The sequence below is a fragment of the Anguilla rostrata genome, chromosome 7 (genome assembly GCF_018555375.3).
Source record: "Anguilla rostrata isolate EN2019 chromosome 7, ASM1855537v3, whole genome shotgun sequence".
NCBI lineage: Eukaryota > Metazoa > Chordata > Actinopteri > Anguilliformes > Anguillidae > Anguilla > Anguilla rostrata.
This window is the reverse complement of record NC_057939.1, coordinates 2,652,057-2,774,598: the sequence shown is the minus strand read 5'-3', so window position 1 is coordinate 2,774,598 and position 122,542 is coordinate 2,652,057. Positions and strand designations below refer to the sequence as shown.

At 45.2% G+C, this 122,542-nt stretch overlaps 3 protein-coding genes across 4 annotated transcripts; 2 read left to right on the top strand and 1 right to left on the bottom strand.

Moving 5' to 3' along the window:
- The first annotated feature begins 3,421 nt into the window (after positions 1-3,421).
- On the top strand, positions 3,422-19,300 carry LOC135258772 (CCR4-NOT transcription complex subunit 4-like). 2 transcript variants are annotated; one of them, XM_064342331.1, is made up of 12 exons: positions 3,422-3,437; positions 3,669-3,866; positions 4,239-4,325; positions 4,819-4,920; positions 5,340-5,465; positions 6,192-6,316; positions 6,929-7,129; positions 7,541-7,598; positions 8,431-8,731; positions 9,481-9,960; positions 15,396-15,632; positions 16,669-19,300. In XM_064342331.1, exons 2-12 carry the CDS (start codon positions 3,771-3,773, stop codon positions 16,983-16,985), a joined length of 2,130 nt encoding a protein of 709 aa, XP_064198401.1. In that variant the 5' UTR covers positions 3,422-3,437; positions 3,669-3,770; the 3' UTR covers positions 16,986-19,300. The 2 variants fall into 2 exon arrangements, with proteins under 2 accessions (XP_064198401.1, XP_064198402.1); XM_064342332.1 differs by lacking the exon at positions 15,396-15,632.
- A 2,462-nt stretch (positions 19,301-21,762) lies between these two features.
- On the bottom strand, positions 21,763-83,616 carry LOC135258773 (transmembrane protein 178B-like). The gene is made up of 4 exons (XM_064342333.1): positions 82,882-83,616; positions 53,708-53,821; positions 26,458-26,595; positions 21,763-26,155 (listed from the first exon to the last, which is right to left on the bottom strand). The coding sequence occupies exons 1-4, from the start codon at positions 83,261-83,263 to the stop codon at positions 25,905-25,907; spliced, it is 885 nt and encodes a 294-aa protein (XP_064198403.1). The 5' UTR covers positions 83,264-83,616; the 3' UTR covers positions 21,763-25,904.
- Positions 83,617-90,251: 6,635 nt separating this feature from the next.
- On the top strand, positions 90,252-116,821 carry LOC135258771 (serine/threonine-protein kinase B-raf-like). Its single transcript, XM_064342330.1, has 19 exons — positions 90,252-90,448; positions 95,080-95,181; positions 95,494-95,796; positions 97,637-97,740; positions 99,616-99,718; positions 100,023-100,171; positions 100,350-100,469; positions 100,696-100,855; positions 101,322-101,361; positions 102,854-102,999; positions 103,549-103,666; positions 104,252-104,336; positions 105,126-105,302; positions 105,701-105,747; positions 106,620-106,738; positions 107,212-107,343; positions 107,684-107,818; positions 109,036-109,189; positions 109,820-116,821. The coding sequence occupies exons 1-19, from the start codon at positions 90,287-90,289 to the stop codon at positions 109,840-109,842; spliced, it is 2,379 nt and encodes a 792-aa protein (XP_064198400.1). The 5' UTR covers positions 90,252-90,286; the 3' UTR covers positions 109,843-116,821.
- Positions 116,822-122,542: the final 5,721 nt, after the last annotated feature.

Genomic DNA, 122,542 nt, shown 5'->3' with positions numbered 1-122,542 from the left:
GAAAACAGGAAGCGGGCTTTAAACTGGCATTTCATCAGGCCTTCAGAATGTGGGTAATGTGGAGGGCTTTGCATGAGAGTGGACTGTTTGTCTTCCATCCGCAGTGTGTCACTTCCTCTTGGATCTTGTGATCAGTGACGGCTGAACACTGACTCATTTTGTTGCTTACCAGGTATTGGAGGAGATACAGCAGCTAGATCTATTTTGGGTTTTGGAGTACAGGAAGCTGACATAAATGTGTTAGCAAGGCAGTGTGTCTAAGATCTGGATGTGGAATCAGGATTGGCTAAAATGCTCTGTATTGGTTCGGTGCTTGTAAAATTAGGTCAGTAAAATCAGACCTCCCTTCAGTGTGAACCTGGTGCCTTGCCACCCTGTTTGCTAGTCGTTTATGATGTCCGGTGAGCCACAGCATGCAGGTAAAGAGAACTGATGTGATTTCTCATAAACACCTATATCTTAAATGATTCATCAGAATATCCAATAGCTGAAAAAGGGTTTCTGTGTTATTGGTACTTTCCTTTTGTAAAAAAAAAAAAATCCCAAGTGGACCACAACACAAATATAAATCTTAGCTGCTGTTGAATGGTTTTCAGTAAAAACGACTGTAATATTGTGGTAGGAGCGATTGCATTTCCCTTGTGGTTCCCTGAGAGGATATAGGCCTAAAATGTTGGGTGTAAAGTCGCTTAAGATGGGCAAATGTATTCAGTGATCGTACATATATAATTTTTAGGTGTGGAAATGTTGCCGCCATTGGTCCAGAAGGTCCCATTAATGCTTTGTTGTCGGGTCTGATGGTTGAGAAGGCTGTGATGTGGAAGTCCTCAGTGTCATGCTCCTCAAACCCCTGGGTGATGAGTGATGATTAGTCAAGAAGTGATTAGTCTGGGGTGATCAGTCCTGTACCATGCTGTAGTGATTGATGTCAACCTTGATTTCAAGTAGTATGAGTGCAGGAATACTGTACCAGGAGAATGCTTCCCACACCATGACAGAAGCCTTCGCTGTTGGGACTTTTAATGTATTTTTATCATTCACTATCGATAGAACCACTCATCTAAAAATGTGTACCTTATATTGCAATTATAGTTATGTATGACTTCAATGATAAAAACGGTAATAATTTACTAACTTTGATAACACAACTAAAAGAACATAAGCTCTTTCATGATGCATTGAAAGGAAACGTAGTGTTCATCTCCATTGTGACCATCGTCTCAGTGTAACCAGCTGCTGGTCAGTGGATGTTTCAGCATCACTTATGGGCATGAGTTCATCCAGTTTGCGATTATGTTGCCAAATGGACTTTTATATGTATGTGGCTGCTTGATGAGCTGTTTTAAAGCTGCACGTTGAGATGGATTTAAAATCGTGTATAAAAGCTGCAGTGGTTACAGCACTCAACTGGATAAATGACCAGGTGCTTTTCTGTTGTCTAATCAGTGCACTTTGTCTGAAGACCTGCTTGCCAACAGCGAAAATGTGGACTAGATTTCACTGCTCTGCATGTGGGGCGTACAATGTGGTATAGTATGATGGGTAAGAAGCTGGGTTTGTAACCTAAAGGTTGCAGGTTTGATTCCCGGGTAGGACACAGCCGGGTCTAAACTGAACGCAGACAAGTATGGTGAGGGGCGGGGCCAACTGAGGGGCAGAGGCAGCAGCTCACTCGTAGTCTTTCCTTTAAAGTGAGTGCAGTGGCTGGCTCCTCCCCTCCTAACTGTGTGTGTGTTTGTGTGTGTGTGTGTAGAGGGGGGATATTTTTAGCCAGCACCGCTCCTCCCACCCCTCTGTGGCTCCGGGCCAAGTTGAGTGCGCTGTACCCCTGGCCTGTTCTCTCGGCTAGCGGGGTTTGGGTGGGAAAAGCCTGTTTGCTCCGACTCGCCCGTCACCTCCTCATTGGCTACGGCTGTCTCTCCCACTCAGGAGCCAAAGCTCCCGCTGCAGGGGCCGCTGCCCGTTTCCACTAAGCTCTTAAATGCATTCAGTCAAACTCTGCTCCTCTAATTAGACTTGATTGGGTTATTAAGCGATTGGCTGCATCTGACTTCCTGATGCTTATCTGCTGACAGCTCGTTGTGAGAGAATTTGTCATTGGAAATATTTGTGCTCATAAAAGAGCAGGATGACACTGAAAGGGTTAAAACTGATTTTTTCCCTCCGGTTTTCTTTAAACAAATGGCTCAGATTTGTGCTGGGCTTAACTGATGAATATTAATTAGCTGTTTAATATAGCTTGGTTGTGCCCTAATGGTTATAGATGCAGGAGCGTTTGGACCGAAAGATCCAAGATTTCCTACATCAGAGATTCCCAAAAGCGGGATTTGGAATGCTCATTTAAACTTCCTGAGCTTGGACCCTTTCCATCTTCTGTAGCCTGATTGATTTTTATTAATTAATTTAACTTAATTAGTCATTTTGTTGTGGAGCCAATGCTCCAGTGCTGCTGCCAGTCATCATTTTTGATGTTGCGCTTTGACGCCACTGCTTCCTTGTCATTGTGAAGGATCTTAAAGCTGTCTCACTGTGGGCTAACTTACGGCTGGCTTGCATAGGCAGATTGGCTTATGGGTAAGTTAAGACGTACAAACAAATGGCAGATGTCAAAACCCGACAGGCTGTTTGAAAGTCAGAAAAAGCCATTTTTAATGTGGTATCATTCTTCTATATTCTGCGGTCGGCCGATTTGTGAATGAATGAGTAAAGTGATCTGAGTGTGTATGTAAATTTTGGCCTTTAAAATGTGTGTACTTCCTATTTCACACGCATGTGTTCACGCTGAAGCCATTTATAACCTCAGTCAGCTGTGCAGTGGTGCTGTGGAGAAATGAGGGAACTCCATTGAATTATATGTGGTCCCACAATATGGTGAAATGGTCTTTGCGCTTAAAAGGAACCTGGCTATGCATAACCACCATGAGGTTGTTTTGATATTATTGTATGATGTAGATTATTAATCATCAAAATAAAAACAATAGAAACTTTGGTGAACCCCCCCCCCCCCCCACAGCCCCACCGTGAGAACGCCACCCCGCCCTGCCGCCGTCGCCGTGAGATAGGTCCCAGCCCTGACTGGCAACTGCGCCTGGTGCCCGCTGTGCAGGAGCCTGAGATCGACGACGTCATTCTGCCCCTGCACCTGGCAGGTACGCACGATCTGCCGCTTCTTGGCCCGCTCCGCACCCGCTGCAGGAAGGTCTGCCCGCCTGCCGTCTGCCCCCTGCCCTGCCCCTGCAGGAGGTACTGCCCCTGCCCCCAGCCGCCTCAGGAAGGTACTGCCCCCTGCCCCACCCCGCCCCCTGCCCCCCTGCAGGAAGGTACTGCCCCCTGCCCGCCCCCTGCCCCACCTGCAGGAAGGTACTGCCGCCCCCCCGCCCCTGCCGCCTGCAGGAAGGTACTGCCCCTGACCTGCCCCCTGCCCCGCCTGCAGGAAGGTATTGCCCTCCTGCCCCGCCCCCTAACATTCCCCTGAACATTCTAATGCTGATGTCACAATCACCAGAGGTAAGTTCCAGAACACTGACTTAAGTTCTGTTTAAGTTCCAATAAACCTGCTGTTCAGAGGGTTAAAGCCAAGCACACGCCATGCTCACCGCGTTCGGGTCGTCGTCATAGTGATGCCGCAGCGACCTAACGGGCCTCTTGTCCCGCCCCGTGTGCCGCAGCCTTACCCAGAAGACCCGGCGGTGTACAAGCCGCTGTCCGCGGAGGAGCTGCAGAGGATAAAGAACGAGAAGAAGCAGAAGCAGAACGAGCGCAAGCAGAAGATGACGGAGAACAGGAAGCACCTGGCCAGCGTGCGCGTGGTGCAGAGGAACCTGCTGTTCGTGGTGGGCCTGTCCCAGAGGCTGGCCGACCCCGAGGTGAGCTCCCCCCCTCGCCGCGTCCCCCCTCCCCCCGCGTCTCTCCTGCAAGTAGGCCTCTGCATGTCTCTCCAGGCGTGTGTGGTGTAGTTCAGAACTGGCTTCATTGGGGCCTGTTCATGGTCTGTGTGTTATGGATCCAACACAACCCTTTCCCTCCAACACATCATCTTCTTTTATATGAACATTATCTGAGGACACGCTTTCCATTTACAGAGAAGCTCTTGCGTATTGCTGTGTATTGTGTTAAAATCAACATGGCGGTGCTTCCTGGAGGAAGTGGTGCAGCCTCTTTGACACCGATGCCGTCACAGATGCATTATGGTTGACTGACCCCCCCACCCCCCACCCTGTCTCGTCTCACCTGTCCAGGTTCTGAAGAGGCCGGAGTATTTTGGGAAGTTTGGGAAGATCCATAAAGTCGTCATCAACAACAGCACTTCATACGCAGGCTCACAGGTAAGGGGAGGGGCTAGGGGTGGAGCTTCACAGGAACGTGCCAATGAGTTTGGGCTTACTCATGGTCAGGTGACCAACTTCACCATTTCCATGTCTGCATCAGTTTGCAGGGTTCCCAGATGTATTTCATTTTTAATGTGGGGAAATTCAAGGTAGGTTGTGAATGTGCGTGATGTTTTTAGTAATGTGTTTCATGATTTTTAACTGGATAAATATTGAAAATGATCCTAGAAAATTCCTTGAAGTTTACATTTAAAATACCGTAAGGAAGTGCAGAATTCAGCAGTTCACATTCTATGTGCTGTGAGTTCATAACACGCATAGTACACTCATCTTTTATGTAGGACTTAATCTGAATGCAAATTGGACTTTTTTATTTTGAAAAGCAACATGCAGTGAAGTTGTCAGGTTTAATTGTGTAGTCACAGTCCCCGCAGTGCGGGGGAGAGATTCTGAGAAGTCCAAAACGATCTGGCCTGCTTCTCGTCCGCAGGGTCCTAGTGCCAGTGCGTATGTGACCTACCTTCGGTCTGAAGACGCTCTCAGGGCGATACAGTGTGTCAACAACGTCGTAGTCGACGGCAGGACGCTCAAGGTAAGCCTCAGGTGCCTGAGAGTGCAGCAGTACTGCTGAAGTCAGCCTTCAGTGATAAAGGGTCGTGTGACTGAAAATGTATGAGCTCATTACTCTTCACAATATGACTCATTTAGCATTTTGAAAATGACTCTTATCCATCACCTATATAGTGCCGCATGGTGAAAGTGGGAGAACAGTAGAATATATTGTCGCTATGCGGTCTGCTGTGCTGAGCTGTGTGTTTGCGTGCGGATTGCATGAGCTCATGGACAGCTTCCGGAAGAGATTTATTCCCATTGTCATTTCATAAGGAGTCTTTTTCAATGAGGCCTTGTGGTTCGGTTGTCCTCGCCTGTTTGGTTTGTCTGGCTCTTTTGTTCACCTGAATCCCTTTTCCTCAGACAACTTGTTTCTTTTGTTTTTTTTTTTTGTTCCAGGCTTCTTTAGGTACAACAAAATACTGCAGCTACTTCCTGAAAAGCATGCAGTGCCCCAAGCCTGACTGCATGTACCTGCACGAGCTGGGGGACGAGGCGGCCAGCTTCACTAAGGAGGAGATGCAGGTGTGCCTCTTACCTGCTCCGTTTCAGCATCCACCATAGAAATACAATGAGTAGAACTGAAGGGCTTATAGGCTCTACCATAGAAATAGAATGAGTAGAACGGAAGGGCTTATGGGCTCTACCATAGAATCAGAATGAGTAGAACTGAAGGGCTTATAGGTTCTACCATAGAAATAGAATGAGTAGAACTGAAGGGCTTATAGACTCTACCATAGAAATAGAATGAGTAGAACGGAAGGGCTTATGGCCTCTACCATAGAATCAGAATGAGTAGAACTGAAGGGCTTATGGGCTCTACCATAGAAATAGAATGAGTAGAACTGAAGGGCTTATGGGCTCTACCATAGAATCAGAATGAGTAGAACTGAAGGGCTTATGGGCTCTACCATAGAAACAGAATGAGTAGAACTGAAGGGCTTATGGGCTCTACCATAGAAACAGAATGAGTAGAACTGAAGGGTTTCTGGGCTCTACCATAGAATCAGGATGAGTAGAATTGAAGGGCTTATGGAAACTTAATGAGTAGAACTGTGAGGCTTATGGGCTCTACCATAGAAATAGAATAAGTAGAATTGATTTGGTATGAGGTGAGGGTTGAAGGGGAAAAAAAAGTCCATTAGAAACCCTAAAGAAAATGCCGTCCACGTGGAACCAAATTTTTTTCCAATTATGTGGGGCCTGACAGTAAAAGTTCAGGTCGAAACTCTCCTGTTCCTTTGGTTCCAGGCGGGGAAGCACCAGGAGTATGAACAGAAGCTGCTACAGGAGCTCTACAAAATGAACCCCAACTTCTTACAGACCTCATCAGTGGGTGGCGAGAAGACCAAGGGCAAATCCTGCTCTTCACAAAGGTACAGGTGCTCCTCCCTGTACATCCTCCACATGCCATACTCGCACAGGTACAGGTACTCCACATGCCATACTCACAAAGGTACAGGTGCTCCTCCCTGTACATCCTCCACATGCCATACTCACACAGGTACAGGTACTCCACATGCCATACTCACACAGGTACAGGTACTCCACATGCCATACTCACGCAGGTACAGGTACTCCACATGCCATACTCACACAGGTACAGGTACTCCACATGCCATACTCACACAGGTACAGGTACTCCACATGCCATACTCACACAGGTACAGGTACTCCACATGCCATACTCACACAGGTACAGGTACTCCACATGCCATACTCACACAGGTGCTCCTCCCTGTACATCTTCCACATGCCATACTCACGCAGGTACAGGTAATCTACATGCCATACTCACACAGGTACAGGTACTCCACATGCCATACTCACACAGGTACAGGTACTCCACATGCCATACTCACACAGGTACAGGTGCTCCTCCCTGTACATCCTCCACATGCCATACTCCCACCTGTCAATAGTACCATGCGCTGGTCCTGTATTTTACCTAACTCCTCCCACCCCCCCCTTTGACCCCCCATCCACAGACCCAACAGCAGCAGCAGAGAGGCGTGGCCATCGTTACAGATGGGCAAAACGGCCAATGGGCTGGGCACAGACCACCGCAAGAGCCCGCCCCTCCTGGACGGCAGCTCGGACTCGGATCACCTGACCCCGGACGGACCCGAGTCGGACCTGGGCCTGGGCCTGGGCCTGCCCCCCTTCTCCACGAGCTGCGACCTCGCCAGGTAGCCAATCCGAGGGGAGGGGGCTGCTGTCCATGGTTGTGGTTTTGGACCATTGAATTTTGGGTCATACAGTTGCCTGGCCCAAAAATATAGTGAATACCGTAGACTCTGGTGGGTGTTGAAGACAGTTACATTTAGGTTACATTCCACCCAATTTGAAGGTTTTCCATTGAAACATTTTTTTGCCCGTATCAGTGTGCATCTGTTCAGTTCCAGTGCTGTTCTTTCCTAATGTAAACTGAGGAGCGCAGCATACAGTCTGTGAGTAGCTGGCGTCTATGCCGTGTTCCTCCAGCAGAGGGCAGACCTTCCACAGACTCTGCTGCTGGCCTCGAGCCAGCCTCTGCGTCGGGAGGAGGAACATGGCCGTCCTCCTGAATGTTTCTGTTCTGACTCTGTTACTCATTTCAGCCCCAGCGACAGACCCCCCGAATCCATCAGTATAGGGAACGGAGAAACTCTACAACAGGTGAGAGCGCAACGTCACTGTCGGTGTGGGACACAGACACCAGCTAGTAATCCCATTGTTTTTATAAGTGTTATTTCACTTTGCCTCAGTATCTGCATCCATATTGAATGCTCAGGTGTGTTGTGTTGTTACGTATGGCTTCCTAATTGCGCAATTCAGTAGGGCGTCTTTATTGCAGAATTCAGTAGGGCGTCTTTATTGCAGAATTCAGTAGGGCATCTTTATTGCAGAATACAGTAGGGCATCTTTATTGCAGAATTCAGTAGGGCATCTTTATTGCAGAATTCAGTAGGGCATCCTAATTGCAGAATTCAGTAGGGTGTCTTTATTGCAGAATTCAGTAGGGCATCCTAATTGCAGAATTCAGTAGGGCATCTTTATTGCAGAATACAGTTGGGCTGCATTGTATATAGAATCGCTATGTGAAATACTTCTGGGGGAAAAAAACTTAATTATTGATATCTATTGGGTGCTGATGAGACAGCCAATCAGCAGCAAGGTGTTACAGCATCTATATGGTCATGTAATTTGCCTATTTAGTCACATGGGAGCTTTTCACATTATTTACCTACGTATCAGGTAGGATTAAAGGAATAAAAGATGAAATGAAAGATCGCCTGTTTGCCCCATGGTGGTTATTCTTGTGCTTAAAAAGTTTGTGATTCAGCATGACTTGCAGCCCTGGAATTCAGTACTGGATTATAGAATGACATGTCACTCGCTCCCCCCCAATCTCTCGCTCCCCCCGTCCCGCCTCTCACTCTCTCTCCTGTCTCTCACTCTCTCTCCTGTCTCTCGCCCTCCTCCCCTCCGCCTCTCACTCTCTCCCCAGATCCCGAACAGCGACTCCCCCTCGCCCCCGCCGGGCCTCCCCAAACCCAGCCTGGCGATCCCCCCCAAACCCAACCTGGCGATCCCCCCCAAACCCAGCCTGGCCCCCGTCGGCGTGCCGGAGGGGGCGGCCCGCTCGCCCTTCCCGGGGGGCGCGGCCGAGTCGCAGTCGCTCTTCTCAGACAACAGCAACTTCCGGCACCCCAACCCCATCCCCGGGGGCCTGCCGGCCTTCCCCAGCGCCCCCCAGGGCCACCCCGACTGGCCCACGGCCCCCGAGCCGCAGAGCCTCTTCACCTCCGGTGGGTCCCCCCGTTTCCCCCCCCTGCTCTTCCCCCGGGCGGCAGCCCCGAGGCACACGGTCAGCCCAGCTTCTCATCTCCACTGACCCTGCTTATCTGGCCTCTTTTCTGTAAAAGGGTTAACTGTGTTCTGCCCGTCCTGTATATCAAATCAACAGAAAATATACCTGCTCCCCTCAGTGAGTCAGACAGAGGCTTACCGTGCCTGTTTTACACACAGTCAGAAAGATACTGTGGTTTCTCTTTCTTTATTGTACTCTCAGAAATATGCTCCTCTCAAAAATCATTTCTGATGAACCCCACATTTACAGAGAGGGAGGGTTATTCCCATTTTTAATGACAGTTTAATGCTCACCATTTCGCATCACTGACAGAAACAAATGTTATTAGCTGCATATTTTATAATCAGGAGCTTGAAGTGGCGAGTTGGTTGACTGGTCAGTGGAAATGAAATGGATGATTTCAGCGTTTGGGTGGCAGTTTGTATTTTCTCGTGAAGCATAATTAGCCTAATGACTGCTCTCACAGGCTGTAAGACTTCCAGAAAGCAGACGTATCGGCGGTTGTGCTTTCAGCGCTGATATTATATTGTGATAGTATAATATTCACCCCACTGCCGTGTAATGGGTCGTCCCGCACCAGTCCGGCCCGCGCCTCCCAGTGAGGTCCCGGGTCTGTACTCTGTGCTTCATGTAAATGTTCGAGGCGTTTTTGTGAACTGCATCCTCCTCTCTCCGCCCCTCCGGCAGACACCATCCCGGTGTCCTCCTCCACAGACTGGCAGGCGGCCTTCGGGTTCGGGTCCTCCAAGCAGACGGAGGACGACCTCGGGTTCGACCCGTTCGACGTCACCCGCAAGGCGCTGGCCGACCTGATCGAGAAGGAGCTCTCCGTGCAGGACCCCTTGCCCCTCTCGCCCGGGGGCTTCCTCCACGGGCCCTTCAACGGGCCCCTGAACGGGCCGCGGGCCAAGGCGGGCCCCGGGGGCGGCGGCGGGCTCCCTAACCCCGCCCACCTGCCCCAGCGCCTGTCCCAGTTCCAGCACCGCGCCCTGTGCGGCTCGCTCAGCTTCCCCTCCCAGCACGGCCGCCACCCCTGGATCGGCCTGCCGTTGCATAGCAACCTGCTGCACCTCAACCACATGGCCAGCGCCGGCGGCAACAGCGGCTTCCTGGACCTGAGCCTGCCCCCCCACCACAGCACCGGGCTCGGGGGCATTCCTATCACAGGTGAGGAGGGGCGGGCGGGCGGGGCGGGGGGGAGGGGGCATTCCTATCACAGGTGAGGAGGGGAGGTGGGTGGGTGGGGCGGGGCGGGCGGGGGAGGGGATTCCTATCAGATGAGGAGGGGCGTGGGGGAGGGGCAGGGCAGAAGGGAGGGGGGATACCTATCACAGGTGAGGAGGGGTGGGGGCTTGGGGGGGTTCCTGTCACAGGTGAGACGAGGTCTGGAAGGGGGAGGGGTGGGGGGCTTTCTCCTGGGGAGTCTGCACCTTATTTTTGCAACCAACAATGATGGCTGGAAAAGTGCTTACCTTCAGCAACAAAACAGCGTGCTGGATTTAGCGGTATTTAGTTTGCAGGGTCGTCATGTGTCGTCTCAGCAGTGCGTTTTACATAGGAAATCGTTTGAAGCACAGTTACGATGTTCTCTCTCTTACCAAGTAGGGAAGTGGTCACAATCCACAGCTGCTGTTGGGGAAGGGAGTTGAGATCATTGAAAAGCACAGCTGGGTTGTTTTGGAAGTGAGCTGGTGGTGGGCGGATCTTATTGGCTGAAGAGAGGTTGTCACATTTTTGCTGACTATTGGGAAGTCCCCTTGGTGAGGAAACTGGTTTTCAAATGTGGAAATTTATAAACTTTACCAGTGAATGCAGATGATGAAGAGGAACGCCCCGTTCATCCACTGAAGGGAAATTTGCTTTTGAGTGCCTGTGTGTTATGTATATGTGTGTACTGTGGTGTGCAAAAGTCTGTGGAAATAAGTTAACGTCACCTTTGCAAGGGACAGACTTAGACAGGACAATTTTACTGGATGTAAATCCCCTCACATTGCAGCTGGCGGTCTGTATTTTCGTGTCGTGTTTTTTAAGTTTCCCTAGCGTAGCGGTTCTAACCCCAAGTGTATTTTCACTTAAGAACTCAACAGAAAATGATGCGTGAGTATCTATTGAGCTGGACCAGTTAGACATCAAATGATTTATCTCTGCTTTTGAGCCCGTTGGCACTGCGATTGTGAAGTTAAGGACATTATGTCAAGTGAATATTTGTTGAGTTGACATGATGGATCTTCTTGCAAGCTCATTTTAATAGATCCCCCCCCCCCACTCTGGCATAATATTAGTAAAATATATTCTAATTATGAAGTTGTCACTTTACAGTAATGCAGTCTTCCAGCTCAGTGTCATGCAGCCTGTGGTTAGGTCATGCAGTTGCAGTTCATTCTGTGGCCACAGGGTGTAGTTGTTGCATTGTCTGGTGATAAAGCTTTGACTGACTCCCACTCCCTATCACATGTGAAAGGCTATTTTTAGAAATAACGAGGTAGTGCACTTCCTTTGGGTTGCGTCTTGTCAACATACACTCTCTATTTCAGGATTAAGGACACAGGTGATGATAATAAAGGTGTTCAGTGATCCCGTGTTTAGGTAAAATTTGGTCTTTCCTTTAACAAAATTATAATTGGTACAGAAACAAAATGAGTACATAAAACATCATTTCCTTAAAAGGTTCATTTTCATTTAGGGTTAGGGTTGAGTGGTGCTGTCACTGTAAATGGTGAGTAAGGAAGCGGTCTCCTTTTGTAGGCCTCATGTGGAGCACATACTTGACAGTTTTTTAAAAGATTTACGAGTTGTTCCCTCATAAGACGTCCTGCTTTAGATTTGCTCAGCGAAGACCCGGCCTTCCCCCTCCTACACCAGAGAGAGAGAGGGGGAGAGACCGGCCTTCCCTCTCCTACACCAGAGAGAGAGATGGGGGGGGAGAGAGAGGGGCGGGCAGGGAGAGTGTGTATGTGTGAGGGAGAGTGTGTGTGTGTGTGTGTTGTGTGTGTGAGAGAGAGAGAGAGTGTGTGTGTGTGTGAGAGAGAGAGAGAGAGTGTGCAAGTGTGTGTGTGTGAGTGATAGAGTGATAGAGTGTGCGAGTGTGTGAGAGAGAGAGTGCCAGTGTGTGTGTGTGTGAGTGATAAAGTGTGCGAGTGTGTGTGATAGAGTGTGCCAGTGTGCGAGTGTGTGAGTGATAGAGTGTGCCAGTGTGTGAGTGATAGAGTGTGCGAGTGTGTGAGTGATAGTGTGCCAGTGTGCGAGTGTGTGAGTGATAGAGTGTGCCAGTGTGCGAGTGTGTGAGTGATAGAGTGTGCCAGTGTGCGAGTGTGTGAGAGAGAGAGTGTGCGAGTGTGTGAGAGAGAGAGTGCCAGTGTGTGTGCAGTAGGCTCTGTGCCTGTTGAGGCTCTTGTTAGGAGGCAGGCAGACTTGGTTGGGGTGTCTGTAGCAGATGGAAAGCGTGTCTCCTCAGGGGGATGTGTTTGTGTTCCTGTTCTGCTTGCTGCTGAATTCTGGCTCCTGCCGACCGGCATCAGACTTGCCAGTCGGCACACACTCAAAGCCTGGGAGTTTGGTTACGCAACCAAACGAAACTTACGGTCCGTTTTTATGTGGTGTAAAATTTTGACATACTTGTGACTGCCTGACTGGTATGAGGGCAGCTACTGCTGTGTTTTTAAAACGGAAGTGATTTCAACCTGCAGTTCAGTCATCCCTCAACACGAGGGCGTTAGAGCTTTCTTTGAGTTAAATATACATCAGTCTAATGGCGGGTGACAGTTCTCTCGTGTCCTCATCAATGACCCAGCATTTCCCGCTGGTTGTTGGTCTCTGTATTACACCATAGTTGAAGTTTTTTATTGTACGTGTTGATCTGCTGTTATTTTGTGTGCTTGAATGGATAAATTGCACACTGCAGTAAATATGGAGTCTGTCTCTGTTCTGTGTGCCATTTGCAGTGTGGCATTTTTAAAAACATTTTGCCCATGCTTTCCTTCCTCTCAAAGCGTTAGGGAAACAAAAGCGCCTTTCTGAGATTTACAATTAGGCACTAGGCCTAATTGCTTGATTATACAGGTTTATTGTGCTCCTCCGGTGCCTGTGGGGGACCCCGGTTATCAGTCAGTGTTACGGCGGCCATGTTATTCTCTTGGCGTGCGTTTGTATCTCCGACTAAGTATTTTCAGGGATGTGTTTTCAAATACGTTTTTCTTTTTTTTTCTAGGAGAGTTCAAATGAATTAAAGGCTTTAATTAGTTGCACATTTTAAATAATGATGCCGCTAAATGAGTGAGAAAGCCTTTGGTGCCCTGTAAATGAGGCATTGTGGGTAATTTAGCGGCCGGGCGTAGGATTGTCTCGCAGCGGTAGAGAGCGTGTAAAGGGCCCTCCCTCAGGCCCCTTCTGGGCGTGTGTGTGATAGTGAGGTGCATTGTGGGTAATTCCTCTTCTGGGCGTGTGTGTGATAGTGAGATGCATTGTGGGTAATTCCTCTTCTGGGCGTGTGTGTGATAGTGAGGTGCATTGTGGGTAATTCCTCTTCTGGGCGTGTGTGTGATAGTGAGATGCATTGTGGGTAATTCCTCTTCTGGGCGTGTGTGTGATAGTGAGATGCATTGTGGGTAATTCCTCTTCTGGGCGTGTGTGTGATAGTGAGATGCATTGTTTCACTGCTGAAACCAGCTGCCAGGGGTCCTTTATCAACATCTCCCAAGCGTTGTGCATCTATGATGGTTTGGAGAGTACAGTGACTTTGTTGCCTTGGCGATGTGCTTGTCTCTAGATTACATTGCACTGGGCTGTTTGTAGGGTGCAAACATGGCTGCCATGGCTGTGCTTGTGTGCTGGCGGAGTTTCTTTAACCTGCTTCTACACCGCAGGAAACGTCGTTAGGTATGTCGATTTGTTCTGTGTGACCTCCGTCACGCGTATTTTCGTGATGTGGTGTTCTGCTGAACTGAGTGTCGCTCTGTCGGGGCCGCTGGCTGTCGGCGGTGTTCGGCGAGGTCAGAGTTCAGGGTCAGGTCACGTGACTGCGCGTGGAGCCGCTGTTTTAGCTGGCCGTGCCGTGCGAGAGTGCAGACTGAGACGCTGCATGCTCGTGTTCTGGGCAGTAGTGCGCGTAGCACTGACGCTAACGCTTACGGCTCCAGATCGATACGCTCCTCATCGGGACGTCCTGCTAACTACGTACCTGCAGTGAGTCCAGGAGACGCAACACAAAATTACATTTAAAAAATGAAGCAATTTTGAGGAAAGATTTGGAAGAATAAAAATGTCAGGCTGCTCCCATGCATTGCCATCACAGGCTGGCAGTGATCATTTTAAAGACTTTCAGGAGCCATTTTTAAGCGAGGTTTAATTATGCAAGGCTTGTTTTGCTGCGTACCTCTCAGTGCCATGAATAAAACATGCGGTTTCCTGTTTATCAGGAGATGCAAGTGCAACTCAGCTGATGATCCTAGTGCCACCGCGGCCGCAGTGCGTTCTGGGTAATTATGAATACCGCAGCACTGAGCTCTCTTCTCCCCCACAGTGTGGATCATGTTTCATTTGACCAATGGCTTTGTCTCTGTAAGCGTCGTCCAAGCTGCGTCATTTCTTGTAAATATTACCGATTGATGATGCTTTTCCAAAATGAAATAAGCCGTAGTCTGAGGCCTAAAGTAGCAAATTATAAATAGATCGGGTTTATATTTCAAATTCTTTCCTTGGTAACTGTTTCAGTGGAACACTGCTCTTACTCACAGAATGAATTGGTTGATATGAGGCTCTGTCCTATTAGCAATTTATTGACAGACAGCTTCAAGAAGCGAGAACTGAAGTCACCATTGAACAGGAGGATCAACAGAGGAACTGTACAGACCTCTTCAGATGGGAGCGTAAGGACGCTGGTGCAGTATAACTCTGGGGTTGTAGCAGAGAGGCCTTTACTGTGTTCCAGGATGTTCGGCAGTATTTTGGAAATAAAGGGAATCGTTACTTGACTGGGGGGAAAGACGGATTTTATGAAACGTTTTTATTTTGTCGGTGGTATCATTGTTAGTATTGCAGTTTTTGCTCTTGGCTTTTAAAATCTTTGCAGTGAAACTGCTTGAGTACGCCGGACTGTTGGAATCGTGGTCTCCCGTTTGTCTTTGAGGGTCGGGCTTGATCCGAGGACATGTTCCCAAATGTCTCCTTCCTTACACCTCTGAGTCCTAATCAGCCCTCTCTCTGAGGAGCCCGTCGTGAGCTGAGTAACGCATCGATAGTCCGAGAGCGCATGGTGTTTTCTAAATTCAGATTTATGGAAATGCAAGAAGAGCTCGGAGTAAGGATCTGAAGCGGACCGTGGAGTGGCCGACTCAACCCGAGTATCAATCCCCCCGTGCAGCCCGGGGTTAGATCGCCGCTGGGGCAGCTTCTGCAGTGTGGTCCATCTCTGCCTGATCTTTATATGGAGTTTTGAGTCCAGGGGTGGGAACTGGCAGCTGAAAGAGGAAGACTGTATTCAGTTTCCTCTGTCTGACGCACGTCTTTCCTTTTTCCTCCCTTTACCTCTCTCCCCCTCTCTCTCCCTCCCTCTCCCCCTTTCTCCCTCCCTCTCCCTCCCTCCCTCCCTCCCTCCCTCTCTGCAGAAAACAGCACTTCAGTAGAGAGTATAAATGTGAAAGAGTGGCAGGATGGTCTTAGAGCGCTCTTACCCAACATCAACATCAACTTTGGGGGTTTGCCCAACTCCTCCTCTTCGTCCTCGTCCTCGTCCTCGTCCTCCAGCGTTAACCACACAGGCGTGCCGGGGGGCTCAGGGGGGGTCGCGCACAGTTTGAGCTGGGACGGCACGGCCAGCTGGATGGACCCCGCCATCATAACAGGTAACCAATCACAGAGGGTGGGGGGCGGGGGAGGGTGGAGCTGTGCTGCAATAGGCTCAGGGTCTCCCATACCTATCCAGCAGCCAATCAGCCTCAAGCAGCCGCGGAGGAGCACACAAGCAGGGGGTTTCCATGGTGATGTCACTTTGTTTTTTTCCCCCTTTGTCAAGCCATTTTGCGCTCATACTGTTGTCAGAGTAGTACTGTCAGATGCAAAAAAGAGAGCTTTTTCTGCAGAAATGAAGACTTGGACTTGAGCAGTTGAACGTGGCAGGAGGAGCGTCGTGTCAGAGCAGTTGCATTATTATCAAAATGGCCATGACGTGCCGGCTGTCTGGGCTTTTCTGTAGCCGTTCTCACACGGTGAGAAGTTTGAAAAAGGCATTTAAATGGGCGGCTATAGAAAGATCATTTTTATTCTGTCAGGGCTTGGTGAACTTGAATAGGCCTAAAGATGAGCTTTATATAATCAGACAATTGTTATGTTATTCTTTGAGAATTTTGAGCGCATTATTCTGTCCGTATAGGCCCGTTTGCTGTGGCGAACAGTGGAATTTGTTAAGAACATTCTAATCACATGTCTGTGACCTCACACCCTGAAGGGTTAACTCCTTCACTGCCAGGCCTCTGTAAGAGCTTTTGACTGTAACTGTGATCGATGCCTCTAATGTGGCCAGCTACACCACATATGCATGCCCGTATTGGGTGTAGCTCCCCTGCACGCTTGGTGAGACTCATATTGCATAACCTCTGGAACCTGCTTTTGCAGCTCTGTACGATGTACAATAAAGTTTGCATTGGCTAGATTGCTTTCTTGTTTCTATGCCATTCAATTTTAAGTGATTTTTTTTGTACCGTCAAGAGAGTGAGAGAGCACTTGTTAAAAGTAATTGCTTTAGGATTGGCCACCAGCTTTCAGGCCTGAACAGCCTGTTTCAGCCTGTGCTCAGTGGACAGATTAATTGTTGCTGTCTGAAATTTGAGGGTCTGGATGAAATGTTTGTGAAACAGGTGGTCCTCCTCTCCTGTCCCGCAGGTATCCCAGCATCCTCGGCCAACAGTCTGGACTCCCTCCACGACGACAACCCTCCGCACTGGCTCAAATCTCTGCAGACGCTGACGGAGATGGACGCTCCGGGGTCCGTGGGCCCCCCCCAGCCCCCCCACAGTGGCCTGTTCGGCGGCACACAGATACCCCCCCTCCACAGACCCGGCTGGGCGCCCTACCCGGCCCCCCCGCCCGCGTCCGCCGGCCAGTTCCACTCGCCCCCACCCGGCTTCCAGACAGCCTTCAGACCCCCAGCCCCGCCCCCCACAGAGCTGCTACAGAGCGCAGCCATGGACCGCCACTAGGGGGCGCTGCTGTCAAGCGTCTCCCCGACCACAGACACCAGATTAAATCAGATTACAAAAGCTATTAACAAAATAATAACAAGATTATATATTCTTTTTTTTCCCCTCCTTATCCTGTCCGTTTCTGAAGACCTGTTTTTTATTTTTATTTTTTTTGGTGACACCCTACCCTGGCTCTATCCCAGCTTCACTACCCGTCAGTCTGGAATACGGCTCAGTCACGTGCTGCTCCTGCACATGATGCACTTCCTCTGGGTGCCATCGGAGCAGGGAAATGCTCGGAGTAAACAGGAAGTCTGTGTTTATTTTAATCATAGTTCAGTCTAACAGGAAGAGACCCCTTTGATATTTCTGAAAGCCATTGAGTAGTAGAGGAGAAAAGGGTTTGGTATCCGACTAGATACACTAAAGCAGAGTATGTGTAATTATGGGGTTTGTACGTAATCAAGATGCTAAGAGAAATGAGTGAGGAGACTGCTGCCTTTAAAGATATGCCAAAAATTGCTCTTTGCGCCCCCTGCCTGTCTCGGGTGGAATTGCTCCCCACAAGCTCAAGAGGCCAAACGGAGAGTTGCGTGCGAGGTCCTGGAATATGAGCTTTATATTCTTTGACTGAAGGTACTATGCTTCATAAAATTACAATTTTTACCAGATCAAAGAATTTTGGGGGCAAACCTAGTGTACTGCCCCCTGGTGATTGTGAAGCAGTTGAACGTGCCGGTTTGTCTCCATTGCTGGGCGTGGGCTTGGGGCAGGTGAGGAGACGGGGTGGCATTTAATGAGCCCCATCTGAGCCTGGTTGCAGTTTGAAAGAGCTGCGCCACTAACTGAGGGCGGGGCCAGCCAGTAACTCCTCCCCCTATACTGGGGGAGTGGCCAACCCCATTTAGGAGAGCTGTACCTCTAACTGAAGGTGGGGTCTGCCAGTAACTCCTCCCCCTATACTGGGGGAGTGGCCAACCTCATTTGGAAGAGCTGTAGCTTTAACTGAAGGTGGGGTCTGCCAGTAACTCCTCCCCCTATACTGGGGGAGTGGCCAACCTCATTTGGAAGAGCTGTCGCTCTAACTGAAGGTGGGGTCTGCCAGTAACTCCTCCCCCTATACTGGGGGAGTGGCCAACCTCATTTGGAAGAGCTGTCGCTCTAACTGAAGGTGGGGTCTGCCAGTAACTCCTCCCCCTATACTGGGGGAGTGGCCAACCTCATTTGGAAGAGCTGTACCTCTAACTGAAGGTGGGGTCTGCCAGTAACTCCTCCCCCTATACTGGGGGAGTGGCCAACCTCATTTGGAAGAGCTGTACCTCTAACTGAAGGTGGGGTCTGCCAGTAACCCCCCCCCACTGCCCCCCCCCACTCGCTAGGCCATTGCCACGGAACCTCTGTATCAGAGAGCCCCAGGGGCGGGGCCAGTGAGCTTGGGGGCGGGGCTAGTGAGCCGCTGCCCGGGAGGGGATGCTGCGCGGATACCAGGCTTTGAGCGCGTGGCGGGTTGAGGGCTCAGAAGCGCCACCGTGTGGCGGCTACAGTGGCCTCGCGTGCTCACAGAGCGCAACCGGTGACGACGGCCGCAAAGCTTTTCCCCCGATGGGGGGGGGGGGGGATGGGGGGCTCGGCAGCGACCCCTCCCTCGGCAAGCGCGCTCGTGACACGCCCTTTTTCCAAAAACGAGAGAGGAGTCCGGGCGAAGGGGGCCGCAGAGTCTACTGAAAACACAACGTTCACCTCGCTCAAGATCAAGCTGAATGTCCTTCGTAAGTGCCGCACAAGAAGCTCTTCACCTTCACCGGGGGGAGGGCCGTCCGTTTGGGAAGAGACGCGTCAGTATTCAATAAGGAAAACATGTGGTTTCACCCGTTCAAATCAATCATTCGTTTAAATATTCAATTTGTAGTTTTTTTTTTTTTTTAATTTTTTTTTGTTTTTAAGTTGGGCTACTTGATTATTGCCATTTCTGGTTTCGTTGTCTTCAGCACCAGGGCGTTCAAGTGCATGCTGGGATAGCAGCTCCACACGGGGACCCAGAGCCTAAACCTTGGGGCCTTTAACCATCGTCTTTCCCCCCCCCCCCCCCTCTCTCCTCAACTTTCTTTTCGTTTAACGGTCTTAATTCGTCATCCTCTGTCGAGCTCCTCGGCTCCTCAGTATTCATCAGTGTCCAGGAGACGCAGACCTCCACTCATGGAAACCCGTGCAGTCAACCCTGGTTTATACGCCATGCTAGAAACACAAGGATAAAGCGAAGAGCTGAAGGAATTGTACTGCCCTCCGCAGGTCTGGAAAAGAACTAAATCTTAAATAAAAGAGAAAACACTTGAGACTTCGGTTTCGTTTTTTAATCTTCCTCCCACGTTCCTCTTTTGTCCTCAACATCCTTACTTGGTGGAAAACGTGGTATAATCCTGCTCAGGATTTTGCATGTGTACTTTTTAAGCATGGTATATGCTTAATTTAAAATCAGTTAAATTCGGCTAATGCATTTATATTCATTGTGGAACCGCATGAGGTAAGGATGAGTAGTATCTGTCATTAGGTTAAATACACCTATATACACAATAAATGCACCTTATGTACACCTTACAAATGCACTTTATATACACCTTACCAATAGACCTTATGTACACCTTACAAATACACCTAATATCTACCTTACAAATGCACTTTAGTATTCTAAAACACATTTTAGAATACTAAATACAGGTAAAGGTGCACGAATTTGGTGAAAGTGCTTGAAGACGGGCATTGCCAGTACAGCATAAATATGCTTTACCGTGGTTATTTTCAAGGTACAAACCCTGCATAGTGTGCCTTTAAAGGCTCCTACAATTACAACTGACTTGATTCTGAGGTTGACCCCAATGATAGATTGAATGATACAGTCCGGTATTTCATGTGATTCGAAGTAACCTGTAGTTTTCTGGATCAGTATAGTCCCCCTTTTATGTGTACTGGTATTATTTTACCTGTCATCTAGCATTTCTCCAATTTTTTTTTTAGATAGAAAATACCTGTTAATATCTGTGGAGGCCAATTAACCTTGAGACGGGGTGAAAGGAAGGTGTCTCAAATAAAGTCAACGTCAAATTAAGCCCTCGCAGAAAGCCCTTTCTGACGTTCTGTGGTGATATTATTGAGCTTCCATCAGAATTAATTACGCTCTCGCTGTGCTAATGGGCGAAGCGCGGTGCGGACATCAAAGTACGTCTGTGTTCACATATTTATTACACGAAACGCGCAATTCAAATCTCACATCTTTCTGCCGCTGAGTGTATTCATGTAACGCGGGGGATTTTCACTAGGACGTCCGCTGATGAAAGCTGGTGTCTGTGCTGTCAGACGGATGTGCCCTGCAATAGATTGGCGGCCTGTCCTGGGTGTATTCCTGCCTCTCGCCCAATGCACGCTGGGATAGGCTCCAGCACCCCCCACGACCCTGACCAAGATACTGGGTATGGATAGCTGCCAAATAAATTTAAAAAAAACAAAACATTTTGATACTAAATTTTCTGGCACCCCTGCCCCCCTACAGTAGAGATCAGTGTCTATACTCCCTCATATTCACTGCCAGAAAGTAATTATATTTTCATAATCTCAGGATTGTCGTGAATCTCAAAATGTGTAATTGGATCGAGTTTCTTAAGAATTTGAAATGTCTTGCTCCCATTGTCAGGGATTTACATTATGAAGGTCGTAACTGGTGCAGGAGAACATTTACTATCGTTATTAAAGTAAAATCTTGTTTTATGGATGCTATAAAAGTTTGCAATCAGTAGTGTCCTCCCTTTTTCAACCAAGCGATGTTTACATTTCTTAATTTAGCAGATTGTCTTAATGATGCATAAAATGAATATGAACACCAGGATAGAAACGTACTGTCACACATATTGAACAATATAATTGGGCGAAACAGTGATATAAAGATATCATCACACATAAGTGCCGCAATGAAACTGGCACAAGCCAACAGTAAAATTTGATGTCGCAATGAGTGCATCTATTGTGAAGAGCTGGCTGAAGATCTGCAAATCGTATATTGTGCATAAAACTAAACCAAGACTTGAAGGTTTGCTGCCAATCATCAAAAGATGGAGAAGTAAGACTGGAGAAGAACTGGGATTGTAACATAGATTAGAGGGAGATTCCTGAAATCCCTTCCTAAGTCCTGAAATCAGCAAAATAAGATGTGTTTTTCTGGTCTGAGACGAATTAGAATGTGTTTTGTCTTCATTTAATTAAGTAATCAAGTATTTATGAGATATCTGGACCCCGCCTTTTCAAATCTTCCAAGTAAGTCCTTGTGGCATTGTGGGCTCTCAACACTGTTCCTTGGGGGTTTAAGTGGAACAAAATTGACTTCCTCCACCTCCGGAAATGAACAGTGCTAATATTCTCTTTGATGTGATCGAGCAGGCTTGTATTTCTCTTCCCCCACCTACCGCAGTCTGAACGAGCAGGTTAATTTCGCCTTAATTGCTGCTCGTTTGTTGCCACGGCGACAGCTTTTTTTTTTTGCAAGACCCTCTCCGTTTACTTACCTTTAGCGTCTGTTACATAAACCACCACCGCTCGGTTCCAGAAAGCGCTCGCCAAAAAAAAAAAGAACTCATTATCCAAATTAATGGTCATCGTTCGTTGCGATTAAGTCTGCTACCATTATAGGGAACTTCGATTTTCAGCAGTCTGCTCTGTCGCTGGGTATTTTCAGCACCCCGAACAAGAAATAAGCACCGAGGATAAACTGGGCTGTACGTCATCAAAGCAGCAGGCAGTAACAAGCCAGCACACAAATGAGATTTTATTTTGCATGGTTTTACATTCCACAGTTGGACATCGCCAGGATTTATTTTTTATTTTTTTATTTTAAGTGGTCTTACTTAACAGACAAAGATTACTCATGTAAAGGGTTGACAGATTTGCATTTTTTTATGTTTGTTAAAATGAAAGTTGCAGTATCTCTGTTTTCCAGAGACCTTGAATACTATTTTACATAATCAGGAAGAAAAATAAAAATACATAAGCTATACATTTCCTAAAATTATGCAGATAGCATATTCTAAATGGTACCTTCAGTCCACGAGAGACTTACCAGTAATTTATTTGACATATTTTACAACCATGTTTACATGATGACATGATTTATTAACAGAGGGGAAATTCTAGTGCACTGGTTTCAGGAAGATAACTCTCATTCAACACAAAGAAAGCGGACAGGAAGGCATTTATCAAAATGACATTTATCAAAAAAGTTTAAAGGATCTATGCAAACCAAGAACACATTTTCTTGCCTTTGAGTTTTACATGACTGAACCATAAGAATTGCTGGGTGTATTGTAAAAATAAATACAATATTATTAATTTTGTAAATAAATGTTACTGTATTTATCAAACATATTAACACATGACAATTTTTGCCACATGAATCCGATAAATTAGATGCTTTCAAAGCAATTCTCACACACAAATTCTAAAGTATATGATTTGTTTTGGAAAATTTGTGGGGAAATTTTTTGCATGTATGCCAAAGAAACATAAGGAAAAGAAATGTAGGGGTGCTAAATAAGAGACTCTTTTAGGTGTTTTTTTTGTGGATGTCTTTCCTGCTTCAGTATTTTGTCTGAAACATTTCTGATGGAACAGGCCCTGCTTTTATCTTCCACGGTGGACTGAGGAAGAGGGGAAGTGTAATGGCTTGTGAAGTGCACCCACTTGAGTTATAATTTCATGCCCAATCGCACTCTTAACGCACACTCAAAGAAATCCTTTTTTAAAAAATATCTAGACCATGAGGTGCAAATGAAGAAGGACACAAATTCTTACAAGAACCCTTTTAATTCACTCAACTGTTTTTACGATTCACTCTGATATCAAACATAGGCTGCACTACTCTTGGATGGAGACTTAGGAAGGATGTTGTTTGGAACAGAGAAATACGTGAAACTTGAAGGCCAGTCAATGAAACCTTAGAGGCAATAGGATTCATAGCATTAAGTGGAGTTTATTTTAATTGGGGTGGGGGGGTTTATTTAATTGGGGTGAGGGGTGTGTGGCTATTTTATTCAAATAGCTGAGAAATTCAGTCTCTGCAGAGAAAAGCACTGTGATCAAAGTGACTAATTGTCTGTGACAGATCACAACCTGTCACAATTATTCGGTCGACTTGGATACTGGGAATTGACTCCATATCTAGGGGCGTAATGTCAATGGCTGTTGATTTGCAATAACGGGTCTACACTGATCTTTGTATCAAGTAAAGGGTGTCTGTCGAACATTCGCTTCTATCTTCTAAAGCGTTTAAGAGCCATTTTCTATATTATTTCCGTTCAGTTCCTACAATACAAAGTCAAATGCAAACATATTAACGTGAGAGTGACCTTTACGCTACACACAGAAGGGTGAGCCTTCCTGCAGTACGGGAAGCCCCTGAACCAGAGAACGCCTCAATCCTGAAGGGCCTTAATCCACCGCATCTGTGAACAAAAGCCCCAGCTTGTCATGCGAAAATAACAAAACAAAGTTAGAACCAAATGAAATAGTATCTAAACAACAATTCTATAAACAGATGTAGTTTTATCACGTACCAAAAACAAATCAAATAGGAAAGCCATTAAAAAGCTGATATGCATGCCTGACGTCCAACCACTCAATCCCTTTTCCTCTTATTTTTTAGAGAAGGTATCTTCAGAAGTGATGTCATATGCTAACACAGTAGCAGAAGAAAATAAAAAATAAAAATAAATGAAGTTTTGTTTTGCATGCTGACCCCAGGAAGAGAGAAAGGACAGGTTTCTACTGGACAATGTCGGGGGTTTTTCCACAAGATTCGCTAAATATATCTCTGAGTGAGGCCTCCAAAACAAGATGGAGGCCTGTCGCTGAAACAGGATACTGCACCTTTCCGATCAGGAGACGTCCTGCTCTTACACCGAGGCGGGTGATTTAGCTATCATAATTAGAGTCTTTACAACTGATTTTCTTATTTTATTTTTTACAGAGATTGTAAAACACCCACGGTGCACTTACACAGTATCTATGACAGTGAAAAATGGCATTTGTGCGCACACTCTCTCAAGCAGAAAACCTGGGATGGGTGGTTTGAAAGAAAACACAATGAAGTTAAACACAAATGTTTTTGCACCCACACAGCACTGCGGCCATTAAAATAGATGTTAAGCCGAACTGTGACACATACAATCATTCATGCCACAGCAGAACAAACTTCCATAGCTTGGTCTCAGATCGAGTACTAAATTCCTACTCTAACTAGCCTGATGAGTAGGTATAGGCTCACTAATTGCTCTATAAAGTCTATAGATTTTACTGGAATTGGGTGCAGTGTACAAAAATAACTCTTCGTACTAGAGAATCATTACTATCTGGAAATCTGGTCTGCATTGGAATAATATCTCATTTAAAACTGTGTTCCAATCTGGGTGTTTGGAGTACATGGTGTTTGAATGCAGAGACGTTTTATTTTCATTGCATTGTTTCTCTACTCTACCAGCACTGCACACTTGCTGTCGAACTACACTTCCCCATTTCATGGGAGTGATGCATGCTGGGATTAATGGAATGGTACCCAGCGGGCCCACTAGAATTTCTGGCAATTGTTTTGTGGACCATCTGGGACCTGCTAAACCATACTATGCCTAAATCTGCATACTACTTTTTAGTGCATAGAAAAGTGGTGAAAAGAGCAGGGATGGTGCTCTTAGTGCACGATTTGAGACTGCTCATGGGACCACAAACAGCTCAACTCTGTCCTCATTTGTCCTCCATACTTACTGAGGATGTTCTAGTTTGTAAGGACATTCTGGGGTGGTCTGCATTGTTATGTCAGCTATGGATGTTCAACATTCAACCACACCCCTTCGTTAATATTCATAATGAGCCACCCAATCAGAATGGTGCTCCTCACAGGCTGGCGCAACTCTATTTCAATGGGCATAACCCTGGACGGAACCAGGAAGAATGGAATGTCTTTGCAAAATGAAAAAAAAAATCAATCCAATATGGTTTTCAGTTAATTCCCTATACAATTTTGTACAAGGTGGAACCTGGCAAGTTTAGGAACTGTGTCCCCCTTGCAGTGCGTCACCATTGGAAAGCTCAACTACAGCACAGCAAGGTCTGGGGTAGCCTGTCTCAAACCTCATTCATGGCGTTTCTCATTTGGATGGAATTTAGTCTTTTTTCTCGCTGCTGTGGAGAGAGGAGCTCTCTGGAACCTGCCGCTCCAGAAGCATCCGCCACCGTCGAGAATCCGCGAGTTCCTCCAACCTGTCAATCACAGCCCAGACCTATCGTGTGCAGCCCACAAACGGCACAGACTGAGAGCCAATCACGGCAAGTTAACTCATCTCCTCCCACTCCAGGAGCACGGAATTGTCCAGAAGTGTTCCGCACCCTCATTTTTCCAGGTGAGCCTCCTTTTCCCAGGTGAGCCCCCTTTTTTCCAGGTTTGAATTTCAAAAAAACCAACTCGCTGTCTTCGTTTCCCCAGACTTTCCCCTTGTATTGCCGGATCCAGGAAAAAAAGACTACTGATTCACGGCCTAGACCAGAGTCCACAGGATAAAAGAGCCTTGCGGCATATTGTGAGCACCAAAATGGCCTAAAAGCTTCACCGATTTCTCTCCTCAGTTGTTTTTTTTTTTTGTTTTTGTTTTTTGTTGTCCCATTTTGTTTACATTTGCCACAGATTTCTACAGTCTATACAAGAGAGCTCATCAATTTTTTTCACACACACAATAAAAATATTAATGTCTGTATCCATATCCAAGACAGATTGGAAATGATTCTAGATGTATGCCATGTCTGCGTTCCTTCTGCCTGCAGCTCAGGCTGGTGTCCTTGTGTGGTACCGGGCGAGGTTCCCGATGCAGATCGCCCCCTGGTGGCCGGGAGGACTCAGCGCGGCTTCCCTTAACACACCGTGCCGTTCTCGGGCCGGGACTTGGGGCAGGTGGAGCGGGGCAGGGGCTGGACGGAGGGGGCCAGGGTGCAGAAGAAGCCGGCGATGAGGGTGAGGCCCAGGCCCCCCCAGGCGCAGAACATGGACCAGCCGTACCCGTGGCCGATGTCGTCGGGCAGCCCGTACAGGTAACGGGGGTAGCGGGACAGCTCGAAGTTAATGCCGGCCACACAGGTGCACAGGGAGATGATGCAGAAGGTTCCTGGAACAGCGGAAAAATCATTAAAAAAGACTTAAATAAAAGTCAGATCATTCCTGATCATTTGTGACATATTTGTGACAGTTCATGATGAGTTGCTCTAAAGTGCTATCCAAACCTTTAACTGAGAGAGGAAATTATTGATTTATGTGATACCGGTTTTCAGTGCTCGAAAAGAGTTCCTTGTCTCCGTTGCTGTAAAAGGTAAACTGACTGCAGGTAGCTGTTGGAGGTCCACAGTAGTGAATGACAGGCGTGGGTAGGTATGGGGAGGGGGGGGCCCATCCGGCGGACCGAAGACTCACCTCCCATGAGGAAGAGCAGGCCAGCCACGTACTGCATGAGCCCCCGGTCCCAGCAGCAGCCCAGCGCCCCGATGACCCAGCCGAACAGGATGATGGCCACCGCCATTCCCATGAACCCCGCCGTCATCCGACGCAGGTCTGTGGGCGGGGCAACAGTGGCGCCAAGCGTCAATCAAACAAACGGCCCAACCCAGGGGTGCACACACTTTATTTTTCCTTTTAATTTAAAGACATAGTACTACTACTACTACTACTAATAATAATAATAATACTAATACTAATACTACCACTAATACTACTACTACCAATAATAATAATAATAATAATAGTACATATTATTTATGAAGTGCGTTTCTCATGCTCAAAGTGCTGAACAGTACAATAAGATGAATAATACACAACACGAGATAAATGGAATTAATAAAATAACAATTCTCCAACGAAAAAACATCTCCAGGAGCAGGATTGGTTGCCGCTACCAAAGAGGAATATTTGCCATTATGATCCAGCACCGTTTGGTTTTGGCACTGCAGCTGTCAAGTCCCAAAGTGATCCCGACCTGATGCCCGTCTGGATGGCGGCACGGAGAGGCGTGTAATGAAGTGAAAAACCCCACGCAGGTGCACCATTCAGCGGGCGAGCAGGTCATGGGGCGCTCTTGTCACCAGTAAATAAGTGTTTTTTTTATTATTTATTCTGAGCGAGCCGAGCTTCGTTAGCAGCTCAGCGAGGCGTGAGGGCGCCGTCGGCTGGCGGCGTGAGGGACGTGGCGCCCGGCGAGCGGGCGGGAGAGACGCGGGTTTCGGGGTTCGCAGGATCGCACGCGTGTGTCTCGAGCCGCGCGGAGCGCACTGACGCCCCGCACTGACGCCCCGCACTGACGCCCCGCACTGCTCTGTCTAAAGCGCGTCAGTCCCGGACGGAGTCGTGAAATCTCCCCTGACGGACGTCAGCGCGGCGGCGTTCTCGACCGCGCCTCGTTCCGTCTGTCTGGTGCACCGGTGTCTCGCTCTGACAGGCGCCAACGCTGCGGAGTATTCCTGAGCCCGGAGGGGGAGCCCGGGGGGGGGGGGCTTACCCGTCAGACTGCTGTCACTCTTCAGCTCTGACGGGACTGGCCCTTGTGACCCGCCCCGCCCCACCCCCTGCCCCAAATCCCCCCGCCCCGGATGTCCAGCTCCCCAACCACTCCGCATCAGCGCTCTGCGGGTGGAGATGCAGTACCCTCAGCCCTCCAGCAGGGGGATGAGATGAGGGGAAACGCCAGAGGGACCCTCACGACTCGCCACAGCTTCCTGTGGGCAGGGTCTCCTCAGTCCCAGAGGCGCAATTAATACCTTTCCCACACCTGCCTGGCGGGGGCTCCCACAGCCCCCCCCCCACCCCCCCCCACCCCAAGCGCACACAGAGCAGGTGGTTATACTCCACGGAAGGATTCTCCTGGCTTCACGCTGATACGTTTCCTCTATCCGCCCCCCTGCCCCCCGCCCCCCCGCCCCCCACCGCCACTCGGCTCAGTGTGAAAGAGATGCGGTTTTCCTCGGGGGGTTGAGTTTGTGTTGGTTCCTCAGCTTGATTTCTCGTTGGGGGAAGAAATATATTAACAGCGTACCCGGCCCCCCCCAGCCCTCTGGGACGTGCTGGCAGTTGATAATCTGATCTGCAGTGGCCTGACTGAGACACAGAACGGTTCTTCTGTTTAAGTGCTGCCTGTGGTTGACAAATGAATAGCTGTGACATTTCATTTCTTTAATAAATGTACGATTTATTTTTTATTTTTTTAGATTGCCACTGACTTGTTCTGCTGTAGGAGTTGGAGGTCTTTGTTGAATTCTTTTCTTCCGTTTCATTCAATTCAAAATTTCCTCAAATCAAACAGGCCAATTATCTTCTGCATAAGCACATTCTGTCAGAATCCTAAATCGGATATTGAATTGAAAGGGACAACTTGTTACTCTCTTTCATTAATTTTTTTTTAACAAGAAATGCACAATGAAAGCATCATGAATATGATCCTGCTTCTTTATTTGTGTGTATATTTAGAACAGTTGTTAGCACATATATTTTGTTTTATATATTATTATTAATAGTCCATGTTCAACTCCATGTTCAGCCAAAATATTTGTGTGAAATCATTATAAATAAGAAATACCCAGAGTTTCTTTTTCATGCATTATGCATCAAATAAACACACAAAATGCTTTTCCTTTTGCATGATAATTTCATTGCATCTGGTTTTTAGTGGTGACTTTATGAGAAAAATGTAATTGCTTTTTCATATAAAATTGGAAAACGTAATTTAATCATATGAGTGATGATTACTATTCCACAACGCACATTAATTTACTAAGTATTAGATATGTAGAACTACATATTTTTACATCATACTTTATGGCCATGATGAAATAAATGCAAAGTGCTATTACTATATAAATATAAAAACCTGCAAGGCTGTTAAGATCATTCTGTGTTTTTGCAGGTTATATTCTGTTTGGGGGGGGGGGTCATTTCAAATGAGCATTTAGGCCTTCTCAATCACAGAGTCCATCAGCCTAATGCCCCCCCAGGAATTATAGATCTGTATAGTGGAGGAAAACAAGCAGAGAATACATCAACCCCCTGACTGCATCAGCATTTCCCTCTCCCACAAATCACGGTGCGTTAGACTGACACAGGGAGAGAAAGAGAGAGAGAGAGAGAGAGAGAGAGAGAGAGAGAGAGAGAGAACGAGAGAAAGCCAGAACAGCTGTCAGTCAAATTCTTGGGCCCGGGCCAAAATCTTCCAAATGAATGCTCCTTCTCACTCGATAGTCCTGCCGCTTTCATTTTTCACCTGGCTTCAGAATTTTGTGCAGAAAAATAATGATTTTGACAAACTCCTGCAGTTCATGTATCTCCGGGTCCAGGCTTTACTCAATATTTGCTGGCGTTACTTTGGCTCCTGAGCAATTTTTGGGATTAGGAGCCGGCTCTGGAAAGCAATTTCACTCAGACTTCACAACAGCCATCAATTCAGCCCCTCTGAAATAACTTCTGATGGATGCTGGAAAGAGGCTTTATTTTCTGGACTGTCAGTTATTTCTTGGCTTTGAGAAGAAGCGCTTTGCTATTCGCTGAAAAAAACAAGAAAAAAAAAACAAGTATAAAAAATAAAAATAAAGAAATTTCCCCAAATCCCTGCGCTCTTGCTAATGATGTGCAGCTGATTACCGTGAACCCTCCTGGCTCTGCGCTGACAACATATCTCTAATCAGGGAGGCTTTACAAACCCTCCGCACTCTAATTGACAAATTCGGCCAAGATTGGGAGGCAGTTATCTTCCCAGACTGACTCAAATGTCCTCACACAGTTACAGCAGCTAATTAGTCCGTCTAACAAAACATTGGATCCTTACACAGCAAACTTGCAGACATTAGTAAATTAGTTTTGAGGGCGGGGGGGGGGGGGGGGATGGGGGGTGGCGCTTTGTTTTAGGGTTGGGATGTGGGGATGACTGTGTTTTGTATGTTTTTACTATTTTTGTATTTTGTACTTTGTTTTTTAATGTCCTTTCTATTTTACTGTTTAATGTACTTTCTATTTTACTTACCTTACTTACCTGCCAGGACTACGGTGAAATTAGCAAATTGCTATAACCCGGTACATTACATCTTTCCTTGTTTTATATAAGGTTAATGTTCTTTGTACACTGTCCCTGTTTAAATAAACTAAATAAATAAATAATAAATAAATAGTCACGTGCACCTTTTTTTCCTCTCCTCTGTTTTATTTATTTATTTATTTATTTATTTATTTATTTATTTTTAATTTAATTATTTTTTTGGCCCATAAAGCCGATTTTAGAGGGTGGAATCGTTTCACGTTTTCTTGTTTTGTGCTGTTCACCGGACGCCTTTTTTTTTTTTTGCAGGATGATTTATGGCTGTTTTCAGTAGAATTAATTTTCCCCAAATGTCCTCCCCCGGGCTAGCCTGAGGCCCAGACTGCATGTGGTAGAAAGGGAGAGGAACAGAGGTTGGGGTGCTCACAAAGCTCGGGCGTGGAACCCCCCCCCCCCCCTCCAGATTGGTTCTCTCGACCCATGTTTCTCTGTGAGTGGGCGCTGCCCAAGGGTTTGTTCACCAGTAAAATCACTGCCTTCCGAAGACAATGCCAGGGGAAAGGATCTAGAACCATTACTTCCTTAGTCAACAGCTGCCACAAAAAAGATGGCCGACACTGGGGGAAGTCCACTCCCCCATCCTTGCAAGGCTCTGTTGAAATAAACTGCACTATTTCCAAAAGGTGTCTTAAAAAATCCTCACAATTTTTTTTTTTTTTGAGTGAGCGGCTTCTTCATTAGTAAAGTGAAGTTGTGTCATGTGTTGACTTTTCCAAATCTTACACTGTAAATATTTACTTCACTGGGAAAGCAAGTTCATTTCAGGTGTCTCATTTTCTTGAGATTTAAACCTCAAAAACGTATCTCAGTATGACACGCATTTGCTTTATTGGCATGGATTTTTTTCTCAGAGATGAGCCAATTTCATTTTTTTTGAGTGAATCAAAAGCAGGACGGCTGCCAACTGGCTGTACAGATATAATGAAGTAATAAATGGGGTGTGAAGCACGAATGCTGAAAACTGCAACACCCCCCTCCTCCTGGCTCCCTTTGATGTACCGTCCTCATAAGGTAACAGACCCTGGATATGAGTACACATGCGCTAGGATTGCATGTGTGTGTGTGCGTGTGTGTGTGTGTGCGTGCGTGCGTGCGTGCATGTGTGTGTGTGTGTGTGTGCGTGCGTGCATGTGTGCGTGCATGTGTGTGCGTGTGAACGTATCTGCTTCTAAAAACAGGAAATGAATCCTCTGTCTGTGCTCTTGCAAAACCATTGAGCCCACTCCTCTGAAGTGGCTTTGTTTGGCCTTGTGTTGGCTTGAACCTAGAGTGTGTCACTCTAGCACAGTGCTGCTCGCAAGCTCAGTGTTCCAAACGAAGCTTTTACACACAAATATTGGACCAGACGGGCCCTGGGCATTTCCCACAAACAGCTGAAATAATAGGACAAGATGTCTTTTAACATTTACACCCCGTGAGTCTCATGCCCTGGATAGAGCGATATGTGCTCAGTGCCACTGGAACACAGCTTAATAGGGCACAGTGGGCAAGTACATCTCATCCCAATATAAAACAAACAGACAAACAAACATGCGGAACAGATACCTACCAGAGGCAGCAACATACAATGAGCACAATACACCCGACAGACTACTTACACGGGGGGGGGGGGGGCATGCCATAGAGCTAAGCCTGCTTTGCTTGATGAGCTTCCATGAACCCTATATACAGTTAAACGCGAATGTATTGGGACAGCACAACATTTTAAGCACATTCTATACACTGAACATAGGTCTGCGTTATGATTTGATACTGGTAAAAATGCAAAAAAAAGTAAAAAGAAGAATTTTGTTAAAGAAAACATGTTAAAAACAGCTCCTGTCTGAGACTCCTTTTTTAAAATTAAAATTGTATCACTGAAAAAAGTCTGCACCAGCGCCATCCTCCCTGCTGCACAGAGGTGACCGTCTCCCTACAGACAGACATAAACGGGAGGAAAAACATCAAAAAGCAACATTATCTTTATTTTATTTTATTTTTTTTTACCCACAGAAAACCAGTTGCTATTATAACTATAATATTGACTATTATAACATTCTCTATCATATCAGAGATGGAGAATGGAGTTTGGGGTAAAAAGCGTTCTGGCTTTTGGCTAAGTTAGGGAAACAGTGGGGGGGGAGAGAGTTTTGCCGAGCTCCAGGTATAGATAGATCCCCCGCCGACCCATTAGTCACCACAAAGACACCTCTGCCACAGATCGGGATAAATAAATAAATTTACTCTGCTATAAATACCCGCCAGCAGCCTCCAGCTCTCGCATGTTCACCGCATACGACAACAGCAGCTTTTCTGCTTTTTTTCTCCCCAATTCCTTCCACACCGTACGTCTGCTTAGATACAAACAAGCACCCCATCAAATATCAGTTTAACTTGGAAAAAAATGTTACATACTTCAAAATGCATGCTTTTTTTTCATCTGCATTTGTAAAGAAGACGCAAACAGACTTGGAGCCATTTTTCTAAGTGGTACCATAGCAAGCTGCAGGGCTAGAGCTGTCTGTTCATGCACTTTGAACTCAGACAAGCGTTCATGTTCATGTTCGTTCCTCCAAGGCCTTCTGTGGATCAAGCTCACTGAAAAAGAAGCAGATCCATCTGTCAGGAGGCACCCTGTAAAGACGGAAAAGTGCGCTTTTCAGCAGAAGGCTGTGAGGTAGCCATCGATTTCAGCTAATAATGCACAGGAAACATTTTGGCAATTGCGAGACAGTGGTATGGAATTCCTCTTTCTAAAAAAATAGGCCATTGCGTCTGTTTCACCTCATTGCCTTAAAAAATTCATGCACTCGCTACAAATACAATCTCCCCCCATCTGCCGAAAAATTCAGCTCGGAACAGACCAGAAGGAACATTTCTCTGAGCATGAGTCACTCCTCGCAGTCTTCATGGAGAGATAATTTCGGCACCTGCTTGGTTGGGTATGCATGCCCATTACAGACCCAGCCAATTAAAATTCGGGGATTTTTTTTATTTTCAGGCCAAAAATAGCTCAGTCTTTCACCCTTGGGAGAGTAGGTTTTTTTGGAGTGTTTTATCAACAAGTCAGTGTTCTAGTGTTCTAGAACACCATTGCTTTCAGTTACCAGTACTGACTGACTGAGAACACCCCGTTGATCTCCGTTTACTCACTGCATTGTGGGTAGGCGTCTGACGCTCACACCATACATCCCCGTCCTCCGAGGCTTGTAACAGTCATCGGCTCTCTCTGGGCGATGCGTTTTGACTGTTCTGTAATATCGACAAGTCATCTAAAAGCAATTTTCTATGTTTTAAATAGCCTCCTTGATATTACTTAGACACAGTAAGATCTGCCAAAAACGAGGAAAAAGAAATTACAAACGTATGCGTGCTCGCTGTAATGCTTGCAAGCCTGACGGTGGATTAAATGGAGCTCAGAAGCTACAGTCTGATTCCAGCGCCCAAGAGTAGGCTCATGAATATAACCCTTTTAGTCACCCGCATCCCAGCACAACATCTCAGCAGAGCTCCTCTGGTTCTTTTCTTTCTGGCCAGAGGAATTTTCAGGAAAAAGCGCCTTAAGAAGATGAGGCGGCATTGCTTCAGGGGTGCAGGAGTGGGTCCAAAAGCACGTATTCCAGCAGAGGATCGTGGCTGCCACGAAGACACAGACTAGTGAAGCCAAGTCACATCCGTACCAGTCTTCATTTTAAGCCTGACATCTTGTGTGATGTCATGTGTGCTGATTAAGAACCTCAGTGGTGTGTGGCTATTCGCTCTTGAGTAGATGAGCTCATAAAGACGTGTACCGCATGCAGTCCAGACACCGCCAGACCATTAGACTATGGCAGGTCTGAGCCTGGCCTATCAGGAGACCGTGCCTGGAGATCCACACAAAGGGGACAGGTGCCTTCGTCCTTCCAAGGGTTGAGTAGAATGCAGCAGCCAGGGCTCCTTATAGGTTACTGCAGCGTTAGTTTCCACCAGGTGACACACTCGATTCACAACTGATTAATTAATTAATTCCTTGCATTTACACATGACTTTTCTCTTTGGCCAGAGACTCAAAGTGCTTTACAATGATGAGGGGTGTGTAGCACCCACTTGGGTGATGCGAGGCAGCCATTTTGTGCTCACAGCACGTCAGCTGAGGTGGAGAGTGGAGTGAACTTTTTTTTAGCCACTTAAATCAGGGGGTGATGAGGTGACAGGTTGAGAGAGCCAGGCTGGGAATATAGCCAGGACACCAGGGAACCCCCTACTCATGCAAAACGCATAATAACTGCATTACACACTGCACAAAATCGTTTGACATTTCAAATGGCTCAAGTTGCAGTTATGAATAATTTGTACAGCACCTTCAGGTACAAGCCCAAGCACAAACCCCCCAAATACTTCAAATGGAATATTTATTTCAATCTGAAAAAAGAATTATTCCTCCTTCTCTGTGCCTGCTAGCATTTTAACCATCCCAGTGGCAGAATCTGGTGAGAACACAGCCCAAACTCATCATAATATGATGAACAACAATTCTTGTTTCTACAGTGAGTGTTCCTTATTATTAAAAAAAAAATATGGCAGCACATCCACATATTTATGTGAGCACAAACCTACTTTTCCATTTAGAATTTGTTATCAATATTTCTCTATCCTCATTAAAAAAATGTGCTTTGCAAAGCAGGCCATCACATTGCTTTGTTACAGGTTGTTTGTGTGCTGTTGATCTGGTTTGTCCCATATTCATTATATTCCTCGACCCTAGGATGACTCACTCAGAGAAAGGTCAACAGGACAGGAGAACGGCTCTGACTCGTGTTTACACTGAAGGGTAAAAGGGTAAAAGGGTAAAAGGGTAAGGGTAAAAGGGTAAGGTTGTATAAAGGGTAAGGTAAGTAGGTATGTAAGGGTAAGGGTAAAGGTAAGGGTAAGGAGTAAGGGTGAAGGGAAGGGTTAAGAAGGGTAAAAGGGTAAGGGTAAGGGTAAGGGTAAGGGTAAAAGGGTAAGGGTAAGGGTAAGGGTAAAAGGGTAAGGGTAAGGGTAAGGGTAAGGGTAAAAGGGTAAGGTAAGGGTAAGGGTAAGGGTAAGGGTAAAAGGGTAAGGGTAAGGGTAAGGGTAAGGGTAAGGGTAAGGGTAAGGGTAAGGGTAAGGGTAAGGGTAAGGGTAAGGGTAAGGGTAAGGGTAAGGGTAAGGGTAAGGGTAAGGGTAAGGGTTAGGGTTAGGGTTAGGGTTAGGGTTAGGGTTAGGGTTAGGGTTAGGTTAGGTTAGGTTAGGGTACGCTAGGTTGCTAAGAGTGCTTAGGTTAGAAGCAGAGGTGCAGACCATAGGAGACTGGCTGTATCAAGAGTTTTCACTGGACTTTTTAGCCCTATGTGTCTCTTGGTCTGATCCCCCCCCATGCCCCTTCCAAACCTTTTTATAGGTGCAATGAACCCCAGACACATTAGAAGCTCAGCAGGACAAGATGCCCATGCATACTGGCTCAGAATATTCCCCTGATTCCCAATTTAAGTATGTTAGGGGACTCTTCTGAGATGCCCCCCCCCCCTTCCCGTCCTCTTGCTGAATTTAGGATGCAAACAGTACTCTCGGAGTTTCTTTGATACAGAAAAGGAAAACTGTCGTCATCCTAAACTCCTGATGTCCCCACACAAGGCTAACAGAAAGAAAAGAGGGTCAAGGGTGACTTTTTTAAATTAGTTAAGAAAAAATAATCATGTAAGTACATATCTAACAACATAAAAAATATAACAGTAATATGTGTATACATGTATAGTCAATGCAAAGTAAATTCAATCTGGACAGCTGGGTTGCCATTTTGCTACATGAAATGGATCCTTCCTTGCCTACTCCTTACTTGTTTGAGGAAGGAGCACTTAAGCTTGTGTTTTTTGCGTTTTTTGCATTTTTTGTTTTATAAAGCGGGTGTTTAAGTGGGCTGTCAATCACTGTCACGGGATGAAAGGAAATTATACCAACGGGAAGCAAAAAAAAAAAAAAAAGAGACAATAAAATGAGAGAAAGAGCAAAAAGCCACTTGAAATCATCCTCCTCCGCATCAGCAAACAGAGCCATTTCCTTAATTACGACAAGATAGTTTCTGCAGCGCGAGAGCGGGGCTGTGAATTCCTAATAATGACGGTCACTCCAGCCGGATAAGAGCGGCTGTCCGCCTTCCATTACCGCCGTGTTTATACCAGTGCTTCCATTTCTCACTCACGCGCGTCTTCCGCGTTTATTGTCAGCGTCTCGGCTCAGTCCTGCAGAAAATTTAATAGGCTGTTGCGAGACAGAACGTCTACGCGGCGCTGAGGATGGCGGATAGCTTTATGCTGGCCAGCTTTGATTTGATTTTTTGTTTATTTGTTCTTTGTTGAAAGAGTACACATTAGAATGTGACATTCTTTTAAATAGCTTTTTTTTTTCATAGTCGCTATAGGCCTACAGCACAGAAAGGACAGTGTACGCTGCTTATATGTATCTGTTTGTTCCGCATATTGGTGTGTTTAACTGCTGTTTATATTTCAGAAAATGCAACTTGTCCATAAGTACGTTAGATTCTGGAATTACCCGGATGCAGTGGTGAAAACCCAAAGGATAGAATCACTCACTACTTTGCACACTAAGAATGAATTTCGGTCACGCCATGAAATATTAATGAAATGCAATCTATTAATGCCACATAATTACATAACATTCCTTTTTGTTTCCGCATGATAAATGCGAAAACAAAGGGAATTTTAATGAATCCCTGTATCTAATTCCTCTTGTGTACCTAATATCTAGCAGCCCCATGTAAAATGAGCAAAACAAGCTCACACAAAGTGTGTCTGTTCTTCAATGTGAGCAGCAAAAGCCCTGGAAACCATCACCAATCTGAATACAATGTCAGTCTTGAAATGAACCGCAGTACAGCGACTGAGACTCCGAACATCCCCCAATCCACACGCTCAAAACTTTGCAAACATAGGGATACATTGAATAAAAATTAGGGAACAACCTAAAATAGAAATACTTAATGGACCAAAAAAAAAAGTAATTTCTACAATGATTTCATTTTTTGTTCCAAAGGTTCGTGTTCACCTTCGTGTTCGTATTAGCTTGTTTATTGATTGCTTGACAAGTGACGTTTTTATATCCCATTGGCAAATCCTGAAATGAGTCAAACTGTCTCACCTCATTATACTATTTTTGTTTAATTTAACAAAAAGTTAATATACAAAAGATTTTAAATCTAAATAAAAGACTTAGCTGGTTTATGCAGTGCAGTACAATGGTTCCTGCATTAAAAATTGCTTGCTGCAGAAGGTTGATTTTCCAAAAAAATAAATAAATAAACTGCCATGAGTTTTAGCCACTGTAGAGTACTATATCCATTATGCTACATAATATAGCTGCTGCTGTATTTTATTAAAAGCTGTTTTTAAACCAAGCACGTCTTTGTTCATGGATTATTCTTTCAAAAAAACCTGCATTAATTCATGAATACAATTTTGTGATGCAAATTCACTTCCGTTCATCCGAGCAGACTCAGCTTATGATAATATTTTTGCTTGTAAGAATAAAATCATCGAGGATGGATGGTAACAAGGCAGTTCTACTTTAATTATTTATGTAAAGGTATTCATTTTATATGTTTTTATTTTTACATCAGTAGCTCAGGGAGGTGCATTTGCATGGGCATGGGTCAGTGAGCTTCAAGCAAACACCCCAGAAACAGGTTAGGTTGGTGAGGAGAAGGTCATAGGTCATACAGTATGGTCCTGGAAGTAGCCCATTGGTGCTCAGTGGAAGACTGAATGACAGAAGACAGCCAATCAGCACACACTGAGGGGGAAGGGGGAGGGGAGAGGGACGAAGACATCAGACATATGAGACTGTCATCATGCAAACACACTCTTATCGCTGGACCCTCAGCTTGTCCAGAATGACAGGTAAATACGTCCAAACACAAGTACGGCTGACCACACTGAACAACTGGCTTCAAACTCATTCTAATTCTTTTTATGTTCTTCTTTTTCGTAACAGGCTGCGTCGGGCTGGATATTCCATGTATTTGCAATCCAGTCGTGTGGGACTGACGTCAAGACCTTCCTCGTGTTCGCCAGGTTCAAAAGCTACTTTCAGACACGTTCCTCTCAGAAACGATCAAGCTTCATTTTGAGCTGTAATTGGATACACATGCTAAAGGATAATTGTGAGGCAATATCTGAATCATTTTTTCAGAGAACTGCCCTAGGTGACCTGTGAAGATTAACAGCACCATTATTGCAACATGTTAATTTGTCGAGTAGCAGTTTTTCATTGTACTGGCAGCTCAGAACACGTGTCCCAGAATGCCCTTGTGAATGCTGGCTTTTGTCCCAACTGAGCTCAATTAATTTCTTTTCACAGAGCTGCAAATTGAATACTGATCTTGATTTTCAGACGTCTGCTGCATCATGCAGTTTTGAAGAGTGAGTGATGTAAGTATAAATGTGCTTTTACGGTTTAAAGCATTTATATTGCTGGTAGTCTTATTTGGATCCACACACACACACACACAAAGCTATATTATTAGTTAGCTAGCTATACACAAACATAATACACAAAAATAATAATTTAGAGTTCCAAGGTACTGTATATACAGTGGCTAGCTAATTAGTCAGACATCCTGTTTGCTGTTAGACAGTCAGCTTCACTGTACAGCAGGGCAGCCCAGCCCTGTTCGTGGAGATCTACTGTCCTGTAGGTTTTCACCCCAACCCTAACAAAGCACACCTCACTCAACAGCCAGAGCAGGGCTGCCCAGGGCTACGTGGCACTGTGTAATTTGTAATGTCTACCCGCAAGGACAGGTAACTTTTGGCAGGTAAAAAACCGTAAAACTGTTACACACAAAGCCTGCTGCAAGACCGCGTCCGGGAAACACTGCACTGCAGCATTAGACTTTCTCTGTGAGGGAATTATGTTCAGAGTTACTGAGCCGTAATAATCAGTGAGGATCAGAGGAAATCCCTCCTGTTTAAGGCAGTGGCTTAGGCATATCAATAACCGCAAAGGCACTGTATTATAACCGGCTTTTAAGAGCCGGCTTTCACGGGCTTTCTTTATGGGAAGAGTTTGGCTCGTTCCTTAACCCAAGCACACCACTGGGATCTGAGATCAATATGAAATAAAAAAAAAACCCCAAATATCATTCATCATGGGTTCAGGGCTGTGGTGCTGCTCGCTGAGCTGTCCCGCCACAGACGGCGGTGCTTCGCGTTGACCTCTGCCCTCTGTCGCGTCCGCATCGCCATCCCGCCGCGGCGCCTCTCCGCGGGGACGGGAGGTCACGCGTCGGCCGAGAGAAGGTCAAGATGGCTGACCGCAGCGGGCCCTCGCCAGCGAAACCGTAGACGGAGGAATTTCGATCTTTTTTTACGATCGTTTTCCAGCAGGAAGCTGAGGATCCATAGAACGTTCCTCACAATTTTCACGAGATGATTTGTCTCTTGATATTCAGCGACAAGCAGAACTCAGCTCCACATATACAGTACAGGAGTTTTTTTTTTTTTTTTTTTTAAACATGTTTTTATTCATCTGTAATTTGCACATCTCTTTCGACGTGCACAATTGGTTCTCGTAGGATTTGAAAACAATAAATAAACGGCTTCTTGGAATTTATAGAGATCCTGAGAAGGACTCTACTGAGGCTCGAATCCTTCCCTTACACCCCATAACCATACATCCCACTGCTCCAGGGACATCGTTAGCCCGGTCTGGCAGCATTGCTCATATTAATTTGGTGACTGCATTTATGTTTCTTCTACATTTATAAGCCACCCTGGATAAGGGAGCCCACTAAACTAATGTAATGTAATTTAACAAGGAGAAAACATATCGTGGGAATTCAAAAAAAAAAAAAATCTGTTTATACTTAGAGGATGCTGGTTATAAACAACACTTTACTGAGGTGAGGAGTGGGCTGCTGGCCCAGCCCTCAGTCTCTCCATGTAGAGTGTAATTATCAGTGATACAAAAGGTGAGCATTGCACAGGAAGGAGAGCAGTTTGCATTGATAACAAACTGGAAATATACTGCCTGTCTTCTGTAGTCTTTCTATAACTGAACGGGTCTATATAAAATAATAATGATTGATAATAATTTCCATTACATTACCTTACATTACATTACGTAGACAGTACTTCACATAGCAACTGTTCCAGATTCCAGTGATAATGGATGCGCTTTAAATTTCAAATTCCAAAATTCAAAGGAACATTTCGGAGTTCTGAACAACTCCCATTCCCAAATTATTCATATCTCCCAGGATCGACTCTAACTGAAGGAGGAAAGAGTGAATTTTGAGGCGTCTGAAGAGAGAGAAAGACCGTGTCACTGCGCTCCTGTTTTAAATAAAACAGAGGATGCCGGAATAAGCTCAGCATCTCTAACTGTCAGTCACTGTCAGCTGTCCTTTCTTTGGGATTCATGGCACCAGCACGACAAGAGACAATTCTGTGAAAAGAGAGTATGTGTGTGTGTGTGTGTGTGTGATCTAATTCCAGCTGCTCCTTGTTTTCGCACACGAGTGAAATCTTTTTGATGTGCGCACGGTAATGCTCTTAACGTGTAATTGCGTGTGTTTTTTTTTTTTTAGCAGCCCAATGCTTAACGCCGTGTTAATCCACACTGTTCCCCCTGCGCTGTGTTTGGGTCTTACTGAGCAAAAAAAAAAAATTTAAAAACTGCGTCGGGAGGGAAATTTGAGCTCCGTTCTGCCAGTTGACAGGGAAGATTAAAATGAGGACCGTTTCTGGGGCTCTGCCAGCCTGGGCCAGCACAGCAGCTCTCTCTCCGGCAGTGGGTCTGCACACAGAGTAGCGTGTGAGTGTGGTCTCCTGTGCTGGCAGGACAGATTTCTGCTCTCAGTAACACAGGATCCACAGAAGATGCATTTTGCACGTTTGTGGAGGCTTGGCTTTCTTAATGTGAGGGTATTTCTGTGGTTAATCTAATCATCAGACCTTTACCATGCTACTTATGGCTAATGACAGCTTAAAATAAGTTTCAAGCTCACTGCAAAAAAAAACAAACAAACAAACAAAAAAAAAACTAGAAAAGTAAAGTCAGCTAAAGCATGCAGTTGGGCAAATGCATCCAATGACATGCTTTATTTGACTTATTTGTTCTTAGTTGTTTTTTGTAAAATATGGATATGTGAGTTACTCCGGCTGTACGTGCACTGCTTGTGAAGTCAAATGAAGGGTCGATACGCGAGGGAAAGAGAAGGATCTCTGAGGCAGAACTCTGTGTGTGGAAAACTGACAGCTGATGTCAGGCTCTAGGTCCAGGATGCAGACCATACATTCTAGTTGATCAATATTTACTTAATAACCCGGCCCGAACGTAAATGAGCACGGTTCAAGGGAGGGTCACGCACACAAGCAGAGAAACATGGCAGAAAAGCAAGTTCCAGTACCGTACTGAATGTGTTGCCTTCATGGACAGCCCGTACGCTGTTACACTCTCAGAAGGAAAAGGGTTCCTAAGGGTTCCTCTGTGTCTCCACACAGGAAACCTGTTTAGCGCCTGGGTTCTTTCACAGGCGAAATGGTTCAGTCTGGGAGCTTTTCCTACATTTCCCATCAGCCATAGAGGGTTCCATAAAGCACTAAAAACGGGCTCCCTTGAGTGTGTATCGCTGTTGTCTGAAGCTGGTTAACTGAGTTAAACGCACAGCGGGTACGTCGCGTGCTACCTGATGCACGTGAACAGGAAGTGGCTAATGTGCCCGCGGTCATACGGTGCTATAGGAGCCCGGTTATCGAAAGAACCGTCATGGATTTAAGAGCAGCAATTTTGGAGACACGGACAATAACATCATACACAGCCTTTTATATTTATTACTTGTTTTCAATGCAATATATATATTTTTTTAATATTATATATATTTTTATTTTTTATTTTATTTTATTATTATTATTTTTTTAATGAATACTTTGTGTAAAAGTACTAGCCAGTTGCAGAAGCGAGGCGGAAGACATGGATGCAGTAGGCTAAAGAGAGAGCTGTGAAATTGTGTGCGGACTGCCCTTAGACTCTAGTCATGAACGGCAGGGTTATGAAGCTGGTCAGCAGTAGGTTAATGAAGTCCGCAGCGTTAGTATCCTCTAGGTGCCATTTAAAGCACACTGCAGACGTAATTAGCACAGGACTGCACTAACGAGTTAGGGAGCTGGCTGTGATGGGGGCTCTAATTTGGTCTTGATCTGGATCCATATCCGGGAACCACAAGACACGCTGTGGCTGTGATCGACCCATTGAGATTAGAGTTTTTTTTTTTGTGACAATTATTGATTGACAATAATTGTCTCACTTGCTCACTCAATTATTGATTGACAGTGAGCAAGAGCATGAGTAGGGCACTGCTCTTTTTCTTTGTATTTGCATTAATATTTATATTCAATGTTCAGTATTTAGGCAACTAGGATTCAGCACTGACACTTAAAGAGGCTTTTCATTAAATTAGAATCAGCAGCATTTTTTTCTGTAAAAATTCAACCTCATTACACCACATAATGAACAAACACGATTAAAAAAAAAAAAAAAAACAGGGAAATGGCAACATAAAGGTCACAAAGGGAACCCCAGGAAGAGTTTTATGTCTTGAATTTTTTTTTGTTCTTTTCCAGAAACAAAAAAAAAAAACAGAGTGGCCAATGACCAGAGTGACCCACACTTGTATACAGAGTGCTTGTAGAAAGCACCGGGAAGCTCTACCAGCCCAAGTGAAAAGACTCCTGCACACACGGAACACACCTAAACCAATACAGCATCCAAACTCTTACAGTCTCTGGGATGTTTGTACCGGTGACAAGGGACCAAAGGAAATGCCACTGTGCATTTGATCTCCTGGGGAGATGCCATGCGCCCGACTGGACGGGTTTGGCAGTAAATCCAGAAGATGGCTCCACCAGTCAGGACCTATTCTGGACGGGGAAGTTCGAGTGCTGAGGAGCACACGTCTCACCATTCAAGAAATAGGTGACGGGGGAGCACCTGAGATTTCCAAGCGGCAGGTTTCACTAGAACGTTCTGAGCACCGGCTCTGGTGAGGTCTAATTACAAAATTAAATCACGTTTTTTTTTTTTTAATGCTCAAAAACAGAGATGGAACTGGCCTCATCTGGCAGCTGTTAGCTTGAATGGGGTATTTTTTTTTTTTTTTTTTGTGAAATTAGTCCCAGGTGCAGACAGGCCTGCAGGCTCAAGTCTTCGCTGGAACACTGCTGATCGAGCCCTTTAATGGAGTACCTCCTCAGTCCCTTCCCTGAATTCAATCTAGCCATATAAATGGGAAAAGCTGTGTCAACCTCCCCAGGCAAGTATTTCTGCTGAATCACGTAAATAATATAATGTAACTATGTAAACAGCAAAAGGGCTGCAGTCCACAGGGATTTTCCATTCCTCTGTAACACTTTATTACACAGATTCTGAGCTGAGATGGCGCTAGGCAGCGAGGCAACGTGGACCCCTAACCGACTGAACCCTTCCATAACACCCCTGTGGAGATACCGGTCGCAGTCGGCACTGGGACGGTTCGGATCCAATCAGAGCCCGCGGGGTCCATCCACGCACCTGAGTGTGGTGCCTTAACCCGATGAGCCACCCAGCAGCCCCAGAACAGTGCTATGTAAGAACAAAGAAGTCACTACATTTACATTTAGTTTCTGTCATTACCGTACAGTACTGTACATTTACATTACATTTACATTCAGTCATTACCGTACTATACTGTACGTTTATATTACATTTACATTTGGTCATTACTGTACACCCAAACTTTTGTGAGAACAATAAACAGCAAATCCCTCTGCCACTGGCTTGACTCATCGCCGTGGGAACTATTACAGACGTCACCTTCACGGTTTTGCGGTCTGAACTAATTAAAACCAGGCTGACCAGCCGGCTGATGAAAAAGTGAAATAATTACACCACCACCAAATTAATCCACAGAACATAACTGGGGCTTTCTATATACTGCATATAGGGAGATCATGTTTCGTCATTTGGCTGTGCTCCACAGTTTAATATTTGTAATCAAACTATTCACATGTGGTTAAAGTGCAGATTCTCAGCTCTTAGTAGAGCTCTCTGCACACACACACACGCACACACACACACACACACGCACACACACACACACGCACACACGCACACACGCACACACGCACACGCACACGCACACGCACACGCACGCACGCACGCACGCACGCACGCACGCACGCACACACACACACACACACACACACACAGTTCTTGTTGCGCCAGCATCCTGAACAAAGGCGCTATCTCGTGCCCTTTGGCGTCTCGGGGGTGTAAATAAGATGACCTTGGTTCCAGAACGTTCCTCCGGATGATGGCGGGAAAAATTCAGCGAGTGTGCACCGCAGATAAGGACGTGGGCGTCGACCGAGCCCACCCGCCAGTCTCGGGCCGGTTATGAAATTCCGCCTCAAAATGTTTCTGCCGATAAGGCGGGATTTACACCCTGCTGATAAGCCCCGTCTGCACGCGGGCCCGAAACCCGCTGCCGTGGAAACCGGAGCCTCGCGCAAATGACTCTACCCAGCGAAGCGGCGTTCCGCTCCTGAACACCGCGCATTCTCCCTCAGGCCGACGCGCCGCGGGCCTGCGCTCAGTGAGGGGACTCTTCAATTAAGCTGCACAGTGTGAAATCCCTGGGCTCAGAGAAGATAGCCGAGACCGTTTTTTTTTTTGTTGTTCTTTTTTTTTTTTTGGCCTGCTCCGGCAGAGAGGCTTCGCTCTCCACAAAATGAGCCGCCTGACCTCTTTGGACACAGAGACGGGATCGTTCGCCAGGAAACAGGCTCCGGTACAGTAACTCTGTGAGAGCGTTCAGCGCTGCAGCGGCCTGTAGTTTAAGGGAGCAGTTGGCTGACAGGCTGCAGCTGTCCTCAGAAAGGCCAGTATAACCACAGGCAGAGTCTGACAGCTGCAGCTCAGTGTGCAGGTCCTTACTGTGGCTGCAGTGGTTTTCACATCTGAGCACATTCCATGCTGTGGCTTTTCAAATCCATTTATAAATGGGTTAAAAAAAAAAAAAAATCCTGGATGCTGATTGGCTGAGACCGCATTCTACAGTGATTGTAAATCCAATAAAGTGACAGTTATTCGAACAGCCTGCTTGTTAACAGTACCGCCCGTTGCACCACCCGTTACTTCCAAATAATATTACAAAATAGGTAATACTGAGTCATTAATTATTTGACTCTATGTGTTGTAACCATTTTATAAAAGCAATACGGCACTCGGGGCTGTGCTGTATCGTGAATACGCTTCGCATCCTGCCAAACAGCTCCCCTGTATCCATGACGATATGCACAATACAGAGCAGCCTCTCGTGCCGTATTGCTTGCTTCAAAGCCTCTTTTTAATATCAACAATATTTCCACTGGCAGCAGCAAAAAAACAAATACATCTCTAATATAATCTAATCTCTGTTGTGCGGTCTGTAATATTGCGTGGCAGTGTTATTTGGTTTAATCCCTGGTCCTTTATGTCATAAAGCAGTATTTCAGCGTGGGGGTCAGGGCTGGCTGATGAGGGGAAGATTACGCCAGGACGTGAGACGCATTCAGCAGACAGACATTCTGTTGACATTCCCACGAATCAAAGGAAACATTGCTCTGGGTAACGTACACTTTAATTTAATTTAATTTAATTTAATTAGTGTACAGTAGTAGTTTCACTATGACGTGTAAGGGCTGCCATTGGCTACCACGTATAGAGCCTGTTCAATCCTTACAGCATTTAATTGGTGGAGACAACGGTGCCCGTAGAAACCAATGGGGATCGCTTCTGAACCAGGAAGTGAAATCGTCCAGCTGAACAGGCATGGCCAGTTGGTACGCGGTCACAAGCCTGTAGTCACATGTGCAATGAGGCGCGGCACTGAGCAGTGGCATGAGAAAGGGCTGCGTCTAAAATCCCCCCCCCCCTTCGCCAAGGGTGATTAAAGGTCGAGTTTTCATGCTGGTGAGCCTGATTGCAATACACTTATGTGTGTGGGGGGAAAAACAGAGGCACTTGCACAGAGATTCTGAACAAAAAGAAATTGAGAAATAATTTTTTTTTTGGACCAAATACAAACGTTGATTCATCTCATTTTCGTTAAATCATAAATCATCTGTCCCGCACCAAAGGCTGACCCCTGAGGTTCAGACTCAACTGGCTCCTGTTCGTCCGCAGCAATTCACCGTTGTAAAAAATCCATCGTTCAAGCGAACGTTCCAACTGCAGTGAATTTCACACGCAGTGATACTGAGCCCAGCCCGGGCATGAGCAGGCTGCGCTTTTTCTTTTCACACATGCAGCTTTTTTGACGGTGGAAAATAATTCCAGCCTCTCTATGGGCATTTAAGAGGTAATAAAATATCAACATGCTCCTACACACCTTTGGGCAGGATCAGTCCCAATTGTTACAAATTGCTTAAAGGGCTGATTTGTTTTTCTTGATTGTTTCGTAAGGAGAAATGAATAGGCCTGCGTACAATAATTGCAAAGGTGTTCTGGATCCGAATTCAATAACTAAGAAGAGGTTCAATAACTTGTCCAAGTGTTACCTCCCCTCGGCCTCGCAGAACTGCATGATGGGATAGCACTAAAATCAGTGCATCCACTTACCCGGGCCGTACAGAGCGCAGGACCTAACGCTTTTGGGACCCGGGGCAAACTGGCAAAGCGCCACGCCCTGGTGGCACACTCAGAAGACTAAGGCCGTGTCGGTTTGTGAGACTCATAACTAATACCGAAGACTTGTCTTCTCTGGGGGAATTAAAAACGTGATTCTTTTTTTTAAACCCCCAAACGAGTCATGTCACAGCTGCACATTTATACATGACTGAACCCAAAATCTGAACTTCCATTACAGACACACAACTGAGGCCCTGGCTCCTGTTCAGCACCACGGACAGGGACTGCTGTTCCTCTTCGCTGCCCAGCTGTGTGGTTTACAAATTTGGCATCAGTGCAGCTTCACCCCCCCCCCCCCAAAAAAAAAAGCAGAAGCTAGCAGAGGTCCCCAGCGTTGTCCTCCTACCAGTTGATTGTTAAGTTCCATTTCGTTCTCTCTGGGTTATCGTCTAATTTATGTTCATTGTTTCTCGCTTATTTCTCTGTTGCAGAGAAGTATGTCAGAGGATAAGCTCTCCAGAGCCTAGCCGCTAATTTTCACTTTCTCTCTCTCTTGTTTCTTAGGAATGGTCCCTCTTGTGCTGTATTATCACCCTGATCGGCACTACACTACATTTGCAATGTAATCACAGCACGATTTTAACAAATTCACATGTTCACCAGTGAACGTGTAAAGAATGTTTTCCATGATCCATTACATGCTTATATATAAAATGTACACGTGAAAAACAATGGGGAAAAAAACACTGCTATGGCTGTAATGATCTGATAAAGCCAGCGTTATGTAGGCTTTATGGCCTATAGGTCAAGTTTAGTGTCACTGGAATGACTTGCATTCAATAATATTGACATTACATCATAACTTATTGGTAAAGATGTGCCATAAATCAGGTTAATTATAGTCATACTTTCTGCTGTCTAAGGGTAGTTGTGTGCTTTATCACCAACTGAAGATTTCTTTTGTCATCTTCAGGCATGTTGATTTGGGATCTTAAAGCCAAAGTATTTAATTAGAACCCCCAATCCATGTCTCCATGAATAGAAAGCTCTGGTGCACACGCGTGGATTCCTAAGAAACAACGGGATCGCCCTGTTTTGGACTGAGAGCCTAACAAAATTCTTTCAAAAATTATTTAAAGGTCCAGCATAATTCAGAATAGGACACAGTCTGGAACTCAATAAAACATACTCATGTGGGTTCAGTTGTCTGCTCTGTGCTGCTCTATATTTATCACACAAATAATCCTTTATCATAAGTGCCATGTTCATATGTCATACAAGGCAGGATCAATTGATATGCTTTCTATGAGCATGTTACCTGATATAGATGAGGTTGGGTATCGATTGCTTGACGGGTGTGGGTTTCTGATTGATACGTCCTTTTAGAGTATCTCTCAGCTGTTCTGCCTTCTGAATTCAGAAGCATTCTGTAGCCGCGCTCCTGTTTCATGCCCTTTAATATCTAAAAATTTGTTGATTTATAAAAAAAGTTCAGTTCCTCCGTTGAAAAAAAGCTTAAACTATGCACCGTGGAACCGCGGGGAATGGGGGTCATTCTGGAAATGAATTTATGAACTTTAAATAATGTCTCAATTACCGGGGAACATTTGGCCCTTTGCCCAGCAGGTGGGGAGACAGAATGCCCAGGTGCCCTGCTCGGGAGGGAAACCACGGGAAATATGAGCCACGTTTACCTCAGCAACCCTGGCAAAAGCGTCCGCTACACTCGTAAAAAGCTGTCGTGAAAAACGCAACAGTCACAGACTCAACTCGTTAAGAAGAGCATTTAGTGTTTCTTAAATGTGCATTGCTCATGATTTTGCTTAAAGCACACAAATCAGTTTTTTTCCGCAGTGTTAAGACTGCAGAAAATAATAATATAGCTGACTGCACTGATGTAATTTCAATTTCTGTGCGCTGCAATTTTTTTACACAGTAATGAAAAACACAGAGCGAAAGAGCGTTCATTCAACGTCCATGTAACGTCCATGTAACGTCCATGTAACGTCCATGTAACGTCAGCGACGTCCCCCGAGTGGCAGACTTAAAGTTTGTCAGACATCGGATCCTTATATTTGTTTACATCTCTCTAAATTGTGATGTTGGGTGAGTTTATCGATGGTCTTGGTCAAGATCGGCAGATACACCGTTTAAGCCGCGTTTCCACCGCAGGAACTATACCCCGGAACTAGGAACCTTTTGAGGAACTCAGTGCGTTTCCACCGCAGGAACTAGGGTCTAAATTTAGTTCTGGGGGCTTTGTTTTACCCCCCAAAACGTTCCTGCTCGGGGGGTAGTACTTTCCGAAAGTACAGGAACCTTTTGGGTGGAGCTTGCAGCGCTGAACATTTCTGATTGGTCGAGTACTCGCAGCATTTGTGTTGTATTTATTTTCCGCCATTACCCGCCATGTTTGAAAATATGCAGCGGCAAACCAATTTATTTTCATAATAACTTCAAATCAAACTTGTATGTTATGCGGCGCAGTAGCCTAGTTTTGGTTATAGCCTGTCAACGTCTTGGAATTAGGCTATAACGTGTGCTCTTCTGTTCTTTTCTTGCTTTAGTATTCGTTTTATAAAATGCTAACCATTCGTGCTGGGACAGCATATTACGTAGGCTACCGAAACATTCAAACGGATTAATTCGGTTGCTGAATATTTTTTCCGGATTTTCTTTGTTAGTCCGTTGTAATTGACTCAAAACGTTTGATACAGTTATGTGAGGTATGCGGTAGTTAACTTAATTAACATAGGTGATACAGTACAAGCAAACTGGAAATCACCATCCGCACTTTTTATCCGGGTAAAATAACAGGTTAATTCTGGTAATCTTCCCTTTAGCTTTTTCAGACTGCCGTAATTTTACTGCCATTTTTCAATTCCACGAAAAGACCAGGAAGACTGTGGACTCATTTATGGTGCATGGTTCGCATCTGGAGGGCACACTTCGCTGCTCGGCTAGCAGTAACTTCGAAGGAAAGCAAACTGTGGCTGTACCACTACTAAATTTACATTTTCACGCAAGTCCGAGTTTTCGTTCTATTCTTGTCATTTTGCCATTAGCCTATATGGAATTGACGACGAGAAAGTAATCAAACAGCAAATTGTTTACAACGTGTGCATGTTTTCTGCTGTTGTTGCCAGTTATACATATAAATGTGAATGCATTCTGTCGCTTCGGATGTCAAGACATCAGCGAATGTTCGCATACAAACATAATGAATGTGTTTGAGAGGATATATGAAAATCAATAAATACAAAAGTAACCATATATAGTCATTGTTGGTAACCCGTTGTATAAGTGGAATAAACCCCTCCGGGCTGTCCCGATTATTAGAAAATAATGTAGGCTACTTCGGTGGTAGTATGGGGTTACGGAAGAAATCATATGACAGATGGACCGACGACAACGTTGCTTTTTCATACGTCAGTGGGCTAATTTGCCTAATCTTCGCGGTACTTTAGACCCCGGTGGAAACGCAGACAACCATTGGCTGAAGGAACCTTTTAGTTCCTGGTAAAGTAGTTCCTGGGACTGAAAGTTCCGGGTAATTTTGGTGGAAACGCGGCTTTAGTGTGGCTGTCCACTGGGCGTTTGACAGGAGAGCTCAGCACAGTGAAGCTGTTCTGATGTAACCCCCTCGTCTGTGTGATACCGCCGCATGTCACTTGTGGGAATAGGTCTGGATGATGCTTTTATTTCCTCTCTATTGTCTCTTCACTCTCTTTGGCTCTCTCTCTCCTTTACCTCTCCTTCACTGCTCTCCTTTTCTTTCTCTCTCTGCAGTCTCTGTCTGACCTCCTCCATTCTTCTTCTCCTTCTCTCTCTGCTGTCTCTTTCTCTCTTTTTGCATTTTTCCTCTCTCTCTCCTTCTCTCTCTCTCCCTCTTTCTTCACTCCACTCCTCTCTTTCGCTCTGAGTGAAGTAGGCTGCTAGCCACTTGCAGGGGCTGGCCAGTCATGCCCCCAGATTGTGGAGAGAGAAATGAATTGGCCCTGCACCCGAAAACTGCTCTCACACAAACCACAGGACTGCTGCTGGCCGAATTAGCCCATATACACTCGGCTCAGTGTTGTACTTCTTATCCCGACTAAACTATTTTCACCTTCATTATCAAGTAAGCTGGTCATGGGAAATTGTCTGACCCATTGTTTCAGTTGGATAATTATTTGCAGAGCTCGTTATCTAAAGCATCTATCACATGATCATCAGTATAACATAATGATGAGAACAGGCCATTTAACCCAACAATGCTCGCCATTTTCCTGACTAAATTAGTGTGCTGATTACCTACAGGCTAGATAGTATCTAATACTGTATCAAGCCTGGTCTTGAAAACCCCCAGCCTCTACTACCTGACCTGGCAGGCTTTTCCAGTGGGAATAAAGCATGGACACTCTGCTAGATGTGGAATTAGAAAGTTAAATCCTTCCTGAGTTATCAACTAATCTTGAGCAAAATGGCTCAGAATAGCATTGGAGACACCAGGCCTCTGGACCTGGACTCCATTACTCCATTACTCTACTGTAAATGTAGCACCACAGAGCAGGTAAACCACTGGAGCATGTAATGCAACTTCATTCCAGCTTTAGCCACAGGCATCTCTGCTGCGTACACGTCTTGATGTACAGTAATGAAACGCACTGGGATCTGCTGTATGTGGTGCTCGTGAGCCTGCTAGGGACCTGAAGTCAGATGCAGTGCAAATGCCTAGAGTCCAACAGGAATTAGCACAGTTCCATTAAACAAGAGCCACCATCTAAATACTGCTAAATTCCAAACCTTAAAGGTATAGAATGCTGACAGAGAGCTCGCCCTCATGCTTTGTGACATCACAAAGACGTGGGTGGAACCCCGACACCGCCGCGCTTAAGCCCCGCCCTCCACACAGCCTGTCTAGATTAAGACCAGGAAACCCCAACAGGCATGAGGTTATCTCAGGCACAATCCTACGATGTCTGCTGTTCACAAACAACGTTTCCCCGGGTTGAAAAACAAGGCGGATGCCGTTGAGGAATCAGACCTTTTGATGTTCTCCCCGAGGAGAACTACCTGTGCATTGCTCTGATGATGTAACACTGTTTATCCACAGGGGGGGAAAGAGCGACAGCTTGAATTGTGTTCTGACTCTGGCTTGGGGGTTTGTGGATGAGCTATCATCCCGTGACATAAAGTCGATGGAGGTGGGGGGTGGGTGGGGGGGGGGGGAGGCGGGAGGGGAGGGTTAGAGGAGAGGCCTGGGAAGAGGAATGGATAGAAAAACAGTAAATACTAAATAGGCTCATAGGGGAGTGCACCAGAGAGGGGAAAATATCAAAAGGGGAGACCGGGACAAGAACGTATACGGCTGTCCAACTACGCCACCTTTCTAAAAAAATTATTTCTTTGGTTAAGCAGGCGAGAATGGACAAACGTAGTCGAAATTAAAGCCATTTCTCTCATTTGGCGAAGCGAAATCTTTATCTGAGAGAAAATGCAGATCCTCCCAGCAGAGCTGTATTTTCACTTTTACATTAAGTCTATGCCCACGCAGCCACTAACACTACGTGCTACTGGAATCCGATATTCCCCGTGGTAGTCAGTACTAGTACAGTGTCATCTGGCATATTAGCATATTGAGTGTTCTGTGCGTGCTCGCCGGTTCCATAGAGCTTTCCTTCCGTCGCTGCTGATTGGTGAATCCATTTTATGCAGATAACCTTGTTGATGACATCAGAAACAAGAGCTTCGGTAAGCAACACAGAATCTCTCAAGCTTCTCAACGAACTCATTCAAAAGCTCGACAGAATAACAAGACGTTAATCTCACAGCTTTGATTTCCCCTGGTTCTTTATTTAGAACCATTAAAAATTATGACTGGATAGGGTAACAGAATCCACCATATGCCATTTAAATAGCTGCACATAAAATGGGAAAAAAATAAAAGTAAAAATGAGAAAACATTGACAGGGTCAGTGCGATGTCTGTGGGGAGGTACAGACACTGCATATGGTTAGCGGGGGGGTGAGGTAAGCGGGGTGGGTAGCTCAGAGGGGTTGTTACTGAGATGGTCTGTAATAATTCTTCAGTTCTTGATGTCGGTCAGGTTTGGGTAAGAGGGTATGCGCTCTCCGCTCACCTGGCAGTGCACATTTCTCAGACTGGCTGAGCAGCGAGCCACTGGCAGGTTCGGGTCACCCCGCGCACAGCTCACTGCCTGCCTGAGCTCACACACTCGGCTCTGAATTTTCTCCTCAAACATGTCCCCGTATATACCATAGACACTAGGTCTGATGTGGCTTCTTGGCCACATCTCCGAGTTTTGTCCAGTATACTGTAGATGTCTGTGCACAAAGGGGGACCTCAATTAAACCAAAGCAGGTTCTCTCACAGATTTCTGTTTTACACCGATTCACCTGAGCGCAACGTGGACCATAATTCATACATGAATTCATAATTTTTCTAAATCTCAGTGTCAACTGCTGCAGTGAGAAGTCAGCATTTTCCCCTCTTATCACCCATTATCTCTCATAGATTATAAAGGCCTTTCCTGTATTTAGTACTGAATATTCAGGGGTGTGGCAGACATTTGTAAAGAAGACACAACCGCACATATATTTGGGTTGCGGCTCAAAAGGAGTAATCCAACACATTACAGGATTACTGGAGACTGTGCTTGTTTGCTTTTGATGACAGATTTGTTTTTCTTACACTTGATTTTCCAAAAAAAAAACACCCAAAAATCTAATCGCCGCAAACAAATCTGGCTGAAACCATGGACTTCTGAATCATTGCTATCGGTCAACAGACATGTAGTCTGGACTCCAGGTACTGAAACACAAGATTGCCTGAAGAACCCAGTTAACGTTTCTAAAATCAAATAAAATTTATTTGTATAGCGCTTTTTACAGGAAGAAGGAGGCAAAAACCAGGGCTGAACCCTGAACCCTGAAAAAAGGCACTTACGGAGGGAGTGCCACTCGTCCTGTCTGATGGTCTTGGTGATGTTGTAGGAGAGCTTCTTTGGGATCGCTGCCGAGGAGTAGTGGTATTTGATGAAGGAACATCTAGTTACGAAACCTGGAAGAAATAAACAGACATCACAATGAAAAATGTCACACGTCATTCAAAATGCTCCTGCTGCAAGGTCTTTGGTCAAAATAAACAAAAAGACATACAAATATGTAGCTCAATTTATGTCCTCCCTATATTAGATGAGAAAATGAGATCATGTGTTTATCTAAAAAAACAGATGGGAAATACCAGACAGTGAACCCTAAAATATGCTGGCCATTTCCCCACTGATCTCCCTTCACTGGATGCTTTATTTTCTGACTGGATTGTGGAGCTCAGCGTGCTGCTTTTAACCGCACAACTTGACCGCGCCCCCAAGTAGCTCTTAGCGTTACTGCCTCTGTATGCACCTTCAATCACCCCTGGTCAACATCCCTTTTGACCAAATAGTTACCACCACCAACTGCCAATTGCCACACATTGCTGGTTCCCCCTACTGAGCGGAATAGTGGTTCTCCCTGTGCCAGAAAGATGCCAAAAATAAGGCATTGCTCACACACCATTTTTTGAAAATGTTTTCAGAAAGTAGTAATTTTTGGAGTAATTATAGTTTCACTAGCTACATTTATCTTTATATTGTAGCTCTGCGGTAGTTCAACTACTTTCAGGGTGAAGTGATTGGTAGTTTTCAAAGTAGTTTCCCCAACACTGGCAGGGTGACGTGCCAGCCCATCGTGGGTACTGCCTGGCCATCGACACCAACCAGCGACACAGTGATGGCATTCAGCATCATGTGTGTGTGTCAGAGTGTGTGTCCTTTGGGAAAACCACAGGTACGCATCATGTGTGTGTTTCAGAGTGTGTGTCCTTTGGGAAAACCACATGTACGCATCATGTGTGTGTTTCAGAGTGTGTGTCCTTTGGGAAAACCACAGGTACGCATCATGTGTGTGTTTCAGAGTGTGTGTCCTTTGGGAAAACCACAGGTACGCATCATGTGTGTGTGTCAGAGTGTGTGTCCTTTGGGAAAACCACAGGTACACATCATGTGTGTGTCAGAGCTTGGGTCCTTTGGGAAAACCACAGGTACGCATCATGTGTGTGTCAGAGTCTGGGTCCTTTGGGAAAACCACAGATACGCATTTCCCACTGCATTAATGCAAGCTCTGGCTCGGCGCCAATCTTCCACTGCATTAGTCAGCGTTAGATAAGAACCCACCTGTCAGCCCGACACCCCCCAAAACATTTCACCTCCGCTCCGCCGTTGCTCAGCAACCATTATCCCATGAGGTGATGCTTCACGAGCTCCTAAGACTTTCCCTGAAGAATGATGCTCACATTTTTTTTTTTTTAGGAAAGATGCTGAGAACTTGCCCTTTGTCCCGCCCCCCAGCTCGTTCCATTGGGCAGAGTCACATTGAAAAGTGTTTTCAACTTTGACAGCAGAATGCAGAGCTGTTTTCAGGCAGGACATTCCACAATCTGAGGCCACGAAGAAGGCAACGTTTGGTAAAACAATGCAAACCGAACAGATATGGCCTTTCATTTGATGATCTAATTTGATTATTTTTGTCTGGAGTTCAATACTTGGACCGTGTAATTGGCCCTGAAAGATGCATCACTTTCCGTACAATCAATACAATCTCACAACCTGTTCTAAAAGCCATAGGGAGTCAGGGAGATGTGTCCAAATTGGTGTAATGCACGCTCTTATGATTTATGGTTTTGACAATATGTGCCAGACATCCAAACTCCCCGAATGCCTGTTTGTGCCACTCTTTGAAGTGTCTGTCTGCCTGAGGGCAGTTTTTAAGTGTTTTATTTTCTGTATCCACAGCGTGTCTGTCACTGCCTGACTCCTTATATCAGTCTCCCCCCCCTCAGGGATCCAGCCCAACACTGTCAGCAGGATCACCTGTAATTCCTGCATGTGTTTGCAGAGCCTGGCAAGAACGGGAGCAGGCAGATGCTCTGCTCAAATAAATACATAAATAAGTTCATAAATAAATACATAAATCCTGCATTTCAAAAATCATTGCGCTTTTACACGGAATTTGGGAATTTTGACCATTCATATTTTTTTGTCAAATATTAAATTTTGGTTGAAATGTAAATGTTTTCTAGCCGACTGGGACATAGCCAGGATATATGTGAGTAAAACCTGAGCTATATTGGGGTTAACCTAGTCCAGTTATGTCAAAATGTCACTCAACCTAGATTTATATCCCCCTAGATTCCAGCTTTTGCTTACTGAATGGCAATGATGCAACAGAAGCAGACCTATAATTCATCCTGTTTATAGAGGGAAAAAAAAGTATTTACATAGAATTATGTAGAAAGATTTATGGCCACTGTACAGTCAAGGTATTTATCGAGCAAGTACTATCAATGCACTAATGTCTGCACATTTGAATAATGGAATGGAACTAGAGGTGCGTTGTGTTCCGTTACTTACTCCCATAATCCAAAACACTAAATAAGAAGGAATGGGCAGGACGTTTGCTTTTCACACCGCTTTGCAGTTAGATTGAATCTGGGCACAGAGCTGAAGCTGACAGTTCTATTTTGCCGAAAGCTCCGGGTGTGTGGAACAGGACTGAAGGCTTTACACATTTCTTATGAAGTAGCGTTTGCTGTCAGCTCTGGGCAGACGAGCAAAAACATAATCTGTCACACCAGCAGCGCAGAGAGCTCTGCATCGCTCTCTCCCCTCACAGCTGCATCTTCCGTCCCATGATGCATTTTTTCCCAGTATTGTAGTTTAGCTTGTATTTTAATTCCTTCTCAAATGCCTCATTAGTCGTCCATTATTCACCTCGTTTCTTTTGTGACCCACAGAATGGAGGCAGTGTATTAGCATAATCCCATATTCTGAGATTGTCTGTGGAATTAAGGATGACATTAGGCAACACCAGTCATGTGCTTTTGCACGCCCTGGCTAAAGACGTTTCTCTCCTGAAATGCCTCTTTTGTCTTATTTTTTTAAGGAGACATTATTTTAGTGTGCCTGCCTGCCAGCACCAACAACAGCGCGTGAAACGCACTCCTCCAATGTGAAGCGCAATGCGTTTATATGAGGACATGGTTTGGCATCGCAAACATAGATTTCATTGCCTGTTTCTCAACAAGCCACGCTCTAGATCTGTTATATGTATGATGCAACACCAGTGCGTTCCACTGTTTAACCCTCTAAAGCGTGAGATCACAAATATGTGATTTTGAATGTTCATAACTGAACATTCTAATGCTGATGTCACAATCACTGCTGGTGACTGAAAGCGATGGAGTTCTAGAACATTGTCTTAGAATTTTGGGGGAAAAAAAGAGAGAAAACATTCCAAAAAAAAAGCTACTCTTCAAAGGGTTAAATGTTTCCGCTTTACTGCATGTGGGCTGAGTGTTGGTATGATACGCAGAAGACTCGCAGATGCTCAGTGCTGACCCGCACACTGACCCGTCATTCCTTCCATCCTGCGTACTTCCTCATTCAGTGTGCTTTCTGGTTTGTAACAGGTGCTCTCTGTCTTCCCAGTCTAAATATTTTGTAGCAATGTCAGCGAGAGAGAAGCCAGGCGGATCGCTCATTTATTAACGGCAAAAGAAAGCAGCTCAGATTCGAGCACGAGTAAAAACAGAACTGGCCGTCCGCACTCTTATTATACCCAACTTGCAGCCCATAATTCAAATCTGATACACCATATAACCAACAAATCTCAATGGCTATTTCCCTGCCCAATCCTGGACTAACTGTCTCAACACCAGGAAGTGATTTATGACCATTAAACTTTACACGCTAAGCGATGGCTAGCTAGTTAGCCAGCCACCATTTCCAGTAGTACCCCTTAAATAATAATCCTAATGTGCCAGACAATCAGAAGACTCAGGACCACAACAACAGCAGAGAATGCATTAAGAAAGCGCAGCAGTTAATACATACAGTAGGCACGCTGTGGCAATGATTAACCCCTGCAGGCCTGTAGATACGAACAGGACGAAATGCTGGTTTTGTCTGATCCTGCAATGGAATAAATTCGAACCCGTGCTTCGCTGCCTAATTTTCAAGTTTCAAAGTGGCACACGATATGTGTTCCCTCACAGGAAGACGAGGGCTCCTGATGAAGACAGACAGCATCATTAGCCGTGGATTATTATCGCTGCCTCGAACAGAAAAACGACTCTGCTCGGACTCGGTCACTGTCTCAATGCCAGGGCACTACTTCAATGGGATGCAGTTGAGAGAGAACGGGGGGGGGGGGATGGGAGGGGGGGGTCGCTGACGGATGCAGCATTGCCGCTGCTGCCTGTGGCGAGCTGGAGCGTGAGCAGTAAGCTGGTGCCAGACTGCATTTGTTAATCGCACTAAAAACGCCCTTCGAGTGATGCCGACACTTACAGACCCACAGGCTAAACTACACGCCCCCCCCCCGCCCAGCGTCAAGAGGGTTCCATCCCCCAGATCACAGGGGTCAAGTTATTCGGTGCGGAATGCAATCTTCCCTCAGGGGTGTTATGCTAAAATCCAGCTCACAGAATTGCGACACCTTACAAAAGTGAAAACATGGCACCTGACAGTGTTCACCAATACACAATGCCTGTATTTGAGCATCTCTGCCTGGAATTGCACGTAATCACAGTCAGATTCATGTAGAGCATGTTCCAAGCTGAAAGACTCAGTGGAAAATACATTTTAAGTACATACGCATGAATCAACGGTGGGAGGCAGAAAGGCCCAGACCGAAAAGCCTGTAATTCAGCGATCGTTAACGCGTCTTTCATCCGAGCGCAAGCCACTTCCTGCAATCAGAAGGCCCTCTGATTCCGTCTGATTGCATGTAAATCACACAGAAATGGCTCTCGTCACGCCCGCGCCTGAACGGCGGTAATGCCGAGGAATGTCCACCGGGGGCACTGCGCTCTCGCAAGCTGCCGTTAAAAAAAAAAAAAAAGCAGAGCCGTTTTTCACCTCCGTCACTTTCAGACGCTTCACACACCGCTGGGGGGGGGGGGGACGGGAGCGCAGGCCGCTCGTCTACACGCGGTGAATTATGAGCTACGATCGCGTTCGGCTTGTTTTAACCCTGCACGGCACCAACTGCACATCGAGGGGCAGCCACTGCCAAACAGGAACGCATCCACTTATGATAAAACCATTAGGGCGCTGATCCATGGCTTTCAAGGCGTATGCACTGCATGGTTCTTAATTGCACTGATTCTTAAATGCACTGGTTCTTAAACATACTGGTTCTTAATTGCACTGATTCTTATATGCACTGATTCTTAAATGTACTGATTCTTAAGTGCACTGGTTCTTAAATGCACTGATTCTTAAATGTACTGATTCTTAAATGCACTGATTCTTAAATGCACTGGTTCTTAAATGCTCTGGTTTTTAAATGCACTGGGCTATTGTTCTCTGACAACAGATGGCACATATTATGTTACATGGCACCTACAATGTGTGTTATAAATGTGCACAGGAAATTAATTTATTTCTTTGTGAATCTATGCTACTCTCTCCTTATATATACATACAGACACACAATGTGATAGATATTCTCTCCAATAGAAAAACCAAGTAATCTGACAGGCTTGAACAGACTCAGAAAAAAATGAATGTTGAATTTGCATGAAATCGTGTGGCGACTAAGTCAAAAGAGCATTTCAGGCATCCCAAGGTCAAGGTAAGTGTATCAGTAGCAAGATGCACGACTCAATCTACCCTCAATACCATCAAATGGATAGTTCGTTTTCACTTTTTCTGCGATTTTATTGATATTGCTTCAGTTTTAGTGTATGTTTTCAATTGGCCCAGACAGGTTCAGTGTTTGATGCAGGATATTCTAGATATGCAAAGATCTTTCTGATGACCTGCCCCTTTACAGTGGCTAGTATAAAGAAAATATGGTTTAAAGAAAGAAAATACACTTTAAAACAGCTTCTACAGTGATATTATGCCTCCTGAACTGGCACATACATATGCTACTCACGTACTGCATTCTTCATAAAATTATGTTTAATTTTCATTTGGAACTATTTACTATGTTACACAGAGCCTGAGGGAGCTACTCAAGGAAAGAAGTAACACACATTATAAAAACGGATATTCATGCCCATAATAAGTGAATAAGTGCTATTACTAAGTGAATTCATATGTACAGCAACAAAACAGAAAACAAAAGCATAAGCTAAAACTGGAATAATACTAAACACCCCAGAAAGTGAATCTAAATCCCTAAATCTAGATCAACTGCACTGTGATATTATTCAACACTCATTAAAATGTGTGTTGAATAATATCACAGTGCAGTTGATCTTATAATTTTATAATTTTTTTCATAATTTTCTCGCATTGTCTAATAATGTTATTGTGATGAGACACGGGGAGAACATGCAAACTCCACACAGAAAGGCCCAAAGAGGAGGACTTAATGTTAAAAGGGACACCGTGCTTATGGTGAGCTATGGTGCCGGATCTTCGATGTGACGGGGGGTTGATTTGCATCTGCCTGTCCTGGGGCTTTCGGTCAATGGAAGGTCAATGGAATCATGATCTGCAGCAAGTAGGCAGAGACAGTTTGGCAACAAACCCAGGCTCCCTCTGCCAGGAAGCTGGAACTCAGCCGCAAACCGATCTTTCAGCGGGACAGTGATTGAAGGCAGACCTCAGAACCTTATTGCGGTTTCTGTAATGGCCACGTCCTGCTCCGCACTTGAGCACGATTGACAATCAGCGGTTTGAATTAAAGACGCCCACAAACACAGAGGAGGAAAAAAAAATCTGCGCGCTGTTGATAGAAACTGTGTGGAGGAAAGATTCCCCCACAATATAATCAATATCATAACAGCACAAAAGATGACTCAGTGGTGTTATTCTCCAAAATGATGGTGTTCAAAATAACACTGAACACAGGGGTGGCTTTAATTTTAACACCTATCATTTTTTAAACAAAATAAGTAAAATATTACTGGTTTAAAAAAATGCTTTCTCTCAGCAATGTTTTTTTTGAATGAAAGAAGATAGTTTTCCTTATTCTTGAGCATAAAATATAGCACATCCTCATCAAGGTTACCAATAATTTCAAGGTGACTGTACCTATATACATAGACACACACACACACACACACACCTATACACATTCAAGCCTCAAAAGCACATTGCTGCTGTACCAATGAAATCACATTAAATCACAGAAACTTGTGGGTGTGGGTTTTTATTTCAGCCCAATACAAAGACACCCGATTCTACTTGTCTAAAGATGTCTAAAGCAAAAAAAAAACCTGCACCCACGCCGGCTCTTTTCGAATAAGATCTGACACCCCTACTGTATGCAATCCAACAGAAGTGATGCTCTCGGGTGACTCAGTAAGGACACTCACCCGTCCCCAAAAGCACAGCGTGTGCCTCACGGACAATAGATTACAGGTTTGAGGCTGGATCATTAGCCATCTGTGACAGGAAATATGAAGTTACGGGAAAACAGCTGGCCTTGTTCTGCCAAGGTTAGGGCGAGCTTACAGTCTTTCAAAAGAAACCCTACAATAGCAATGCCTGTGCCATCATACTCCCTGACAAGTGCAGAGTCTGTTATGGTGCAGCCTCTTGCATAAGCGCATATATAACTTGTGTGGCTGGGCTGGCAGGTTTTCCTTCACAATCTTTTTGTTCTCACTGGCCTTGCAGAATTATGGGGATATTATTGCCTCACAAATCATTAAATGATATGAACCAAGTAGAACGAGATTCTCAAATATTTTTTTGCATCTTACAAACAAAATAATTGGTCTACGAATATGTTTTTGCACTCACAAATCTCTCCCAGACAGACAAATGTAGTAAGGCATTTTAATTTCATGACATGGGTTATTTTTTCTGGAAAGACTTCTCAAATTGTGGGGATTTATTTGACAGTAGCTCAATGCGCATTTCATCTGGGAATGTGTGGACTCGCTTTGTGTTTGTTTGTGGATTTTTGAGACCCTTCCTCACAGCAAGATGTGCAAATTTATCCACAAACAGAGTCTACTCCAGCCAATCAGATTTTTAGAGACATCCTTTCGCTAACATCCACATTACTCTGACCAGTCACAGCATGTATGTGTCAACTTGAACCAATCAGTTACATGATTGTTCCACTTTGAACGAATACTGGAGAGCCAAAGGAATTCCTAGACAGTTAAGAAACCAGAAGAGCCCCCCTATTGGCCATCAAGATCAATAGAGACTTACAGAATTTGTGAACCAAATATTTTGCTTGTAAGCTTATATTTTATTTGTGTAAGGTTTCTATTTATTTATTTAATTATTTATTTTAAAAATAACCCCGTAGCGAATTGTGCCCACACTTTTCTGAAAAATAAACAGAAACTGATGTCCTTATATTTTAATTTCAGTCGGATTTTATTCTTTTTATTAATATGTTATTATATTGAAAAATGTGCCCAGGGCTAATCTTTGAAAACAACCCCTTTAAATAATAATTCAGCTTGTATATCTAACAGAGCCTGAAATCAAGCTTAAACTAATACATTAAAAAGTTTTCTGGGTAAAGTTAAGACTTTTTAAATGAAGCCGCAGGTAGTGTGTTTATGTAGGAAAACACCGAACACCAGGCACACACCTGTTCAGTGACCCTTTGAAGAATAATTAATGTTTAGTGGATATAGAAAACACAGTATGAAACTTCAACTTCATTTTTAGATGGCAATGATTATTTATAAAGAAATAGTAATGCATTCTCTGTTTCCATATGTAGGGCTCTGCAAATTAAAAATTACCCTCTTGGCTCTTGATTTTAATTACTCATTTTTAATTTCATTAATTACCAAACATTTTATCACTAATGCAAAGCATTTGTTTTTATTCATTGGTTTCATTATTGGAATAATTAAATTCATTTTCAGTTTCACCACTAATGCAAAAGAAAGGCCATTATCAATGGCTGCTTCAGCATGTTTGCCACTGGTCAGTGTGGCACAGCGTCTATTCAGCTAAGGTTCATGTATATGTAGCCAGTGCTGTCTTTAAAAAGAGCTTATTCAGTTCAAACAGCCTACTGCAAAGCAGCCAGAATAATCTAAATAAACCAGCCAGAGCGAACCAGTCTGAAAAAGATGAAAAAATTCAAAACATAGCGTTGCACATTCCTATCATTACAGCAATGCATGTGCGAAGACACTTTTCGACCTAGCAGGAGGTATGGCATTAAAATAGTCTTCCCTTAAATGTACGCATGTATTACATTATGTGAACATGTACTGGTGTTGCCACTTACATCTCCGTACACAATATTGAATACATTATTCCAAGCATATTTTCATAAATATTCACTAGCAGGATGCATCTGTACATACAGTATGTAACTAGGCTGATGGCTATTTGGCGTGTGGCTGGGGTGGTATATAGGCTAGATAGTCATGTGCTTCCTTTTTTGTCATACACTGTAAGTAATGGCAGTGTGCTCTGCGAGATATCTGCATACAATATTTGCATATATTCACAGGGGTTACGGTCTGCTCTTAGTCAGTGGAGGAGGCGCTTCACGCGTTGCCTTCCGAGGTGACATTCGGAGACAGATGGCTGTGACGTCTTTGCCCCCCCCCCCTTTTTTTTCCCGCTCTCATTTGAATGTGGAGTTGCCAGCCGCGCTCTCCAGGATCCACAGGGCGAGCTCCAGCGCCCCCCCCCCCCCCCCCAGGGGCTGCTCAATCGGGGGGGGGTTTGGGGGGGGGGTTATTAGCAGCTCTGCAGGTCACGCGGGACTGCGAGAGAGCTCACACCAGCCGGAGGATGGGCGCTTCTTCCACTGGCGGCAACTCAATAATTTAACAGTTTTTTATTTATACAGCGCTCTTTCCAGGTAACTGTCACAAAGACACTTTACAGAGAAGCAAGGCAAGAGACAGAGCAAACAGAGCAAGCAGAGCAAACACCAGACCTGAACCCCCAAATAGCAGGTACATACGGTAAAAAAAAACTCCCAGTGGGGAGAAAATCCTCAAAACTCTGGCAAGACAAAAACTACCCAATGGGAAGAAATCTGGGGAGGAACCCGGCTATAGAGGGGGAGTCCATCCTCCACTGGCCAGCCAGGTGTAAAGTAGCTGTAGACTCCTGACCTGCAGGCACAGGGGGGCTATGGAGGGAGGAACGAATGCAGCAGTAACCAAGGTAACCCCGAATGACTTAACCCCGAGTCACCCCGAATGATTAGATGCAGTTCCGTTCCCCCCCCCCCCCCCCACACACACACACATATGACTCACGTGGGCACAGAACTACAGAACACAAACTTGAGAGCGATGAGTGGGGGGGGGGGGGATTCTCAAGAGGCACAAATATCTTGCCTGCAGGACATAACAATTTAACTGCAAAAACGCAGCAGCGTAGCCAGAACACCAAGGCCCCCAGGCAGCCTGGCTTTTCCAGAAAGTACCTGAAAGTCTCTTTATAGTTTCCCCAGTTAGGGGGTCAAAAGCATCATAAACTGCCCCCCAGCAGGGATACCACAGGACCACATGCTCACATCTTCTGTCTGAACTCCTCCCATTCATCTGAATGAGCCAGTCAATAGCAGCATCGTTCCCAGCATCTGAACCTGCTTCTGCTTCCAGCTGTCAGACCTGCTGTATAACCCAGTGCAGTGCAGTCGGATGCTTGGAATGCAGCCAAATGCTTTTCACACTCTAACAAAATATCATTAAAAATCCTTCATCATTTTTAAAATGCAGTCTGTCCACCTTTGTTGGATTTTTAGATTATACACAGAGGTAGGAAGCAGATAAGGTAAGAGCTAGGCTAAGTGGTAAGTGGACAGCATTTATACAATACTTTTTCCAGTAACTACAGCTGTGCAAAGTGCTTAACAATTAATGCCTCTCATTCACCCATTCACACACACACTCACATACCCTCTCATTCACCCATTCACACTCACACACCCTCTCCTTCACCCACTCACACACACACCCTCTCATTCACCCATTCACACACACACACCCTCTCATTCACCCATTCACACACACACACCCTCTCATTCACCCACTCACACACACACTCACACACCCTCTCATTCACCCATTCACACACACACACCCTCTCATTCACCCACTCACACACACACACCCTCTCATTCACCCACTCACACACCATTGGAGAAAGGCAGCCACGCAAGGCGCCAGCCAGCTCGTCAGGAGAAATTAAGGAGGGGTCAGGTGTCCCGCTCAAGAACAATTCAACACTTTTAGCCCAGAGGGCCAGGGATCGAACCGGCAACTCTCCAACAGCCCAAAACGACCGCTCTGGACAAGGGAATATGTTACCATGTTAAAACTTCCCTTGGTTTCGCAACACTGCCTGCTGAGTGTAGGCAGATGTAGAGTCAGTGACATACCGCGGGAGAGGAAACACAGCTACACAACTGAACAACTACATCCCCCACAAGCACCCTGGCCACGGCTGACGCAATGCACTCTTCAGTTGCTTCCGTATCATTTCGTATCTTGATGTAAAAACTGCATGAGAGTGCCTGAGTGCTGGGCGTTAACAGGTTACACCGTGAAAAAAAGCCAGTGCCATTGGTCCAGCGGTGGTAGGCTGAGGGGGACACAGCCCCGGTCACAGGATGTGAGTCATCCCCCAAAATTCCCCCGAGGAACTGTGTGGAAATGTGACATATCTGCATGCAAAACGCGAGAATGTTAACAAAGGCTAAGATGCCACAAAAAAGAATTACTTAAAGTACGCAGTGTACTGCAAATTCTATTAGCAGCCTTGTGTGTGTTTTTATTGTGTTCCTTTGGTTTCAGGTACATTCACAGCAACCTCTAACGCCAGCCATATTTTTGCCTTTTTTTAATGGTTTCTGGGCTTGGGGCTGGGGAGATTTTGGCATCTCTCTCTGTGAGGATGAAGAATCAGCGAGTGGGCCGGCTGTGACATTACCCATCAGCCCTCTAATATTTCGTTCCTGCAGCCAAATCTCAAATTTACGCTGGCGGGTCCATCGCAGGGCCTCAGCCCCTTGGAGCTGCACCGTGTTATTCGACTCGACAACTGTATTTTTCTTTATCTCAAAATTACACCGCTGGCCTGTGCCATCTCAACTGCCAGGGACAGGGAGAGGGAGATCAGAGGGGGGGGGGGAGAGAGAGAGAGAGAGAGAGAGAGGGAGAGAGAGGGAGAGAGAGAGGGAGAGAGAGAGAGAGAGAGAGAGAGCGAGAGAATCCCACATTGCAGTATTGATACTACTTTCTGCAATTTCTGAATTTGATGCCAATGTTCCTACAGATGGAATTCACCTACTATAAATGATTTTGAATTAAAAACAAATCTTATTAACAGAAAAAAAGATCCTTTATCTAACATACTTATCCCTGGTCAGGTTTGCAGTTGGGGCCTGGAGCCTATCCCAGCATGCACTGGGCAAGAAAGAGACAGGCGTACACCCAGGACTGGTCTCCAATCCACTGCAGGCCCCACACGCACCATTCACTCACACACTCATACCTATGGGCAGATTGGACTATCCACTGCCCCACTATGCTGCCCCTAAATATGCTCAATAATATATAAATCATTCAGCAGTCTGCCAAAGTTTGGATACCTCTGCTCAACTGGTCAAGCATGTTTGGATGAAACTTTAAGTGAAAAAAGCATACAAAATAAACAGGACATATTTTGGCTACATTTTTGCTATTTATTTGCTGGAATTTAACAGTTTGAAAAAAATAAAAATAAAAAACTTACTGCCCTTGGGGTCAACTCTTCAATTCTGAGGTCAGCCTAAATTGGCGGTTCTCTGATGCTAAATCCAAGTCTGCTTCCCAGCAAACAAACAGGCTCTGACAGGCAGAGCAGCAGAAGTTTGAAAGTGACCGCTCGGTCCGGAGAAATCGATACGCTGGATTCATTCATCAAGCCCCCGCTTTCTCATTCCCGCGACGCAGACCCTCAGAGGCTCGGTTAACCCCGTACTGCCTGCGCACGCTGCCCATCAGCCTCCCATTGGCCTCGGTCTCTTAGGGCAGCCGCACAGAAATCAAAGACAAATGAATCTGTGAAAAGGTTTCGCCTTTTTTAACCGGGACTTATTCCCCGAATGCCGCACCGACGGCCCTGTGAACCACCGTCCCGCGACCGAGTCTCCAAACCCGGCAGGGAGGAACCTCCTGAGGGCCACCGCACACCCCGGTGGAGACATTTCAGAAACCAGCGGGACAATTTTGGGAAATATAGTAGCATTCCGAATTTGATTGACATATGCAAATTACAGAATTACAGACCAATCGTGCACGCTTAAGCTACCAAAGCTACCAAAATCATGACCCACCAACCCTGATCCAAAGTTCTATCAATATCCCTGCGTAAAGCCCATGAAACCTTCACACGTTGCTATGGCAATTTTACAGACCACAAAAAATGTGTGAAGATCTAAATTGTAGCAGGGAGGAAAACACGTTCATCTGACGCTGATAATATTGTTCAAAACCTGTAACCTGAATCTTTATGTGTGAATACAGGTTCACGTCCGTGCACATGGACTGGGGTGGGCTCGTATGAAATAACAGGGGGACTATGGCTTTGTCTCAGAGGTCTGGCCATTTGTTTCCAGCTTACGACAAACTCTGAGGTCTGGGGACTGAGGTTAATTGGCTCAGAGCTCAGAGGCCTTGGGACGTAGATTCTCCTGCAAAATACAGAGGTCTTGGGACGTGTACCCAACTCAGAAGTGGAAGGCAGAGGCCCAATTATAGAGCACATAACACTGTGCCCAGGACACTGTCACACTACAGAACACACACACACACACCCGCACACACACACACACACACGTGAGTCCTTGATGATTTTATCTGTAATTCCTGCACAGGCTCCTGTTCTTTGTAGCCGCATTGCTATGTTTTACATGATTGATTTTATTTGATAATACTTATTGGAGTAATAATAGAACTTAACCACTTCAGTAATTGTTGTCACTAACACAAGCTAACCCTTCATCTGTAATGATTCAAAATCACCAAATTATAATTTGCTTTTAGCGTTCTTAATTAATAAATGTAATGTTCTCACTTAATTATTTTCAGTATTTGATTTATTATTTTCCATGATTCGTTCACTCAAATTCTTATTCAATAAACTGATTGATTGAATTATTTAAATCCCTGTAATGTCCAATTGTTTAATAAAGTTTGGCTCTCCTGAATAAAGGGGATTCAGGTTATCTTGTTTATACATTTGGCCAATCCTCACTACAGGGGGACGGGCAGATTTATTTTTGGGTTTACCCAGACTCGTTTACACACACTGTCTGTTCTGTTCGGTTCTTTATTTTGGGAAGGGATTTTTTTCTTTCAAGAGCAGGCACGCCTGCGGAGAGAGAGATTTATCTCCTCCTCTTCCAGATAAAAACGTATCTCCATCCCCTGCATTTAAAAGACTATTCACTCCATCAGTCTCTGATAAAAATCTAATGGAATGGAAAAGGTCAACGTGCCGGCTAATGACAGACAGATGCGAGCCCTCCTAATGGTGAATCTGGTCCGAGGCTAATGACGTTCGTCCAATAAATTCAGCCACGCTTTTTTCCGCAAAGCAATTTTCCACATGGGTCAAGGCTCTCAACCAAATGTTTGAAAAGCGTATTTGCAGATTGGAAGTGGGGGGTGGGGGGGTGGGGGGGTGGGGATGGGATGGGGGGGGGGGCAGCTCACTCAGACGGAGAGCTCATGCAGTTTTTCCTCCCTTCACATGGAAATATTTCTCTAGCAGAGAAGTGTTTTTTTTTCTGCTGCTGCTGCTGCTGGACGTGTGGAGCGAATCCACTGAAGTCACAGGGCCAGCCACGGCAGCATTTCCTCCCTCAGAACACAGCTGATTCGCTCGCGGGAGTTCAAAGGTCAGCTCAGGTGACTCTGATTGGACAGAGCCAGCCCCCTGCCTTCCAATTTACCGTGTTAATGAACGGAGCCCTAGTGCCAAATGACCTTCTTCACTGACACGGGGGGGGGGGGGGGGGTCAAGCGGGCAAGCTGACGGGCAGGGTGACGGATGGAGGAGGAGGTGGTGGGGGGGGGGGGTACACTCACTGACCTAACAGACACCTGTCCACCCACAGGCCAGGCCTAATTAATCGATCCACCCCCAGATTTTCTGGAGCAGAGATCTTGACCGGTCAGTTGGAGCCAACACGGCTGCCAGATGTCAGACTGGTTCTAGGGGCAGGACTCCTGGGAAAACTGGCTGCTACTTCCTCTCCATCACATCACAGTGTGATTTACCTCCCTATTCTGCTCTAATTCCAAGTTCACATTTCACTTTTTAAGACCTTATAAGTATATCACCAAGCCCATAAATATAAGACTGATCTAAACACATCCAGCTTCAGAATTTTACCTACAGAATCAGAGATTTGCTTTGTATTACACAGATGTACACCTGAACATTTTTTTAAAAAACAAATGTGTTGCACATTCTTGCATCATTCTTAATGAAGTGTCTGGTAGAGCCCTATAATTCTAGGCTCTGGCTTTCCCCTGTTGGGATTTGGTGCTGCATTGACATGATTATTTTCCTTTCTGCCATTGTATGGGGGTATCTCTCTGCCTGTTACAATATTCAGAAGATTAATATTTTATCTGTACACCACACATGGGAATCAATAAGGTCAATATGACTACTGTCCTGTCCATGTGTGGTGCACAGATATCATATTAATCTTCTGAATATTTAGCTGTATGACTGCGACTGTATGAAACTTGTTTCTGAGCTAACTCTCACAGTGTCTGCTCGTATCACTTTCACTCATATCACTAAAATCACCTCATTTTTTCTGCTCATATGCACTTTAAGCACGTTTTTACGTCAATGATTTACAGCCCCGTTACTGCAGTCATTTTGAAGTGTCTGCTATATGAATAAATGATAAAAACCACCAAAATTCATGATAATAATAATAATAATAATAATAAGAGCACTTGGAGGAGTGTGTTTAGCTGGTGATGAGGGTGATGCTAGAACTACATGCTGACCCCACCACCATCATCTGCTATGCAGGGTAACTGTGGAGTCATGAACACCTGTCGCTCTATTCTCATTGCTGGGTCATTTTAGCGCCTGTTACACACCGAGAAGCCTTCTTTCCCCGCTGAAAATTCCCGTTTAAACCTAAACCGGTCCAGCCGGTTTACCAGTTTGACCACCAGCTTGCTCTAGCAGCTTTAACCAGCTTTAACCAGCTTTAACTGGCTTTGACCAGATCGGGACCAGCTCTGACCAGCCCCAGACCAGCTATGACCAGAACATTTGAAAACAAACCCAGTTTAAACCACCTTATAATCCCAGCTGGTTTTACGCAGAGTTCTCCCGGAGCCTGTGTAGGTCAAGCTGTGTCAGCCCCGGTGACACAGTTCGGCCAACAAACCTCTCAGCCTTTCCGGTTGAGTTAAAACGTCTTATTTAAGGTGCCATTTTGCATCGGCTTGGTGAGGTTAATGACAGGGAACTGAGGTGGGAATGCGTCATGTTGATGTATTAGTGTTGCAGGATTGCAGGAGGTGAGCTGCTCGCTGTGAATGAGCAGGAGCTCGGTTATCAATTATCGAAATTGCTTGGGAGGGAAGCAATCATCCAGGGAGCGACCTAATTTGTCCCCCCAGACTCTCCAGAGATATGGGAGGGCTGGATTTTATCCTCACCTGTTCCAATGATCAGCATGGACCACAAGTATCACCCCTCTCTCTTTCTCTCTCTCCCTCTCTCTCTTTCTCTCTTTCTTTCTCCCTCTTTCTCTTTCTTTGTCTGTCTCTGACTTGCTGCCGCACAGTCTGTCAGAAAGTCGCTGTGATTTTTACGAGGCCGCCCCTAAACGAAGGGTCAGCAGCGCTGGAATCCCTGGGGTTGACCTCAGCAGGTTTGAGGAGGGTTGACTCAGTCCCACAGAGCCGCAGAAGGCATTCAGACGACACAGCTGACACGGTTACCTCTCTTTCGCTGACCGAACCGCATTAAACTTTCAGCAGTACAACCAGTGACCTGCATAATTTAATGAGCGGGGTTTACGGGCTCAGCGATGACTGCTCTGTCGATTACCTCACCTGGGGACCCCGATCGGCAGCCAAATAACTGATGACTCAGCACTCTCTGTCCTGTACGGAGTTCAAATTCCCCTGGTGCAGCCTCTTTGTAGAGCTGAGGGGGGGGGGGGGGGGGGGGCATGCGTAACCGATTGTCCTTCTTTCACTAATTCTCTTATCATAAATTCAATTAAGTGCAATCTGGAAATCAATAGAGCGGACAGGAGACAGGGAGAGCTGCAGATTCTCACCTAATGAAGACGCTACGGGGCTGCTGTTTAGGCCTCAGGACAGATCCCCAAGGTCACCCCCGGGAGCGTGTAGCTTGAGCCTGCGCTACACGGGCTGTGTGTCACTGCACATACTCCTGTGCTACACAGGCTGTGTCACTGCACATGCTCCTGTGCTACAGGGGCTGGGTGTCACTGCACATGCTCCTGTGCTACAGGGGCTGGGTGTCACTGCACATGCTCCTGTGCTACAGGGGCTGCGTGTCACTGCACATGCTCCTGTGCTACACGGGCTGTGTCACTGCACATGCTCCTGTGCTACACGGGCTGCGTGTCACTGCACATGCTCCTGTGCTACATGGGCTGGGTGTCACTGCACATGCTCCTGTGCTACAGGGGCTGCGTGTCACTGCACATGCTCCTGTGCTACATGGGCTGGGTGTCACTGCACATGCTCCTGTGCTACACATGTCCTGTGCTACATGGGCTGGGTGTCACTGCACATGCTCCTGTGCTACATGGGCTGGGTGTCACTGCACATGCTCCTGTGCTACATGGGCTGGGTGTCACTGCACATGCTCCTGTGCTACAGGGGCTGTGTGTCACTGCACATGCTCCTGTGCTACAGGGGCTCCTGTGCTACACATGCTCCTGTGCTACAGGGGCTGCGTGTCACTGCACATGCTCCTGTGCTACAGGGGCTGCGTGTCACTGCACATGCTCCTGTGCTACACGGGCTGCATGTCACTGCACATGCTCCTGTGCTACATTTTTGAACGGGCATCGTCTGTTCTCTGTGAAAATGAAAATGATAGTGCGTGTGGGTTTTCCGCCCACTCAAATTAGCTGAGGACGCTTCTGTGATGATGTGTTTACAACAACAACAACAACAACAAAACAAGGGTGGAATAGCAAGAGGCATAGATCTCAACGAGGAGGAAGAGTGTGGGCAGGAGGGAGGTGGAAGGGTTTGCACAGGCCAGGGAGATACAGGGTGGTGCATTCGATTGACAACCCCCACCGTGGTACTGACTGAAAAACGTTGTTAGATGACTCGGTTACCTGGGTGACACACAGGTTGTGTAAGACACAGCTTGCACACTACTGGGGCGCATGCTTCACACACAGCACGGCACTGCAAAGCCAGTTAAACAGGTTTTCATCCTGCGTTACCTCACATGCCCCAAGCTGGCATAAAAAAAAAAACTGTATGATCATACAAGTACAAGTAAAACCTAATTTCTGTTATTTTATTTTACTATGAGTGTGACCGGAACTCACATCTCAAACTTCTATGGCACATGCGAGCATTCAACTGATATGAATGAAAAAATGGAAAGAAAGAATGAGTTTAAAAAGGCGGTGTTGCTGGCAGGTAATGAGCTTACTGGACAGGGCGTGTCCCTCTTTACTCATTGTGAGAGATTGCTTGCTTTTCCTGCGCATTAATTTACTGCTGGCACAGTGTTTCTAAGTCCAGTGAGTATAGTACGTTCCTCTTATCATCAGTATCTGTTATGAGATAATATATCCAAGACTATGAGAAAGGTCATTGTAAACAAATTACAGCAATTAAAGAGAGCTTTAGTTTATTATTGAAAAAATGTCTCCACACTCTGAACCTTATCAAGCTGAACAAAAAGGGAAAAAGAAAAAAAGACTGCTTCCCTGGTAAATAAATAAATAAATAATAAAAAGGCAAGTAATAATGATGTTATTAATATGATGCTAAGCTGCCACTAACTTCACTTCACTAAAGATGTTATATTACTCACACTTTGCTTAAGAGTGCTGACTGTAATGAAAAAAAAGCCCAGTCGTCCAGTCTATTTACGGTGCCATTTACGTAACTGTGGGTGAGCACTTCAAGATCACTGTAAGAGTGGATTTTTAAAATGGAACCCCATAGAATATTGACAGAATGCACCAAACTCACACCAGGGTTTGTATCTCAGTCATTTACTTTCACAACCTTTGTGTTTTTCCACCCACAGAGCAAGTTTGAAAAATAAAACAGTGGGCTTCACTTCAGGCGAAGGCTTGTTTCCAACCGCCCAGAAGCTTTCCAACGTTCCAAATTCCGGCCTGGCTCTGCACTACACTTCCCCATCACTCCCTCTGTCAGAACCCATTTCTCCTGCTACTGTTCTACAACACTGCTGATAAAACACATCCCAAAACATCTTTACACGCATTCAGCTTCATTTTTAATAAACTTATCGTCTCCCCGTGTCACAGTAGTGTAAGCTTAGTAAACACACTTCTGAACAGTGGTGGTAGCACATCTCTAGTATGGCTCATTCCAGTAGTGCCCTCTCCTCTACTTTACCTTCTCCTGACGGCTGTTTCAGCCTTCAGACAGTTCCACCCTTGGCTTTTCTCTTAAATTCTCAAAGCTCATTGGTCTGTTCCCGCTGGCCACCTTCAGTTAGCCACAGCATTAGCGTCAAGCTCACACTTCTCTCCCCATCCTCCAGCTGAGCCATACAACACCAGAAATGATTTTCTCTACATTATTCAAGAGCTCACTTATGGGAACTCACATTTTACGGCGGAAATTATTTTTATTCAAGCCATCTTAACCCCTTAGCGCAGATGCCAAATCTGCCCAATCCTTGCCCATTTAGGGGGTACCTTATTTAAAGCTTTATAACTCCAGTTGGGAGCATCACGGAGACTTGTCTTTAAAAAAGATGTGAAAAATGAAGCAGGACATTTGTACCATTTACAATGCTAACTTTGATTAGTTTATACTCATAATTTAGGAAGAAATAAAGTGTCACAAATGCAATTGTCGAGGCTCGTTAGTTCATTTCACCTGGTTTCATTTTAGTTTCATCAAGCTGCCAAAAAACAATAAAAATAAACTAAACTAAAATAAATAACAAAACTCACACCTGCTTAAGCCGACATCCAGAACGCCGCACAGCAAAGCCTTGACTGCACGCCTCGGGGAAAAAAAAAAAAAAAGAACCAAAGGTGCTGCACAGAATATATATTGACTTATTTCACGGGGAAGAATCCGTTTCATAATTTATAAGGACAGCAGAACGAAGAGGCAGCGCCATCCCGCCATCCCGCCACCCCGCCACCCCGCCACCCCGCCATCTCGCCATCCCGCCACCCCAGCGGGGCTGAAAGCGCTCTTCCAGTCCCGGGGACCGCCGGGGAACACAGGGAGGCGGGCGACAGGGAGCAGCAGAAAAATCCCCGAGAGAACGAGAGGAAGAGTGTGAACGCACGAGAGACTCCTGATCGCGAGCCGCTGCCCCCTTCCCCTCCCGGGATGGGGTGCATCTGAGGGGCAGGAGCGGCCACTCAACCAAGCTCAATTTCACTCAGGCTCCCCAAAGACTGACACAAAAAAGAAAAAGTATAAATCCATAATAATAAAAATCAATAATACACATTAGCATATAACCAGTGACCTGCCTTGTATCTTTGACGAATGTTAAGCCGATAGTTTGAAACTCCCCTTGTTCTTGTTGAGTCACAGCTCACACATTGTGGAGCCTGAGGAGCAAACTTTTTTGTCCCCAGAGCAAAATTTCCTAAAATTATGAAAAATGGCTGCGTAAACCATAACTGGGTCCTCCACTGACCCCCAGGTCTGAGCAGGCGGGCAGCGCGGGCACGAATCACAGACTACGCTGACACCAAAACTTTCACAGACACCCAACAGGCACAGGCCTGCATGAGGAAAAGGCCGCGTTGCCAGGGGGACGGCTCACCACCCACCCGCCATGCGCCGCTCGGAAAACAGAGCCCCAAATGTCACAAGTCCAAAGAGAGCACAATCATAATCATAACCATTCATAATCATACTCACTCTCACAATACTCACAGGAGGAGCAAGGAGGACACTGTGGAAATAGTGGGCGACAGTGTAGTATAATGGCTCAGGAGTTGGTCTTATAACCTAAAGGTTGCAGGTTTGATTCCCCAGTAGGGCACTGCCGTTGGACCCTTGAGCAAGGTACTGAACCTGCATTGCTCCAGTATGTATCCAGCTATATAATTGGATACAATGTAAGTCGCTCTGGATAAGAGCTTCTGCTAAATGCCTGTAATGTAATCTTAACGCTGTGAGCACATAAACCAGACAAAAATGATCGCTTCAGTATAAAAAAAGAACAAGCAGTGGTGCCTCGTGGGAAATGCTGTGCCAAAGTAATTTTGACATATTTCCCCAGGCAGGTTTTTCTCTTCAGCTCTCAAAAGACACAGCAATATTGTATCTGTCAATTTTGATTACTATCAAAAACGTTATCGAGCGTTATCAGATTTGGAAAAATGGCTAACTTGTTTTGTTCCTTAGCGTTCTTCATTAGATTTTCACATAACTTTGGACATGGCTTGGCTGTGCTCAGATTTCTCTGTGCATATTGGCAATATTCCCGTATATAACAGTATGGCAGTATTGCCTTGGGTCTCAGCCCCTGGGGAAACTTGCTTTCTGTGTGTCTGGCCGTTTTCTGGCATTCCAGTTTTGTGCCTCGTCGGTGACCCTGCTGATCAGCCTGAGTTCACTTGTGTTTCCAGTAAATCACAGGGTCACTAAAAACCCTCACAGCCTGCTCAAGCCAACATTCTCTATCAGCCGTTATCAACAAACTCCTCCATGTGCTTTTATTTCAAGAGGAACACACAACCAGATAACCGTCTCTTCCACTTCCAGGAAACCGGCACAGGCAGAGGTTCTCTCAAAATGGCCGCACACCTCTCCCATGCGGGCCCACTTCATCTGAAACGCTGTCAAAACCAGGCTGACGACCCCAGGCAGATTTGAGGAGGCCCCTGACCCCGGGACCAGTAAGGCACTGTAAAGCATAACTCATCTGCAGTAACACTGGCCACACAGATCAAGTGTTCACTGTACCCGTACCTTATTGAACCTGTGTTTTGTAGTTGTCCAATGACCATGATATGCACTTTCCTACGTCGCTTTGGATAAAAGCGTCCGCTAAATAAATGTAATGTAATGTACTGTAAATGTGTGCCAGCTGCTTGCTGTGGCCGCTGGTTCCCTGGCCTAGCCCAACCACAGGCAATGTGGCTGCAAAACGCCATCACGGCCTCACTTTTCACATCGTTTGCTTTATCAGCCTCACATTACGGCACATTTTCTGTGTCCGGGTGCGTTAAAACATTTCATCGACCTCGGCAGATGGTTTTATGAGACAGAGCTAGGTATTTACGGTCGCCAAATATAGCTTTCATAAATCAGAAACTGCTGACAAGATTTCATACACTCAGGCATGTGCACTAGAGCAGTTCAGACAGTCTTGGTTTAACATGCTGCCAAAACACAATATTTACATTCCCTTTCATACTCTTTCTCATTATACTCAAGGTTTTACAGTTATTGGACATATTTCATCTTTTTTTAAAATTTTTATCACAGCACAGCTCAAAGCGAGCCATTATCCAATCTGAAAGACGTTTGATTGCCCAAGATCTGAACTGAGAAGCAGTCTATTTTGGCTCATTTGAGTTGAGTTCACTGCAGTGTTTTATTTTTTATTTTTATGCCATTGCCTACGGACTGGCCAATCATACGCAAGCCAGTGCAGGACAGAAGGGGGGATGTCGGGGGGTGGGGGGGGGGCAATCCAATTATTGGCGGAGAGACGGATGTCTTGTAAACGCCAGAACAGTGACCCGCGCGGTCTCCGCACACGCAGAGCCTTTAATTAAAAACATCTCACATCGGCATAAATCAGCATAAAGCACGTCTGAAACGGGCCACGTGCTTCTCCGCCCCCCCGAAAATATAACCACAGCACACCAGCGAGCGGCTCTGCTTTCCCTCGGTCCACATCACCCCCTCCCTCTACAGGCCTACAGAAAAAAGGCTCTTTTTAAATGCACAACATAAAGATGTTCTCACAATGGTCATGTGACACTTACACACCTCGACAACTACTGCAGCTCCACTGCACTGGTGCAAGACTGGCGAAGACGGGGTCGATGCCACTGTTCGTGGTTAAATTCACGCGTTTGCACGTATATAGGTGCAAACATTGCAGAGGTGATAACCTTAGACATCAGCGTGTTTTAAAAACATAAAAAACCATTGTGTTGGCTGTGTGAAAGGCATTTTCCGTTTGGTCTTGCACACACAGATTTGAGGATTTTGCTTGCAGGGAAGCCAGTGGCTTCTGTTGGGGCAATGGAGCGGTGTTCTACAATAACACTGATATGGTGTATCTGCATTTCGAATCTCTCATTCACTTTTGTTTGGACAAAATAAACAAACAGCCAGCAGTCCTGTTCTCTCTGACCACCCTGGCATTTCTGTCAGGCTAAATATTTTGTCTTATACTCGCGTAAGCATAAAACTGAATAAAACATAAAATATTAAAAACATAAGCATAAAACTGAAATCCTACTCCACTCGACGAAAGAAAACTGCCTTTGTGCACCCTTCCCTGTGTTTTCTGGAGATTGGTCTTCTTCGGTGCCAGAACTGTAGATGAGTATGAATCCGGAGTGCTGGCAAATGTCTGCCTTATTTAACATTAGCTATGCTCAGGTACAGCTAGTATTTCACAAAGCAGGATTACTGAGTTAGCTGGATAACTGCGCTGAGCAAAACCCAGAACCCTCCCAAAAATCTACCTACATCTTGTTCGCTCAGCGTACAGCTCAGGGAAGAAAATATGGTGCCTCTCCCACAATAAACAGTTCAGTGCTTGTTTTAGTCCAGTTTTAGTCCTCCTTTGACTATTGATCTAAAAACATGTTAAGCTGCTAGATGTTCAGAGAAATGTATGGATTTGCAGAGGTGAAAAGTCCAGAGGTCAGAAAGTAAAAGTCCTGCCATCCATGTGTTTCTTCTACCCATAAACTCAGCTGATTTCACTAATCAATTCTGCCTCCTGGCTGAAGAACTGCGCTAATTAGCAAATCCAGGCGGGTGGAACAAAATACCGGGGAGGACTTTTACTTTCCAGGCCTGGATTTTCCACCTCTGACCATTTGCTCAGAGTCCAAAGCCCTGTGGTCCAGGGACTAGAGATGAAAATTAGCCTCCCTGGCTAACTCTGGCACATTCACATGGATGTTATTAACGTGCTGCGTCCCTGTCAAACACAATCATGAACAAGTTGATCTCAGTTACCTTATCTTTTGTTCTTGGGTTTGAAGTGATGGTGTCTGTGTGAACATACAAATCACATTGTTTGGGTTTCCAGGACCACGGTTAATTAAAGGTCATTGACAGTGTAAGACAGGATGAGGAATGCAAATCTCTATCGGACGTGGCGGAACGCACGTAGGACAGAACGCAATGACTCGTCCGTGTAAGTCAGTGAAACAGCGCTGCCCCTCTCTGCATCGCAGGGCCACACAGGACTTCAGTGCCTCCTCGCATCGCAAGCAGCCGGCTTCTGAAAGCGACCACTGTGCCCAGGCGTCCGCCGTTAAAGAAAGCATCGACTCTGAAACCCCGTCCTTGTTGAGCTTAACAAGTGGACAGTCTTCTTCGCTGGGCTGAATGGAGGCTGGTATTTCTCGCAGTTTGACCTGGGAGAAAATTCTACTTTCCATGTAAACATGGACAGTGGGCTACATAAAAATTAATTCTGGCTTCTGTGAGATAAACATTCATTTCTGTTTATTTCTCCTGTCTGTGCTCAGATCCTCATTCTTACATCCTTCGTCTCTTCCTTATAAAAGTCATTAGCCTTAGACAACAGGCACGATGAGCTTTACACACAGGCGTGTGGAGTGAACACACAGTTTGTGAAGTCAATGATAGCTTCCTCAGTGCATGCGATTAACAGGTCAGACGTTGGGCCTGAGACCAAAGCAGGCATTTCACTCAAGGCCCATTTAAAACCAGTAAATGCTTAATCTTCCAGTGAAACTGAAGTACAGTAAACACAGGACATGGCTGCCAACTCCGAGCTGTGAGTCTTAAGGTAGTGACGGGTGAACCAATCAAAATGATGCAGACAGGCAAGACCGTGACTCAGTCCACAGGGCAGCCCACTCTGTTACGCACAAACGAATCCCCGAGCGGCCCTGCGTGGGATTCGATTTCTGGCTGTGAAACTTTCTGTATTTTTATCCCAGCTCTCTCTATCTCTTCCCTGCCTGAAAGAATGTGGAAAAATACAGTTAGGGGGCTGGGATTAGGAGCTGAGGGAATGACCTGGATTCAATAATCATTTTTCCCTTTTCTTTTTTTATTTTGACTTTGAAATTGAAAAAATTGAGCCATTCATTTTGGTCACTGTTGAACACGCCGAATTGCATTGAAGAACAAAAAAAAAAAAAAAAAAAGAACATTTGCTTTTAATTGTTAACCAATGACAATTGCAAAAATTGACTGTACGGTATAAATGCCCCAAACTACATTATACAGGTACACGCACTTATGACTTTTTCCGTGAAGTATCAGAACAGACTATAAACTGGATTTGCGGTCTGCAGGTTTCAGCCAGTTCATTATTTCATTTATATTCTGGACTAAATCTGTTCCATGTGTGTATCTGTGCAGAATATGAAGGGCCCTGTGTAGGCCTACAGCTGCTCCTAACACACCGATACAGAGAACCCCTCCCGCTGCTCAGGGGCACCGCTCAAAACGAGCCCCTGAGATTCGGACTTAACGGCTCCTGTAACAAAACGGCTAATCCCAGACACCGCCCAGAGATCAGAGAAATATCCGCACGCGGGCACATCAAAGCTCGCGGCTCGGAGCTTCCATTTTCCCTCTGCTTCTCTCTCTTTAGCCACCGGCTGACCCACTACGGCTGGGATGTGCACACAGTTATTTTCTGTGTACTGCCAAGTTCGGTACTGTGTACTGTGCACTGCATCCTGCACACTAAAGCAAGGATCCTTCACACTAAAGCAAACCAGGATCCTTCACACGAAAGCAAGCTAGGATCCTTCACACTAAAGCAAGCCAGGATCCTTCACACTAAAGCAAGCCAGGATCCTTCACATTAAAGCAAGTCTGGATCCTTCACACTAAAGCAAGCCAGGATCCTTCACACTAAAGCAAGCCAGGATCCTTCACATTAAAGCAAGTCTGGATCCTTCACACTAAAGCAAGCCTGGATCCTTCACACTAAAGCAAGTCTGTATCCTTCACACTAAAGCAAGCCTGGGTCCTTCACACTAAAGCAAGCCAGGATCCTTCACACTAAAGCAAGCCAGGATCCTTCGCACGAAAGCAAGCCTGGATCCTTCACACTAATGCAAGCCAGGATCCTTCACACGAAAGCAAGCCTGGGTCCTTCACACTAAAGCAAGCCAGGATCCTTCCCACAGAAGGTATACTGCATTTTTTATCATTTCCTCCCAAGCACCAGAGCACTCTGAGTTTTATCTGTTTCTAAATTTAACCCGCAGCATGATCTGAATGCAGTGTCCAGCCATGTCTGCATTCCTACAGCCAGTGAATCTGTATCTTATCCGGAAGGCCATGCATTTAGATAGTGAGGTTTTTTAAAAACTATTTTACAGTAATGTTGAAACATTGTACACATAGATTTTTTGAAAGCACACAGTTAAACAGCCACAGCCAAGAGGTGGACCATATGGTCAGGATCTCTTTCCATAAAAAAAAGCAAAGCATGAACACATGGAAATGTTCACTGCTTGTAAAATTCCTTATTGACTAATGTCCCCATAGAAACAAGATTCCAGCCTGATTCTGAAATGTTAAAAAAAGGTTCCCGAATGAAAACTGGACGTGTTCCATTAAAGGAGTCCTTTCCACCCCACAGTGAGGTTCAGTTCTGGGACGGGTGCCCTCTACGTGTCCCCCCACCATGTTTAATTCCTACCTCCGGAGGGAGACGAGGTCCCATGAGAGGAGCATAATTCCATATTAGTTTAACCGCAAGACTGCGTTCTCCACGCAGAGTCAGGCTACTGTACAGACTGAAGCGCCCGCTCGGCCCACTGCAGCAGAAAAGCTTTGCCACGAGACAGGCGCCTCTCTTGCTGTGCATGTAAATTAATTTGCTTGTTGGCCTAATAGACCTCCCTCAGGGCTGGGGCTGGTGGGGGCGGGGAGCACAGTGGAGTCTGGTTACCCATCTCTCTCCTCTTTTCTCCTCCCCCCCCCTCCCCCTTTCTGTTTCTCCCTGAGAGGGGATGGTCCCTGCTTGCCTGTGTTCCTCACGACCACCCCACGCCTCCAGGGGTGGATGCCCCGCCCATGACACACACGTTCACACAGGTATGGTGCAATACCCTCACTGGCCACTGGGAGGGAGCAAAGCTCACAGGCCAGGGGTCATGTCCTTGAATCCTTAACCATTTGAAGGGTAAGTTTTCTTGGAATGTTTTTTTTCCCAAAATGTGCTGTAGAACTCCACTGCTTTCAATTACCAGTAGTGACTCTTGCATCAGCATTAGAATGTTCAGATAAGAACATTCTAACCACATTACTGTGACCTCACACCTTAAAGGGTTGACATGAAAACTGACAGAATAGTAGTAGCTAGATAGTAATAGTAGATTTCCAGGAACACGGTTGGGCAGCCCTGCTCTGGCTGTTGAATGAGGTGTGCTTTGTTAGGGTTGGAGTGAAAACCTACGGGATGGTAGATCTCCAGGAACAGGGTTCCCAATATGCTACATTAACATTACTTGCGTTTTTGTATATTTTTCAGTACCTTTTCTCTCCTGTGCATGTAGGCAGTGTGAGCACAGGGGTCTGATTGTATTGCCTCTTGCTTTGATGATGTACGTGATCTCGAAAAGACTGAATAAACTGTATTGGAATGCTGTTATCTGCTGTGTGCTTTCATCTGAACTGTATGATGCAAAACACTTTCCTAATGGATTAACAAATGGATGAATCAGTCAATCAATCAGTGCGTGCACTTTCATTCTGAAAAAGAGATGCTTGATGTGCTCAGCAAATAAAGTTTTTGAGCTCAGCAGCAATAATCCTAATTTGATAGTAATAATACAGAAAGAGAGAGAGAAAAAATGGCCAGTTGATTGGTTCTGAGTTGGAGGCTGCAGTTTTTCACATTTTCATTTATTTTTCATTGTTATTATGCAATATAATGTTCTATTTTTATGTGTGGTTTGTTCTGAATGGTTCCGTCTATGCACCGTGTTCAGTGTGCAATTAATTTCAACAAAAATTACCTGCCTTCAATGTTCATGTGTAATAATGTTTTTGCATTTATTTAAATGGTTTTCATAAGAAATATAGAGTAAAATAATGTTATTTGGAAGGTTTAGTAAGATTGCATCGAACAATTATATACAGTACAGCGCACAAACACCTATCATCGGTCAAACTATCGCTAACTTTGCCTTATTTTCAAAAACCGGAAATGCTAGCTACAGTATGAAGAGCCGTTTGGGAGCCGAAAGAGCCGTCTCCTATCGGTGAGCTGAGCCAAATGATCCGACTCGATGAAAGGACCCGGAATGCCCGTCACTATTTCCAGTGAAAATTTCTAGGAAACCGTGTGGCGCAGTCTGTGGGGCGGTTCACGTGCGACCCTCTACCGCGGTTAGATTCCCCGCCATAACATTTTCAGTTGTGCTGTAGTCTGCTGTAATTCCATTTCTATCAACAGCCCTCTGTGCTTTACTCTTGACTGAATGAAGTGGAAAAATAGCACACATAACGAGGGCGGTTCTCCGCTCAACACGTTTTCATTCCATATTTAAAGTATCAGCAACTGCCCGAAAAGTCAGGACTCAAATTCCAATTTTCCTCCGCATTTCATTTTTACTATATCTACCCCAGCTTATGAAGAGCTGAACAGCCGCAAAACTATTGCACAGCGCTGTTTTGATGTAGCTGCCAAGCAATGCAACAACCCCCTCGCTACTTACCTTTCCGAATGAGGTCTTCGATATCCTGGTCGAATCCCAGTCGATGGCACGTGCTCCACAGCCCCATGTTGGTGGAGTTATACCGTCTGCTGCACTCATCCGCCGTGCTCATGGCGAACAGCTGCCGCTGATTCCGGGCGAGCGGCAGCTTCTCCTCCCAGCGGTCCAGCCTAGACGTCCTCGCGCGCAACGGGAGGCTGTTGTTGGGGATGTAAATGAAGCCCGGGTCGTTCCTGCGGCTGCTGAAGCTCCTGCACCGCTCCCTGTACCGCCGGGCGTCCGTCTCGTACCAGTGGTCCGAGCAGATAGCTACGGCTAACATCCCAAGGGCGCAGAGCGATAGCAAGAGGCCGGCGTACAGCAGCAGTCTCCCGGCAGCCATGCTAGCGTCTCTCAGACCCGCATCAGCACCTCAACTATCGCGGACAGCTCCTCGACGTGAATCCGCGTCGAATCATTCCGTTTCCGTTACGTTGCGGAGCTGTAACGCCATTGTAGCGCGATCCCGTTAACATGTGCGCAAAGTTAACGTCGGTTACGACCACAAATTCCAGCGTTCGAAGGCTGGAATGGGGTCTTGTGGCTTTGTGCGCGTGTGCGTGCGTGTGTGTGTGTGTGTGCGTGCGTGTGTGTCAGAGAGACAGAGAGAGAGCGAGCGAGGGAGAGAGAGAGAGAGTTGCAGCAGCTGTGCAGATGCTCGCTGAGTGGAAAGATGCTTATCTCATTCTTCGCTCCACAGCCTTCCCTTGCCATTCGTCGGAATCTACAGAGACAAGGAAAGCCAGTCACGAGGAGGCTTTTAAATCGCTCAGAATCTGAAACGAAAAGAAAAAAAAAAGATTGTGCACGTTTAACACACGCTAAACAAAACAGTTGAGCCAGCAAGGACAAGTCCACGCGCCTGTGCCTACAGTATGTGCAAAAATCGTTTTTGTTTTGCTGGTTCATACCTTATCGCCCGACCCTGTCTGTCTGTTTAAATATCTTAAATGTGTGTACCATGTCATGGATACAAGAGAGTTAATTTATTATAAACATTGTTTGCAGTCAACAATAATAAATATCTAAAACGCAAACATATTTTTGTTAATTATATTCATACTGCAATAAAATGTCAACATCTCCTGGACTCTTGTACTGCACTTCATTATAATGTTCTCTTTGCAAATAGCATGTTATTTGGGGAGTGGTCTGCCTAAAATATGTGCATGTGGCATTTTGAATTGGCCTATTGCATTGATTAGTCCCGTGCTTATTCAACCTGTGTACCACTTGTAGTCAATTTACTGATTTCCTAGGTTTTTTTTCTCGTTTTCTTTCATGCGTGCTATTAAAGAATGGTAAAGCCTAAATGTCATCGTGTGACAATAACACCTCTGGTAATGTCTTCTGCACTTCTAGCTCATTCCAAAATACTGCAGGCCTAACATTTATTGAGACTTAAAAACACATACACAGTAAAATGTCCAGTGCAACTCTAACACATAACATTTGGAGTGCATTTGCTAGAGTTAAGCCTTGCAGTTTGAATCCACACATCTGCGCAGATTCTTTACAGAAGGACAGCAGTGATGTCATCCTGTAAAGCAGAATCACATCATCTCTCATTAACACTCAAAAACCCCAGCTGGGACCAGCTGGGAAGGTGGACAGGCCAAAATCTTTCCGTCGCTTGGTCCCTGTTATACTCACGTGACCAAACCAAGTCCAGACCCTTTTGCAAACTCAGCATCTGTGTAGTGTTTGCTTTTAATCATACGGCACTACCCAACTTGCTCTCCTGTGTGAAACCCCTGACATTTGTGCATGAGTATCTTTCTCTGACTGACACCATTCTGAGTGAAACTGCTGAATTATTAATACACTGCCAACTCCTAGCTGTGTTAACACTTAGTCCAGTAGTATTCAAGTTCAGTGTAACAGCCTTCAGAATATGCCTTTTAGTGTTATTTATGTTTGCCATTGTTAAAAATCTGTCATACCTTTATTGACGAAACAGAATAGAATCTTGCATATGCTTTTATACTGTTTGAGGCCATTCTCTAAGACTATAGATAAAAATAAAATAAAAAGGCCCTCCATTTTCATGCAATGGACCTCAACGGGTCCAAGATTTTGTGGCCTCAAGGCACCAAAAATGTACATATGAAAAAATCTACAATGAATTTTCAAATAGGATGCCACAGTTACTCGGAACGGAACTTAATATGTGCACGGTTTCATCAAACACTGCTTCCTACGAAGTACACAAACTGTCCACTCCAAAATGGCTCAGCCACAGCATGCCAGTGTTCTGGGGTGCATCGTCAACATTGTACTAGCCCTTTAGACCAGTGGTTCTCAATGGGGGAGAGATTAGTCAAACTGTGGTTGCAGATGCTGCAATGAGATATCAAGGCCTCCCCACTCCACACCCCCAACAAATCATGTGAAATCTTTTCCATATCCTTTGACCCGAGAGGTGTGTACAGTTCAATTATATGCGCTGACTGTAAGCTACTGTACCAGCACTTACCTAGTCTTGTACCTAGTCTTCCAGGTGTTTTAGAGAACATATCAGCTATTGTTTCTTCCTCATATACAGTGAAACCTATAAACTGTCTGTACACTTCCGAATTCATCCTACTGCTGCCATCCTCCATTACATCATCAATAAAGTGCGAGCCTGTTCCAGAAGCAGCTACACATTTTCAAGCCATCACGCTACCTCCTCCATATTTCACAGATGAGGGGACGTGCTTCTGATCATGCTCTGTTCCTTCCTGTCTCCATACCTTCAGATTTTAATCCTTTTGGTAAAGGTTTATTTTGGTGTCATCTGTCCAGAAACTTTGTACCAAATGTCTTTTGGCTTGTCTCGATATTTTTTTTGGTGAATTCTAATCTGGCCTCTCAACTACTGCTGCCAATGAGAGGTTTGCATCTTGCAGTGTAGCCTCTAGTATGCTGGCCTTTAGAAGACTTCTGCACATGGTGGCCTGTGATGTTTTCACCCCTGACCACTGGAAACGGCTGATAATGTCACCGACCATTTTCAGAGTTTTTATTCACAGCTCTTAGGATTTGTCTGTCATTAACTGCAGCGGTCTTCCTTGGATGACCTTGAATGGCTTTCCAAACTGCTGTACTGTAAATATTTGGTTTCTGTCCTTCTTAACAAATTCTTCTGTCCTCTCCGTATACAGATACGTTGTTTTTCAGCTATAGTTACTGTTATTTTCTTCATGGAGGTGTATGCCTCTGACTCCAAATGAATTAAAATATATATGCTTGTAAATACCATGAAATGAAAGCGGATTTTCTGTACTTTTGTCAAAATTGACAGATTTCATGCCATTGTTCCCATACTTTTGGAGGACACTCTTCCTGAGTCTGGCAGATACAAATACTTAAATGCACAAGATAAATGTAAGGTTGTTTTATTAAAGTATATGTGTGAGTGCATGTGTGTGTGTGTGTGTGTGATCTTATTTTTGCTTTTATTGTTGTTAAAATGATAAATAATTGCAGTGCTGTTCATTTGACCTGTTCTCTAATCTCCACAAATTATGTTATCCAATACTATTTTTTTTTCTTCAGATAAAACATTTTGCTTTTCTCTGCTGTGGCTTTTCTGGTTTGCAGAAGTTTGAGAAATCGTGTTTTTATTTCCAGTTTTCAAAGTCAGTTTTAATAGGTTTGGCTATTTGTTGCTCATTACTGCCTTCATTCATTGCTAAATTGTCACTTTAGAATTACATTAACTTGTCTCTCACTTTTTGAAAACATGTTGTTATCTCCTTTCATTTATTTAATCTTCTGAATTGTGTTAATGGATACATCGAAGGACGTGCTTGCAATGCCGGAAAGGTTTTAGAGTCAGTGATCGATTTGCTGTTCCCACGGCGACACCTAGTGGTAGGCTGTATTGACTGGGGAGAATTATTAAAACATACAAAGTAATGTGCATGGAATGTGCATGCACCAGTAACCAGGGGTGCCATAAAAGGGATCAGCATTATTCCAAGGGTCCTGCCTGATGGGGGCCCTCAAAAACTGGGGTGGTTGGGCCTAAAATGTGAGATCTTATCATGGGGCCCAAATTCTCTGGTGGCACCCCCTGATTGTATCCTCCATTAGAGGTCAAGAAGAATCACAGTGGCAGGGTCTGCTATATGCACAGAGAAGATTAACATGTTTGTGTTGTACGAAACAGAATATATATATATATTTATATGCTGATTAATTTGCAGTTATTCAAATGAACATTTAGATGGATGACTAAATCATCCACACACTAGTCTGTTTAAAGTGAAACTGCAGGTTTGATGATGCATCAGGGGTGTCATGGCCCGTGACCATTTACAGACCATCCTTTGTCTTTCCACAACAGACTGGAGAGGGGTATTATTTTGGACAGACTGCCTGTCCCATTGCTCACCCAGGCCGACAGTCTTTCATTGAAAGAAAACAAGCCCTCAGCTTTCGTGTGCGTAATTGTATCCTGAGTTATGGTTACTGTTTTGTTCTTTTTTTTTTATTCTGTGGAACATAACAGTGTGGCAGGGTTGAGTTCAAGGGGATTGAGAATTTGATCAATCTAGAGCCACTCCTGCTGGTTAAGTGGACACACACGCTTGGGTTGTATTAACCAATCAGCCCTGGGCTTAAAATGGTGCTTCTTTCCACCACAGGCCAAGGGAGATGGGGAATCTGCACTCTGAGAGAGACCAAGTCTGAGCGAGGAGAGGTATTTCAGTTTATTTTGTCTTTTGTTGTTTTGGTTTATTATTTTTACCTGGATTCTATGAGAATGAAAGAAGATTATTTGTTTGTTTAATGAGTGTGGTGTATTAAAGAGTAGAACTGCTAAAATTTAAATTCACAATCTCCCTCTATCAAGAACATAGGTATTGCTGGCAATATCTATTGGTGGACCTGAGTACCCCCAATCATGACACCCCAAAACATTCAACTCCTCCCTCTCTCTAACCTCCACCTCCCCCCATGTCTTCATTATTGATATATTGCCTCACATTTTCATGTTGAATTTCTGATGTTTTGCTAATTGTTTGCAAAAGCACCCTGTGCTTTTTGCTTGAAAGGTGCTGTAAATAAATAAATAAGTAAATAAATAAATAAGTAAATAAATGCGTAAGGGTGTTGTGCTCTCTGCTCTCATTCCAGCCCACAACATAGACCTGACAGGCTGAGAAACCCCTGCAGGCGACAGAAAGAGATGGCTCTTCCAGGGCAGACACTACACATTGGGAATGATGAGGAGGCCGTCGGGATGAAGCTGCCCGTCACTCTGACACAGATTCAGCCGCTCAGGCGACCGACGGTGAGCGAGAGAGACAGTGAGATGCGAACGACCCGCCGCCACAGGTGAGGCGCGCAATGACAAAGCTGAGCATGGCAATAACGCATCTGCTGTCCTGGAACTCCTGTCACATCTGAACCACCGCCCATTAATGTCTCCCACGAATGCACAGAAACAGAAAGCGGTTATGAATGTGCCTGACTGCTCTGACGGGGTAGGGTATGAGTAGCAGCTGGATACTGAATCAAGCACTCTCTACGAACCGGAATTCCTGCAGTCATCATCCAGATGTGCGAACAGACACTTCGAGTTCAGCAATCATTCGGCAGTAAGCATAGACTCACGACTGATTATACAGTCAAGCACTATTAAATAGATGCTCATCAAGGTAAATGATAAAATGATTCTATTACGGATAAATATGGAGAAAGTGAAATGTGGACACAAACACAGCATCAAGACCAATGATTGTATATCATGTTCAATGGTGTCTCATATATATATATATATATACACACACACACGCTTTTAGCTTGAATCTCTGCTTCAGAACTGGACAGCTCCCACACTGCAAGCAAGAATAACAGGAAGTTGAGCTTCAGCACTGGACAGCTCCCACACTGCAAGCCAGAATGACAGGAAGTTGAGCTTCAGCACTGGACAGCTCCCACACCGGAGGCCAAGATGGCAGGGAGTGGAGCTTCAGCACTGGACAGCTCCCACACTGCAAGCCAGGGAGTGGGGCTACCTCAGTGTGGGAGTTGTACATCCTCTCCCAGTGCTGCCTGCCTGTGCACTTGGCTGACATTAACTATGTCATTCTGATTGAAGTAATGGCATGTTCACCCTCTGCAAGGGAGGTAAGTTGTCATGCCACAGGTGCAAGGATGAACATACAGCCAACTGCTGTCTTGTCCACTTAAAATAAGATTATTTTATTTTATCTTATCGAAAATGCTATGCATAATGCTAAAGGAATGAATAATGAGTAGTGTCATAGTGTAGTGTAGAATACAGATGTGTCTTCAACTGTTGATCTGTACCTATGCTCTTTTCAGCTCAATGTCTCGTGGTGATCCTCTGAAATCCCAGGTAATGCAGATGTAGTCCAAATGATTTCCTGAGCAGTGCACTGGAGATGTCCTTTCTGTGCATTATCTGATATCAATCCATCGATCAATCAATAAATCAATCAATCGAAAACCATTCAATTAATTTTTTAAAATGTGCATTATGTAAAATATTTTTATCGATGTGTGAAATGTGATTACCAACATGAATTACTAGGTAAGATCATATTCATATGTCACATGGAATGTATGGAAATTACTCAGGACGTTGCGATTTTTTTGAACAGTGTTTAAAAGGTGATGGGCATGACCTTAAAAAGTGTATATGTCTATGCCATTCTACTTGCTCAGAATAAATTTTATTCAGCTGCATACAGAAAACAAACTGTATATGCAATATTCAGTGTTTGTGTTTTACTACATTGTCGCAGCAAACTTGCAGTAAATACGAATATTAGTATTCTTTTTAAACCTTTCGTTTTTCTCGTTCCAAACAACATTCCACTTGCTGTAAAATATTTTTTCACAGGAGAATGTTTTAATATTTTTAACGTACACTTTTATCCATGAAAACAGAAATTTAATTATTTTTATATTGAAATTTTGATACATGCCAGTTTAATAATTTGCAACATGAGGCCTAAACAATGGACATCAGGCCTAAACAATTGAAAATAACAACAAATCTAGTCTAAAGTATTATTATTATTATTATTATTATTATTATATAGGCTGTTTGCTGCTGCAAAGTTGCAGTCGAATAGAGAGCGGAATCACAAGTGGAAATTTAGTCTGCTTTGCACCACGTGATTAAAAGTGGTCAGGTGATGATGCAAGATATTTTTAAGTTAAATCTGCACGAAGCGTTCTATCATTTTATTTATTTATTTTACAAATATTACTGATGAATTGGTACCCAGCTTTAGCCGCCTAGCCTACTCCTGCCGTCTCCTGCTTCTCTCTGTCTCCCCCTTCAGTCTCTGTCTTTAGGTCTTTTCTCTATTATTTTACACTCAGCTTCTCGCAGTTTAAAATGGCGGCGTTGAGCAGCGCCGAGTCCCCACCGCCCGTCTTCAACGGAGACGCCATGGATCGTGATCCCGAGCGGGAGAGGGGACTGGACGAACTGGGAGCGGGGCTCGAACCCATATGTTCCGGAGGGATCCCCGAGAGCCAACAGGACATTCCCGAGGAGGTATGGTGCGGGAAATGGGGTGTACATGGGAAGAGGGAGTCAAATGCTGGAGCGGAGCTGGCTGGATGTAAATCCTCAGGAAACACCGGCTGTACTATGTAGCTAGCTACCTAGCTAGCCTGCTAGCTGTCGTGGGGATGCATTGCAGGGGGGGGGGACCAGATGATGCACAAAATTCCTGATGATCATGTTATATATTTTGCGTTAGTCAACATGCATATTTATTTCACAAAGGAACGTGTATATTCAGATGCGATGTACGTTACTTACTGTATTTTCAGTGTCGTTCGCTACCCCGGTCTTTATCGCTACGGCCTGCTGTATTTTTTTGCTCTTTTCCAATGCTCTCCTCAGCGGCTGCAGCGGCGGTTTACTATGCTAGCTAGCGAGGGAGCTACTGTAGCCCAACTGGCGATTTGCGTCCAAGTTAGTTAGCAAGCTGGCTAGTTATGTTGATACTGATAGAGGGTTTCTCTGCAGATTATTGTAGCTAGCGCTGCCGTCAAGATTGTATCTGTCTGACGCAAGTACGTGCTTGAAGTGTTTCTGTGTTTTCTTTTTAATTATTTCATTACTGTAAATATCTTCTGTAGTCGCGACACAGATTTTAACCGCTGTGTTGTGATGCTTAACAGGACATATGGCTCTGCAACAATTTGTTTAATTTAATAGATACGTTATTTATTTTGCCATCGTTTTAAAATATTTACCACTTGGTTTATAATTAAGCACGGGTAGCTCGGTTACATATGCATATTTCGCTTCATCGTGGGATCCAAGGCCTTTCGTGTATTGTGACAGAACAAATTTAGATGATTAGCTGAATTACAACACCTGCATTTACAGTTATGATGCGTATAATATATAAATCCTGAGACTGTTTCTTGTTAGTGTGAAACTTCCATGTATTTTGAAACCTTTTGATTAAAACCATATGATTCTCGGACTATGAAATTACAAGTAAGCTATATTCTGCCACAGAATTATGCAATAAACTGAAATGGCCTTGGTATTATTATTATTATTATTATTATTATTATTATTAATAATATCAATATAACAATAATAATAATAATAATAATTCAGCTGTCTGTATTAACTGGAGATGAAACATTATTATATTTAAACAAGATTTAAAAAGTATTTGGTAATGAATGAAGAATCCAGTGTAAAGTCTAACAAAATGTAGACTAAAAACAGTTTGCTTTCATTGTCTACTATTTTCAATAAACATTTGGATTCAATTGGAAAGAAACACATTTTCAGTACCAAGAAATATTGTCTAAATTGCATGCAAAGTGTGCTGCTGAGAAACATGCACCTACATTAACACATGAGCAGTCACTTCTGACGGGCAGCAACTACTTTTAAAAAAATCCAGTGGTAAGATTAGATACTGTTATAATTCTTAAGGGGACAAATTCAGCGAGCCATTGAGGATGGCTCTACAGAAGTCCCACACTTGAGCTCTAGCAAACTCCAGATGTGTGTGTCTGACCTCCTCGGGTTTACGTTGTCCTGTTTCTCATTTTGTAATGGTGGGAGGACTTGTACTTACAGTACAAACCCTTCATGGGCTCTTTTTGAACTTCATTGCCCATAGTTCCAAGGGCTGCTTCATTTTTAAGGCTAATTTGTGATGTCACAGTAAAGAAAGCATGCATTGCATTTAGGCGGAACATAATACTCAACTCTGAAGGCTATTTAGTATTTGAGTTATTTCTGTGAACTTCCTGGTGCATGAAATGCAACCAATGAAACAGCAAATGGATGGTCATGTGCTAAGTTAGCTATAGCAAGCTAAGTACATGAATGCACTGACGCTGGTTCAGATTCAGTTAACAGTTAACAGGTTACTTGGTTTCTTCCTTTTTATTTGCTTCAACACACATAGTGGAATCTTCTGCTTTGTATTCATACAAGAACAAAATCACGTCAGCAGTACATGGCAAACCTCTTTGCAATTTTGCAGAACTTTAACCCCTAAAATATATTACTGTTACATGACTGCTTGGGTGAAATCGTAATACTTCAAGCTTTTGATCATCCTGTGTCTCAGGTTACCCTCAGACTTTTTGACAGAAACGGTTGAAAACTCAGAGCATCAGCCGATGTCCTTCCCAAGCAGCAGTGCATTACCTGGCAGCTGGCTGGTGTCGCAAAATGTGTCCAGATTATGACTGATACCTGTGCGTCTTCAAACTCCTTAGTTCTGCAGAAGCCTGTTGCCAAATAGAGAAAACCTTTTCCAAAATGGAAAGCTTTGGAATGGAATATATTTACAAAATGGTAAATATCTAAAGTAGTATTTAGTGATTAATTGCCTATTCACACTGTGCAGAAAAAAATTGCATTGGTATTGACCATTTTTAGCGGAGAAAATTATCCCTTCATAATAACTAGGCAAAACAAAGTGTATCCATATAAGAGAGAGGATTTATTTCTGCAGAAAGAGTCCGGCATTTACACACAACAAGGTGGACAAGCCCAAACCGAGGAGCTGGGGCTGTACTCTCTCCGTATAATAAAACAAGGTGCAGATGCACGATTAGTGAATATGCTGCAGAGTGGGTTTGATGCTGTGTTTTGAACTTGTGACTCTCACTGGTACATAGACTGGTCTTGTCCCTCTCAGCCTTTAATAAAGCAATTAGAATTATATCAAATATATATTCCTACTGTTCCTACTATTGTATTATCTGCAAAGTGTCCACAGATTTAACCTAAAGTAGTAGTTTACAGTCATATAGTCAGTTTTGTGTCTATAGTCAGTGGTATTGACCCAATCCTTGAAATTTTTAATTCTACAAATATTCAGTGCAAGGTTTTTAAATGTTAACTGAATATGTCATTATTCATTATGTGTCGGTGACTCAAATGTCGTAGTTTTTGGTCTGAAATGCTGAACTTTATCACACCTTTTTTTTCTGCCAGAGGAAGAAAGCTCAGTCCTCCAAAATGATCTAGATTAATATATCTTTTTTTTAATCAGCTCCCCATTTTCAGCATGATTGCGGTTGAAAATGAATACTTTATTATTCATATATTACAGTGAGCTCATTTGTGCCGGTCAGCAGTCTGATGATAGACTACACAGCTTTTTCTGCTGTGTCATACAGCACAGTGATGGCTAGAAACTGAAGGAATCCTAAATCTTTTTTTTTTTTTTCTCTCAAAACTTTCTATTCTAGCTGGCTAGCTCACTAACTGAAATGAAATGGAATGGAGAGTAATTAAATTGAATCAGTTTATAAATATGATTCTTTGGTGGGGGGGGGGGGGGATTGTCTTGCTAACTCATGAGTTAACCGTGGTCAATAGACCTGCATTCTTTTTTCCTCTGATAGTACAGCCTATAGCACTGGATCTTAAACTTTTTGGAAAATATTTTTTTAATATCAGGACTCAAATTAGAAATTTAGTACCTTTCGGGGACCCATCGAATACACACACTAGCACAACCTGCTGGACTACAGACTCATTCCGGAACCCTCCTCATACACTCCCGCGACCCATTTTGGGTCCCGACCCAAATGGCCTATAGCAGGTATCCTTAGATCTGCCCCCCAGAGCCAGTAGTACTGGTGGTTTTTACCCTTCCCTAATCGTAGTCGTAGATTCAGACCTGGGACGACAAAAAAAAAAAACAATCTGGCTAATCAGTGAGGTTAGATTTGGGTAGGAAATAAAAGCAGTGGTACTACTGGTCTTGAGAGCGTGTTTGTGGCATCTGTGACCCAGAATCAGATGTATTTTCATAATAATCCATTATAACCACGTGTGTGTAATGCAGTGTCAGTGATGATTGGAGAAATGCAATGTTTGTTACGTTCAGACGAGCTGTTTCCCTGGGATTCATCTCTCTAGGGTTTGTTGTTGTTGTACTGCTGTCCTATGCGGCTTTCCTAAGCTTTCTCATGCACACGGGGCCTCACTGTTCTGATTGGCCAGCTGTTTCAGCCAGAGAGGGAACAGACTGAGAGCGGTCTGAGTTCAAATAGGATAGAGGCTGTTCGCCCCCTTTTTCAAACTTCTTATTCAATTCAGGCTTCAGCTGGATCTGTAGTTGCCTACAATGGACAAGATTCCTATTAAACTCCTGTTAAATTAGGCAGACAGTGTGTGGTAATGCAGAGTGTTTGTAATAAACACAATTCTCATAATGAGTGTTATAATGAGAAAATCTAATTTTTTGAAGTGGACTTTTTAAAAGACTTTTCATTGTGGAGATGTAGTAGAATAAATTAGTCGTCCCCTTTGAAAGTAGTAACTTGTATTTTCCTAGGTTTTCTATTAAAAAAAAAATCTGAACTTTACCTGCAATTTCTCAATAGTTTTTTTGTGTACAAAGATATGGAATGTAAAATTACAGTAAAGAACTACAGAAGATGTAATTACACACAGCCAGTGTTTTTATTTTTTAAATTTTATTTTCAGTTATCAGCAACATTTAATGGTTCTCGTAGAATGTTACATTCTCCTATTACACAACAGAGGTTGTATTTTATCTGCATTCTAAGGGGTACTAATTCCAAAGTGTGCAATTTAAATGTAATAATAAAGAAATGTAATTACGATCAGTTTATGTTTAGAATTTTCTCTGCCCACTGAAACGTTGTCTATTCTTGCAGATCTGGAACATTAAACAGATGATCAAACTGACGCAGGAGCACCTAGAAGCCCTCTTGGACAAGTTTGGGGGTGAACATAATCCCCCATCCATATACCTGGAGGTGAGAAGACGTTGGGTCTCATTCACAAAACTTCTTTAATTATTCTTACTTTTGTTCTTAAAATTTTTTCCACCGAAATACCAATGTGGAGTTCATGACACGTGGAGACCTTTGCATATACAGGGTGTATGAGATGATAAATGCTGTTTGTAAATTTAATGCACAAACCTGTTCATGTGATTTGCATAAGGAAACAGCCATGAAAAAATACTGCAAGAAAAAAAAGATGTGCGTACCTGTGCAGTGACCTGTGCGTACCTGTGCAGTGACCTGTGCGTACCTGTGCAGTGACCTGTGTGTGTGTCCCTGCAGGCTTATGAGGAGTACACCAGTAAGCTGGACGCTCTACAGCAGCGAGAGCAGCAACTGCTGGAGGCCATCGGCAACGGGACCGAATTCTCCTGCCCTCCCCCCACCCCGGCCCTCGGCCCCACCCCTGCCCCCACCCCCGTCCCCAGCCTCCTCGAGGTGAATATCGGGGGGGCCGCAGGGTTCTCCTCGACCACCTCTACTTTGGCTGTGCTCCAGACCCCCACGGATGCTGCCCGCGGCAACCCCAAGTCGCCCCAGAAACCCATCGTCCGGGTCTTCCTGCCCAACAAGCAGAGGACAGTGGTGAGTGTGCCTGAGGAGGCGTGGCCTTCGCATTGTAGCTGAGCTGGGACAGCTGAACAGCTAGAGCAGGGCTGCCATCCCTGTCGCTGGAGATTTACAGTCCTGTAGGTTTTCATTTCAATCCTAATTTGGCTCACCTGACTCTACTAATTAGTGGCTCAACGAGATGTGTAGCTTTTGAATGAGGTGTGCTTTGTTAGGGTTGGAGTGAAAACCTACAGGACGGTAGATCTCCAGGAGCAGGGTTGGGCGGCCCTGTGCTGGACCTTTGTACTGTAAGACGAGGCGTGTGCAGTCCTCTCCGGCTGCCTGCCTGCCCCTGCTCCTCCATCCGTGCGCTCACTCGGGCCGCTTGGAGTGTGACCTCGAGGAGGCCGAGCTGCTGACTGGATTAAACCGCTTCAGCAGAGTTCTGCCGCGCCGCGCCGCGCTCTGACAGATACGAGATCTGCGGAGCGGCTGCTTTTCAGACCCGATCAATCGATCTGAGGAGCGGCTGCTTTTCAGACCAGATCAATCGATCAAGGACGCTGTTAGACCCGATCAGGTTGGGCGGCCTGCTTGCTTGACTGTCATCGACGAGGGCGTGTCGACCGATCCTCGATCAGAGGAGCGGCTGCTTTTCAGACCCGATCAGTCGATCTGAGGAGCGGCTGCTTTTCAGCGCTGATTGGGAGTGATGACCGGCTTCAGTTCCCACAGAGCAGCAGAACGTGTAAAGGGCGCGTTACAAATACACAAGGCTCCCTCTGCATTCTGCACATGCCTGCAGTGCCCTGGCTCTCCCTCCAAATCCTTCTTTTTATTCATTTAATTTTATTAGAATTTATTTGTTTATTTAGCATTTTCTATCCTTCCTGTTGAATATTTGCAAAATTCAGTATGCTTTTTCCCCCCACCCCGTCTAGCCACCACAGTTTAGTCTAGTCATGACTCTAGATGGGCTGAAGGTCCTGTTGTCCTTTGTGTAAGTTTGTCTTTGTAAAGAGCAAAATTGGAATACGTTTGTGTGCGAGTTACATTTCACATAGCCTGCTAGTTCATTCAGCAGTGGGGCATCATTGAGCGGGAGACTACAAAAAAAAAAAATATATATATATCAGTCTCTCCAGAGCTAAAAGGACCTCGTAGCGGGACAGAGAAACTCATTTTAATTTTGGGCTTGGCCCAGCCCTTGAGGGTATATTTTGTTTAGTACTTTTCAGGACTGCCAATAGTGTTTAAAATTTAATTGCGTATGGGGTGTCTTCTCCCAAAAGGAGTGGCCCCGGCATTGGCACTTGGAAAAGTACCCTCCACAATCAGACTCTTGCAAGTTTTTTTTTTCCCTCTCTTTCATTTTTGGACTAAGAACCTGACCATGAACAGGGCTTGAATCCCACCTTTGACGTTCCCGGCCGTATCTCCCTGGCTTGGTTTAGGCTCAGTTTGAAGGCCTTGTATCTGGCCTAGGTTATTTTCAGGTGTTTTTTTCCTGCAGAATTTAGGTGACCTCCTTTGTGTTAATCGGTTTAGGTGGTGTGAAGTCGCCCTAGGAGCACAGAAAACAAATAAAATAAAAATTGGCGCAAAAATTGGCGAATAAAATTGACGCATATCTCAATTCAGAGCCTAGCGAGTGAAATAAACAGGACATGAAAAGGGGTTTTTGCTAAGAGAACAGCTGATAGCAGAAAACGCTTGTATTGGTGACTGATCCCTCAGTAGGTATTGAATTGTGAAAAGGGGCGAGCTGGATGCTCAGGCCTGTTAGTTAGCCATGTTGAACCCCGACCGTACGCCTGACCGTACGCCCTGACCGTACGCCTTGACCGTACGCCTGACCGTACGCCTCCTCCAGGTCCCGGCTCGCTGTGGCATGACCGTGCGCGACTCCTTGAAGAAGGCCCTGATGATGAGGGGCCTGATCCCAGAATGCTGTGCGGTGTACAGGATACAGGACGGGTAAGCCAAGCCCCGCCCCCCTGTCCGCCCCTCTGTCCCTGTCCACGGGTAGGCGTGTCCTCCCTCCCTGACGCAGCCCCTAATAATATATGTGTGTATGTATAGCACTCTCAAGGCACAGCATTGTTACAGCTGAAAACCCGAGTGTGTGTGTGTGTGTGTCTTTATATCACCCCAGTCGCTGAATAGGCAGTTGGCCTCTACCACAGGGGACTGGCTTCCCAAAGTGCTTCGCATAAAAACAATTAATTAAAAAAGGACAATAAAGTGTAGAAACAAATAAAATGGGAACAACTCGATGAAACTGAAGTACGCTAACAGAGAGAAATGTAAAATTGTACATTAAATAAATGATAAAATATTGTAAAACTCTGGTTGACCGTTCTGTAGCTTTGGGGCTTTAAAAACGAAAGGTGGCCTCTCCAGTGTCCTTAAGCTTCACCGTGGGATGTTGAGCAGGCCAGTGCTGGGATCTAAAGCACATATTTGGATATACTGTTAGAAGTATATTTTGAGGGTAAACCATTTTAAAAAGTAAAGGAACATTTTAAAAGACGCTGAGAACCAGTGTAGGCTAACAAGGACAGTGGAGATGAGCCTTTATCTTTGCCCTGGTTAATGCTCTTGCGGTCTTATTTTGAACAAGCTGTAATCTACCAAAGTACTTTTTTTTGGAAGACCAGAAAAAGGAGTACTGCAATTATCACATCTGCTTGTGAAAAATGCATGTAGCAACCTCTCAGAATCAGGCTGAGTAAGAGAAGGCTCCATATAAAAATATTTCTCAGAAAAAAAATAAAAAGACTGTTTTAGTTTTTGCATTAATATGTGCCGTAAAATTCAGGTCAGAGTCTAAAATTAACGCTGGATTCTTTACTTTGCTTTTACACTGCAGAGAAACAGAGCCCGATTTATCCACTCATTTTTCTTAAGTGGATAAATCGTATTTCCATCTATGAAAATAGGCCCAAACCTTCAGACTTTTTCCATTAAGCCCTAGGTAGTTTTTAGCTGTCCGGGTTATGATGTCCGATAAGATGGTTCCACAGCGGTTTGAATCTGTTCTCATCATGTAGCGCCGCAGACGCATAGCTGTGCGTCGCTGGCATAGCGACGGAACTTCACTCCGCCCTTGCCTGTGACGTGTCACAGTGACAGTCTCGCGGGCGTCCAAAAAGCCGCCAGTCTTTAGAGAGCGATGGATTATTTCCGACACGTTTGTCAGACAGACAGTCGAAAGCGTCCTGAAGGAGCCCTGTTTGGGAGGGGGGTCGAGGGAACCGGTGGAGCATTTGATCAGAGAGATAATTCTGCAGAGCTGGACCTCGTTTGCCCTCGCCAGGGAGCTGATATTCAGCCTCTGTTGCTGGGTTCACACAGTTTAAAAATGTTTTACTTTATATTCCAGGGTGTTAATCCCCTTTAAAAAAAAGAAAAAAAAAGAAAAAACAGACTCTTCACATTTTGAAGTAGAGATTTAGCTAGTTCAGCTAATGGTTGAGACTGGATTTATCAGATGTTCCATTGTAGAAAACGGTATTCTGGGATTATTTCCATTTTCAGATGTAATCCTGCCTTTCTGCGTGTACTGGCTTACTGTCGCTGCACATTTTGTTCCTTATAAATTCAGTGCATCTGTAGTCTAGTGTTCCTCCATTTATATTTGCTTACCGCAGTTTAGACAAGCTGAGCACATTTCTCTCTTTTGTGGGCCCTTTTGGGTGTGTGTGTGTGTGTGTGTGTGTGTGTGTGTGCGTGTGCGCGTGTGCGTGTGTGTGTGTGTGTGTGTGTGTAAAAAACAATCTTTGTGTATAATGGAGTTGTTTATAAGGCCCATGCAGAAGTGTTATATGCTTGTCATCATGTGCTCTTCAGGGAGAAGAAGCCGATTGGCTGGGACACAGATATCTCCTGGCTCACAGGGGAGGAGCTACATGTAGAGGTTTTGGAAAATGTGCCACTGACCACGCATAACTTTGTGAGTACGATGGAGTCCCTCGAACCCGGACGATCAGATCTGATGAGGGCTGAAGACCCTCTCGTTACTCTCCCTTTGACTTTTCATAGAAATATGAGCTTACAAATGAAATTCTCAGCAGATAAAATGCATTTTTTTAACACCACATAACACCACAACAGATTTCTTGGCAGACTAAGCGAACAAAAATTTACAAAATCTCTCGCATCTCTTTCTCTCAAAAAATATTTTTTCAGATTTCCTTCTCAAACTCTTAAAACAAAAAATACTGTAAATACTCTCTCAAGGCTCTTGTCTTGTTTAGGTGCGGAAGACGTTCTTCACCTTGGCCTTCTGCGACTTCTGCCGCAAGCTGCTGTTCCAGGGCTTCCGCTGCCAGACGTGCGGCTACAAGTTCCACCAGCGCTGCAGCACCGAGGTCCCGCTCATGTGCGTCAACTACGACCAGCTGGAGTGAGTAAAACCCACCAAAACCGCCAAACCCGCCGCTCTGTAGCACTGATGTACCGCTCATGTGCGTCAGCTACATACCCACTGCAATGGGTGTGAAAAGCCAGGTGAAGTTTACTTGCGTCCGTATTATAAAATGGCTTAAGTCTGCGCTCCTCTTGTGTTCTGTGTGTCCCTGCAGCTTGTTGCTAGTGTCCAAGTTTTTCGAGCACCACCCCATCACGCAGGAGGAGGCGTGTTCGGAGGGCACCACGCCCATGTCCGAAGTGTGTCCGTCCCTGCCCCCTTCCGACTCCACCGGGTAAGAGCGGGGCCGGCGTCGGTGTGTTACGCAGCGCCTTTTCTGATTGGCGCTGATTGACAGCGGGATGGTGATTGACAGCTGGAGTAGTGGAGGATTCACAGTCCTGTCCAGCCACGAGCTTCAGTTGCAGTTACACTTGACACACTATCTATAAATGACACACTATCCTCAAAAAACCCTTTCCCTGCATATTTATCTGTTTGTTTTTGTCTTTTGCCCCCAGGTCCCTGTGCCACTCCCTGGCCTCCCCATCCAAGTCCATCCCCATCCCGCAGGGCTTCCGGCCGGGGGACGAGGACCACCGCAACCAGTTTGGCCAGCGGGACCGCTCGTCCTCCGCCCCCAACGTGCACATCAACACCATCGAGCCCGTCAACATCGACGTGAGTCCAGCCCGCTGCGTGGGCCGCCGAAATCAGACACTGACAAAGGGGCTGTGATGTCACTCGGCGGCTGTGATGTCACTCGGCGGCTGTGATGTCACTCGGCGGCTGTGATGTCACTCGCCGGCTGTGATGTCACTCGCCGGCTGTGATGTTACTCGCCGGCTGTGATGTCACTCGCCGGCTGTGATGTCACTCGCCGGCTGTGATGAAGTGAGCTTCATTATTGGCTGCTTGGTCGGCTGAAGCTCCTCCCCCTGGAAGGCTGCAGTGACAACATTGTGCTAAAGCGCCTTGTCCTGCTGGCTGTTGTCTTGATTGAATTTAGCGCCAGAGGACAAACTCGTGCTGTAGACATAACAAGATTATTTATGCAGCTAAAGCTGCACACAACACTGTAAATTGCAGCACAGCTGCGCAGAATGATTTCAGTGACTGCTGTTACAGTGTGGCTCTTCTCTTGCAGGACTTGATTCGAGATCACGGTTTACAGAAATCAGATGGAGGTAAGACTCTTCCAGATTTGATTTTGCAGCTGTCATGAGTGGTATTTGGGCCAGACGTTTCCAAAAAAAAAAGTTGGCACATTTTTGGGAGTAGTCCAAAGAATTTTCATGGATTATCCAAGCAGAAACTTGCACTTCGCAGCACTTCTAAGGAACGGGATGGAGCAAGTTTCTGAACTAATTGAATAAAAATGGTTGGCACCTGAACGAGACGCTGCACTGATGCTGAGGGAGTTCTGAGACTATCACTGTGGAAAAAAAAGCATTCCAAATATTGAGCAGCGGTCAAAATGATGCCCGTCTGTTCCAGCTGAGTTCATTAAAGCAGAAACTGCCTCTTCCTGTGGACACGTTTACACTGAGAGCTGCCAAAGCTCGACAGAGGAGATTACACAACTACCCACTGATTAAATTTAATCCGTTTCAAATTAGCATTTTTATATCATTTGAGCTCGTCCGTTTCAGCTTTTTCATTTTTTGTGAGTTCACACAGCTCCAAACTGTTTCATTGTTACGATTAGTCTTGTTTAACAATTGTTTACAAGTAATGAATTAGATACAGTGTTTTAGTTTTCTGTTCTGTAGACAGTACCCCCTCTTCCTCCACCCCTTCCCTCGTTTAAAAGCTTGATTGATGCTTGATGAAGCACGGAACACCAGCCGCAGGCCCCTCCCCTCATAAAGGTGGCACACAATCTACCCCATGGAGAAAAGCTATCGCCATGAAAGTCTGGCGTAGTCAGCTACTTCGGTTTCCTCCCACAGTGAAAGACATGCATGTCAGGTCAGGTACACTCCTGCCATTGCCCTTGACCAAGGCGCTGGCCTCAGCGCTGGAGTTGGTCCCCGGGTGCTGCACTGTGGCTGCCCACTGCTCCCCCAGATAGCACGCGACTTCCGACCGGATCTGTGCCGGCTGTGCTGACTCTGACCGGACTCAGCCCAGATCCGGCCCGGACTCAGCCCAGATTCGGCCCGGAGTCGCTTGCTATCTGAGTAGGGTGGGTTAAATGCAGAGGACAGACTGGCCCGTGCCAGGTTCAGTAGAGTATGTTTTGCTATCTGAATAGGGTTGGTTAAATGCAGAAGACAGTCTGCCCTGTGCCAGGTTCAGTAGAGTATGTTTTGCTATCTGAATAGGGTTGGTTAAATGCAGAAGACAGTCTGCCCTGTGCCAGGTTCAGTAGAGTATGTTTTGCTATCTGAATAGGGTTGGTTAAATGCAGAAGACAGTCTGCCCTGTGCCAGGTTCAGTAGAGTATGTTTTGCTATCTGAGTAGGGTGGGTTAAATGCAGAGGACAGACTGGCCCTGTGCCAGGTTCAGTAGAGTATGTTTTGCTATCTGAGTAGGGTGGGTTAAATGCAGAGGACAGACTGGCCCTGTGCCAGGTTCAGCAGAGTATGTTTTGCTATCTGAGTAGGGTGAGTTAAATGCAGAGGACAGACTGGCCCGTGCCAGGTTCAGCAAGGTATTTTTCTTGTGTCCCACAGGCTCCACGACGGGCCTGTCGGCCACGCCCCCCGCCTCCCTGCCCGGCTCGCTGACGAGCGTGAAGAGCGCCCAGAAGTCGCCCAGCCAGCCGCGCGAACGCAAGTCCTCCTCCTCCTCCTCCTCCTCCGAGGACCGCAATAAAATGGTGAGACCCACTGGGGCTTCGGTCGCCCCGGCAACGCTGGGGGCCTGACCCCTCACTGCGCGGCGTTCGCATCTTTCCAGTAATGCTAACGCAGGGGGATGTGATGTAACTTCCTGTAATGCTAACGCAGGGGGATGTGATGTAACTTCCTGTAATGCTAACGCAGGGGGATGTGATGTAACTTCCTGTAATGCTAACGCAGGGGGATGTGATGTAACTTCCTGTAATGCTAACGCAGGGGGATGTGATGTAACTTCCTGTAATGCTAACGCGGGGGGATGTGATGTAACTTCCTGTAATGCTAACGCAGGGGGGATGTGATGTAACTTCCTGTAATGCTAACGGGGGGGATGTGATGTAACTTCCTGTAATGCTAACGCAGGGGGGATGTGATGTAACTTCCTGTAATGCTAACGCAGGGGGGATGTGATGTAACTTCCTGTAATGCTAACGCAGGGGGATGTGATGTAACTTCCTGTAATGCTAACGCGGGAGGATGTGATGTAACTTCCTGTAAAGCTGTCTGACGGACGCTGTTTCTCCCGGCAGAAGAACCTGGGCCGGCGGGACTCGAGCGATGACTGGGAGATCGCGGAGGGCCAGATCACCCTGGGCCAGAGGATAGGCTCCGGATCCTTCGGGACCGTCTATAAGGGGAAGTGGCACGGTGAGATTCGGAAGGGGAGGAGCGATGGTACAGTGAACGGGCCCCAGTCCTTCTCCAAAATCCTTACTCCCCCCCTCACTCTGATGGGGCAGCATTAGCTCAGGTGGTACAGTGGTCATCTGGTAATCAGAGTTGCCATTTCGAACCCTGGACACCCTTCTGGGTTATCCTGATTGCTCTCAATGAATCTCATTCATTTTTAACTTACGAGTAAGAAATTCTAGCACACAAATTGAGCTTTTTTTTTTATCGCGTGCATATTTAAGAATAATCTGAGTGAAGATTCCATCCTATGATTTGTCATCCCTACGTCTGGGTTGTTACTACATCTAATATGCTTACAAGGTTGTTGCACTTTGATAATCGACTATAAACCATTCTCTAATGTTCTCTCAGTGAGAACCTAGAACCAGAAGTTATCAAGATAGGTAATGTTTTGAAAATCATGGTAAAAAGGTGGCTAGTAGCATTTATAAATACAGAGAGCCCAGGCGAAGTAGAGAGTTTCAGTACATTGAGTACACCCAGGACGTGTGCAGTACCCTGTGCAGCCAGCAGGGGGTTTCAGCTGTGCTGTGTGTGTAGGAGACGTGGCTGTGAAGATGCTGAACGTCACGGCCCCCACCCCTCAGCAGCTGCAGGCCTTCAAGAACGAAGTGGGGGTTCTGAGGTGAGTCACGTCCGAGTCGAATCGCTTTTTATTTGCGTAGCGCTTTTTTTCGCGGGAAAGCTGTCACACAAAGACGCTTTTCTGAGTAGCGGAAAAAGAGCAAAAAAAAAAAACAGCTGCTGAACCCCCAAATAACAAGCATGGGAGGTTAAGAAAAACAAAACAAAAAGATACTCCCTGATGGGAATGAACCTCTCAGGTAAGCCGTGAAGCTTCATAAAGTAGGGCTCTGTGTGATGAGCAGCAGGGCTGTTCGCTGAAGCGGGACAGGAAGCGCCAGGCGTTGTCCCAGAGCTGCAGGACCATCTGCAGCAGCTGCGGGGCTGTCCGGCAGTGCTGGCTCCCTCGTTCAGTATGGGCGAGAAACGCTGGAGCAAATTCACCTTGTTTCTCATGAGGTCGCTGTGCACTGGGTAACATGACAAAATGATGTCATCTTATTGTGATTCCATTGCTCAGAAGAAAAAAAAAAAACTTTAACAAGAAATCGTTTTTATTCTGGGAAGACGATTATTGGCAACCATGCATCCAGTGCTTTGGACACCCTCCCTTTTTGCTAAGATGACAGTGCTGAGCTTCCTCCTGTAATGTGTGATGAGGTGGGAGAACACTGCAAGTGATCTGAGACCATTCCTCCGTGCAGAACCGCTCCAGATCCTTGGTCCTCAGTTGTGGACTGTCCTCTTCAGCTTTCCCCTCAGGTTTTAATGGTGTTTACGTAGGTCAGGGGGCTGGGATGGATGTTACGTTCGGTAGTGACGTGTCCCCTCCCCTCCCCTCCCCCCTCAGAAAGACGCGCCACGTGAACATCCTGCTCTTCATGGGCTACACCACCAAGCCGCAGCTGGCCATCGTCACGCAGTGGTGCGAGGGCTCCAGCCTCTACCACCACCTGCACATCATCGAGACCAAGTTCGAGATGATCAAGCTCATCGACATCGCCCGGCAAACCGCGCAGGGCATGGAGTGAGTGAGCCAGCCAAGCCAGCTTTCCCAAAGACCCGCTCTGCTTTCCCAAAGACCTGCAACATTGTCTATGAAAGCTAACTAGTGTACTGTCTGCATGTAAGGTGTAATTTATGGTGAATGCTAAGTAGTAAGTAGGACAAGTAGCTTGTAGGAAGGATGCTTGTCTTTTCTAAGATTCTGGCCCTAAAGGAAGTTTGACTGGGATACTGACAGATCTGTAGCAGAGTGTTCCTTTCTTAGTTTGAACTTTACTCTCTTGTGTTGCTAGCACTGTAGTCACCTACTTTTCAGAACATTGTGTGTACTTGTAAACTTTTTTTCAGTGTGATATCTAGACATGGCTTCCCGCAGAAAGAATCTCTTTTGGTAAAATAAATTTGTTCTTCCCTCTGCAGCTATTTACATGCCAAGTCCATCATTCACAGAGACCTGAAGAGCAACAGTATCCTTTTCCCCCGACCTGTCAGTCTGCTCCCCCTGCCGTCAGCAGTCTGAATGCATGAAAGGGTTTCACTGGGCGCAGATGTGTCTGCGACTCTTCCGTTAAGAAGAGCTGTCTGATATTAGGGCCTGATAAACTCGTACAGACAAGGCTTACTGGAGGCTCCTGCTCCTAAGCGGGGTTCTCAGTACTCAAGCTGCTGAGTCATGCTTGTGTAAGCACTTTATCGCAGAGGGCTGACTTAAATAATGATCGAGTAAAATCTTTCGTGTTCTTTGTCACACCAAGTTAGGACTTCATGTAACAAGTGACTAGGTGCGGGTTAGTTATTTCCTAATATGTAAACCCGTAGAATCTGTAGAATTTTTTACATCACTGTGTCTTGTCATATTAATATTGAAATGAGTAACTAGTAAGACGGGGATATTGCACGAACATGGAGTCCCTGTGTTTGCATTGGCCTGTAGGTGCTGGTCTGCAAGCCTTACTCAGGGATATTTATCAAATTGAAGCTTGATTTCGATTTTGTTTTTTCCTTTGGGGAAAATACATCTAAAAGGCATTTTCTGTTTTTTCCCCCCACCTTGGTTGTCTTTCAATGCCTGTGTGTTATGACTGTGGTCATAATCTACTCAAAAAGTTAAATGTTACTGCCTTTATTTGGTTATATTTGCCATAGCTAGGAAGGCTTGTGTAACTTCTTAACTTGTACATTGTAGTTTGGGGGTGTATCTCCACTGTATTGTTTATGCTACTGAGGTGAGAACCAGTTCACTCGTTCAGCATATGGGGGAGAAAACATTGGGCGAGTTTGTCTAGCAGTGACTTCTGGGAATTGTAGTCCATCTCCTTAACCATCTCCTGCTTCTGAGATATATTCCTGCATGAGGACCTCACGGTGAAGATTGGGGATTTTGGCCTGGCCACAGTGAAGTCCCGCTGGAGCGGGTCGCACCAGTTCGAGCAGCTGTCTGGGTCCATCCTGTGGATGGTTGGCACTTTTTCATTCATTTGTTTTTTTATTTTATTTATTCTTTTGTCAAATGGTCTTTTTTTTGCTGTGGTTAGCTTAGCCCCTCATCTTGTTAAACCTCAGTCCATTACGCTACTGCAGCTCCACCTCTCACTGCTCATTTTTACGCATTTGTGCCCTAAAATTGATCTCTAAAATGTTAAAATTACACCAAATCCAAGAGCTTTAATGTTTGAATAGAATATTTAATACATTAATTCTGTGTTACCCTTGATAGGTTAATCAAGGGTAACATCTACCGTGAAGTGCCTGAATAATCAAGAAACTGAATTCCAGTGGCTAATTACTTTCATTCTTTCCTTCTCAATAAAGTTGTGTTTTCTGGGCATGAATGCACCTCTCAATGCTGTTATGTTATTGGTCAAAGCTGGTCGTTGTGCTGGCGGCGCTGTAAACGCAGTAACGGTGTGAGGCCGTCTCTCGACCCGCAGGCCCCGGAAGTGATCCGCCTGCAGGATAAAAACCCGTACAGCTTCCAGTCCGACGTCTACGCCTTCGGCATCGTGCTGTACGAGCTCATGAGCGGGGTTCTGCCGTACTCCAACATCAACAACCGAGACCAGGTGCGCGAACGTATGCCGTGCCTGTTTACGGCCTGTTCAAATCCTGTTCGAATGTCCGAATCTAAAAACAGCGTGTAATAATAATAGTAATAATAATACTTTCTAGCATTTATATAGCACTTTTGTGACACTCAAAGCACTTTATTGTGGGGGAAACCCACCTCACCCCACCACCAATGTGTAGCTCCCACCTGGGTGATACACAGCGGCCATTTTGTGCCAGAACGCTCACCCACACACCAGCTGGAGGTGGAGCGGGGAGAGAGCGATTGCGACTGGGAGTGAGCCCTCAGGAGCGGACGCAGTGTGACCGCGGCCCGCGTGCTTCTCTCTGCCGCAGATCATCTTCATGGTGGGGCGGGGCTACCTGTCGCCGGACCTGAGCAAGTCGCGCAGTAACTGCCCCAAGGCCATGAAGAGGCTGATGGCCGACTGCCTGAAGAAGAAGAGGGAGGAGCGGCCCCTCTTCCCCCAGGTGCGCTTCCCACAATGCACCACGGCGCGCCGTCGCGCTGGGCCACGCAGTCGTATCCGAAAAGGGCCGGCGTGGGCGCAGGGCCTTGTCTGAACTCAACACTACGACACCTGACTATGCTTATCAGTCTCTTGATTGAAGACTGAACATGCCCTTATCCAACCACCTTTAGGTGTAGTGGCAGACCCCTTATCTGTTTTTATCATATAGATATGGTAAATAATTTCATCATAAGCTGACTGCTTGATTAACTAAGTCATAATTGTATGTTTATTGCACTCATATATGTTTATTGCTGATTTAATTGGTACAGAAGTGACAGTACTATGCTTTGTTGCCTTGGAAATGTGCCGAAAGGTACTGATTGGCTCATTGGAAACCATTGATCACTAATGAGCTCGCTATCCTCCACCGATATGTGTCCCAAGTGAAGAGATCCAGTAGCTACCCCCAGCCAGTGTGTGAATATTCATGAAAACACATGCCTGAAGAACATTTCTGCTCTGAATGTTCTCTTCTACACAACTCTGCGCACGTCCACAGGGACTGAAATCGGTCTCGAGCACGTAAGCCTTGCAGCCTGTTGCATATGCATGAGCGCGTGAGCGTCTGTAGCAGACGGAGTTTGCACAGTCCCGGGCCGGGCCTTTCGCTGTGAGCTGCATAGCGATGTCTTCTGCAGCGGAGTCCTGCGCACTTCTGCGTGTCTGTGAGAGCAGGTGCACGTCCTGCATTGGGCTGTCGGTCATTAAATGAGCGCTTTTGGAAAACGGAACGGCGATGCACGGTTACAGATAAAACGAGAATTTCATGCTTGGCATAAAGTTGCATAGCATCAGAAACTCAAGTTCTGTGTGCTGCCCTCAAACCCCGAGCAGCAACATCTACTTATCTCCCTTCACGATTCAAGTGCTTGCTAGGTTTTCAGGGGCCAGGTCGCTGGTGTCGATCGGGGTTTTCAGGGGCCAGGTCGCTGGTGTCGATCGGGGTTTTCAGGGGCCAGGTCGCTGGTGTCGATCAGGGTTTTCAGGGGCCAGGTTGCCGGTGTCGATCGGGGTTTTCAGGGGCCAGGCCGCTGTTGTCGATCGGGGTTTTCAGGGGCCAGCTCGCCGGTGTTGATTGGGGTTTTCAGGGGCCAGGTCGCTGGTGTTGCCCGGGGGTCTCGATTTGCTAGCGTGCCATGCTCTGACAAGACGGCGGATTTTCGGTTTTGACAGATCCTGGCCTCCATAGAGCTGCTGGCGCGCTCCCTACCCAAAATCCACCGCAGCGCCTCCGAGCCCTCCCTAAACCGGGCGGGGTTCCAGACCGAGGACTTCAGCCTGTACGCCTGCGCCTCCCCCAAGACCCCCATCCAAGCGGGGGGGTACGGTGAGTACCCTGAGCTGTGACAGCCAGCACTAGGACCTGATAACCTGGGTCCTGGAAGTCTGCAGCCCTGGTCCTGGAGAACCACAGACTCTGCTGGTTTTGATTGTTACTCTGTAATCAACCAATTACTGCAGCTGATTACACAGTTAGCTCACTTCACCTGGGTATTTGGGTCTGAATTGAGTGCTGATTTTGAGGTGGAAACCAAAGCGAAGCAGAGACCACGGCTCTCCAGGACCAGGGTAGCAGACCCCAGACCTGGCCTTAAAGATGTCAAACAATGTTCTTACAAGATCCAGAGTGGTCCAGCTCCAAAATGTCCTTTGCCATTTCTGTTGATCAAAGTGACATTTAAATGTGGAAAATAGTACAGTAAACTGGTTAGTGAAATATAGCGTAGTTTAATGCTGCATTACACAGGTTGTATTATTTCATGTGATGCAACACCATCAAAATATGAGGCAGTCAGAATATCTTTGGGCTGTTTTGATGCATTGATGCCTGTGTCATGTGTGGCAGTACTGAAGCAGTGTATTTTTAAGCACATTATATTCAGTATTGTAATGTGATTTTCATTATTGTATTAAAATATATTAATTTCTCACTTGTGCTCTTGAATTCTCTCCACAGGGGAATTCTCAGCTTTTAAGTAACGGAGCGAATGCCACCAGTACATCCCTTATCACCTTTCAAAAAGTCTTGTGTTCCTACAGTGGGTTCATCCATTTTACAAACAGAAAAAATAGCAACAGTTACTATAATTGCGCTGTTTCCTTCCTTTGCAATCTAAAGAGCGACAATTGCACTGGAACAGCAAAAAAAAAAAAAAAACAAACGGACAGATCGCAAAATGGGGGAAAAATTAGACTAATGGGGGAAAAAAACTTAAATAATGACCAAAAATAATATATAAATGGACAGGAATTCCTTGTCCGTGAAGTTGTGGGTAAACCCCGTAGGAGACAGATAATTTGCCAACAATCTCCCCTCAAGCTCGCTGAAGAGGGGGATGGAGGGGGGAGAGCAAGAAGAGAGGATGGAGGGAAGAGAAACGGAGGTCAGCCGTCGCCGTGGTGACGCCTCATCTTGTCCCCTCCAGCCGATTGGTCGGCGGTGGGTCGCGTGAGGCAAGCCGCAGCATGGAATCCGCACTTTGACCAATGGCACTAGAGAGGGCTGTGAAAGGGGCGGTCAGCCCCGGCTGCTCATTGGCTGGCACTGGTTGATGGACCTTTGTCAGAGCCAATCTCGTAGAGGCGCCAGAGGACACAGGGTCAGACCTGTTGGAAGACGACTTGAATGCTTTATTTATGTTTTAATTCTATTTTTGTTGTTTTTTATTTTTATTATTATGTTTGGCTTTGAGGTTTTGAGGTATGGTGGGGGAGGGGGAGGGAGGTTTCACCAATATTTTTGTCTTGCTTTTTGTATGTTTCGTCTAGTCGTATTGTTCAGAAAAAAGAACACAAGTTCTTGAAGAGGTTTTTTTTCTTCCTTTCACCTCAGGGTGCTCCGATGAAGTGGAGCATCCCAATAAATCAGATTCAGCTCGAAACGCTGTCACAAAGAGGCCCAATCAGCTTCAGCTCGAAACGCTCTGAGGAGCCGCAGTCTGCTTCAGCTCGAAACGCTCTCAGGAGACACAGTCAGCTTCAGCTCTGAGGAGCCGCAGTCAGCTTCAGCTCTGAGGAGCCGCAGTCAGCTTCAGCTCTGAGGAGCCGCAGTCAGCTTCAGCTCTGAGGAGCCGCAGTCAGCTTCAGCTCTGAGGAGCCGCGGTCAGCTTCAGCTCTGAGGAGCCGCAGTCAGCTTCAGCTCTGAGGAGCCGCAGTCAGCTTCAGCTCTGAGGAGCCGCGGTCAGCTTCAGCTCTGAGGAGCCGCGGTCAGCTTCAGCTCTGAGGAGCCGCAGTCAGCTTCAGCTCGAAACGCTGAGGAGCCGCCAGAGCTGAAGCTTCGCAGACATTTGTTCGGCCGCTTCATCCGAGAGGCACGTTTCAGGACACACTGGACCCCCTTTTTTTAGACAGGAATCCTTGAGTATTCCCCCCTGTTCGCTTGCAAAGCGAAGGAGAGCCCAGAAGGTGGGCGTGGTAGCTAAGGAGCAGCAGTCTTTATTACATTCAGTTGCATTCAGAGGCGCTCCTATGAAAGGAAACGTGTCGGTCAGAGCTATCGGTTAGCCCCCGCTTGTCTGGATTTATCCATGAACAGAGGATGCTGTGCACCTGGAGTGCACTGAGAGAGAGTGGATTTGTTTCTGGACGCTAGACTGCAATTATGCTTTGTTTGTTCAGTTAGCCCAATCATGTAATGAATGTGGCGTTTTTTAAAATGAATTTGTCATTGACCGCTACGGACTGCCTGTGTTCTCATCTGAAAACAGTCTAATGTTATGAGCTGTATGATATCCAGGACCCAAGTTGTGCACCCCTGCTGTCACTGGTGTTCACTTGGGCAGTGAACACCAGTGACAGTGATGGAGAAGGCACTGTCCTGAATGGTTAAACTGCCGTGTAGTGGTGGTTTGAACGTTCCTGTGCAGACGTGAAGCAGCCGGAGAGGCAGGCTTTGTTTGGGGAGTATTGATGTGTTCCTGTCTGGCTTGTCCTGTGAGCTCTGCTGGTCTTCATTGGCCAGCATTGGCTGTTATTAGTGAACAAGAGGCGGACGTCCAGGACAGAGGGAAATAAACGGGGAGCAGTTCCTGCTACTGTGGAGATATAATAACTCTGTGAAGCATGGTGCCATAGTGAACCGGTTCCTTTGGTTTAAGCTGCAGCTTCTTTCTGCTCGTGTGCAAGACTGCGGCTTTTGTTATAAGCTCTAGCTGACGTCGTTGTAAATTGCTTTTCTTCGCAACTTCAGTTTTATTTGTTGTTGCGAATACAAGGTGGGTCGACTCTGCCAGGGACGAGGAGAGGGTACTGTAGCACCGTGCTAATGATGGTAATGAAGGCTTTGTGTTTCAGAACCAGACCTGACGTCAGAAACAGGACGACTGCTAGTACGTCCTGTATGAACTGCTAGTACGTCCTGTATGAACTGCTAGTACGTCCTGTATGAACTGCTAGTACGTCCTGTATGAACTGCTAGTACGTCCTGTATGAACTGCTAGTACGTCCTGTATGAACTGCTAGTACGTCCTGTATGAACTGCTAGTACGTCCTGTATGAACTGCTAGTACATCCTGTATGAACTGCTAGTAATGCGCCCGGCTAAGTGGGGACTCAAAGGGTTAAACCCCTTCTGAAACTATAAACCCTCCTTTATTTAATCTTTTAGTCATTGCAGTTATTTAAGGGTAATGGGCGTTTTATTTAATTTATATTTCCAAACGTTTCTGCTTTTATGTGGCCAGACAGGCCTGCGAAGTCGGAATTATTTATGAAAACTTTATTTTTGCTTAATTTTTTTTAGATATGTGGTCTTTAGTAAGATAGTTTTTAAACCGTAAAATACAACCTTAATGGCTGTGTTTGTGACCCAATTCTGGTTGTGCTCGAATTACTTTAGCAGGCTTTGAAACGGACAAGAGTTAGATGCCGAGGTCTCGGCCAGTTTTCTCTTGGATAGGAGCCCAGCGTTGCCTGTGTCCAGGAGCCCAGCGTTGCCTGCGTCCAGGAGCCCAGCGTTGCCTGCGTCCAGGAGCCCAGCGCTGCCTGCGTCCAGGAGCCCAGCGCAGGGTGTGGGACTCATTTCGTGGAGAGCAGTGTTTTAATTACGGTCATAAATCTGACCTTTCTTCACTGACGCGGTTTATACCGGCGGCACAGAAACCTCTTCTGATGCAACACTTGAGCCTTTACCTCCAGAAACAGTTTGCCTAACAACAATTCTGTGACAGATTTAAATAGAGCCTGCACATTTTGTGTGTGTGTGTGTGTATCCATTTTGTCCTGTGTGTTCATCGCTGCACTGGTGCATTAGAAATCACACAGTTTACTTTTGTGCATCAGTCCCCCAGAACAGATGCAGAAAAGCCAATTAAACGGACCTTGCAGGACACATCAGGGTTTTGGATTCTGCAGGATTGGAGCGGGGGGAAGGCCAGCATTGACACCCTTGCTGTTTACCTGACGTGTTGAGGACCCTCCTCCCCAATCCCCGTGTTTTCTTTAATGCACTTAGTTGGTCCTCCACACTGCAGTCCCCCTGCTGTCCAGAAGGGGGCAGGTTTGGTCCTCCCGATGCACTGAACTACTCAAACGGGGGAGGCGTTTTTAAAAGTGAGCCGTGGCTTTCCGACCTTTCTCTTAAACGGTCGGTGGGGCTGACATTTTACGCGATCTTCGATGTAGGTTTAAATCCGATGAAGATGTATAGAGCTGCTTTGATTTTTTTAAGAAACACGCTTAATCTGAGAAATATGATACGGCATATTTCTGGTTCTGAATTAAAGCTATTTTGTTTTAGAGGTAGTATCAGTAATTGAAGTTATGTCTTGAGTTTTTTTTTTTCCTTCCTACAAGATGCCAGCCAAAGAGTGTGTAGATTTTATCTGACCCACGAAAGGGAAGTAAACCTGTTAAGCGTACAGAATTATTTTATGGGTGTCACAGAAGTGCTGCGGAAGATCTCCCAAGACACCTGAACCCAGGTGATGGTTAAACTCGGGTCATTCTCCAAAATCCAAAATGTCCTCCAAAATCTTGCCTTAGATCACGATCGGGAACATTGGACATTTTGGGTGATCAGTCAGTTGCAGTGGTACAGTAACACTGGAGTACTTCTCATAGTTTCTACACCAAAGAGCTGTGTTGAATCCAGTAACTGTTAGTTTTATCTCAAACAAAAGAAAAATCTTATTTGGTTTACAGTATTAATTTTTCGTCGGCAAATTGTCAAATTGGTTAAAACATGGCTTTTTTACCCCTCATTGTATCACAATTCCTGCAGTTTCACCTCACCTGTGTAATAGGTGAGCACAGCTAATCAGAGTTCACCTGCGAGTTGAGGCTTCAGAAAAGGTTTGACAAGGCGTACGCGTGCAAGGTGCACCATGGGATAGCTCATCAGTCCCGCCTCAGATAGATTTCTTTGATGGCTCATTCTCATTGTTGATATTCTCCGAGCGCTGAGTTTGTACTGAGAGTCGTGCATCTTGAAAGGCGGGGAAGGGGATCTTTGATGTTTGAGCGGTGAGAGCGGGCGGAACGCTGGCGCACAGATCCCTGGCGCACGGCAGCATGCCGCGCTGCATTAATCACCTCTCAAACGGCCAGGGACCGGAGTGATGAACTGGGGAGAGAGAGAGCGAACGGAGAGAGAGAGAGAGAGAGCCGCACTCTGCGCTCTGTTAACTGTGTACAGAACTGCGCAGCGACTGTCATTCCCAGCTCAGACTCTTCTCCCGAATGGCTTGAAAGTGACGACCCGATTTCTTGATCTCATTTATTTGTCCTCCACTTGGTTGTTTAGTAACAGCGTGTTAATCGTGAAAGTAGTACAGTACTGCCGCGGGCAAGGTTAACATGCACAGCCGTGATGTAATTTTGAATTTGTAGCTCGTGTTCCGGGCCGAAATTACTCCTCTAGCAAGAGCAGCAAGGGTCTGAAGGAACGGCTCTGTTTTGCTTTCATATTTTATACATGAAGTACGCAAAGATTCAGGAGTCCCAGCTTTAGATGGAATATGGAACGTGGAATATATTTTTTTTCCCCACCTGCCGTTTAAAAGCCCCTTGTCAGTCCTCTAGCAGTGGTGTGGAATTATGGTCACACATATTCCAAAGGCAGAATAACCGTTTTCCACGTAACGTACTGTCTAGTGGGGTTTGGAACAATTCAGAAATTCAGAAGTTCTGAGCATTTGTTGGACTGATGCACTGTCCTTAAAAACTGGAAGAAAAAATGATTATGAAAACACTGGAAAATACAAGTGTCCTAAATGTGTAAACATTTTGGTTTTACTTTGAAGTTTGATTGTGACCAATATATAAGTGTATACTGGTGGAAGTACTACAAATCTTCCCGTAAAAGTTCTTGACTGTGTCAAGGAAGCAAGTGGATTACAGTAGGAAGATGCTTAACAAAATTTGTTGGCCTTAAATACATTTTTGGAGCAGACTGTCAACCCGTTGAATAGCAAGGTGGACTATTCAGGCTTGGATCCTGTGTGACTGCATTTAAAGAGCTGTTCTACAGTAGATTATGGATCTTCCACAGTAATGTCCCTCATTCCCAGGAACTGTGGGTGAAGCCCAAATCGAGGTCCCTGTATCAGGATAAGACTTTAGTTTAGGCCCCGTTTGTGCCCAAGGCCATTATGACCCGTCTGTAGTGGTGAATAGCACCGCCCCGTGACTGCTGATGTAACCGTAATGTACAGCTTACACCCCGCGTCTGTCAGTGCTGCAGTGCCTGTGACTGCACCACCTTTAGGAAAAAGGTCCAAAAATTCAGGAGATCAGGGTATTTCTGTGTTTCAGAGATTTAAGTCCTGGAGTTGTATTTGTTTTTGTTTTCAAATATACAGTATATAATATTTTTTATGTTGTGGTCACAGGCCGTTTTTTTTCCACCATTGTTGTATATTTGTTAAAGGTATAAGCTATGAGGAGCTTAACTGGAGCTTATTTAAACCTTTGTACCTTTGGGAAAACACTGAGACCCACTTATACCCTCAGAACTGTTTGTGCCATGCTGGGAGTTGTTTTCATGTACCAGTATGTCTCAGAGAGATGTACCTAATTTGGGATATTTTCCTATTTATTTATTGTATTATTATTATTATTATTATTATTATTATATAAAATACCATAATGAGTTGAAATTGTTTTTCATGGAAGAAGATCAGCAGGAAAGACATGCCTGTATACCACACCAGTTCTGCCTGCGTGTCTGCTTGTTTGAACGTAGCAATCGAGTAAAGAGTAAGCTATCGCTACCATTATACAATATGTATGTGGGTAGAAAATCTTAAGGTTTTTTTGTTTTGTTTTGTTTTGTTCTTGAGAACCCTCTTGCCTTCAGCCACTTTATTTTTTCTTCTGTGAAACTCGGCAGAAAAACAGGAATTACTGCGATGTTGTCTTTTAAGAGTATTTATTTTATACAAATGTTTTTTTTTTTCTTCTTTCTTTTATGTCTTCGTAAAGAGAATCTTGCTAAGGTTTATTATCTGAAGTGGGATCCAGTGAAAGGATGGAATAATTTTATGGAGATGTTGCTCTCATTCTGTATGGCCCATATGAAACGAGCACGGGCCGTTTGTATTGCTTTCTCCTGTATGTTGTTTTGATCATGGTGAAGCCTTGCCAGAGCCCTCGCTGGCTAATGCCACTCATGTTCCTTTCTGCTCTGCATTTGGCAACAGCTTCACCCCCTTCCCTCTCCCTCTGTCACTCTCCCACCTTTTGGGGAATTTCATTTCTGCTTGTAAATTTGTACATTTTGTCAGTTTGCTAGAAGGCATGGAGACCACAACGAAATAAAAAATAAAATTAAAAGTTGGTTCAAATGGCGAAATAAAAAAAGTAAAAATGTTTTGATAGATGAAATTCTGAGAAAAAAAAACTATTTCTGTGTAAAAAAAAAAAAAAAATGAAGATTGTATTATATCAAAGGAAAAAAAAGGTAAATGTATTTGTTGTGAATATGAGAAGCAGATATATTAAAGAAGTGCATGAAATGTTTCGGCAGTGTACAAATTGATTTTCATTGGCTAACAAATCAGCGTTATGGGTGTGTGTAATGGAATTTCCCCCTGTTGTGTTGGCATAGCAACACAAGGCTAAGGGCGGCAGGAGTGACTGATTGGATGTCAGCAAATCTCCTGCGTATTTATGTGCTTTAGAGTTTGTCCCCTGTTGCTCCAGCATAAACAGTACATGCTCTGGCTTGTTCCCAAATGGTGGAAGCCAGGGGTGTAATTTGGGTAAGTGTGATTGGTGCTTTGCATCCCAAAGTGGGGGGTGGGGGGGCTCATGTTTAATCAAATGAGAATTCCTGATGTATTTTAACGCCACACCCTTCATATTTTGTGTAGACATTTCATCACTGTCGTGATGTGATCGCCGGTAACTTTCATTCCCAAAATGGCGGAGAGCAAACGCGATGCTGGGCTGCGAAACGCTGAAAAAAAAGGCGGGAAAGTCGGCCTCGTCATGTGACGTTACGGAAAATTTCACCGCATGCTCGGAGAAACGAGAGAGAGAGAGACGGCGGGGTTTGGGCCCGAAAGCGGGACTTAAAAAGGGCGCGGCCGATGGCGATGACTCAGCAGGAGCCGCGGCGCTAGCCGTCGACGTGCCGCAAAGGAAACGTCAAACGGCGCCACCGAGCCGGCACGCGGAGAACGTTACCCAGAGCGACCCGTCACCCGGGGACACGCTGTTCATACCCTCAAGGGGGGTAAAACATGGGGCAATGAGGGGCAACATGCCAGTTAAGAGTGCTGCTACCAGCCCACGGGTGTCGAACCCGCGCGCCATCGAGGGTCGAGAGCAGCGGAGAGCGGGGAAATTGCGGTTTTCGTAAGGCAATATTACTGGAGATACATGCATTATTTTTAATACAAACAACCTACACCCCCCTGGCTATGATTACACACCACAATTAAATCTCTGGGACACACCATTCATTAGCAATTTGACAAAGTACCAAGAGTGAAATGTGACATTTAACCCCAAGGTTGGGGTAAGAACGCACCACACGGTACACTTAACATATAAAGCTATTAAGACTGTTAACGCAAAAAGTAAGGTAAGTTAATATTATTCCATGCTGTATGATACAGTCTTTTATGTTTCTTCATAGCCTACCTATATCGATGAAAATGTATGAGAACAGTGTGCATTATTATCCGGTTCACGTCTAATGTCTGTTTGATCCGATCAGCAGTATCAGTCGATGTCATATGTCACCACGTAGCCTGAAGTTGAGTCAAATAAATTTACAAAGATCTGGTTTGCGTTGAACAAATCCAATAAATTGGTTAATTAATAGTCTACTGACAACAGGCTAACAGACCCATTCAGTTTAACCCAGCAGGGGGGGTGTCTGCACTATTTCCACACTAGCAATGCCAGCAAGCTAGCGTGCTATATCAGGTTACTCCTCCCTCCCTCCCTGTTGGAAATGTGAAGGGTGTTTTATCGATGTGGAACATGGGATTATGCAATATTGGGGTTAGCGGAAGGTGAAACATCATAATTCATAATTAAAAGTGACATTATCTTTCTGCCAGGCTGCTATGGAAGCCTTTATAGTTTCATAATTAAACAGATATGATTTCTATGGTAAAAGAAAATAAATAATGAGAAGGCCTCAGATGTGTTTTTGTCGGTCCAACAACAAGTCGTCTCAACAACTTAACTGGCGGATAAACAAACTGCGAGGGACATTTAATATTCAGTAAGCATAAAATAAATCATATTTTAAAATGTTTTCACTGAAACATGTTTATGTCAACAAAGACACTTGAATTATGTAAAAAAATAAAAACACTTTTCTGGCAGGTCTCAGGAGGACAGACTTCCTGCCCTGAACCAGCACAAACACCTTCTGGCTGCACTTTTTTTGTTGTTGTTGATGTTGTTGTTGAGGATGGTGTTGTTGTTGTTGATGTTGTTTTTTAATCCAGACATGCCACAGGCACAATCTCCTCTCTTTTTTTAAGCTCCCTTTACACGGTTGCTATGCGATGCTGCCGAAGTTAGCATCACAACACCCTCCTATCGAATGCTGCCAATCAATCCCATTCGCCACTTGAAAATACGTTCTCAGTCTCCCGCTTACACCTACAGCACTGTGGTGCCTGAGAATCTGGAAGTTTATGCAGTGGTAGCCCACAGTGTCATGGTATTAATACTACCAATACTACGACTAATACTATTTAATGCTGGCTACTTACCGAAGTATATGTGGTTTATATAACCATACGGAAACTCCAATTTGGGAAGTTATGCAGTAAAATATTATATACAAGAATGAGGGTGTCTAACAATGTTTGCCTGAAATAAAGAAAGTCACAGCTAATATAGGGCTGTTGGCAGCCATGCTTTGAAACCCTGCACCGCAGTAATTTTTATCCAACTTTAGCATTCATTATTTCAAATGCCACAGTATTCTTTATTCATCAGCCAGAGAAAATGGTGTATAAATAGAATATTCTGATTTGCTTCAGTATTGTGTGTTTTTTTTTTTTTTTACAACGAGTCCCTGCGTTCCACTCTCCACATGCTTCTTAATAATTCAGAATTCACTTCTTTTTCCCCCTCAGTCTCTTCATAGAGGTGAGGGAACTTGTGTTTCAAGGTTTCTCTGTTCCGGTGGGGGTTTATCTATGCTTCTAGCTCGCTTTTGTTTTAAAGGTTTTTAGTGTTTTTGTTGTTTTTGATGTGTGTGATTTCTCAGAGGACGACGCTGTGGTGGTGGAGGAGGAGGAATGCGCAGGCCTGTGCTGCCGATCCACTTTCAGAAAGTCCTCCTCCTCCTCTGTGCATCTCCATTCAGAATCCTGCAATCTCTCTGGGAGCAGGACGGAGGTTATCTTTTGGTTCTTCTGCCTGTGATGTCGCTCCCTACTAAAGCTCTCTGCTATACTGCAGGTAGTCGCAGAAAAACATATGGCAGGGGTACCCAATCTTATCCGCAAAGGGCCGGTGTGGGTCCAGGTTTTTGTTTTAGCCCAGCATCAAGATGGATCAGAGGCCTCGATTGAAGACCATGATTAGTTAAGTTGTTAAATCAGTTGCTGTAGTGCTGGGCTGAAACAGACACCTGCACCCACACCAGTCCTGAAAATTCCAGCTTAAACCAGCCTAAGCCGGTCAGGCTTGGGCTGTAAGATGTGTTTTCCGCACGTCTGGCTTGTTTTAGCTGGTTGATCAACTGCAGTCTTGGATTGAGTATGAATTGCTTGAGGAGCTGGAGGTCATCAGGGGCATTTCAAAAGTTGTGTGGGCTGTCAGAATAAATTACAGTGGAAGGAGGTTGAGGAAATGTGGAAAAACTGTGAGATGTTCAGGGGGAAAATTAATTAGCAGAGTGAAAATGAACCACATCTTCATCATTAGCGCTATCGATGAGAAGGGCTATGCTACAACATGGGGATTTTTCCACCATGGAAAAACCAAGGAATCACTTGATAACTGGCCTAAAAAAACAAAACAAAAAAAAAAAAACATGACGTTTGGAGACACATAATTGGTAGGTTGTAGATGGGCATGCAGCTACCCTGAGAGTGCAAAGTTCCCCGATATATTTTATGCAATAAAAACGTCATAATACATGCTAATGTACTGTAAAACAGTATTGTTCAGTTTGATTTATTCTTGAGTCAAACTGTTCTGCTCTGATCTGCTGGTGATTGTGGTGATATAAGTTATTTTCTTTGCTTGTTAAGAAGCTTGTGGCATCAATACTACACTAACAGATCTGTTTGGGAAGCAGATCTTATCGTGCGATGCAATGTGATGACCAGTTTAAGAATAGAGGCTTACAAGCTTCAAGGACTAATTGCTAGGGTCTGAAGAAATAATTGGCTTAAAATAATCACTTGTATCTCAGTCCTCCACCACCAGGAGGTCAATGAAGCCTCTGTTTCAAGCCAGGAGTCAAACTATTAATCGTAGCAGTAATCTCAGTTAATCATTCAATAGGCACTTAATCAGACACATTAGGAGAATAACAGTGCAATGTTCATGTTCATTGACATTCACAACAAGGGTAAGCCTATCACCTGACCCAAAGGGCTTTCAGTTTTTACCCTGCTACGCTTCCTCACACAGCACAATTCAATTGACCAGTTATGCAACTACGCGGCTAATCATGATGACTTTCATTAAAAACAATTACTTGACTTTATTAAATGAAATCAGCTATTTGTTTGATATCTGGCTTGACAAAAAAGGCTGTCTGTCTAATGTAAATGCTAGCGTAGCCAAATGTAACATAGGACCACCATTGACTGTCCAAATTTTTATTTGAAGCTTGTAAGACCTGGGAGAACTCAACGTGCTGACAGGCTGAAAGGTCACATGCTTGATTATTTCTCCATACCATACTCATTCTAGTTCTTTGATGGGATCTTAAAGTCATCGTTTGCACAAAATCAAACTTTCAAATTCCCGTTCTTGCGTCAAAAAAAAATCTAATTTGTCCTGACATTTTCAGCACTTAATGGCTTTGTTTGCAGGTTCTAGTAATGTCAAATTTACATTTTCAATGTAAGAAAGGAAATGCTTTGTTGAGGTCCATCAGTGGGGTTCACCCTAGTTCATCAATAGGTTTTTCTTTCCTTTACGTCTTTCGCATTCACAGGTACATAATGAGTGCATGTCTCCTTTCAGCACAGGCAGAACAGACCGCTTGCTGAAGGCCATTGAAAAGAATAACTTCATTTTTCTCAGGGGGAACTTCAGAAATGCATGACCTTGGCGTGACCTTGTGTGACTGCAACACGGCTTTATTTACTGGCTGTATTTGCAACATGGCGACAATGGACCTGAGAATGACCTGGTCTGTTCATGAAATTCTTGTTGATTTAAGGAAGTGGTAACCAACCCTGTTCCTGGAGATCTACCGTCCTGTAGGTTTTCACTCCAACCCTAACAAAGCCACACCTCATTCAACAGCTAGAGCAGGGCTGGCCAACCCTGTTCCTGTAGATCTACCATCCTGTAGGGTTTCACTCCAACCCTAACAAAGCACACCTCATTCAACAGCTAGAGCAGGGCAGCCCAGTCCTGTTCCTGGAGACCTACCGTCCTGTAGGATACCATCCTAGTAGCATTATGTGGGCTGTTTTCTTCCACACGATGCAGTTAGCATGCAAGGCTAAAGTCAGAATTGCCTCTGTGACGTTTCTCCTTTTAATGACAAACACTGCGATTGTACTCAATGTAAGTGTCAAGTCTGGCAGCATCATGTCTTTCAATTGAATGGGTCATTAATTTTTTTTAAGCAATTCATATCAGTACCTTCGAGGCCTTTTGGTTTGTTCCTCTGTGATTCCCTCTCTCATTAGCCTTGGCCATAGTAATAGTATTTATGGAGATTACTGTGACTACACAGATATAATAAGCCTGCATTGCTTTATTTTATTGCATCAAATAAAAACTGACATACCCAAACCCAATCAAATAGGCATCACTGGGGGGTTAAAGTGGGAAGTAGAGAGGTTTTAATTCACTGAGTGTACAGTGTACGGATTTAAATAAAATGATAATGTTAATGAACAGAAGCAGGCTTGACAGGCAGTGAGCATAGCTCACATTGTTAATGGCCAGAGGGGACATCAATCAGCTTTACGATGGTGTGGAAGCTCTGGTTAAAAGCACAGGCAAGCTTCACCTCGGAAAAAAAACACTGAAAAACAGATTGGGGGAAAAGGGCAATCTAACCAAAATGGCA

What these genes read in the sequence shown, in the direction of transcription:
- LOC135258772 (XM_064342331.1), top strand. Translation starts at nt 3,771, where the DNA reads ATGACGGAGAACAGGAAGCACCTGGCCAGCGTGCGCGTGGTGCAGAGG. An exon ending in TCGACGGCAGGACGCTCAAG is followed by an intron (nt 4,921 to 5,339) that starts GTAAGCCTCAGG and finishes TTTTTGTTCCAG; the next exon opens with GCTTCTTTAGGTACAACAAA. An exon ending in CGGGGGCATTCCTATCACAG is followed by an intron (nt 9,961 to 15,395) that starts GTGAGGAGGGGC and finishes CCCTCTCTGCAG; the next exon opens with AAAACAGCACTTCAGTAGAG.
- LOC135258773 (XM_064342333.1), bottom strand. Translation starts at nt 83,263, where the DNA reads ATGGCTGCCGGGAGACTGCTGCTGTACGCCGGCCTCTTGCTATCGCTC. An exon ending in CGAAGACCTCATTCGGAAAG is followed by an intron (nt 53,822 to 82,881) that starts GTAAGTAGCGAG and finishes TATTTCTTCCAG; the next exon opens with GTTTCGTAACTAGATGTTCC. An exon ending in GGACGAGTGGCACTCCCTCC is followed by an intron (nt 26,596 to 53,707) that starts GTAAGTGCCTTT and finishes CCCCGCCCACAG; the next exon opens with ACCTGCGTCGGATGACGGCG.
- LOC135258771 (XM_064342330.1), top strand. Translation starts at nt 90,287, where the DNA reads ATGGCGGCGTTGAGCAGCGCCGAGTCCCCACCGCCCGTCTTCAACGGA. An exon ending in GTGTACAGGATACAGGACGG is followed by an intron (nt 97,741 to 99,615) that starts GTAAGCCAAGCC and finishes TGTGCTCTTCAG; the next exon opens with GGAGAAGAAGCCGATTGGCT. An exon ending in CTGGGTCCATCCTGTGGATG is followed by an intron (nt 106,739 to 107,211) that starts GTTGGCACTTTT and finishes CTCGACCCGCAG; the next exon opens with GCCCCGGAAGTGATCCGCCT.